Source organism: Diadema setosum, chromosome 21 (genome assembly GCF_964275005.1).
Source record: "Diadema setosum chromosome 21, eeDiaSeto1, whole genome shotgun sequence".
Taxonomy (NCBI): domain Eukaryota; kingdom Metazoa; phylum Echinodermata; class Echinoidea; order Diadematoida; family Diadematidae; genus Diadema; species Diadema setosum.
Genome location: NC_092705.1, coordinates 5,446,029 through 5,566,507, shown reverse-complemented (window position 1 = coordinate 5,566,507; position 120,479 = coordinate 5,446,029). Strand labels below are relative to the sequence as shown.

The 120,479-nt window shown below is 38.6% G+C and overlaps 5 protein-coding genes across 5 annotated transcripts; 2 read left to right on the top strand and 3 right to left on the bottom strand.

Annotated features, from left to right (window-relative positions):
* Positions 1-12,054: 12,054 nt before the first annotated feature.
* LOC140244837 (presenilin-associated rhomboid-like protein, mitochondrial) lies at positions 12,055-24,149 on the bottom strand. Its single transcript, XM_072324448.1, has 9 exons — positions 24,064-24,149; positions 17,758-17,992; positions 16,917-17,054; positions 16,084-16,228; positions 15,532-15,681; positions 14,761-14,831; positions 14,132-14,233; positions 12,828-12,925; positions 12,055-12,151 (listed from the first exon to the last, which is right to left on the bottom strand). The coding sequence occupies exons 1-9, from the start codon at positions 24,147-24,149 to the stop codon at positions 12,055-12,057; spliced, it is 1,122 nt and encodes a 373-aa protein (XP_072180549.1).
* LOC140244256 (uncharacterized) lies at positions 21,477-56,947 on the top strand. Its single transcript, XM_072323894.1, has 16 exons — positions 21,477-21,594; positions 24,233-24,808; positions 25,621-25,729; positions 26,403-26,593; positions 27,101-27,318; positions 28,039-28,267; positions 28,864-29,105; positions 30,853-31,075; positions 32,936-32,941; positions 34,673-34,699; positions 41,056-41,222; positions 41,873-41,967; positions 52,004-52,162; positions 52,811-53,039; positions 53,655-53,734; positions 54,344-56,947. The coding sequence occupies exons 2-16, from the start codon at positions 24,340-24,342 to the stop codon at positions 54,516-54,518; spliced, it is 2,619 nt and encodes an 872-aa protein (XP_072179995.1). The 5' UTR covers positions 21,477-21,594; positions 24,233-24,339; the 3' UTR covers positions 54,519-56,947.
* Positions 56,948-61,048: 4,101 nt separating this feature from the next.
* LOC140244506 (conserved oligomeric Golgi complex subunit 3-like) lies at positions 61,049-93,681 on the bottom strand. The gene is made up of 22 exons (XM_072324135.1): positions 93,515-93,681; positions 91,473-91,613; positions 90,253-90,314; positions 89,405-89,570; positions 87,192-87,266; positions 85,662-85,754; positions 84,811-84,936; positions 84,404-84,522; positions 83,655-83,781; positions 82,819-82,910; positions 82,242-82,381; positions 81,590-81,750; positions 80,656-80,836; positions 80,035-80,162; positions 78,985-79,074; positions 78,247-78,367; positions 74,541-74,623; positions 73,359-73,493; positions 72,485-72,563; positions 71,404-71,531; positions 70,652-70,750; positions 61,049-61,887 (listed from the first exon to the last, which is right to left on the bottom strand). The coding sequence occupies exons 1-22, from the start codon at positions 93,662-93,664 to the stop codon at positions 61,858-61,860; spliced, it is 2,526 nt and encodes an 841-aa protein (XP_072180236.1). The 5' UTR covers positions 93,665-93,681; the 3' UTR covers positions 61,049-61,857.
* Positions 64,737-65,810, bottom strand: LOC140244579 (glucose-dependent insulinotropic receptor-like). The gene has a single exon (XM_072324204.1). It carries the CDS (start codon positions 65,808-65,810, stop codon positions 64,737-64,739), a length of 1,074 nt encoding a protein of 357 aa, XP_072180305.1.
* A 140-nt stretch (positions 93,682-93,821) lies between the features above and the next one.
* LOC140244513 (eukaryotic translation initiation factor 2A-like) lies at positions 93,822-117,563 on the top strand. Its single transcript, XM_072324143.1, has 18 exons — positions 93,822-93,894; positions 99,653-99,722; positions 100,497-100,565; positions 101,454-101,572; positions 102,758-102,857; positions 103,973-104,055; positions 104,641-104,738; positions 105,495-105,612; positions 106,303-106,419; positions 108,109-108,177; positions 109,826-109,927; positions 110,552-110,592; positions 111,111-111,244; positions 111,913-112,138; positions 113,836-113,875; positions 115,194-115,276; positions 115,792-115,917; positions 116,874-117,563. Exons 1-18 carry the CDS (start codon positions 93,855-93,857, stop codon positions 117,000-117,002), a joined length of 1,764 nt encoding a protein of 587 aa, XP_072180244.1. The 5' UTR covers positions 93,822-93,854; the 3' UTR covers positions 117,003-117,563.
* Positions 117,564-120,479: the final 2,916 nt, after the last annotated feature.

Below are 120,479 nucleotides of genomic sequence, written 5' to 3'. Positions count from 1 at the left end.
ACTCGCGATGCTCGAGTCACTGGCACTAAGCCGAGAAGTCGGTTGTGAATACAATCAATCATGTCCGCTTAAGAAAGTGCGAACGAAGTAGGCCTTAGGCTTAACTAACTAACGTTACTGTGGTGGTAGCGGCAGCGGTGTATCACAATACGAACACCCGATCGACAAAAAGGGTGTGCAAAAGATTTCAGAAGACTCTTATTTGGCCATTTTTGCATGTACGAATAGTGGTAATGTGGCATCATTTCCAAGCCTGTGGCTGTAGAGGTTGTAGCTTGTACATTTCACGCGAGCTGCGTGCACCTGCTCTCGACAATTGACTGCATATTTCTTCGAACCATGCTCGCCATGCCGGCTGCCCTGGCTTACAATCGCGATGCTCTCCGCTCGGCTTCCCGAATTTTACCGGCGGCGCGGCGGGGCTAGCTGCCTAGCCGCTGCTAGCTAGCTGCGCCTGCATACATACGCGGGGTTCGTACGTGTTGTAGGGCGCTCAATACGGTACATGTGAATCGAATGTAAACTGAATACCGAGCACGTACGTACGCACGCAGCGCACACAGGGTATGACAACACATAGGGGGAGTGGCTTCTTCGCTTGTTACGCGTATTTTCTAACCGCTGTTATGTACGCTCATTATCTGATCGCTGGAGATCCACACGCGAATGCAGCTTTTCGGCGTTGTTTGCAAACATGATTTGGGTCACATTTTGATGCGTGCTCGTAGAAAAAGGGGGTGATATTGCTGTGATTTCAAAGTTAAATTTCTCAAGATAGAAACATCATTTCGCCATGAAATTTGAAATATGTCTTAATGATGTAATTCTCTTTCATATGAAATGATTCACAATTCGTTTCTCACAGAATTTCAAAAGTTACAAAAATACTCCAGACACCCTAGTCGTATACAGAGCAGAGAGAGAGGTAGGTATTGATAGAAAGGGGAACAATAAGATGCCACCACTTGCCAAATGTGTGTCAGTGTGTCTAAAATGATTCGTGTGTAAGCTAACAAGGAGGGTAGGGTGGTGTAGATTGGTATGACAAAATTTAAGATGGGGAGGGGAACATAAAAAAGTCTTTAGTATACAATGTAACAATTAACACATGCATTTGCAAATGGCTGCACAGATTGCCGATCTAGAAATGAAATTTATCTGTGTTTGACATAAGCATGTATTCTAAAACACTAACAACTTTATAGTGTTTACTAGAAAATTGAATAACTTTGCATACAATATGAATGTGTGATTGTGTCTGTTTCCCCACACAGACCAAAGGTGGGATGAAGAAGAGGAAGAATCAACCTGTGGTACACACTCAGGAGCAGTGTGATGTATGGCTTACCACCACAAATAGGAAAGCACAGGTGAGTTATACTGATAAAAGGCTTAGTGTGTTTAGTTTACACTGAGCCTGGCCCACATATGTATAGAATAGAGTGATCATTTCATTCCATTCATTTTATTTTACCACGGATAAAAATGCCCATTCAGCAAAAGCTGTTTTCAATGGGGCTGTGAATCAATGTACATAACTCATGATCAATCCAACTCTTGCACTTCATCTACATCTTTGTCATACAGTTTGTGTAGTGGGGTTTGTACACATGGTGTACATGTACATACATTGTATAGATTTATCTATAACAAGAATTTATTAATTGCATACAAAATACCGAAGCACCATACTGGCATGTTGCAAACTACCGATGGTTGGTAATTTGTGCAAATTGAATGAAAATCATGCAAGTTATTCCTTTACACAAGGTAAGAGTAAGTAGTCCTAGGAGTTTTGTGTGTGAGACAGAGAAAGAGAATAGTACATGTGGGTAGCTGTGGCAGAGTGATACATGTATTACTATTGCAAGTGTTGTTTACTAAATATATATTTTTCAAGTACACCTGTACCAGTACTTCAGATCACTACAAATGTATGCCATTTTCTTTAATGTAGTGATGTGCTTAAAAAGAAAGGATCAAATTTTAGAGCTCCATTTTTTTTTATGTGTGCCAGTCAGACATGTGTGTGTCTATGTGTGTGTTTGTTAGCATGTATGTCTGTGTGTGTGTGTATGTGTATCTGTGTTACATCTGTACCATATGTGTGGGAATATAAATCATCTGTGTGGTGTACGGCATAAGTATTGCCCAGTGTACCACTCTTTTTGAATCTCGTAAATCATTGTGGGGTGGTTATCACTGCCTGTGAGTCATCCTCCACACCAATCTGAGTAGAAACTCTCTAAAGCTATTTTTTACAGTACCTCCATACACTGTATTTTGATTTTGTTTTGTTCAGTTTCAAATTTCTACCCTTAATCTTATCTTGTATGATTCCATACAGATACCAGCCAACAAACGGCAGAGAATACTGCTCCACCGCCCCATTTCCAACATCACCAACTTCACGCTGTCCTCTCAACCCATCAAGGTTGGCACCAAACAGACCAACATCCAGCAATTCTTTGGTCATCAAACAGGTAAGTACTAGCAGATGAACCATAATGTGTGCCCACACTCTTGATAAATGCACAAATCAGTGTACTGGTAATGTACAGTCAACCTTGCCTATAAGTCAAATCTATTTGGATTGATAAAGTAGCTTCAACTTCAAGAAAATTCAACTTACATGTATGAGGAATTAAAATCAGTAGAATAATTAAGAGAAGAGGATTTGAAAAGACCTTTGATTTAAGCGAGATTGACTGAAGCAAGGTTAACTATATGAATGGATGAGAGGTCACAAGTTTACATCTATTTCCAATCCTTTCAAAATCCTCTCTAAGAACAGCTCTTATCAATTTTTAACTTGTGTTAGGCACTGGTTTACAGGTTACATAACTTTTTGTGTATTTGCAGCATGTTTCTTGCTGGCCATGTGTAATCATGCATTTTTCTTGTTACCACAATAACAATATCAGGAATTAACAATTGATGAGGGTCTTCAATTGGAATATATTGTATAACAGAAACATGCTGGACATAAATTTCATTGAAACCTCAGACTAGATCATTCTTGATTTGTGTGCAAGCACCATAAAGCAAGGCTTTTCTTCCTAGACTTTGAAGAGGACTTCCCTGATATTCTTTCCACACAGGAAAAGGTAAAGAGAACCAAGCAGCAGCAGTGTCATGTTCTTCAAGGACCACACCCAAGGCCCAGGATGAAAATAGTGCTGGAAACTTACTTGCTGATAAAGGAAACTCATTTGACGTATCTCTGCTAGACAGCTCCACCAGGACAGGCACAACCATTGCCAGTAATGATTTGCTCACAGAGAGAACTTCCAGGGATGCCACTTTGGTGCGGATTAGAGACAGAAATACACGTAATTCAAAGTGCATCAAGGAGGAAGATGGCGTCAAGCAGGATTCAGGCTTCTGGTCGTCTCGTCATAACAGTGATGACTTCATAGCAGAGCGCACTAACAAGCAGTGCCACAGTACAAAGACAGAAAAAGAGAAAATTGATGTGGCTCATTGTGCAGAAGATATAGATTTACGAGAAAATTTAACGCCGAAATGCAAACCTGGCGCTACTGGGGAAAGTCGAAATGATGTCTGGACAGCACAATCCACTCTACCCAGAATGGACGAAGAAACTGAAGGAAGTCAGATCTTTAGAGGCAGCACTCGCTCTTCCAAGCCCGAGAACTTCCTCTCCGCAGTATCTGACAATCCAAAGCTGTTCAGCAACTCGCCCACCTTTGAAGTGAATGAATATGGCACTCTTGAATCGCAAAAATCAGATCATGGAGACTCATCACATGGTATATTTGAAAGAACTAAAACAGGGAGTGACTTTGAAGACTCAGATTCAATACCTAAGGCGTCATCTTGTTTTGATGAGAAAGGCAGTTCAGCGAACAGCACAAAACTCTCCCAGAATTCACTTGCATTTGAAGTCAACAAGTATGGTGTGCTGGAACTCAAGAATCAAGCACAGAAATGCTCCTCAAAAGATCTGTGTAGGTTAGGAACTACTTCATACTACTGCCAAGACATCTTTGATGACCAAAGCTCAATGCCCAAGGCACCATCTAATGTCAACCAGGAAGATGAGACGAATGACAGCTCACAGCTGTCCCCAAGCTCACTTGCCTTTGAAGTGAATGAACATGGCATGCTGGGATTGAAGAAATCAGCATCTATGAGCACACTTGGTGGCAAGTCAGAGAGCTCTGAGCTTTCCATGAACTCCTTTGCCTTTGAGGTAAATGAATATGGTGTTCTGAGGCTGAAGAAGTCTGCAGGGAATTTTTTGTATGGACCAGGCAGCATTACCCAACAGAATAGTAATTCTGAAAATTCAAAATTCATGCCAAAAGAATTGTCCTCTGTGGATCAGGAGGATGTTCCAGAAAATTCAGAGTTTAACATGAACTCGCTTGCCTTTGAAGTAAATGAATATGGTGTGCTGGAACTCAAAAAGTCAGCAAAGAAAGAATCCCTAAAAATCTTTCGCAACCCAAGCAGCGCAACGTACCACCAGGGCAAATGTGATCAAAAGCCCAAGGCATCTTTCAGTGCCAGCCAGGAATTTGGGGTAGCAGGCAACTCAGAGCTTACCATGAACTCACTCACCTTTGAAGTAAATGAATATGGTGTTCTGAAGCTCAAAAAATCAGCACGGGAATGCGCAGAAACTTTTCGTAAGCTCAACAGTGAATGCAAGGACTCCAGTCCCATGCCAGAAGTGCCACCTTCCAGAGATTTTGAGGACACTCCTAGTATTCCAGATCACTCTATGAACTCACTTGCCTTTGAAGTAAATGAATATGGCATCCTGGCACTCGAGAAATCTGCAGAGAGAGAATCTTCCAAAGTTTTGCATAGTTTAGGAAGTACTACCAACCAACAAAACAAAAATGATGACCAAAATTCATTGCCGAAAGCATCATCTTGCTTGGAACAAGTTGCTGTAACAGATAACTCACAGTTTTCCATGGACTCAATATCCTTTGAGGTGAATGAATATGGTGTCCTGGAACTCAAGAAATCGACAGAGAAAGATCTACATAGGGCCAGAAGTGCTTCCATCCAGCAGAGCAAAATGAATGACTCCCTTGCGTATGGGATGAACAAGTTTGATGCTATGAAAGCAACGGAAAGTTCGTCAAAAGTTTCAAGTGCACTCATCAGTGAAACCCACCAGAGTAGCGAAAGTGAGGATACAACTTTCACGCTCAAAACACAGGCTTCTTTAGAACAGGCAGGCAATAATCTTCCTTACGACTCTGAGCATTCCATGAACTCGCTGGCCTTTGAAGTTAATGAATATGGTGTTCTGGAACTCCGGAAACCAGCAGAGAAAGACTCTCAATCTCCTTGTCATAGTCGCGACACGTATTCCAGGTCCAAGATGCAACCTTCTGCAGGTCCCCCAGACAGTACACTGGACAACTCTGAATACACTTCAAACTCACTTTCCTTTGAAGTGAACGAATATGGTGTTCTGTCGCTGAAGAGATTGAGGAAAGAAGGCCCATCTCTGCGGGAAAGGAAGGAGGATGGCTCTTGGCAGAGTTCAGTTGGTGCAATTCAGGATTATCCTGTGGATTCTGGCTCGGGAAGGAGCAACTCTTTAAGTGAAGGAGAAGAGGAAGATGATTTCTTAGAATCCCAGATCTATTAATTCTACATTGTTGACTTACAAGTACATGTACACCATATTGATGTGATTTTCAGGAGGTACAAATGTATGAATTCATATTACAGCTGTATTTTTCTTTGAGACATGATGTGAACGATTGTCTGACATCCTGTTCAGCAGAAGACATTCCTGGTTACACTAATAAAAACACAAAAATTCTATGACATTAAAAGTTTGGGTAATCGTCATCTCAATACAATGTATCTATGAAAATCATGCTTTGGTTTATTCTTAAAAATAGATCAAGTGTATGCGTCTAAACTGGTCTTACCACCTTTCTTATAAATATAGAGCACATGTGTTTTTTTGTGTTTAGTGTGAAAAAAAAAAAACACACTTCAGTATAATTCAGGGTGTAGTCAGGGGCCTTTCACACACTATTGGCTTGTATTGGTTTGCAAAATTGTGAAATTAGAATTAACAAGTGAATCCCCCTCATTTTTAGTCTCAACAATTTTTCATAACGTTGTGGTCAGGAGGCAAGATCCTTGAGATGCGAGTGTGAGGAAATTCCTTGATATGTACATGGCTCTGAGTATTTGGACATTGGAGGGAGATGCAAGCAGGCCTGAATGTGCATACATGGACATGTAATTCTAGATGCCTCTTTTGTGATGTCCTGAGAACAGAGGTGTTGGTGCTGTCCAGTTACTGTATGTGCTGCAGGCTGCTTCCATAGATGCAGCATACACACACAAAGAAATATGTTGATGCATTTCAAACATAGGTCAGTACACCTTGACTTCACGGTATAAATTTAGGTCAGGGGTAAAACTCCCCCCAATTTTCTTACTTATTTGATTTGTTTACCTGGAAAGTATTTTCCAAGTGTCGGGGATTTAGCAGACGACACAGAAGAACGAGCCTACTGTACCATAGGAGTGCTTGATCAGAAATGTGTCCTCCATTTCTGAATACAGTGATTGTGTGTCGTCAAGAAATGTAGACTGTGACAATGATACTTCCTTTATACTGTATAATCATTAACTACATGATTATACGTATATAATTATCCATACAATAAACACTATTTTTCTAATGACACAAGAAACTCACATACCTTGTAGACTTGATGGGATCAATTACCCCTTGTTGTATGAAGATCTTCATTAAAAAAGTTTTTTGTCTTCCTGAATGTGATATATTTTTTTTTAAATTCATGAATGAATGAATTTGAAGTGTGACGTAAAACTGTCAGTACAAGTATTCATATATATTTTTATGGCTTTCTTAATAACAGAAGAGAAGTCAAAGAGGCTCATTGCCAGAGCTGTCAAGTCTTCCTGATTCTTCTGGAGGATCTCATGAAAGTTTAATGTCTCTTCACATACATTTCATTTTCCTATTAAGATGCATGTGACACAAGGGTATCTTCCTGATTGCTGCTTAGAACTTCCTTGATATTAGGTTTTGATGTGTGTATGTTGGCAGCCCTGCACTGGCTTAGTCACTAATTTTATACAAGCTGTTGCGAGTAAATATCCAGGCATCGCATAGATCTTGTTCAAGGGAAGAAATTTAACGATTTTCATACACCAGGTAATTTGGTGCAGGTTAGCATAATGGGTGACAGCAGATAGACAAACGATTCTGTATGCAGCTAATTTATTGATACAGTATTTGTGTGAATTGTTTAATACAAACTTCATGACTACATTTCAGTGATTTTAAGGAATTTGATTGACCATGCCCTTCTCTATACAAAGTCAAGCTCAAGGTAATGAGAAAGATTGTAGATAAAGTATAAAAGTAGTAATCGTTGCAGGTTTGCTCAGGCAGGAAATACGTAGACTTTATTTTGTACACATGGTTGTTGATTGCGCAATCGACATGTATAATACGTGCAACATAAACTTGTTGTCCTGTAGATAAACTCACAGGAAATCACATTCATCTGCGGAGTGCAGTGAAAGTTGCTCTCATGAGTTTCTGTCATGGAATGGAAATTTAGTTGTAAGTGCCAAGAATATCATTTCTATGTATTTGTATGCATACTTCTGCAAAAACCAAAGAAAGATAAAATAACAGAAGAAACTAAAAGCAAAAGACTTGTCAATGTCTTCCTTTGTACACAAGGGTTTATTTAACGATCAAATTATATATCATTTACAAATGTAGATTTCAGAAGCTTTGATTTTTACAGATAATTGCCAAATGTTGTGATGTAGATCAGTTTAAACAAGATTTTTTTTTTAATGTTTCTGAGCAGTCACTGCTGGATGACAAGACTACTATAGTTTATGATGTCACATGCATAGAACGATATTTATAAGGAAAATATAAAGAGAATTTCGTAAAATTTCAATTTTTTGACAAAAGTACACATTCCCATCACTTGTCACTAACATATATTAAGAATAATATCATTCCTCCTGCCTTATGAAAGAGGCAAGTCAAGTGCTCTTTTATTATGTGAGAAAAGTGAAAAAAGGTTGAAATTTCTTTACATTTTTTTTTTATATTCTACACATCTGACATCACAAGCTGTAGTGGTCTTCTCATCTGAAGACTAGACTTCAAAAATTCACAACTTTTGAGCAGATTGTCCAATTTTCCACTAACTTTCACTGATGTATGCATTCTATTGATATTGCTGCATTTCCTCAAATCACTTGAATATGAAGGTGAGCGTGTCCTGTAAAATTGGCTTCAATAAAAAGTAGAATCAAACACAATACTACATGTACTGTACACTGTTTTCATAAACCTCAGACCTATGATAGGACAATTATGGAATCAGTGACATTAGAATCATGCACAAATGCAAAATAGACGAGACACAGTAATAGTGTTGCCGCACAAGTTTTCCTTTGACCTGCACACAAATTTCCATCTTTTGACATGCTACACGTATCATATAGGAAAAATTTGTATTCTTTGCATTATTCATGTTGCATTTGATAAGCCTAACAATAACAACTTTTAGGGGAATACATGTAGGGTTGTAGTTATTAAAATTTTGACCCAAAACATGATCCTTCATATCAGTGTGTGTGGGTGTGTAATGAAAAAATCAATGCATTGATTCAAACCATATTATGCTACAGAATACATAATTTAAATTTCACAGATTAATCAATTCTTTCACAATAGAATCAAACACATACCCACAATGGACACACAGTGTACACAACCAATTCATATCCCTGCGTTCATAGTGTGTCGCATACAAAGAGGAACAAATATTATACAGAGAGAGACCGAAGGGCCAGCTGGAACATACATAGCCTATAATCTAGGCGAAGGATGCAGCTATTGTCTTTGCTGTAACACTATTTAATAGCCTGATGCAGTGAGATTATTGTCTTTGCTAAGTGATATGTCTGATACAGCGAGACTATGAACAGTTGAAGCATCCAATCCACTCGTCTTGCTTTAGTCGTTTTCTTTTCATCGACTTTGAATTAGTGGCAGTTCTTCGTACGAAAACTGCAACCCATATCAAAATCGATTAAAAAACGACGACAGCAAGATGAGTGGATATAGGTGGTGGATTCTTCTCGCACATCCACCATTCATAGTCTCACAGCATCAGACGGATCACTTAGCAAAGACAATAGTCTCACCGCATCAGACGTTTTGCATAAGTGCAAAGACAATAGCTGCATTCTCCGCCTAGATTATAGGCTAGAACATACATAAAACTATGCACAATTTCCAAACTATTTCCTAGCCCTTATACCAGGAAGCAAGTATCTTTATTATGTGTGAATTTTTGGCCAAGCAGTCAGTACATGCATAAAGGAAAAAGAGCAATAAGCTGATGAAACATTTCCAGAAATGAGATGGGGACCAGAGGCAAAAGGAGATGTGTGAGTTTTTTTCAAATTTTGTTTTAAACTACCCTGCATTAGTTCATCAAGTTTTCATCATGTTTATTAGAGTATTGCAAAAGTTCTCTACAGTGCTGTTTATATTACACAATGACAATAAACCTGAAAACAACAAATACAAAATTTACATATTTGTATTTCAGTTCAAATGATCTTGCTCTGTTGCACAATGCACCTTTCAAGAAAAGGGAAAAAACAAATCCAAATTGAACGGCAAGCTCATATCCAACATTCCCACAACACTGGAGCTCTCAAGTGAGCAGCTCTCATCATCCAATCACAATACATAATTATATCACTTCCGACATCATCACTTGCTATGTCATTTCGTTTCCTTTCGTTTTCATACTGAAAAAATCCATCCCATGTTCATATTGACGACACTCGATGATAAGATCAATGGAATAGATGCAGTCTCGTGCCCCTGCAAGTGAATCTTTTTTTTTTTTTTAATCTGCCCTTGCTTGACACAAATTCAAGAAGAAATCATGCCTGTCGCATCCAGTTTTGTAAATTGAGCGGATAGCAGTTGATTGATAAATGACAAAAAGGAAAATTGAATAATCTTTCTTTTTAATGAAAAAAGCAATTGGAGTTGTGAGATGATGACATTTTGTCTCATTTTTTACATTTATGTGATTGTGACAAGTTAAATCACTGTTTGCCATAAACATGACAGACTTTGAATTTTCACCACTTTAATTTAAGCTAAATACTAATATAACTTTACAGTTCTGTTTGTATGACTTTACTCAAGTTAAACACAGCTTGAACACAGAGTTACGTTTTCTTCGAATAACCTTCAAGTAATTTTCTTCAAAATGAATACTGACTGCAAGATTTATATGAACAAATGCCACCATATACAGGTACATATATTCTATCATATTTCATGAGTTAATGTTTATAACTATTAATGCACAGGTGACTCTTGTTTACAGTAACGTCCTCGGGACTGGTAGTTTTCTTCCATAATATCAAAATTTTGTTATAGCCGAACACAACATATATAATACACTATACAGAGAACAATTTGGGGGCCTGAAGTTGTACTTCATTGCAATAACATTTTGTTACAACCATGTTCTTTGTAATGGGAGCGCCCTGTATGAGCACATAACTTTAATTTCCCACAGGTTACCCTCATGAGTTATAAATAACAGTGACAAAGAGTATACAGGAAACATACTGGACAAGCACAATCCCTGATGCTTTCCCACAAGTCGCTGTGCATGGACTATAAACTCCAGTTTCCTTCTATCTTGCCCCGTTGCCAAGTGATCATGTTGGCCTGTTCTGCACAACCAAGAGATGACGTGGCTCGTCGGATGCCCGTACCACCACTCCACCGTGAGGTCCTTAGTTTCAAGTCCCGAGGCAGCAGCCGGTGATACAAGGTACTTTTAGGCAAAGCGCTTTTTAATATCCACCTTGGTTGACCCTTGAGAGGTGACTCCAAACCACTGGTCCCATTGTTGTTTACCTGTTAAAACACTTAATCACTCCCTCACTGACCACAAAGAAGTATATGCAGTGAAAACTCATTATAACAAGGTTGGATATAGCGAGATACCCGATATAACAATATAACTTTGCAAGTCCCATTCCTTTTATATTCTGTTGTTTCTATACCTGATATATCAAAGAAATTTCATGTGTTGCGAGCAGCTCACTATAATGAGGTTTCCCTGTACCTAAACTGCAACAAATCAACAACACTAGAAAACAACTGGAAATTCTCACAGCTGAAAGGTGGTGGTCTTGAAGTTGCCACGGCTACCTGTGCTATGTAAAACAGGTCTCGGTTATTTCTTTCCAGCCGACTCAGATTTACCAACATACACAAGCTACTAAATTATACTATAATGTACTCTATACGGGAAGTGATACTGGCCTGGCTAATGAAACATTTTATCAGGGCATACTGTATACAATACAATCCTACTGGCGTTCACTTCCAGGAAAGTTCTATTTTTCCGGGTGTTCTGATTAAAAACTAACGCTAGACATCGACTCTTTTTTCTCTTACTTCATCCTTAATCTGGAAAATATTTCGAGTAAACCTGCAGGATATTCTGCTAAAAATATTGCCCCCAGCACCCTCAGTTGGCAGTGGGACTAAAGGGAATGAATGGTGTTACATTACTCGTATCTAGCTCTTTGTTTCGTACATACCTTAGAAATCTTACAGATGCAAAACCTCCGCAAAACAAAGGCATTCCAACAATCCCACAAATTCATGTCCAATCTAATTTACATACCGGTAGTTTATCCTTGAAAAAAAAAAAAAAGATGAGCATGACATCCGACAAAAACGTATATTTGTCCTTGCATACTCAAGAACTTCATATCCACCTTGTTGAGTCTTGCACACACTGCATCAGTGTGATGAGGCAATAGCTAAAAAGTCAGCAAAGTGCATGTTTCCATTTTTTTTCATCCATCATGATGTCCAGTTTGATGTTCATTAAAAAAAAAAAAAAAAATGCAGCATGCCACTATGAGGTGAAATATGTCCAGATGACAGTCTCTTTCATTGTGTCTGGTCCTGTTGTCATGGTAACGTCAGACGTCTTGCGGTTTTCCCCTCCAATTGTGCCACTTCTGCAGGTACCTCTCTCGCCGACCCCACATTGGCTTGTGGCCGTGCTTCACATAATAACTGAAAACAAAAACAAAACAAAAGAAGACGAAGAAATGATTGTAGAGACAAAATATGACATTAAAGGTCTTGTTTGCCTTTGGGAGCAGTAATTTAAACAAATTTCAAGATATCACATTTGATGCATATGTGCAGGTCTGTTGTGTCACAAAACATCCTACGATATAAAATTTTTGCAATAAAGCCAAAAATATAAGGAGATATCAGTATTTTTCTCTATAAACTATAAACTGTAGACGGTTTAGTCTGGAAATATCTTTATCATAACTATTGTTCACATTTTGTGTATTTAACAATACTTAACATCGATTATACAGATTCAATTTTTTGTAGTTGTTGTTTTTACCCCTAACTCACATTTTACAACTATTTCAAAGCACTAATGCTGGGTTTTTGTGTCATCTGCAAATGGTAATTTATGCCTTTAAGTGCACAGTGCATGATATTGCACGCACTGTGCTACATTTATGTGCAGTTTTATTCAACAGAAACAGAAGAGTACATTATGCACATGGAGTGAATATAGCATAGAACAGTGCATTGCAGACCACACACCAGTCATTTATTGTAGATAAAACACATGTTTCATTGAGTACTGATTCTCCCTGCAAGAATTCACATTGCACTGCACACTGTCAAACAATGCTGTGAAATCCAGAAATACCTAGGAACTTACCATCCAAACAGCAAGCCTGCAAGATGCGCCGCATGGTCAAAGACTTGCCAACCGAGAATGACGCCCATGGATTCTAGGCCTATTAGCGCTGTCAGGGCCTGGAAAACAAAAGAAGAAGAAAAAGATGATCACACTCCTCTGACACTTGGGTTTCTTTGATGATGCAGCTTTCACTCACTACAGAATCTTACATCCCCCAAGGCAAAAGTAAGCCTGCTACACATCATGACAAATTGCACAAACTGTATTCCCTGCATTGTGCAATTTTATTACAATTACAACGAGGCCATCACACATACGCAACAGCAGAATGTCGGTGTTCACAATTGCTAGCCATTGCCTTGGGTGCTGGAATATCAGTAAGTTGTGCCCAACTTATGTTCATCTTGTAACATGGTCAGTTGCATTGATGTATGATTATACAGAGTGGCCTTGTAACATGGTCAGTTGCATTGATGTATGATTATACAGAGTGGCAAAATATTAGCCGACACTGAGAAAATTGAAAGTCCTCTCACACCATATGAATATATAAGATGCATCAAAACAGTAGACCCTTTTTTTTTTTCCGTAACAGAGACATGACAATTTAACACATCATGAATGCATTGTTAAAACTACCTAAAGGACTTTGTTCACTAACAGTTTAAATGTGAGATATTTGTCAATCAGTCCTGAAAATGATTGTTAAGATTTTTGTTTCTTTAGAGCTGGTCCTTGAAAGAATTAAGTTAAGTTTCAAAGAGCATGCCAAAGCTTAACCATTGACCACAAAAAAGGGTAGCCATCTCAACAGTTGTTACACATCAATGAGCAATCTCTCAATCTCGTGCTCAACCAGGGATATCACTCCCAAGAGGCTAAAGAAAATATTGGCCTAAATTTACAATGGTAGGTTACTGTAAAAGTGGAAATTTTTGCGGCGTTGAAATTTTCCCACATTTCATGCAAACAAAAGCTAGCGTGAAAATAAAAGCATGCAAATATTTTTGCATGCCATATGTTTCTGAGGTTGATGTTTTGATTCCACGGAATTAAAAACAAGCGAAGCTCATCTTACCCAGCCAAGTGTAAAAAAATTACTTACGCAAAAATAACCACTTTTAGGGTACCTCAAATCCAGGGTTCAAATTTAGTCCATGGACTCAAATCAAGCATTAAATAGGCACTCATTGCACATGAACGTTTTAAACTTGTGTTTATTACAAGATGTCTGTCGGCATACGTGATGTGTTTTGTGCATTTGACTTTGTATATTCAGTCTAGATTCAAACTTCACTGTTGAATTCTTACTGAAGACTTACCGTGCTGGCAGAGAAAGTAACAAAAGGCAGGAAGATAATGGCAAGCCTGGCGTCTGGATACTGGATACACACAGATCCAAGCACAGCCATGATTGCACCGGACTATGCAGGGAAGGACATAGAGGAATAATTGTATAAACATTTTAAAAACAAGAATCAATAAATTAATCATTTGAATGATAAAAAATATATTCATAAAGATATAAATGAATAAAAAGTGAATAAACACACAAAGAATGATATGTATACAGATTGATTGATAGATAGGTAGATAGATAGATAGATAGATAGATAGATAGATAGATAGATAGATAGTTAGTTAGTTAGGTAGATCATGGACCTACGTAGGTCCATGGGTAGATACATACATACAGACATATAGACAATCACAACCATTTATTCTGGACTAGGATGGACAGGACCCTCCCTTTGACAGAATGATTTATTTAAGCTGCCGTAAAAAGGAAAGGATGTTACAGTAGTTGAACAGGGACACATTTTCTTTACACATTCACTGAAATTTGTATGAGATTTATTCTTTCAAGAAGGAAGAAGATTTTACAGATTAAAAACAAAAATGTCTCAAATAACCATTTAATGTACAAGTTTTGACATGGAATAATACTCACAGCTCCCAGAGAAGGGTTAAATCTTGACGTGGCAATCTTGAGAGCATAACTTGCAAATGATGCCCAGACACCTGCATGTGCAAAAAAAAAAACAACAACAACACACATTTTGACATGCAAACCTATAAATCACGTACTTCTGTCAAAAAAAGAAAGAAGAAAACTGAATATTTTTGTATTCACTAATTTAATTTTTCAAGTAGGTGTTAACTTGGCACTCTGTCTTTGGCATCTTTAGAATATCTATCATTTTCTACTCAACAAAAAACATGCTTGTTCAGAAGCCTCTCATTTCTTTTTGTTAAAGTTGATGAAAAAGCGTATTACAGCAACATGTGTAAAGTATCCAATGACATTCTTTGTGGTTCAGAGTCTTAAAAAAAAAATACATGGACAAATAGTTCAGGGGATCAGAGACACATGACACATTTTACTGTTCCAGGGGAAATCGAGGAAATTTTTTGAACTTCTGACAGTGTTGCCAATAGTGCTTAGTCAACACTACTGCTTATGATTTGGATATTGATAAAATGGAAACAAATGACTTTAGTAACATCCCCCCTTCAAGAACTAACATAGATAGATGGATAGATAGATAGATGGATGGATGGATGGATGGATGGATGGATGGATGGATAGATAGATAGATAGATAGATAGATAGACAGATAGATAGATAGATATATGATAATACACTATATCTCTCTTTGCTTTGTTAATGAGCAGTTTTGACTGAGGTCAACTGATCAACAGAAGACACTTAATGGCTCACCAGCAGACAGGTACATGGCTAGGAACTGCTCTTTCCCAAGTATACTCCCTATACTCCCGGAGAAGCTCCATAGAACATACATGTTGATTCCTAAATGCCAGAGGGAGTAGTGGCTGAAGACAGAAAGGATCATCGGAAGACATGTTGCACCTGCAGTGTAGAAAACACATTTCAAGACATTTATATTGTTTAACCTAGTTTTTTAACGCATCATCAATAAAAACAGGCGGTATGAAGCTTCTAATGCCTCAACATTCACTATAACAGTCTAAATGGGCTTTCAAAGACATTTAGTTTTATATACATATATAATGAATATACATATATATTTTTGTGCATATAATGTGTATTTCACATTCATGCAGCATTTAGATAAACAAAAAATGGCAAAGCCATCAAAACGATGATCAGATACATCAAATGACTATGAGGGGTTGCTGAACCATAGCAGTCAATGACTTAATGCACCAAATTGGTTGCTGTGAACAAGGTTCCCATTCACTCAATACCAGAATTTCCCAAACACTTGCTAAACCACTGATGAGGACTCACTTGCAGCTGGGTTTGCGCTGAACCAGTGGATCATGAAGTGCTGCATGGCCGGTATCCTCCAGAAGGCAAAGACGGCAATGTTCGTCACCACAATGCCGAGGACCACCTTCTGCGTTCCCGTCAGCTGGCTGTACCATTGGTTCAACTGATGGAGAGAACAAATATTTAGTGACAACAATATCACAAAATAGGAAGCTGCCATCCATTGTGGGCAGCCCCAAAAGGCCACACATTTCTGCCTCTGATGATAGAGTCACGGCATATCAACTAGGATTTGCTGGAAGGACCACAGTATCTACATGTAATAGTCTTGATTTGCGGAGTCTTTACATCTTTACAACACACAACCACATACTATAGTAGTCCCCAAAAGGACACTCGCTGGTCAAAGATCAAAAGGAAACTCAGGATCTATAAGACAAAATAGGTGCACTAACATTTGGTTTACGAAAGTACTTCACATCAGTCTGATTATAGTAGATTGACAGGGGGTCTTCTAAATCTAAGACACCTTCACAAATGATGAACTTACTAGGGAACAAGTTTATCTCAACTCTGAAAAGTGCTGATATTCCAGTTTTTCTGTTTCATTTGGGGGTTAACGGTGACTTCATCTCTTTGTATATATGCAAAGACGCATGGAATAATTTGAGATATATCTGAATTCAAATAACAAATACATGATAGATCATGAATACTAAATATATCCATCTTATCAAAATACTTACTATTCTAAATAATCCTGCTGATGTATTATTCTCATTGCTCTCCAAGAAAATGTATTATGAAAATGAAACATTTGTGACAAATACATTGCCATCACTCATCCTCACCACATCTCTGAGCTCCCCTCGCTTGTGCTCCCTTGCTTCAAAGAAACCCGAGTAACGCTGCCTAAGCCTAGAGAGGGCCCTCGTCCTTGCCCCTTCATACTGCCAGATCGCTGACCCCGCAAAGGCACAACCTGTGAACTGTTCAAAAAGCCAGTATGAAGCCAGATCATTTTTCCGCTCTGGTACTGGTGCTTGGAGGTGGGGTTGGATCTAATATTCAGTAATGTACATGTGTATTTTCAGTCTGGAAAAGAGGTGAAAATATCTCAACGGCCAAAAATTTTGCCAAAAACCTTCAGATATTGCATTAGTCAACACATATTGGTTTGCCTTTCAGTAAAAGATTTTATTTTGTGTGCCAGTATATGAATAGTTATTTCTCAGTACATCCATGATGTTATCTTTTTAACGTTTGCATACCTTTGATGCAACAAATTTGATGGCACACTATTCAGTATAATGAGTATAATTACATTAATGAATAAATGTGATAATATTGTATTATAATATAGTCATACATTTTTTTTTTTCAGTTTTAACAAAGGAAATTTGTACCAAAATTCTGATGAAAAACTATCCAAAATGGGAATGGGATGAAATCAGTACCCCATGAAGACATTTGTGCAAAATACCTTTTGTGTGGAAAACATACTCTGACACAGTTTCATCTCATTTTAACTTTACTTGGCATCAGAAATAAAGAATACATTTGATATCACGTTACCAACCACTGCACTCAGAACAAATTCAGGCAACTTGTATCAAAATGAATATTTTGTTATCAAAGACACAGTACTTGGGCTTTAAAATCTATGTAAAGATAAGTCCGCTGACAGCATACCGCGCAGGCAAAGACAAACGGCCTTCCAAGTCTGCTAAAGGGTAACTTCTGAGGAGTGTCCTCGTAGACAACGTTGAACTGTTCCACCTGCCCCTTTTCAAACTTGGCGTCGATGATGTTCTTTTTCCCTCGCTTGCCCGAGAGCGCAGTCCTTGTGTTACCTGAACCTGAGGGAGCTTTCCTGAATGACCTGAGCTGCATAAGTCTGACATCACTGGTGAAGAAATTCTGTGACCTATATGCAAGATATAAGTTAAGCAAACCTGAATATATCAACTGTGGTACATATAAAGGCTTTACTCATTCAGTCCATTCTAGAGCTAAACATCTTAAGCTGGTAAACATAATTATATGTATTTCTAAATGCAAATACTAATAGAAACTAGTAATCATTCTTAATTCATCATAAAATCAATGTATTCGGTGTGCTTAAATGTCCGTGCCGACATATTTCAGTCCATTTTTGTACAAGACATGGAAAAATAAAAGGGCGAAAGCAGAATATGCTAAAGTAAATAAAGTGAGTAAAGAAGACAAGAGAAAAACATGACAAAAAAAAAAAATGTCCATTGAAAAATGTTCAATGTAAAATCCTACTGCACTGGCACTGCATCAAATAATTTTTCAAAACTGGGATTTGCATAGTATGAGTAGGAAAATGAAATATTAATGTTTAGGATTACTCAGCTCAGCTCTATTAATCAATTCAGTGTCAAAAGTATAAAAATTTACAAAGAGTTTGATTTTAATCAGGGAGCTTTCAGTTTCACCTTTGTTAAAAATGGCAGTATCTTATTCAAACATCCTAAATGAAACTTTATCATTATATTCAACGTTACACAGTGGCAGTGCCCACCGGGTTCTAAAAACTTAACAACTTTAAACAAGCATGAAGCAGTTCATGATGTTAAATCTTTCGAGTGCTACTAATTTCTCTTCTACTAAGACGTTGCAATTGTTAATTCCAACACACGCTCAAACACAATTACGGCTAATTGCATTAAATAATAGAAGTCTAACATAGGGTCTAGTGCATCCAGTGCATCCATTCCTGACAATGCTGACGCAATCAATGACAATCTTCAGTGTTATTCTCAGTGCCAGTGGGTACAGCAAACTTTGCTATGGATGGGACTGTACGTAAAAGATCTTTACGTACTACAATTGTTTGTGTTTTTTTAGCTTACCTCGAAAGAGCATTCTGATTGAAAGCGCTGAAAATGCCTCTTGCGAACATTATGACAATTATCACCTAATATTTCATCCGGAAAACACAATAACAATCAGAAAGCTGATTAGGCGTAGAGTAAAATGAAGTCCAGAGCGGGGGCAGGGGTTCCTCGGATGCCCGTCGATTTCGCTTTATTTTCGGATTGCTGGGTGGGTGGTACCTACACTACTTTTGAGTGTAGGGTCAGGGCCAGGGGGTGAGCCCCATTCAGACAGCAAGGACTGTTTTTTTTTTTTTTTTTTTTTTTTTTTTTTTTTTTTTTCTTTTTCTTTTTTTTTTATGGCATGATGAATGTGGTAGACCTACTGAAATTTTCAGTGAAAATCAATGATGATGATGATGATGATAGTAATAATAATAATGATGATGATGATGATGATGATGATAATAATAATAATAATAATAATAATAATAATAATAATAATAATAATAATAATAATAACAATAATAACAATAATAGATCTTCACAATATAAAACAATAAAAATAATTATGATCATGATTACAATTAGAATTTGAAAAAATATAGGCCTAGGCCAAATAAACAATAATTATCTCATGTTTACTGTTATTCACTAATTACTGTTTTATTTCCGTTGAAGAATATCCAAATAAATAAATAAGTAAATCCTCAACAAACCATGATCAATTCAATAAATGATTACATGTTAGGAAATATGAAGAGTTTGTTCGCAAAAACCGATAAGTCCATTTTTGAAGATTTTGAACTACAGTCTCTGTCATAAAGTACCAAATAATACCTTTTAAATGATATATTGGTCACTACATATAAAGGTACATTTTTGAAGTTATGGTCAAAAGAAGCAAATATTTTCTTATTATTCTCTTTATTTTTCTTTACCTTTAATCGCAAATATCTCCATTTGGCAAATATGGACTTATCGGTTTTTGCAAACAAACTCTTCATATGTTGACATATAAACAGGATGATATTTGGGAAATGAATAAGATAAAGCCAATTATTATATATCAAGAAAAATGAATTGAAATTTACCTCATTGATCAAAATTGTTCCAGGCATGTTTTGTGTAATTCATGATAGGGTTGAAAGGCGAGGCAGGAGTATACTCAGTAGGCCTAAATCATGACTCCTTCCAAATGTAAAAAGGATCATATATCTGGGTACAGGTAGATGTTCCTATCATATTTTCTTCTAAACATCTCGCGAAAATGTCTCTATTCTCCTCATTCGCGAAAATATCTGTTTACGAAAATAACAGTATTGGGCCAATACAAGTTTGAAAACTTGAAAGTTGAAAGTTTGAAAGTTTATTTTACCAAAGAGTTATCAGACAACTCCTTGATTTTACTCAACAACCCATACAATTTTATGCAAATTCCGTTGTGCTAATCACAAATTGCCAATTGTTTCTGGAAGATATAATCAAATTCCTAGAAATGAAAGACTTTGTACCCATTGCAATGAAGATGAAATTGGTGATGAATTTCACTACCTTTTTCAGTGCGAAAGAAATACTTAAAGAATATTACTGGAAATACCCAAATACTATGAAGATGGATCAATTATTTAATCGTCAAAAGAGGACAGTCCTTTCCAATTTAACCAAGTTTTGTAGTTATATAATGACACATGTTTAGATTACTAGTATATATTTTGTCCTTTTCTTAGATACTGCATAAGCCTTTTTACAGGCTGTGCCTCATTTACAATTAATTTATAACTTATTTGTCTTCTCACTCTCCCCTCCATTTCTCCTCTTCTCGTTCTCGTCTCCATATTTCCTTCATTTTTTGTTCACTTATCGTATGAATATATTTCCGTATGTCTTTGCGTTTTTTATTTTCCGTTTCTTTTTTAATGGTTTTTCTGAACTATATGTCACTCGGATTTCTTTTATTGTTGACTTTTCCCTTATACCTCCATTTCTCTTCTCTCTCTTTCTCTCTCTCTCTCGTTATATTTCCCTTTCTTTGTTTTTTTCACCATATATCGTGTATATATTGTATATTTCTGTACATTTTTCTTTTTTTCTTTTCATCAATCGTATTTCATTCTTATTTACTTTGTTATTGGGTTTTGTTTACTTTCTAAAGTTATTTGCAATTCTGTATTATTGAATTAATAATGTGATATATGTTTTTACATTGGACTCCGATACCCAGAGTATGGGTTGTTGAGTAAAATAAACTTTCAAACTTTCAAGAGTATACAGAAGTCATGCACATACTACAAGTAGTATACGGTCTGTGATTAAAGTCTAGCACGCTATGAAAAGTACTGACCAATGATAGTGCGATGTCTTATCACGTGACAGTCACCATGACCAGCGGTGCAAACAGTGTATTCGCGAGGAGAATGACCGCGATCCTGCATTCTCCACTGCCCCTAGCCTCTGGCGTCGCGTTTCAAGAATTTCCGTACGAGGGCTTCGCTGCAGCAGTGTGCAGTCCCATCCGTATAGGCCCTACATGTAACAAGATTTCGAGAACGCAACGCCATGATAACGTACGCTAGAGAGGCAAGGGCGGACGCGACTGATCGATCATCTGATACGAGTGTAAATAATGATGGCAGTTCAGGGCACAGAATCATCAGAAAAGACTGCAAAATTCGTGGACATCTGAGTGAGTAGGTTCTAGGCCTACTGCTGTACCGGTATTTGAATAGGGCAAATAAAGGTTTAGGTTACGCTAATGAGCTGAGATAAAAATACTTCACAGTCATGTCACTCATGACGCATGACGCTCATCTAACCAGCTGCTGCTAGGCCTACCGCTTACCGGTACCGCTAGGCCTATCCATTCAAGTCGGGGCTTTTACTAGTATCTGGCCCGACTCCACTGTCTGTCTGTGTAAGGAAAATGTTGAGCGACAGTATCGTCATCCTTTACTGAGTTGTTGTAAATTAGCTCCTTGGGTATGATTTCTTCTTCTTCTTCTTCTTCTGATTAAGTCTGCCTCCTGTAACTGAAGATTCTTGCAGACTTAGCCCGACCAGACGCTGTCGCGCTACGTATGTACAGCGGCGACTGGGCTGTGTATAGTTATTGCAGACTGTGCTATTTATGGTAGCCCTACTACATATCGACCACCCTTATTGAAACCGACCGCGTATAATTCGCGCACTGAACACTTAATACGCACTTCTCTGCGCGCAAAGCACATAAAAATGGATTGGCTTTGAATGTAGATTAGGATGGTGTGGGAAAACGCGATAATTCACTCTTCATTAATGGTTTTAATCAAGGACAAAATTTCGAATGAATATTTTCACCGAATCGTAATGACAGCACAATGTAATGTCTATGGAAGTTTCTAAAAGGCTTCTAAAAAGCTTCGTACAACACGGTGTTCAATACAACTCGGTTTATGTGCATTGTCAATGCAAAATCAGCGGTCGATCCTAAAAACGCGATTTACCGCGGGGAGCTGAAACGAGGCCACGCAAGTTCGTCGGCGATATTTTTGCACTGAAACTTCGAATCGAAAAGGGAACAACGGCATTTGATAGAGCTGGATTTTCTCAATCACGTAGGTCAAGTTTTTTACGTGAATTTCAGTGTTAAATATTCTTATCAAGCAAATAAACATTAGGCGGTCGATTAGTAGTAGGTCCAACCCTACATTATAATACAGTTTATTTACAGATATTTACAAGCACATCAGTCATAGAAAATTTGAAGAAAATAACTTCCCACTGTGATCAACCATTGTCGGTTTCGGAATGATCCCACAGGTGGCGCTGAAACAATTTTTGACGACAGGGAATTCCAGTTCCTTACACTAGTTCTTGGAAAGAACGAATGGCGATGTGATTCAGTTCTCGAGTATGGTACCTGATAGGAATTATGTGGTTGCGAGGCTCTCGTCAGATGAGTAACCTGTTTGATACTATTATATACAATGTAGTCCTGTGCTGAAAGATGAGTAAGATTATTGTGTATTTTGTACATCATAATTAGCCTCTCATTTTCTCTGCACTAGCTGTTCCAGAGTGGTCCAATCAATCAATCAGTTTAGTGTAGACTGTAGTGAATGTAGAAACCTAGACCTCTAACCTAATCAATGCATGTGTCATACTCATACTGTAGCGGCTGGTGTATGGCAAGCAAGACCAGGGCTAGGGAAGGTAGAACAAAGTTGAGTACTTGAGGATGTGTGGTCAAAGAAAATTCACTTTAACCTGCGTTGTGATATGCCGATGTGAAAATATATACAATATGAAGGCTGTAGGAATCTGGATAACGTTAGACTCTAAACCCACTCTCTAGATCTTTCAACCGTCAAAAGCTACCCAAGCAATAAAAGCTTATAAGACAGTTTAGTCTATTTATTGGACAGGTGACCATGGCACAGTCACAGACTCAAGTGGCACAGGCACATCTAACATTAAACACACACACACACACAAAGAAATGAACAAAATTGGGACGATACATACAATGTCAATGACTTTATGCTGCTGTGGATTGGTAGTTTTGAAAGATCAAGTTTAGCAAGCAGTAACTGCGACCAGCCCAACTATGACGGTACAACGGAGCGTACTAGTAGTAACTTAGAGTTTCTTTGTACCCTAAGCAAGTTAGCCAAACTGCCTAGTTTGCGGAAGCAAAATAGCGTGCATGATTGAACGCCTGCGCTGCGATCATCGTTCGAAAGCCTGCGCTCATTGCTCGACCCCATATGTCCATGCTTCGAATTTGCGACGTACCACCGTGTGCCCCCTCTGAATGGATTAGCATGCGTGCCACGCGCAGACGAAACTGTATACATCCCACTATGAGAGCGCGGTACTCGATATCCTCCATGCTGTGCGAAAGATTCAACGCATTGTATACACGTTGCAGTCGAACCGTGGCGAATATCGCAAATTCTGGCACGGTGCATGGTGGCATGCAATATAAATAGTGCGTAAACGCACAAGTTATCTCAGAAACTGCTGCCACCGTGGCTGTAGGTGTACACGCTGTGCAGATTCAATGCATATAAACGGACTAGTAACTTCGAAACTTGGAATGAAACAAGTCCATATGTGTTGCTATGCAACTTTATTTACCCGTTACTTACCAGTTGAACTGCTTATGCGGGCTGACCTGGGAGGGTCGCGACAATGATTTCGGGGGTCCAGCGACGTGGCCCACTGTTGTGCTCTTCGGAACTCGTGTGGAGGTAGTTGCATAGTTTGAATTTCGCACTTGATTTGTGCCCTAGATGGTTTTCCTTTGTCAGCATTTAATTTATTTTCTTCTGTTTCACTTTCAGATTCATAACATAGGATGCAGTCTCAACATAAGAAAACCAGAAGGTCTAGCTGATCATTAAGTCGACTTTGAATTTCAACTTGGAATAGAACACTGGAGCCAAACAAGATGGACCAGAGTGAAATAGATAAAGTCATGGCAGAAGTCATCATGGAGGAAGCCGAAGATCTGTCCTTCGTGCCCTCGGACTCCGAGGTTGACGGCGTCTCTGTGTCTGCCAGTCAAGTCGGGCCATCAGATGTCATGCCGCACAGAACTAATTCCCGAGCACAGCGGCCCAGCTCGGCGCTGACCGTAGAAAATCTGCGGATCCACGAGAAGACCGTGGCGCAAGAAGAAACGTCCCTGACAAGGCTCGGCAGCGGTCACTCTTCGCAGAGACCTCAGTCCAGGGGGTCCCTCGGTCCCGTCCGGACACCGGGCAGCGGGACACCGGTCAGGCTGTGCTCAGGCAAATCGGGATTAGGGAACATGACAGATGGAACCAGCCCAAGTCCTGATACGATAAGGGCAGCGAGTGGAAAGCGAGACCCATTGCCTCCGATCGGTACTGAGATGAACCCATCACAACAAGCTGGTAATGCAGTCTGCAGATTTCTATAGATCACATCATCTACCATTACCTGCAGTTGTATGTAGTACAGTGTGCTGTGATACTTCCTGACCAAAATGTTAGTTGCTAGATGAGGGATAACAAAGACTGACTGTAAGAGAGTGAAAGCAAATTACCTGTGTCACTGTCCCTTGACCTTGATGAGGTTATTTGTCTCTAGTTATTGAAATACCAAGATACTCTAACCAGAATAAAATTTTACGAGATACAAAATGGCTTTAGGAACTGCAAGAAAGGTAAATGTAAGATGTATTGTGTCCTCTCTCCTAGACATGGATGAGGTTAAATGGCTTCCAAGGGTGCGAGGGTGCTCTATCCAGAATAAATATGAGATAAACAATTTTAGAAACTGCAAGAAAAAGAAGATACAAAATGCTTTGTTTCGTCTCTCCAAGAACTGGATGAGCTTAATCATCTCTAGGGATCCCAGGATAATCTGACTAGAATAAACATGAGATAAAGGATTTTGGAGACTTCAAGGAAGCAAAAATAAAAATATGTATCCTGTCTTCTTTTCCAGACCATAGGCGGACAACAGCCTCTGAGGATAGCAGGATGTTCTGACCAGAATAAATATTAGATTAAGTGTGTAAAAAACTGCTAGAAAGTAAAAATAACAAAATTTATTACCATGGTATATCATCTCTTTTAGTCCTGATGAGGTTAATGGCCTCTAAGGATACCAAGATTATCTGAACCAAGTAGATATGAGATAATCAGCTCAAGAGATTGCAAGGAAATGATTAAAAAAAGATGTATCATGCCATCTCTTCCAGACCTGGTGAGGTTATCAGTCTCCAGGGAAGACGGAGAGACAGTCCTCAGCACTGCCAGGATGTCAGCCCGCTCAGAGCGATCTGTATCGTTCCAGGAGAATGCCGAAGGGTAAATACACATGTCTTAACTTTCAAATTTAATCACACAGTATATTTTGATAATTTTAAAAACTTATCTTATCAGAGTATAAAACAACAACAACAGATGAACAGACCATTACCATTGTGTTCATCATTTTGTGCTCTGAACACAAGATTTTGTGAATATAATGGCCCTCATTTTTAGGATGCAAAGAAGTTTGTAGTGACAAGAGACAGCGTGTTCAGGTGATTTGCCTTTAAAAATTGCATAGTTTCACCCAAATACTGTCAATTTGAAACAATAGGATATGTTGTGAATTCAAAGTTAGTAGCTTGCTTGCTTGCTTCAATCATTGAGTTTTAAAATGACTATGTTACGTGCCGAGGGTATTGTGTAAATGATTTTCTTTCTTATCTTCAAAGCAACAAAAGGGTCACACTCTTGTAACTATGTAGCATACGTGAGCACGAAAGGTCCAGTATCACTCCTCGGAAAAAGTGATTTCTAGAGCAGTTGTCTTAGATATGTCAATATTGTTCATGGTGTATGCAGTGCAATGCATAGTATCCTTGGATGTGCATGTATCAAGTGGAAGTATGTTATAAACAGTTAAACTATGAGGAGCCTACATTTTTATCATGCAATTTCAGATGAACTGGGGAAAATAGATTGAACAAAACCTCTTCTTTTTACTATTCAGGGGCCAGCCACAGTCATTGAAGAGAGAGAAGAAGAGCTATCCGTCCCCCGCCGTCCGAGAGGTCCACAGGACCAAGCAGAGCAATGGGACGGAAAGAGTGACCATATCCTGCCCGACAGAAACAGAATGGAGCTGGCTCGAGATGGTCAAGTTCCTTGGAAAGACAGAAGAGGAGCTGACCGCCATATCAGGCAAGCCTTGGATGTTTTCATATCAATCCAGATCAAGTGTTCACTCTCTTTTTACTGTACACATAGTGTGTATTTTTTTTTTGGACACATTAGGGCAAAATTTTTGAATAGAATTTAGCAAGAATAGTCTAAGGGTTGACAATTGTGTGGACATAACAAGTAGCAATGATAAAGGACAGTGAGAAAGGACATGGTTTTTAAGACTCTTTTACCGGTAGTGTTTGTCAATGCAAATTGCCACCCCTTAATGCTTGTATGAGAATCTCATAACTTACAGTACACAGCCCCCACCATGCCTGTGCTTCAAGGATTGGGGCTACCATGTTTTTTATCACAGTTCAGACAGTGTACATCAGTCAAAGTTTTCACTGTGTTTTGACGACACGTGCATGTACATTTGCTTCTTTGTGTGTAACGAAACAAAAACAAAAAGAAAAATCAGGAAGAAGAAAAGAACACCAGGATGATTGACTAATTGCTTGTATCACATCTGCCTGTCGATAACAGGAAAACTCAGGCCGCAAACACCCGCAGACAGGCCCATCAAGTCGGCGCTGTCCACCGGCAGCAAGGTGTCATGCCTGGAAGATGTGCCACTTTTGCAGGCCAGAGAGGGCAGCAGAGACCTGGGCGGGGCGGACAGAGAAAACGGCAACAGAAGTGAAGAGGAGGAGATGAATGAGGAAGATAATGTCCCACCCTTGGAACTAGACTCCGATTCAGACGTAAGTAATTTCTAGTAGTTGCAGAGCTCCCAAAGAATTGTGTGTGCTCCACAGGAAATGCTTGAAATCAGTTTTCATTTCATTTGCAAGTTTCGGCACTAACTTTTGTTTGTTTATTTGTTTGTTTGTTTGGCGGTCGGTATGGGCCACTAAAATCTTTAAATTTTACATTTTGATGGCCAGAATGAGATATGTAGTGGCCCCAAATAAGAGCAAACATAACAGTCCATTTTGGATCTCAGTGGCCCAACATTAACGTTCAGTGGCCCAGGGCCATTGCCGATGTCAAGCCGTGATCCACGTATTCATCTTTCAGGGTCAATATCCTTTGATTTTCAATATAGGAAAATCTCTTTGATTTATCAGCTTGCAAGCAATGATTTGTGGATTATGTGACAGTGAACCTCTCTTACCCTGACATCAGAGAGGGAATGAAATTGGTAGTCGCACAACACAGTGACATATCTCTATTAAGTTGTACAAGGTCTTTGTTTGTTCTCTGCTGGATTGATGCCACTGAATAGTTACCAAGAGGGATCAAGTGTTTCCTAGTGAAATCGTAATTGAATACTGATCTGTGACATAAATTTGTTTACTGTTACAGAAGTGACAGAAAATTGTTGTCATTTTTTATGTAGCTCATGTGCAATTAAATGCATTCACAACAATTCCATTCAGTAATAATATATGTCATTTTTTACTGTAACTTGCATCGAGCAGTTTTCTGATGATGAAGGAGTCAAGAAATCAAGCTCAGACCAGGGCATCCCGAAGATAGGCCCGCCAAGAATCATCAAGTACCAGCGCGAGTCCGAGCAGGTGCCCATCTCGAAGAAGTACAAGGACGCGGCCGACGTGATCGGGCAGAAACTCGACATCGACTTCAACGACTTCAACTCGGACGTTTTGAGTGAGGTCGAGGACAAGGAATTGGAAGCAAGGATAAAAGGTGAGGCACTGATGTTTTCTCTGCAACCTCCATCCTTCGAGGGGTGTTTGTGTGATACATTTTTAGTAGTTTAACCCTTTTAGGACGGGCTAAATTTGTTACAACACGCATTTTCCATAGACACTCGCCCGCGTGTACTCGGGGCTCGTCTTCAGCGGGTCAATGGTACCTTCAATTCACATAGTTTATCATATGTCAAGTGTAAATTGGATCTTTAAGGGATTTGGGTATTTTTGGATTTTTTTTTTTTTTTTTGGTGCAGTATTTCATAATTGATAAGATGTAGTTAAAATTGCCATGGTTAGCTAAGTATGGGTGAGATGATTAGCTGTGTTGACAGTTTGAGTTTCATTTTATTGTTTACCTGCTATAACAGGGTGGCCCACGTCAAAAGGAACAAGTACCTGATTTTAATAGTTGCAAGGGTGCTCTTTCAAGTTTTCTAGTGCTTGAGTGGGCTTGCTGTGACACATCTTATTGGCAAGAGTAAACCAGAAAAATAAACTTGTTTGTCTCTATGCCATATTCAATTGAGTCTTGATCAAAATGTCAATGTCAAGGTCATCATTCCATTGGAAAATCGTTTGTCAATCCAGGCCGCAGTAAGATGCAAGCCGAGGATGAGTACGATTACGACTACGACTACGAACCGCAGGAGATACCCGTCGCGAAGGCCAGCCGCAGCAATCAGAGCCTGGCTGTGAGCGAGGGCAACGGGGGCGCCCTGACGCCGGGGCTCTCGACCGTCGGCGAGGTGAGCGAGGTGTGCGAGTTCTGCGGCAAGGAGCCGAAGCCTTTTCCAACGCTTGAGATGCAGAAGCTGAAAGACCCATCAGAGGTAATGATTATCAGCAAAGTCATTATAGCAAATAAAGTCTCTGAAATCTAACATGATTAGGGATTCGTTTAAACTATGTAGTATTGTTTGCACTCTCTAATGTTGTCCTTGCAGAACATGTTGGGTTCTTAAGGGCAGGAAAGGATTTCCTCTATTTTCAAGTGATAAATTATTACATGATTATATATTATTACATGATTGTATATAAGTATTATATAAACAGAGTGTATTTAGACAGATGGTATCCATGACTGACTAGACTTCCTTTCTTCCTCTACCTTTCTTTTTCTCATCTCTTCTTCTCTGTATACTAAGGGTGGATGTGTGAGTGTGTTTGTGTGTGTGTGTTTGTCTGCCAACAAATTAAGCTAAGATATGTTTTTGTGTCAAATAACAGATGATTTAAGTACACATATGTGTTATTTCAATTTGGACTAATCTTCTGTATGTATTGGTCCATGTCACAATAAGTGTTGGTTGATTGTATGTACAGTATTTTATCTTTTTTGGTTTGAGGGCTTCAGCCACAAGCACAAAATTGCTTCTTAGGAGTCCTGGCATGTATTTGTTTCTTTGTAATGACTTGCAAGTTGTATATTGTTTTATATTTTGCCAAATAAATGAAATGAAATGAAAAGAAAAGAAAAAAACATGAGCAAAATCATTGTTGTCTACACATATATTCATTGAATACAGTTTAGCTTGTCTGCTATTTCATGCTACAATAACAGGAAAATCACCAAATGCAGGAAAAGTAGGATATTGATAAAATTTTTAACTCAAATTTTAGGTGATTTGTCTGTGGACATTAGGTAAGAACTTGCATGTAAAGCCATTCTGATATATATTTGCCATCTGCATGTTAGATGCATGAGACAAAACAGAAATGTTCCATTCAAGTTTAGAAATACAGTGTATGTACAAAATAATGGAATTGAATTAACCAGAACTGTGGTAATTACACTCTTTTCTGCTGTGTTATGATGACTGCAAAAGTATTTCATTTTTGTGTGCTGAAAAGTAACATCTCACTTTGGAAATAGTAAGCAAATAATCAACGGTGGTGAAGGTGATGGGACAAACTATCACTTCCGAGGCGATCTGGATGTAGCTATCTTTCCGAAGCGCAGCTGAGGAAAGATAGCGTACACATTCAGATTGCCGAGGAAGTGACAGTTTGTCTCATTGCCTGAAACTAAAAGTTGATTATTTGCTCTATATTCCACATCTAGGGTCCTAGAAATTCCTGTTGTATTCCACATCTGAAACCGTTTTAGCTGTCTTTAGGTATCCTTTCGCAATAGGGCTTAGGCTACGTAGTTTACTTTAGACGTGTGCGCGTACTTATGACAAAACAATGAATTTGCTGCGCGTTCTGCGCGGCACCGAAGTGAAAGTGCATTGCACTGTGGACTATCAAGTGACCTAGTTAAATGATAGTCCACAGTGCAACGCACTTTTATTTCGCGCGTACTCATCTCGCGTTAGGACTGTATGGACTGAAGAGATCAGCGAAACAAAAGGGACTATCAACATAGAGTGTAATGAACTTTCCTTCTCAGGTGATGTGATGGGCAAAACTCACTTTATCACGTAATCAGCTCTTGACCAATCCTATAGCAAGATTCTTAGTATATGTGGAATATAAACAGGATTAGATGGTTGGGAAAGAGAAGAAGGAAGAGAAGTTCCCATGCCATACTGATTGGTTGTGTATGATTTTCTTCCCCTTCCATCCGGATAATAGTTATACTGCTGTAAGGGCTATCAGGAACTAGTGGAGTACACCATGGAGAACACACCGCTGTCGCAGCACCCGTCGGACGAGATGATCGACATCGCGCCGCACGCCCCCTACGGCAGCAAGCAGGCCCGACGGGCAGCCAAGGAGCGCGCCGCAGAGAGGATGCGTGAGCGTGAGATGGCCCGGCAGAGAGCGGCGGGAGCAAACCAGGCGAACTTCTACGCATGTAAGTTTACCTTTCCCCTTTTTACCCTTTCATTTTTGTGTGTGTACAATCGTGCGAACGAGTGTGTGTGTGTGTTTCATGCCGGATGAGATTTGAGATGACATTAGCCTCAAGGGCAATTGATGGTATGTTCAGGATTTAAAGAGCAGCTGCTTTCCAACACATATTATTATTCTTTGTCTATCTATTAATGGAGAAATAGATACAAGTGGAGATACATTGTAAATAGATAGATAGATAGATAGATGGATGGATGGAGGGATAGGTGTTCAGAATGTCCATCCTGTCATGTTGATATAAATTTGTGAAGTTTTGATGATGCCATGGGTTTAGAACTAATAAAGTTAAACAATATGGAGAATAGGAAACCACGTACAAACTGTAATAAAATGATGAATGTCATGAAACAGTCTCAATATTTTGATTTAAAACTTTTTCAGCTTCATGTTTGCATACTCCAAATATAGTGACATAAATTGATTGAAATTCTTCACTACCACATGCTGCATGTAGCTATGTACAGAGTAGCACAAATATGTACAACATATTTACAAATGCATTTGATATATTTATCAGTTTTTGGCTCACAATCCTAAGTTCATCACAGAAATTTGATTTGCAACATTGTTAAATCAGGTATGAAAGAAACTACAAGCTCTTGTATTTATTTGCTCCTGTTAGATTTTGATTTTTGACCCCCATGAATAAAAAGTTTTAAATGAAATTCCATCATTCTAATCTTCAGACATTTCATTCTCAAAGATTAACATGCAAGAGTTCAAGATTAATCGACATGTGTTAATCTTTCTCTGTTATGATTCATATTAATGAATTAAATAAAAGTTTGATGCCTGTAAGTGAGAATGAAGGAAACAATTAAATTCATATGGACTTGGTTTAATAGAAATAGAGAGATTACAGAAGAGCTATGTAAATTGTGTGATAAGATGTGATACATGTGTGTGTCCTATATATGCAAATTATATACGTGTGTGTGTGTCACTAACATGGGATATATTACAACTGTACATATATATATATGCATAAATTATTTTTGCTGTTTCCTTTGTAGCCCTTTGCTGTCACATATTATATAGGATCTGTACCTACCATTGAAATTGTTTGCTTATTAATGCTCAGTCATCATATATGCAGTGGAGTTGGATTGAGGGAGAAGAATTATACAAAGGGCTTATGGTCATCGTCACACCTGTAATGTCCTTATATATAACCTGTGTTTGCTTTTGCTTTTAAAAATGCCATAGATAATCCCTTGATTTATTCCTAAGCTTAAAGCTTGTGCTCATTGCCATGGTAGTGGAAAGTACTTGATCGGTCATTTTAATGAAATTCTGCCTTGTGATATTACACCTTGACCAGACATCAGGCTTCTGTTACTTGACAAACGTACAAATTCTCGGTCCACAGGATATTGTATTCAAATTTGGTCAACCTAGATGTGAATGCTTTTTAGAGAGACCAGATTAATACTATAAAACCACAACCAAATTTCTTGTTAGATAGATCCTGTAGTTAGTTGCTTCTACTTCTGTATTCAAATTGCACAAAGATTAATGAAACCAGCAGTGTTGTTTTCCACTGGCCTGCAGAAAAAACCTTACTCATACTTATTAGATATATTGTGCTTGATATGATCTTGCTATCTCATGTCATCTCTTCAAATGTTTGTGCACAAATGCAATCAACAACCTTTGGTCATTGCTAACAACAAACAACAACAACAAAAATCCTTCTTCAACCATCTGCCATCGCTTGCAACGTGATGTGTGGCTGCCACATTGTGATTGCCACGACTTTGTCACGCCACCAACCGGATGGTTTGTTTTCCCCGAAATGTAGTGCAAGGTAGGTTTGGCGCCGGCAGAAAACAGTGACAAGTTGTGGGTTTTTAATTTTGTTTGTTCCCTCTTTTTCTGTCTGTTTGTTCGTCTATCTATCTGTCTGTCTGTCTGTCTGTCTCTTTTCTTTCTTCACAGGTAATATAGAAAGTAGAAGGCAGAATCAGTATGAGTTTGTTTGTTTTTCTCCCTCTCTGCATGTAAATCCAATCCATTGCTTGTAAGGATTTGGTATACCATGAGATATATTAAACAAATGAGGAATGACCCTTTCTGGACAGTTACAAATGAACAAAGAAATGATGGAATACATGAAAGTTGTGGCAGATACTACTACTGCCTGCAACATGAATTTGATAATTCAAATCCAAACAAAATAACCAGTGACAAAAGCAGTTTATACAAAGTCCTCATTTTCATCAACACTTGAGTTTGTAAAGGGAGGAACATACCTTGCCATAAAATAGACTCAATATGGGACATAATACTGCAAAATTGAACTTACAGACATGAATAAAAATAGAAATTTGATTTTACTTTCCAATTGACCTGTAACAAATTTTCACAATGCAAGGTCATGCAAAATGTACAAGTTGCAGCAGTAGCTATAACTGTCTGAAAACTTTGTTTTTTAATGATTTAAGGGTTTGTTTGTGCAAATGCAGTGAGAAAATTAAAAGGGAAAGAAAAGCTCATATATGATGATCGTGCCTTCTAGTTTCTTGGTTTCTAAGCTATGCATTGTATTTACTGATGACTAGTACTGTCAGGTTAAGTGAGTTTTTATTGATTTGCATGTGCGCAAACTCGATGCAGCTGTTGAGGTGATGTGAGGAAAGGTATCGTTTTAGAAATAGATATTTTGACATTTACCTCAGTTGATATAAATGCTGTCTATAAAGTATGTGAAATCATGAAAAATATGTTAAACTTTTTCTCCATGCCCTCAGTCAAACACACCCTATCCATTTAAAAAATTCATATGGGTGGCTCAGTGGTAAAGACCATGGGCTGTGTATCACAAGGTCTCTGGTTCAAGTCCCAAGGCAGCATCAATGCCTGTAGGCATGAGACTTTATCGTCATTGCCTTGCCCTTCAAAGGGGGCTTAAAGCCAAAAGTCCTGTGAATGCCTGCTTACAAGTAAGCATTCCCGCTTTAGAGGCCATGAAAAAGGAAAAAGGAGAAAAAGCAATAATCATTGCAACTGATTGACAAATTGCCCTACATCGACATAAATAAGCACTGAATTGATCAGTGTTTTAGTAGTAGCCATGCAGACGCCTGTCCGGTGATCAGGAGTTCGTAGATTCGAATCCTGCTCGAGTATGTACGCCCATGATTTTTTATCATGGCTACTACTAAAACACTGATCACTTCAGTGCTTATTTACGTCGATGTAGGGCAATTTGTCAATCAGTTGCAATGAAAACATCTCGACGGAAGAATTTCATGAATTTAAGCAATAATCATGTTTCTAATCAATCACTGAAGCTCACTTAACTATGTGTACGCTAGTCCTCAGTGAATACTGTGGTAGTATTGGTGACAGAATGTGGTTGTGGGAAACTGGAATTTCTTTCCTCATGGAGTACTAAATCGGAAAATATTCTCTTTTGTCTCACATTGAATTTTTGATGTATTGTTCTTTATCCTTTATCTCTGCCTCCTTATCCTCCCCATCCTCCCCTCTTTTCCTTTCCTTTTATATTCTAAATTTCCTGATATACCGTACCCAGCTCACCGGATTGAATTTATGGACGGAGGTCAGATGATAAATTACACTCTTGTATATTTCTCGAGTTTGGTCAGCACAGCATCACTCAACACACAATATCACTTGCAAATTGAAAAGATGTCTGATTTTGTCTGCATAAGTCATAGCATTCCATACACTTGCAACTTCATCACATGCACAATATGGTTAAGAATTCTAATGATTAGCTCTTATTTCTTCATTTATTTTTTATTATCATTTTTTTTTTTTTTTTTTTTTTGAATGGGGGTTAGGTGAAATGTAAAATATCCTGAAAGTTGTGATTTTGTAAAATGCCATTAGGATGCTGCGGGTAAAAAAAAATGAGAAAGGTGTTTTTTTTCCCTTCAATTGTCTGTCTGTGTGCTGTACAGCAGCTGATTAGTAATATCAGTCATATTCTTATTGCAATATTATTCAAAGTGACATTTCTTGTAAACCACAGATATGCAATTTTTTCTTTTACATAGACAACAAAAAGGGATATTTAAACAACAACAGAAAAAAGCCTAAAAGCCAAAAATTAAAATTTTTGTTTCAGTGACCATTTCAAATTGGCTTAACCTGCAACTTTCATATGAATATTCTGCTTTGATCTAATGCATAAACTCCACATAACCTTTGACCCTGCCCCCAGACTGACCCCCACATCCATCTCACCTCACTTAACCTCCTGTTTATCATTCTTAGCAATGCCATCTGTACGTAGGTGTATAAATAAAGATTCTTGCAGCTGCTCCTACCTGTTGAACACAAATGGGAAACGTGTTTGAATTATAACCAGCAGCACAGATACAAAATCTGCAGCAAAATCAAGCAATTGCTAATAATTTGTAGCCATCTGATTGTCAAATTTTTCAATTTGGCATTCTGTGGGGAACTTTAGAAGTTGTCTTGATCAACTGCCTTTATCATAGAAATTTGGAAATTGCTGTATATAATACCAACAGCAAAGGAAAGAAAGAAGTAAAGATCCAAAAAAAAAAATAATAATAAGCAGCTTCACTTGCCTTGGACTTTTAAACATAATTCTATACTTCACAGGAGAGGCTTGAGAAGTTTTAAGATTGTAGTACCTGTGATGCAACTTCAAAGGGTAGTCAGTGATGGATTTTGAGAAATGTAGGCTTTGTTAGAATGGTAAAAGAGTAAGAGCATAGTGCAAGCACCATCACAATCGCATAACCAAAAGAGCATTGTTACACGTCTGTCTAGGATGTCATCTTAGATACACCTGCAGTATTCAGATGGCTACAACCTCTTTGTGTTTCATTTTACTCATAAATATCGTAAGAACTGCTTACATGAAAGTAGCAAGTCCTTTTAATTCCGTCCGCTTCATCTTTTCTTCGTGTTGTAAAAGCAAAATAAGGCTATCAGTTTCTTTATTTCTTCTGAATTAGATTAATCCCTGCCACAGCAAGTTGTTCAATGCAGCTATTATAGTGTTCATATGAAATTATAAGATATATGTACCATGAAGTGATAATAGAATGTCTCTTTTTTATATGTTTTATCATATTCTATTCATCTTCTATCATATCAAAACAATATTTCCATATTGTCTGCTACACATGAAGCAATGTACGCCTTCATAATTTTTGATGTGTCTTCAGAACTTATCTACATATGCATAATATTCATTAATATTCTGACATTTTCATGTGATAATGTATTCACATGTTTTCACCTTTTTATGTTCCTTGTCTATTCATGTGTACCTGATTTGTGCATTTGTTACCCAAGGTGTTCCTGTTCATTTATGTTAAAGACTTTGCTATAGAATTTGTAAATGTGTTCATTTCATAATTTTGTTGGTTGTTGTGACTGCTTTGTGTTTGAAAAAAAAAACAACAACAACAGCAACAGGTTGCATTTAGCATTGTTTGTTTGTTTGTTTGTTTTGCTGGTCTCCAGTTAACTAACTTTGAGCTAATTAGATCTAATGGAATTCTTATGAGTGTGTATGTGTGTGTATAACACACACACACACACACACATGTGTATTTATTTTAAGATAAAATCTGTCCTTTTCTAGATCTGTTCAGAAGTGTAATGCTGAAAATGTGATATTTCTGTAATCGTGTTTTTTGATAAGCTGTGGTTGACAGTTCAATCTTTGTCCCTTTTCTTTTCTCATTCTCTTTTTGTAAATTAGTTATTTATCAATGTTTCTTTGGATCAAAGAAAAAGCAGTCAAACTCTCTTTCCTTTTTTTTTTTTTTGCTGAGGCCGCTATCAATTCTGTCACATAAAACTATTGACAATGTCTTCTTTCAGTTTTTCAATTCTTTTTGTTGGTGTTTTGGTTTGATTGCATCTCTAAGAATTTTCTGTCAAATTTTCATAAATTGCTGATTATAAGCCAAGTTACTGTAGAAATTTTCCAATTTAGTGAGATTCAAGGTGTTGTTTTTTTTTTTTTCTCTCTTTGTCGTTGATTCGTTGTGATTTTGTATTGCATGTAGGATTTCATGACTTTGGTAATATTTTGGTCTTCAGATTTTTTAGTGGATACATGTATTTGGATTTATAAGCGTAATTTTTCTCTTGTAGTTTCTGAGAGCGGATGATCCTATTTCTAGCTTTCATTAATGGTTTGTTTCTCCTAATTATGCTTGTTGGTGTAAACTTTTTTTTTCCCTTCACTTTTAGATATCTCATATTCTTTACTCTTCCCTCTATTGGATATTTCCTTGGTATTTTGGTATTTTGGTATTTTGGCATTTTTGGTATATTTTGTGCAGATGGGAATTCTTTATACAGGATTCCTTAAGTAATAATCCTTGTCTTCAAACTTTTAGAGGGCTGGGGGATACATTTATTTTTTTTCTTCATATAAGCATTCATTTGACTCTTAATTCATATTATTTGATGACTTATGATGGCTTATTTCTCCAAGTTGTGCTTGTTGGTGTTAACTCATTCCTCACATTTTTGCTTAAGTCTATCTTTTTGTTTTTGTTATTTTTTGGTACTTCTTTGTTTTCTTTAAAAAAATGATGACCAGTAGTAATGTCAGTGTATTTGCATTACTTCATAGTCAGCCTAATCAACTGGATTCTTCCTGACATTTTTTCCTGCTTCCGTTAAGTCTCATTACATTTTTTTATACTTACAGTTGTATATGATTATATAAGATTACACTTGTGTAGATACACATATCTTACACATTACATTTGATTATAATGTTTGCTTTTGATTAAGTTAAATTATCTTGAGAAATTGATTCAAATTGAAATTGAATTAATTTTGTTTGTTTGTTAAAATCTGCCAACCAAGGTGAATGCGGAATGTAGGATTCTAAAATTCCAGATTTATTCACTTGTGGACATACTCTGTGCAGAAGTTTGGGAGGTGTAGGTATCCGATAAAACAAGTGAAAACAGGCAATCTCATTTCTGTGGTTCAAAATTTAAACATTCTCTACATGATAGTAAATGAAAAATTTTGTTTTTGTACTTTTTTTTTAGTAATATTTCTAGGAATACTTCTCATTTCTTGACAATGCAGTCATGATTTTATGCCACTCAAAAGTTTTCTATACTTTGTTCTTATTGTAGCAGCAAATTCTGTATGGAAAGTTTTCTACTTTGATAAGAAGCCACTTCAGGATTCTACAGGAAATTTTAAGGGTTTCTATGGAGAATTCTATAACAGATTATTGAACATTTTACTTATGATCTATTTTACAATAAGAGCACTCCTGATTTCATTCTGTCTCTTTTATTATGTAGATAGTTTTAGTGATATTTTTCTCTCAACGTAACATAATTTTATTTATTGAGAATCTTTCTTAATTCACATAAGATATATCTGCTCAAGTTGGCCACATCTATGATTATTTCTGTTGAGACAAAACTGCATGAAAATGTTGACAAATTTGCATTAACACCAAATCATCTCACTTACATTATGACATTTTAGCAAGTCTTCCCACAATATTGTTTTTGTTATTGGCACAAAGTGCATGTAGTTTCTTTCAGAAATCAATTTATCATTTTTTTTTTTCATTTGTTTTGTATGATTTTGATGGAAGTATTTTAACCCATTGAGGACAGGTCCCGAGTACTAGTATACTCGGGCAAGTGTCTATGGGAAATGAATGCGTGTTGTAGCAAAATCAAACCGTCCTCAAGGGGTTAAAAGTGGTTGAGATTCAAGTTTGTGGATTTGGTTCACATTGTTGACCTCTAAAACTGAACTCTGTTCATGTGACGGCATAATATCAGATGAAGGGCAGCTCAACGTCAAAGTGATGGAGGCATATCGTAAGTTTGCTTCTATTGCAAGCCAGTGACTTCAGTTTGTTTATACATTCAATACGTAACAGTGATTTAGGGTATTCTCGTTATACAAGTGATGTGAAATTTGGGTATGGGGATGGTGGAACTGGGATGGTGTAACTGGTATGTTGGTCTTTTTATGGAGGGTTTATTAATGTTTTCTATGTTCTATGTTTTTGTAAAGCTAGTTGGAAATTGATCAGAGTTATCATTTTTGAAGCTGGTTGGGCCAAGGTTTGGAGGTTATTAAACATACAAGGGTGCTGCTCTTGGGGTGGCAGTTGTATTAAAGGTTTCTGGGAGAGGGATTTTAAGGTGATTTTCATTGGTTTTTACAAGGACTCTAGTTTCACCAGGGTATGGTTTGGGAATATTTTTGTGGTCGCATGTCCATGTTGAGATTGATTCTTTATCTGTCTGTCTGTCTGTCTCTGTCTGTGTCTCTATTTATTTTTCTATCTATCTATCTGTCTGTCTATCCATCTATCTATCTACATAAATATGTTGTCTTTCCCTTCTCCTTTGGCAATTTTCTTGTAAATGCTATGGTTACATTACATAATGGATGACTGCTGTTGGATGGGAACATACAGAATGACTGATTGAAAGGGTTTGAAATGTACATGTATATACTGTATTTAGGGACTTATAAACTCCCCGAAATAGCATTTCAAACCCTTAGGTGAGAACCTTTTTTTTTTTTTTTTTTTTTTTCATATATTCCTGACAACAGAGACTCATCACCTGCCACATGTTATATGGGTTAGTCAAAATGCTATGGGAGAAATGCACACCTTTGACTTCATATTGCTGTGGTAGCCACTCTTTCAGCATCATCAACAACCTCACAGCTACCATGAAAGCTAGAAATGCTCAAGTGTACAAAGCTTCAGTGTCCTAGTGTGTCATGCGTACAGTGTGCAAACAAATTGGGTTGCTTCACGCTGTTTACCTGAAAATGCTCTCCCCTGTGGGAAATCATTCCCAAGAATGCTTGCCCTTTGCTAGAATATTACAAAAGGTTGGCTGTCATGCGATCATGTTTGTCAAATGGCTGACTAGTATTTGACTAACCCATCTGATATAGTTGACGGCTGCTTTTCATTGATCTCTTTGAAATGCAAAGAAATGTAAAGTAGCAAAGGAGACCAACAAAACAAACAACAGCTTGTGGAATGTCTGGGTAGAAAACAAGGAAGCAAGCAAACAAACAAACAAACTAATATTTGCTTAACACTACTATTTAACTGGTGTGCAGTCTCGACATATGTGTGTTCGCTAACTGGTACTGTAGTCAGTGATATGTGTCCAGAAAGAAATGTACTTTAGATAGTATGTGTAAGCTGTGTGAACTGGTTCTCAAAGCAAGGGCTCACTTACTCTTGTCCGAGAAGTCTGGGGTTATGCAGTTTGTCACATTGCATTGAATTAACTTCTTTCTAAGGCAGCAAGCTTGTCACTATGTTCATTTTGACTATTCATTTATTTGCTATTTTGGTTATGCAACATAATGTCCAAAAAGAAAAAGAGTTTGGATGTAAAATGCAGGTTGTTTTTAGAGCCCATTAATAAAGGCAAAATGTTGAAATGCATTACATTAAAATTATCAAAAGAAAAAAAAAACAAGGCATGTAATCATTCAAGTTTCAAATCTTGCCGGTTTCTAGCAAAAGAGCAATTGTGTTAAATTGAACCCACATAAAGATGTCAGAATTGTATCAAAGAATATGGCCTTGGTCCATGTTCTGGCATTTTCATGTGGAGCAATGGGCAGTTAACAAAAAGGCATTTCATTTTCAGGTGCAGTCAGGCAATTCAAATGAAAATAGAAATGATGACAAAATGGTGAAGGGAAACCTTTATACCATAAAATCTTAATGAGGAACAACATTTAAGGTGGCGTTGTCCTAAAATTTCCCAGAATAAGTGCTTTGCTTTGAGAACTACGCTTACACTCTTACACCACCAAGCTCATACTTTTAACACAAGACACATTTGTAAATGACTATGCCCTGCATTTCTGTGCCTAGTTTGGCTGTCTAAGCTAACCTCTTCTGCTCACACGATTTCCTCATGACAGTCGCCAGGCAGATGAAGACCATCAACTACTCCCTGGCCTCCCAGAAGTGTCTTGACGAGGGCTGGACGGTGCGGCCGCCCTCGCCCGAAGAGGACGACGGCAACAACAAGCCGGTCTTTGTTCCCGAGCCCACGACCCCTCAACTCCCCGTTGTGTTCAAGTCCAAGGTAGACTGAAAGTGATGTGCCACGCCCGCTCCCATTGGCCCCTTCTCCTCTCTCCTCCTGATCTGCGGGTCGACCTCCCTCGCCCCACCCCTGCAGGCTCTCCACCCCCCCAGCACACACACACACACTTGCAATAGTAATGCATACTGCTGCATATGCATTTTCTTTTTATAGTTTATTCAAATTTCATTCCATGATATAGAAATTGTATTCGCAAAGAAACAAATGTACAAATTAAAAAGAAACAATGGCAGCTAGTATTCCACTCTCTAATGCTGCTTGATCACACAAAATACTAGAGTATAATCTGAAAACATGCATACACATTGTTACAAAAAATCAAAGTGCAGAAAAATCATAATATACAACATACACACACACACACGCAAACACCTTAGTGAAATTTATTCGCAGACAGAGAATAGAGAGTGAGCTTCTAACGTCCCCATCGAATCCTTTGAAGAAACATATCGATCCTTGGTTTTGGATTATTTGATTGGATTGATTATTTGCTGTAATATAATCATAAATCTTGTTTCTACCTGTTTTTGCAAGAGGCAAGTCTATTTCTAATGAAGGTTTCTATTCATATCCAGTTTCTTCATTCTATTCATGTTTTTTTTTTCTCATACTTTTTTTTTTCTACACAGAAGAGGCAAGGCAAGGAGACCCCCATTGTCATGAAACGCTATCGCAGTGGCCAGCTCTTTCTGATTCAGTTTGAGGACGGCACAGGAGCTGTTTAGTATCCTCTATCTTTTATTTGTATTTTGTTTTGTCTGCCTCTGAGTTGTGCAGTTACCATCTTAGTGTGCTTTCTTCACTTTCAATTTCTGTCAAAACTCTTAACCACCATGAGTTCGAGTATGATGTCATAATGATTCCCAGCCAACTCAAGACGCTGCGCTTGAGTTTAAACCCAAAACTGGAAATAACCTGTATGATACCTTTGGATATGTTGGCTTTGGGAGACAAATTTTGGAGTTTTTGGAAATATTTCACTTAGACCCGGGTAGTGGGCAAAAAGTGTGACTTGAAATACAGTGTTGTAAGTGCATAGTGAATGATATGTGTTTGGTGCCATAAGAACTATGACGTGAAATTTGTGTGGTAGGTACAGTGTACATGTGTGGCAGAGAGCCATTTCATATATATATTGTCCAAATATATATCATATGCTAAATTCATAGCTGCCAAATAGTTCGTGTTTGATTTCTGCAGTGTTTTTCTTCAGCAAAAATAACAGTTTTTTGAAGGAAAGATTACAGTTGCTGTAGTACTGTATGTGCAATCTTCATTTTTTAACCAAAATATAATTGTTGCATTGAAAATATGGTTGCTACTGTACATCAGTATGTGTTTTGATGTGCAGAGGTTGGAAGCCCTGTTTATATTGCATGGGCTCTTTTTGGATATGTTAATGGAATGAAACCAACGCAGACTCGGATCACGACCGCTCCACATCTTCTAACGCCAGTCCCGCACCGCAGGAGTCCGCACCGTCAGCATTCCAGCAAGCGCCGGGCCGTGACCCGCTGTTGACCATCAATGATATAGCATCCATGATATCGGACCTTAAAAACACAACCGAGGCAAATAACCGCCAGCTAAACGGTAAAATCGACGGGCTCATCACCGACGTAACGTCACTGAGACAGGAGTTAACAACAACAAAACAAACTGTCACAGCATTGGAAACCAGTGCAACCGACATGTCTTGCCGTCTTGATGATATCGAATCCACCAAACTACCGGACCTGCTCGACAAAATAGAGAAAGCAAAATCTGAACTGGACGAAAAACTAATGCTCTTCGAAATCCATGAACGTAAACAGAACTTATTGATATACGGTATCCCAAAGGTTTCCAATGAAAATGTAGTAAAACTTTGCACCGACACATTCGCAGAGATCCTCAACATTTCCCCTGAGGAATCGGCCAGAATTCCACTCATGAACGCCCATCGACTTCCTCGCAGACTACCGGCACAACAGGTAGACGCAGCCGCGTCTTCACCAACCAGCCACACCGTCGCCCCAGACCCGATCATCGTTCGATTCGGCCGCATGAGCGACCGAGACCAGATTCTGCAGGCATCTACACGTACTCGACAACGCGCATCCCTTCAACCAGCAACAACCACCGACGCAGCCAGCACTACCCACCGCAGAATCACCGTACGGACCGATCTTCCAGCTTCGATGAAGCGAGAGCGTGGACGACTTGCCAACATAGCGTACGGCCTGAGAACCAAGGACAAGCTAGCCACGCGAATCATTGTAAGGGGCACCCGTGTCATATTGCAGACGAGAAAGAACGACACAAATCTCTCTTCACAAGCAGCCTGGACGGCATGGAAGGGCTGAAGAAAACTAAACTTCATTTCAAAGTAAGGAAAATGCACATTTCTATTCTTTACGATAAAGAATTAGCTGATGTTCATCCGAAATGTGTGTGTGTTGTTTTTTTTTTGTTCTCTCATAATGAATCCATTATAGGAGTGATACAAATTGAAAGTATAACAGCCAATAGAGAAGGCACTTTATGATTGTACAGTGTTAGAGTAAAATGTCGAAAATAGAAAAGCCTGAAAGAAGGTACCTTGTGATTATACAGTATTATATTCCAGTTAGGGGATGTGTGAGACAAGCTGTTTGCCCTACAACACAAATTGTATTATATATAGTTGTTTTTGTTTTGTTTTTTGCTCGCCGCCTAGTACGACGGGTAATGCCGCCAGTCTCAACTGCTGCTCATCTTTTTAACTGCCTCATTCTGCTCTGTAACTCGCGGCCTTTGATACGTAAACTTTATCTAGTCTCTCACATAGTTTCCCAATCCACTGAACACAATTACGTCATTTTGATTTCAACACTGACAGCACTACAGTGCATGATAAATAATGTCTCTGAATTGGATTATGAACCCAGGTTCCTCATAAGACAAAAATCAGAAGAAGTGTTAATGACACTTTACGCGACTGATGAGAATAATGTTGATAAAACAGAGGGTATGAGGATATAAGCTTTATGGTAATTCACCATTATTTTTTACTTTAAGAAATGTACAAAAACTAGGTTATATTGTCTGAGAATGTGCTCCTTGTTCATATGGAGAATATATATTCTACCTTTCCAACGTCTGTATTAGAAATGTGAGAAATTTCCCCCTCGATCGTTACAATCGAACGCAATCTTCTTCTTTCGGAGAAAATATTTAGACGAAAGGAATTATTCGATTCTTAAGATTGTGAAGTGATATGAAATTTTGGAATTCAAGCCTGAATTTCAGTTAGCCTGTCAGTTATGAACCGTTACTAGGTTTAATTAATTTGTATATTCCATAGATATGGCGACAACTGGGAAATGAAGTCCCACATAACGCATATTATTCTTAGAGATGACGGGTCTTTGGTCCGCCGTCTGGTCTAAAACACACATGGTTGCTGATATCAAACATCTTGTCAATTTGTTTGTTTGGTTTTTCTTTTCTTTTTTTTTTTTTGGTACTTTTTACATCTATTGGCAACGAAGTCTTGCGTAACGCAACATCGTCGTCCATATAGTCGGTTGGTCGTTGCCCTAGCTGCCTGATTAAACTTTTACATATTATTGTATAAAGCATGGGTTTTGCACATGAACTCTCGATACCTTGCAAGTCAGGTTGTTTGGCCTGCCCCTTGTCTTTTGCAGTGCTATTTTTTCATTTGCTACTCTGAAACACATGTCGTTGAAACGAAACAATTTGTCACCTTTATCACGCCAGGTGTTCACATAGGCCACTTTCGTTTGAGGCGTAATGTATGTACCATCCTGGCCTTAGTGAGAAAGATTATCAGCCATTCACAAGTCAATTTGAAAAGTGAGAGTCAATGTGTATTAAATGTTTCATACGGTATCTTCTGGCGACGAAGCCTTGCGTAACACTCCATCGTCATTCACAGTCGGCTGGTCGTTGCCCCAGCTGCATCATTAGACTGTTAACATAGATTTGCAGTATGAAGTCCTCGACTTTGCACATGAACTCTAAATGCCTTGCACGTCATAAATTTTGGTATATTAATTTTTGAAGATGTAGGTCCAATGTGCTTGTGTTTGCATACACAGTGACATGACTCATGATAAGGAAATCCTATGTAACAATAGAACAATCTTTTATGTTACTGTTGTTAAACAACTGTTATTAAAAGCGGGTTTTAGGGCTACTTTAAAACTTGGCAGTGAATTACGTTAGCTATAACAGAAGTCAATGGTTTTCGCCCCAACCGTCCTCCATACACTGTATAGCATCTTCCGACGCTCACATTCCTTGAAATTCTTTTTTTTTTTGTTGATGTTTGTACATCCAATTGCTTTATTTTCTTTTCTCTTCTTTTCCCGCCACCCACAAACGATAGCCTCCAAGCCGTTTAAACTGTTGGCTACATCCACACACATTATGAAGACGCTCATCGTAAGTTACGTAAAAATAGACTCAATGATTTAGAGCTCGCGGGTCATTGCTCTACTCCCCTCGTTAATTTCAATGCTGTTTATTAGTTCTAAAACCTGAAGTAACAACTGGCGTGAGCACTATGAAGAATCCCTTACGTCACATTCTTTTGAGTTTTGCCACCCCGGCTCCAAGAGTGAAAAGTTTGTAATTTAAAGGTGAATTTTATTCTTTGGAACATTACTATTGTGTGTTGAAATGGGGACACGTGTCATCGTAATATTATGTAACGCATTATTGTTGTATGATAGCTAACAGGTTCTTTTGCCTGCTCCTTGGCTTCTGCTGTTACACTATTTTGTTCTTTTGTTACTCTGCATAACACATGGTCGTTGATACGAACCATTTTATCATCTTTGTCATGTCACGTGCTACAGGTCTGTATTCTTTTGGGGCATTATGTACGCACAATATCTTGGCCTCGATAGAAAAGCTTAAATCAAGGACTCTCGTTATTTATAAATCTATTTGGAAAGTGAGAGTCAATGTGTACAACAATACCTCATAGTATCTTTTGGCAGTAAAGTCTTACGTAAGACACCATCGTCGCTCACAGTCAGGTTGATCGTTGCCATATAGCTACTATTACTCATAGTGTAAAGTCTTTGATTTTGTGAATGAATTCTATTATATATGTATATATATATATATATATATATATATATACATCGAAATGAACTATGATAAGGAAATTTTACAGTAGAACAGTTTTTTTTTTCTCCAATGCTACTCCTGTTAAACAATTGAATGTTTGTTTTATAAAAGAAACAATTATTTTTTATTAGCCACTCAAAATCATTTCATTTCAGCCATTTCATTAAGTAATTCTCTGTGGGTTATTTTGAAACTTGCTAATGAATCACGATATATAGCATAGCTATTATAGAAGTTAATGGTCTTCGCCCCAACCGTCCTCCATAGACTGTATTGCTTCTTTCGACGGTCACGTTCCTTGAATTCGTTGTTTTGTTTTGTTTTGTTTTGTTTTCATCTGATCCCTTTATTTTCATTTCCCGCCACTCATAAATAATAGCCTCTAAGCTGTAAAAGCTGTTGGCTATTTTTCCACAAACATTATAAAGACGCTCACTGTAATTTACGTAAAAATAGACTCAATGACTTAGAGTTGACGGGTTATTGCTCCACTTCCATCGTTAATTTCAATGCTGTTTATTTGTTCTGAAACGTGTAAAAACTGGCTTGAACACCACGAAGAGTCTTTTACGTAACAATCTTTTGAGTTTTGCTACCCCGGATCCAAGAGCGAAACGTTTGCGATTCAAACGTGAATTTCGTTTATTGTAACATTACTATTGTGTGCTCAAATGGGGACACGTGTCATCGTAATATTACGTAACAAAGCATTGTTGTTTGATAGCTAACAAGTTGTTTGGCCAGCTCCCTGGTTTTAGCTGTTATATTACATTATTCTTTTGCTACTCCGAACACACGGTCGTCGACACGAAACATTTTTCATCTTTGTCATACCACGTGCTACAGGCCAGTTTTCGTTTGGGGCATTATGTACGTAACATCCTGGCCTCGATAGAAAAACTCAAATCAATGACTCGCGCCATTTACAAATCTGTTCGAAAAGTGAGAGTCAACGTGCCAAACATATTTTATACGGTATATCTTTTGGCAACGAAGTCTTACGTAAAACACATCATTGTTATTCATTTATGGTTGGCTGGTCGTTGCCTTACTATTCAAAGTTGCTCAGTTCAATCTTTTGCACATGCGGCTGCAAAGTTTCACCCTTTCAGAGGGTGCTCACCTCTTATGAGGTATCCGACTGGTATTTATCCCTAGGTTAATTTTAATATACCAAGTTGCGTCTCAGTTAGCTGTATCTTAGCTTGTCTCTTTGCTCTTGTTTTCCATGAGGGAAATTAAAAACCAGAGATTGTTGTACTTTCCGAAACGTATGAAATTACTATGGGCTACTGCCGCCCCCCCCCCCCCCCCCCCCTTTGGGATTTCTGTGACGTAGGAGACCGGAGGTGTTTAGTGATTATTGATTGCGAGATAATTATATATGCATATATACATGTAAATGTTTGATATGTTTGAAGAATAATTCAGTGATATGGATGATTTCTTTTCCTGCCAAACAAATGTATATCGGTAAATAGCTGATTGTTTACATTTTTTTCTTGTCAGTGGGAGCTCTGTCCACTTCCACTCTCCACTGCCTAGTACGTGTAGCACACGTCCTTGCTTGTTGAATAAGTTCATGTTAGGCATTGTACACGAGGCAATGGCCTTGTGTACCATCCGCAACGATGTTGATTCTGTGTCATCTGTGTTCATGTTCGTTTCCCTGTTTTGTGTGTGTTTCATGTTTCTCTGTACGCATTTCGGTTTCCTTTCTTCTTTTAGGTCTGCATACCCCCACGTAGCTGCTGAGCTAGGACCAGACGGGAAGCCAGCTATTAATTCCCGAATGTTTTATATTTTAACCCATGGCTAACGCAACAAATTTTGCTTTTAATTCTTTGAATAGTGATGAATTCTATAACACAGTAAGGCACTCTGAATCTGATCATGTAAATATTATTTCCAGTGAATATGAAGATTACATATCCGATAAATACAATACCTCAGCACAAGAATTTGAATATAACTTTGACTCAAATGATCCAGTCCAGAGTCCATCGTGTGTTTATTTGACCGAAAATCAGTATAAAAATCGGATCACGAATACAGTTGGTGAAAAATTTTTGTTAGCTCACTTTAACATACGCAGTATCAACAAAAATTTTGATAAGTTGCGCTTACTCTTAGAAAACCCAGATCATAAATCTTGCTCCATCATAGGGTTAACAGAAACATGGCTGAACTCTAATATCAGTCATTTATTTTCTTTACCCGGATTCGAATTTGTATTTAGAAATAGAAGCGAGAGAGTTGGTGGTGGAGTTGGTTTGTACATCTCGAAAAAATTTAAATATATCATACATGAGGAGATTAGTGTTATGAGCGATGTACTTGAATCCCTTTTTATTGAATTGATAAATCCACATGGAAAAAATATTATGATTGGCGTAATTTACAGGCCCCCTCGTTCGAATTTAAATGATTTTTTGACTGTTTTGCAGGATTTAGTACAAAATCCCATGATACTTAATAAAGATACATTTTTGATGGGCGATTTTAATATCGATCTCATGAAATGTAACTCCCAAAACACTTCAAAAGAATTTGTAGAAACATTAATGTCTGCTTCGTTTTTACCATTAATCTCCAAGCCCACCCGTGTCGCCAGCCAATCGGCTACCCTCATAGACAACATCTTTTGTAATGTTTTTCCACTTCCTGAGTCTGGTATCGTCCTCTCAGACATCACTGACCATTTTCCTATATTTGCTCAGGTACCAATTAAACTGAATAAACAAAATAATTATTATAAGCGTCGTAAGATTACTGCAGATAATCTTATAAGTCTTCAAAACAGTTTAAAAGAAATCGACTGGTCTTCTGTATACAACACTACAGATGTCAACTTGTCTTATGACTATTTCATATCTACTCTTACCTCCGAAATCGATAACCATATTCCCCTGCGTAATATAAAAAATAGATATAAGCAAATTCCAAGACTCCCGTGGATAACCCAGTCTATATTACGATCTATAAACAGGAAAAATAATTTGTTTTATAAATATAGATGTAATCCCACTGAAAAAAATAAGAAAAAATATGTTTCATACAAAAACACACTCACCAAATTATTACGTACGCAGAAGAAAATGTTCTATGTGAATCAGATAAGCAAATACAAAAATGATATTAAAAACACATGGAAAACATTAAAGAATGCTATGAATATATCTAACAATTCATCTAATATTTCTGAAATTCGGTGGGGCAATGCCTCCAGCAACACTCCCGCTGGCATGGCGGAAATTTTCAATGACTTTTTCTCTTCAATTGGAAAAAATCTTTCTCAAAATATTCCTCTTTCTAGTAAATCTTTTAATGATTTCTTAGATACACCTAACTCCAAAACTATATTTTTTGACCCAACATATAAAGAAGAAATAATAAAGATTGTTGCTAATTTGAAAGAAGGAAAAAGTCCTGGCCATGACGGAATTGACAACTATTTGATAAAAAACATAATTCCTCAAATAGTGGATCCCTTAGTACACATTATCAACTCATCACTTACAACTGGCCATGTGCCAAATAGCATGAAAATTGCGAAAGTAATTCCTATTTACAAGAAAGGGGAGAAGGATGATGTCAATAACTATAGACCCATATCTCTATTATCTTCTATTTCTAAGATTCTTGAAAGAATAGTTTATATCAGGACAGTACGTTTTCTTAAAACCTGCGACATATTCTCAAACTTTCAATTTGGATTCAGGGAAAATCACAGCACAACACACGCACTACTTGCCCTCATCGACAAAGTCACACAAGCACTCGACACACATTCACACACAATAGGTATCTTCTTGGACTTCTCCAAGGCCTTTGACACGATTAACCACGGAATACTTCTCGCCAAACTGTCTCATTATGGAATACGTGGAAAGGCCTTGGAGTGGTTCACGAGTTACCTATCAGAAAGATCCCAATTTGTATATGTTAACGGCTTTGACTCTCAAAGTAAAACAATTGCATCTGGTGTTCCACAAGGGAGTTTATTAGGCCCATTGTTATTCATTATTTATATTAATGATTTTCATAGATCCTCGGAGAAACTATCATTCATATTATTCGCGGATGACTCTAACCTTTTTTTTTCTCACCCTGACCCAAACATTTTAATAAGAACAGTCAATGAAGAACTGAAAAAGGTTATACAATGGATATACGCAAATAAATTGTCATTAAATATTCAAAAAACAAAAGTTATGCTTTTTAGTAATTCTTTAGATAGCCTCCCAGGCAAAATAACATTTGATACTACTCCCTTAGAAGAAGTTTCTTCCTTTAAATTTCTTGGTGTTTGCGTCGATAACAAGCTTTCATGGAGGAATCATATTGATAACATATGTACAACTATATCACGTAACATTGGCGTAATGAATAGATTAAAATATTATCTTCCTTCATCTGCATTATTAACTCTTTATTCTAGTTTGATACTACCTTATTTAAACTACGGGATTCTTGCTTGGGGTAATACATATCAGATGTTACTTGATAAACTTCTTTTACTGCAAAAGAAAGCGCTTAGAATTGTTTTTAATTTACATACCCGAGAACATACAGATGCTTTGTTTTCTGACCATAGAATATTAAAAGTAAATGATTTGTATGTGTTTCAACTTGGCCAGTTTATGTTTAATTACAACAGTAACTTTTTACCTAAAATATTCCATGATTCATTTCATCGAAATAGTCATGTTCATAACTATCCCACGCGACGATCCGACGAATTTCATCTTCCACTAATGAGAACCGCACATGCCCAAAATACATTTCTTTATACCGGACCCAGACTTTGGAATAACTTAGATAATAGTTTAAAAGATTCCCCCAAATTTGTTACATTTAAATACAAACTCAGAAAATATTTACTTTCTACCTATAATCTTAGATAATTTAAATTGTTTTGATTCATGCTTGAGCCTTCACCTGTCCTGATGTCGCAGCACTTGGCGTGTTCTGTGTGCAGACTTCTCTTCTTTCTTCTCTCCTCTTCCTTTCCTGTCTTTTGTTCCTCGTAGACTTGTATTGTTACCGTCTTCTCTCCTCTCGGTACTGTCTCGCGTCTTACAGTGTATACGTGTGGGTAATCGAATGTGTGTACGAACGTGTTGTCCTTGTCATATTTTCCCGGTACACGTGGTTCAGTGAGCAGTGTCCGGGCACTAGCATTGGTATTCTATATTTTTTTCCCAACCGGTGTATCTCAAAATAATTACATGTATATTGTTATAGAATAGTATATAATTTACTCATTATTTGTCTAGCGATCCACGTCCGACAAGCTATGCTTTTTAGTGGATCACTATTTTCCATAATCGAATTCATTTTCCGCTCTCCCACGAAGTATTTATACAGTGTTTTCCTAAATATTGTACATGTTATATGTTGTTCTATAACTTGTCTCGTATATATATTACATGAATCTTTTGCAAACGTTTGAACAATATTTCATCACATGTATACTTTGTACTATGTTTTTTCTTTTTTGGATTTTCGTTGATTGGAAATAAACTATGATTGAATTGAATTGAATTGAAAAATGGCACAACACAAGAAAAGGTGTTTGATGCTCTTTGGTATGCATATCGTTGAGTGACCCTTGACCTTAGTCATCCTGTCAGTTATCCGTCCGGAGCCCTGGCCATCCTGATCACAGCCGTTGAGAAGAATCAGTTTGCATACTATGTCCAGTCGGACGGCAAGCCGGAGGACGTCAAGCTCCTGGCCGTCTTTGAGCCCAACGGAAATGGCACCTGTTACCATAGCAACGGAAATATCAGGTAATTAAGTGACCTTTGGATGGAATTAGGCTATTATTTGACTGTTATTTTGTATTTTTGTATATATCCAAGGACCAAAGCTGTCAATACCATGTGTGCACTATACAGTGATTTTGTTGTTGTTGTTGTTGTTGTTGCTATTGTTTTTTGTTTTTTGTTTGTTTTTTTTTTTTTGCTCATGGAGGTGTCATGTCCTAGTGGTTTGTGTTGATGTGTAGTCTATTTTAGACAGATATTAGATGGAACTCATTCATTAAATCTGCACATAATCAGAAAAAAAAATAATGCCCATTTTAGCCAGAAATATTAGCTTTGATTTAATTGACTGTAATAAATTTAAAGATCATTTCTAAAATTTTGCAACCAAAACAAACATTGGCTGAAGTGAAAGTAAATTTTGTATTCTACCTCATGAAATACTAGACATGAACAGAAATAGCCCAAAAAAAAGAAAAAAAAGATGCAGCATCAAAGCTCAGAAATGTTGTTTCTTAGATCTGATATGTTAAAGTAAGATGCACTTTTCTGATTCCCTCATATTTTGTGTTGCTTTTGTATGTGTGTGTGTGTGTGTGTGTGTGCACTCAATTTTCTGAACACAATTATTTTTTTTTGTATCCTGTTCATGCTTGCGGCAACCACCACCAGGCTGAACCTCAACCAGTTTGGGGGCACCTTCGCCGACCAGTCGGGCACCCTAAAGAAGCGGTGGTCGTGGAAGGACGAGGAGAACCTGTCCAAGACCCCGCCCTTCCAACCCATCTGCTTCTCTATCAACCCGCAGCTCAGCGTCCGCTGCATGACCCAGGATCAGATTTTTGTCAGCTTCAACTGTGACCTGCAGACGTGCCGCTTCAACGTCGGCTCCAAGTTAAAGGTGGGGCCCTGGAAACAAAGAAAGACCTTAAAAAAAAAACCAAAACAACTAAATCGACAAACTTCTGAAGAGTTGTGGCCTAGCTGGAGCTGGAAAATATCTGAGATTCTTGCAGCATCCTACCTTGTATGTTTTGTTGTTGTTGTTGTTGTTGTTTTTTTTTTTTTTTAGGGGCGGGGTGGTTACCCAGGAAGTTGGGGTCTTGCAAAAAAGTAGTAAAGAAAGAAAATGATCCTAGAGTCTTGTGATTTAGAGTAGGATAATGTTTGATACAATTCATACAACATTAAACTTGTGTGGTATGTGTGGGGGTCTTATTTTGTCAATATTAGTATCTCTTGGAAGTGTTTGTTGAGGGTATGCATCATTTGAAACGTATTTTAGTTCATGTAGCTTATGTCTGTTGAGCTTGTGACAGGTATTGTAATTCTTATCTGTCCACGCGTTAAAAATTCCAGAGCTAATTTTGGTTTCATTATTTTCATCAGACGTGAGAGTTGAGAAAATCGCAGATATTTACGCTCGTTGATGTGGAATGAATGTCTTTCTTTCATTGGTGTTTTTGGTTGTCATTCATCATCCTTATTTCTCATCTCTGCCTATCATTTCTCTTAGCTGGTGGCACCAGACCACGTCCCACCCAAAGAGATTGACAGGGATATGCTCTACATCTCAGAGATCAAGACATACGTCCAGTAAGTATTCAGAATCAGAACTCTTAAGCTCTCAATAAGGAAAAGACCTGTCATGCTGTGTCATATTGCGACATTTTAAAGACTGAGTGATGAAAGTTGTTATAAAGTTACCTTAGGGTTAGAGAGAAAAGAAGTTTCCTACCGTTTAGAACTACCAAATGACTGAGGAACCTCAACCCTACTAAAGGATATAAATGTACTCAAGAGATCTGGGGCCTGTCGTATCAAACTTTTTTTCTGAGAAAACTGAGTTTACTTTTTAACAGAGTCTTTTCCTTTGTTAAAGTCAGTGGAAGAATCATAATTTTCTGAGTTTTCAGTTCTTACTAAAATTCTTTCTCAGGTAAAAAGTTTTTACCTGATGTACAACAGACCCCTGGACTTGAAAATATCTACTTTTCTCTTTGCGCTATTCTATGATTCTGAACATGGCTAGCCAATGTTTGTGCATTGCAAGTGAAATTACACCACAGAAAATGACATTATAGAGAGAAATAACATATTCCTTAACTGCAGAGTGCCACATGCAGGGCAACGTTTAAAAAATGTGAACAATGTTTGCCAGTGTGAACTCCTCCACATTCTTTTTCTCGCCCTCTTTTCGACCAGCATGGTGATGGACCACATCTTCAACAAGAAGAACTTCTCCAAGTCACCCAAGCTGGACAACCTGCGCCCCTCGCTCCCCCTCCAGAACAGGGTGCGGAGGAACGAACGCCTCAAACAGAAGATCGTCGAGCGCAAGGCTGCCAAGAAGACCGGCGCTGTGGTCACCGTCAATTAAACACCCTCACCACTCCTCTGAAATATGGACAGCACAAGCGCCCTATCTCATTATTTTGCTATCATAATAATTACAGGTGTGAATCGGTACCACCAGCAACATGCCTCTACCTAAGAGGTTCCTACACAACATGCTTGGTCTGTTCACACTGACTAAATCACATGCGATCTTCTTCAGTTACCAAATTTAATCTGTCAGCCTATGTCAACAGATTGCACTGACCACATCAGCCAAAGATTAAAGTGTCTGACCAAAGTGATCATGCCAACAAACGATATGTTATCCAAAAAGTGGGCATTTCATCTTTTTTATGTTTTAAAAAATGCAAATATGTAAAAAGAAGTCAGAAAGACGAGTTCTAGGAGAGAGCAAAGATGTGAAACATCCTATCCTTTGATTTGCACGCTGCGCAACATATCTTCTGGATATAATGGCACTGTTGTCGGTCTGATGAACAAAATATCAGTTCTGTTATTAAATGTGCTATCCATATGCTGTGCATGTAATGCATGATCTGTGACATCATCATCTGTTGTATCGCTGTGAAGTATCCTAATGCAAATAATGTTTTCTTTCAAAGAAAACATAATTAGTCATTTATGATCACTTCCCTCGATCTGCATAGCTAATGCAACCTGAAAAAATGAAACAGAATCTGAAGATAGCCAGAGTGTGAGAAGTTTTACGTAATGGTTTGTACATGTACTTGAGCTCTTTCAATCAAATCAACAGCGTGTTGATATACAATGTCTATAGCTTTTTCAGAACAATGGTCGAGAAAGGGTTAGAGAGTGCCACACAACTGAGAAGATACGAAATAATAATGTTTACTTCACTTTCCAAAGTCCCTCCACAATTTTGCCTGTTCCCTCAGACCGAATTTCGGGTTACACCTTAGGAACAGGCAACGGGTTCGCCTGTTAACTCCTGCATTGACTTATAAAGAGGTCTGCAGCAGAGCCTGCCAGTACTCATTTCATTCAAGCAAACTTGTTTAACATGTCAACGGCATCATTTATTTCATTGTCGATATCAAAGAGATAAAAAGTCTTCCTGCTTGACGTTCCCAAAATAAGTACATTGTACCAGCTCTTGACGTTTTCCTGTGTTGTAACTGGGTGAGATATCGCTGCCACAGGAAATGAAATTTCTACCTTCAATAGATCTTCAAATGAAAACAAGGCTATATTTATACATTTATTTTTAGTATTTTTGTGCAATATGTACAGAATTTCTTTTCATTGTTTTTTTTTTTTTTTTTAGATTTTTCTTTTTCTTGAACAGCAAAATAAACAGGCACTTTATGTGTGACATCTTTGTAATCTGTGACATACCAGATTGACAGAATTGCTGAGCTTGTATTACAAGAATTTTTTTTTTTTTTTTTTATTGCTTAAAGGTGGTATATCCATTTTGCACGTGTCGCAAAATTGTGCATGGTTGAAGAGTAATGTCTCCCAACATGTTTGAAATTTTACAATTGAATTATTATGATTATGATTTTTTTTTTTTTTTTTTTTTTTTTACTTCTTACGCAGGATATGGTGTGTAACAAATGAGTGACGTTTTATATAATTACTGTAGTCAAGTGTAAACTTGCCATCTGATAGCATTTGTATCTCAACATTGAAACAATTTATTCAATATATGTTGGGGTTAAACACAACTTTCCAAATGCTGTATACAAAATCCATAGTTCTGCCAATAATCAAAACGGAATTGCATTGTTTGTACAACACTTTTAGATATCAAATTATAATGATTTACCATATTAGGGCAGAAATTTTGTGTTTGGTCATCGAATTGCATGAATAGTCACGTACGGGTTGTTGGTAGTTGTACAATGTACTGTACTTCATTTGTTCTTGGCTTTTAAAATGACTGCTTTGATGGTGTGATGTCTGTAATGCAAGCGTTTGGAAAGAGATGTTGTACTTCAAAGAGCTATATTTCTTTTATGCATGCAAGGTGCCCTTCCAACAAACTTATCATGCACCTTCGTGAATGCCGAATCCGTCCAATCAACCGCACCATGTTCACCTTGAATATTTACCAAAAACTGTTCATTCTTAATCAATTCCTAGGTTGTATCTAGTCTTTCAAATTGCTATCTTCCATGACATGTTCATATTTGCCAATAACCTCATTTACAATCATATTCCAAAGATGAGAAAACGTTATACATGTTGGCATTGAAGCATGTTCTTTCTTTGATCAGTTTAAAACCTACAGCTTATTTTTGTTGTGGTAAAGAGTCTTTAATGCATTCATTTTTAAGTGTATCCAAGCCGTGCTGTTCGTCTTTAATCCACATTTAGTCACTCCAAAGTTTTTATCACATTGTACAGATTGTGAGATTGTTTAATATTGAATCATATAATGTGTGACCCGAGAAAGAACGAATTAAAGTGACAAACTTTAAAAATCGATGCGCACGTCTCTTATCTCGGTACTTTTCAAGTCATTGCTTCATGTATTTATTCAGTCTTTCTCTCTCAACGACAGCAACAATGACAAAAAATACAAGATATAATGAATTGCTTATTCTCTCCTAGTATCACGAAATAACATAGAGCTCTGCGGGTTCAATCTCACTGACATTGATCATAACGTGCAATATACGCCCAATTATCACAATGATGCACAAACAATATACTGATATACAGTTGTATGCATCTTTAACTCTTTATGTGCCATGGTGTAAACCCCCTGTGTGCCACATTATTCAGAGATAGCATCTTAAGTCATGCTTTGGGAAAACGTTCTGTTTTTCAAATCTATGTAACTTTCATAGATTTTTGTTACCCTGGGCATATAATGAGCAAAGATGTAGAAAAAAGCCAAGCATTGCTTTGATGTGAATTCTTTTGACAAATCTGTGATTGCTTTCTTTCAAATGATCAGTAGCTACATCATTGTAAAGGCATGACTTTTGCACGCAAAACAGTGACAGAAACTTAGAATTTACTTGCAGATCCAGTAGGTCACACTGCTTGATAGTCATTCACCACATAAAATGCAAACTACATGAAACAGAAATGGAATCTCAAGAAACGCTTTTATTGTACTGTGGTATTTGGCGATTTATCGATCGGTTTGGGTGAGTTTGTGCGTTTGAGCAGCATATGCGAAGTTGGCGCACCATCCACTGAGTCGGACTTGCAAATGTGGCACATAAAGAGTTAATAGACAAATTCATAAGGCAGTCGAATGAAACACATGACAGTGTGCCTCCTGTACATCTAATCTAAAACCCAGAAAATAAATCTCGTACTTCAGCTCAACTTTTCATGTTAATGCAGTGCATGGCCGGATCATTTATGACACTTGATTTGGCCAAGCTCGTTAACTTACGGGAGAGATATAGACTCTCTACAAAAGGTTGCATTGTGTCTGTGATGCAACAACATTTTGGTAAGTAGGAAACAAAATTGGAGTCTGCTTTGTTTACTTACAGAGGAGATTTTAATATACATGGTACTCGAGGAGAGAAAAGAAAATACAGCCATTTTGAAAATCTTTGCAAAAGAGGGGGGAAAAAAAACTTACATCACGAGGTGTCGACTTATGAATCGGTAAAGTCAATGGACTTTCATTGGTCCCTACAAACTGAATGTGAGCGAGTATTCTACAATCTGTATTTCCATACAAAATCTTTGTGGACTGAAACACATGTACAAATACAGTGTACATGGCTTTATCCATGGGTCATTGCTCTATAATGTCCTACGTACCCGATGACTCGTTTATCACACATCACTGTGATCTCAGAGAGATTGGTGTAATTGTTGCTAGGCCACAATGCTACAGCTGTCTGCACAGGAGAAAAAAAAAGGAAAATTGTTCACATGATGCATTTAAGATCTAGGAATTTTTATGAATAAGGTTAGGTATGACCTTGTGTATGTTACTTTGTAAATCATCGAGTTAATTCAGTATCAACAGCATTATCAGCAGTAGGCCTATTGACTTGTATGCTTTGAACAATCTTGGACTCGCTTGAACCATACAAACAAATCTTTACTCAGATTTATGCAGCTCTGTAAAAACTCATTGGATTTAAGTTCATGAACTGGATGCTGTTTACAACTACAGTGTACATGTGTGATGCAAAAATACAACCGGGGTATGCTGAACAGAATGTATCATCATAAAGTGGAGTTCTTCAAAAGCGAAATAAGTTGCAATGACTTCAAGCTGGACAACATGGTTACAGTTGTGTCTACATGAAACAAAGATAACAAATAGATAAGAAACTTCAGCACATCATCAACCTCTGCCTCAGATAGGATTTTTACTTTGCTAATTCACATCATAGCTTCGACATCTACGTATTTAGCAGTCTTTTGCAAAGAGGCTACAGCAAATGTAGCAAAGTTAGTTTCAAGGAGTCCAATAACACATGTCTCAACATTATTTCTCTACATCTGTACCGCCATTCTAATCATCCATTACTTGATTTTTTTTTCTAGGTTTGCATCCATATTAAAAGAAATTGCCTGAAAACTGATTTCTTGTCTGCCTTCTGTACTTATCCATTCTGAGTACAGTGTATATCATTTGCCAGGAAGTAGTAGCATTATGAAAAAATAAATGTATGTTCTGGGTACTGAATCCATCAATTTATGGCACACTGATGAACATTATAACTATGGAAAATAAGTCCTCTTAGACATACACAACATGAATGTGATTTCTAATGGGAGAGGATGTAGCACAGAGGAATGGTCCAAAGCCACTATGTAAACTTTCTAAGCCAATCACTTAAATGTAGCTACCACCTATTTAGAGCAGCCACTGAATGCTAACCATCACAGAAAGAAATGAAATGCAGTGTAATTCAAGTACGGCAGCCACTTGTCAACATGGCCATGGACTTGTGAATTTTTGTGACCTTGCAGTAAGATACCATGGTCTTGGTACATTGGAATTTCTTATAATGAGCTACTTGGGACCAGTGAAATTTCCATGTCATACCAGGTATCTCATTATATTAGGGATTCGCTCGAATGCAATCTTCTGAAGAAGAGTGGGCTAAATTTCTACTACAAACGTCCATATTTTCGCAAGAGTGATTTTTCGCACTGAGCGGCTTAAACACATATTGGTGGGTTCTTGAATTCGCGCTGCACGATTGTCAACCCATTCAAAATGTGCAACAAAAAAAAAAATTGTGAAGATATTTTTAATTTGCGCTAGCCAAAAGTAGAGCGAAATGCACAAAAAATCAATGTATCGTGAAAATCTGTGCGTTTACAGTATTTCATCAAATTGACATGGATGACTGATTGCCATGTTGGTCATCAGGTGAACACAAGCACATGTAACACCTTCACAATGACCACTAACCTGTCCACAGTGGTCACTTGTCTACAGTGGTTGATGTCACTTTTCCACTAGCAAGACAGCTATACTGCATTTACATGACATCAAGTTGTGAGCTAACAATGGGTAATCCCCATGTTTACATTGGACAAAAATTAACAAATGATAAAAGCAGGGCTTCACAGGCTGTTCAGGCCAAGGACTCCCCCCCCCCCCCCCCCCGAAAAAAAGAAGTACAAAATAGAAAACAAAACACAATACAAACAAAATACAACAAAAAGGTAAACAGTTGAATAGATGTAACTAAGATATCTATTCTGGGTGTAGACAATTCATCAATATTTCCTTCAAATCTGACAACATAGCTATTACGATACATTGGTATGGGAAGATAGAACACATTTGATTAGAAAATATACAGCAAATATACACTATTACACCAAAAACTGTGAAACTTGGTTTCATCTTAAAATTTTTTGAAAAGAAAAGAAAAATCTCTATACAACCTGTCCTTTGTAACTCTACAAAACAAAATTGCAGTACAAAAATATACACTAGGCATTCTTCTGGATTACAGAAGAAAGAGGAGAAAATACGAGAAATTGATCAGGAATGGTTCTGATTTTATGTTCAGGAGAAATGCTTTATACATGGTATGTGTTTAGTTCCAGTGTCTTCATAATAGATAACAATTATGATTAAAAGTGACAATTGCAGATTGCCAATGTCATTAGTCAAGGTACATTCTTTTCTTGAATAGCTGTTGGTCTACTTATTATACTCTATTGTGTATCTGAATCATATTCATTGTAGAAAAACAAAAACAGGACAGATTTACATCACGTTGAAGACATTTCTATAAATAAACATCTTATATTACACAAACACTTTCATGGCAGACACTTACTACCATGTTGTACATGATTGACCAAAAAAAAAAATGTCAACAACTGAATTCATAGACTATCTATTTCTCCAAAATTTATACACTGAGTAGTGATTATTTCATTACTCTTTATGCCAGTTTTAGATTACATAATCATAACCCCCCTCCAAAAAAAAAATGAAATAAAGGTAAATAAATAATAACAATGAAAAGAAAGGTTTAGAGTCTTATTATTGCTTCTTCAAAGAAATGGGGAAATGTTCAATATTTCATGAAGAAGGAAACTAGGAACAAATATTTTTGTGACAAGTTCGCTAAGCTTGAGAGGAATACAATAATGATTGCTGCAATACCAGGAACATTCTTCCCACTGATCCTAGGGTTCCATCACTACTCTGGCTTCCAAAAAACCTTAAAGTTCCACGAATCCTCAAGGTTCCACAAATCTTCAAGGTTCCACCAATCCTTAACCCGTTGAGAACGAGTCCCAAGTATACTCGGGCAGGTGTCTATGGAAAATGCGTGTTATGGTAGCAAAGTCGGCCCGTCCTTAATGGGTTAATGTTCCTCCAACCCTCAAGGTTCCACCAGCCCTGGGTTCCACAAATCATCAAGGTTCCACCAATACCCCAGGTTCCACCAATCCTGCTGGCACCACTAATCCCCCGGGATCCACCAATTATCCAGATTCTACCAATGCTCAGGTTCCACCTATCCTGTTCCCACGAATCTTTCCAGGTTCCACCAATCTTTCCAGGTTCCACCAATCCTCCAGGTTCCACCTATTCCCCAGGTTCTACCGATCTTCAGGTTCCACTGATCCTCCCGGCTCCACAATTAATCTTTCCGCCTCATCAATCCTCCGGTTCCACCTACAAATGTATCCTCAAGGTTCCACTTTATATCCTCCAGGTTCTACCAATCCCTAGGTTCTAGAACCAATCCTCTTGAGTTCTTTTACCAATCCTGCTGGTTTCCATGGTTCCTCCTACTTCCTCTGGCGCTCATTATTGCAAGATGTCCTCAAACAATATCATTCCAAAGTTGCTCTCCTGCAGGGCGACCCCCGTAGACAGTGACCCTCATGGGTTCAGGGAAAGTATTGCTGGATTCTGTAGGATGAAGTCCTCATGGTGATGCAGCTAGAAGTAGATTAACCTGAAGGACAAATGGAAAGACAATGAGAAACACAAAAATTGATGAGATTTAGAAGAAAAATATTAATACGACACTTTAAAAAGAAAAGCAAGGTTTGGACACAACAGAGGTACTTTACAATATAAAGTTCTGTTTACTGAATTAGTTTTTCGCATTATGCAAACCAGAATTTGACGTAGCTAATTGCCCAACCCTTTCAAATGATCATCAGTTGTCTTGAATAGCTGTAGACAAGTTTTAACAGTATTAGTTTGATGCAATGGCAAACAAAGCCTTAATAAGCTGATCAATCTGCTGTCGTGGAGCCATTCGACAGTCACTCATAGCATTACACAGGTGGTTGCTGGAGCGGGTTTGAGTGTACATTAATTTTTATAGGTATATACAGGGAGGTGTCATAAAAGTAGTGGCAACACTTTATAATCCATGCGAACACATCATGATATTCTGATATTTCTCTATACTTTGAAGAGCGTGCTCAGTGCTGTTCTATGGCCTAGACAAAAATTGGAGATAAAAAATTTCTCATTTCATGAAAGCACAAGCTGTATGTCCATGCATACACTTAGAACCAAATACTAGAATTTGCTTGTAAACAATAATATGAGGTATAAGAAATACTTCAAAGCTATACACATTCAACCTGCATTTCTGTTCTCCTTGTAATGGGGCAATCAAAATAACATAATGTCCTCTGAATAAAAAGTTAACATTTTTCTATGATGTGCACATTTGTACACATTACCAGTAGTTTCTTGTTTTTTTTTAAATCGGGCATATTCAATCTTTCAAATATAGTACTGCACTAAAGTGTGTTAGAGCGTGATTTTCTACTTTTTGCAATTAAAAGTGCAAAACTTTTTATACTGCATTTTGATTCGCTACTCCAATTCACAGCACACACATCGATTGTTGCTAGCACAAAAAGAGAGGGCAACTGCAGCAGGGGAAGTCTCTTCCACTGTGAGAGCACTAGCCATGATTACTCATGCACCTTCTTTTTCTCTTCTTTTCTTTTTTGTCACGGCACCTGCATACCACTTGTGGTCAATGCATAACTTCTTGGAGAAGTTGCACATGACTTGAAAGGAGAGCATCTAATTGTTATTTTGCTCAATCTATAATAACTCCTTGGTATTGTATTGCAAAGTCTTGAAAAAAAAGATTCCCTATTGTTACCTCCGCCAAGGGAGGAGGTTATGTTTTCGTTACCGTTGGTTTGTGTGTGTATTCGTTAGTTAGTTTGTCTGTGTGCAAATTGGGATGAAACTTGCAGGAAAGTTGAGAATGACACAAGTACCAAACGATTAACTTTTGGTAGTGATCCAAGAATTTGGGGGGAATTTATGAAGGATTTTCGATATTTTGGCAGGTAGGGTCAATGAACTTGCGCGTATTTGAGGTTTGTATGCGCGCACTAAAGTGCGTGCTCTAGTTTCTGCTAGGGCGAGGCGCGCCGTGCAGCTGAGGGTTTATGACATACAATTGTAACTAGGCTTCTATAAAGGCTTCTATATTGGGAAATCGGGCGACTTTCAGCACACTATAAACACTTTCAGCATGCTATAAGTACGTAGGCCTATGGGTGGAAATCACTGATATCTCTATGGAAGAACAAGATCAGTGATGGAAATGAGCTGCATGCTTGGCGGAGGTCTGCGCTCTCAGAGTGCTTCTCTAGTTGTTGTTGTTTTTATTGTTGGATATGCACCCTTTCATGAATGGGCCGTCTCAATCGAAAGTTGACAGCCTTTGGTCACTGCCTTTGTGGCATCAGTTCAATTTATGCTAGCTGACACATGGCAGTACAGAAAATGTTCTTCCTGTCATTTCTTTTCTGTTTCACAGAACTCCCTGATATTAAAACATGATTAAACCCCAGTTACATGCTATAAAAGGAAAACAAGGAAACTTTACATTCACTCAAGGGCACAAGAGAATTGTTATGTAGCGACATACAAAACCACTCCAACCTGTGCTGAATACTCCAGAGGCACAACTTCTTCAACGGTATAGAAAAACTGCTGAATTGACATCTTCTACTCAGACTGTGCACACAAAGTTTGGATGATTTATCCAGTTTTCTAGACTACCATTGTATTCCAGCCATTACAAATGAATCTAATTCAACAAAAGAATTCCACAATGAAATCCTGTTCTACCCAGTTTTTCACATACATACTCAATCTGAAGTTAATCCATTTCAATCCTATTACAGACTTCAACTGGTGAAAATCTTTCTACCTTTTATGTGCCTAGCCACTCAGTTTTATAATTACCAAGCTTTTTCATCATTATTCAGTAAACCATCCAATCTTGACCTATTTTACAATGTAGTTGTAAAGTTAGCAAGCCACCAATGTGTGACAATGTGCCTCAGTCCTACAGAAAGGTCATGGTGACATGATGGGCATATGGGGGATTATGTAATTTCTTTTAATTGACAATAATATCTAGACATATGTGCAATGTGAGCCAATAGATGATCAAAGCACTGTAAAGGCTTATGACTTCTACAACGTAAACACATTTCCTACTCCCTTGATCAACTTCCACAACAAGAGCATGCTATGAGTACAGTAGACAAGGCTATCGGCACAATAATAGGGGATCCTACATTCAAACATTCAGATCCTGGCTTGACCAACTGGTTAAAATGGTTAACTGGCAATGCTGGGAGAGTGATTATGGCAGGACCATGTCTAGGAGAAAAGTATTACACACTCAGGAAACTGCCCTACGGAAATTTTATAAAGAGGGTTTTGATATTATCATCATCATCAGACTGACCATTCTCATTCTTGGATTGACACTGAAGTGGCAAACTTCAAGTAGGCAGAATGGACAGATCAGTTATTTGATCCAGATTGGACACCCAGGGATATTGAAATGATCGACATTGGTCTGTTCCGGGTCAGCGAGTGTCTCAGTTTCCGGCCATCCCGGATGAACCAACTGCTGAATATCTTGCGGAACTCACGATTCCAGTAGGCGTACACAAGGGGATTAAACCAGGAATTGCTAATGGCAAGAAGGAAGAGGTAGGTGTGTACAATCAGCCGAATTCTAGCAGTGCCCATGATTAGGTGGGTGAACAGAGTCACAAAAAACGGCGCCCATGTCAGGAAGAAGCAGCCGACGATCAGCGTCAGGGTGATGAGAGCGCGGTGGTGGGAGTGGCGGCGCTGCGACGACTGCACGCTTTCGGCGAGGTCCGCAATCTGATTTGCTTGGTGGAACGACACGCTGAGCATGCTGCCGTACAGGTAGAGAATAATGAGCATGGGAAGGACAAACTGCGTGGCGAAGAGTGTGATGACAAAGCTCTTGGGCAGAACGTTGACAAACCAGCAATGTCTGCACGGAGTGAAGTTATGGATCCGCCAGCCGAAGAGCGGCAGGCAGCCGTAGAGTAGGCTGAAGGACCATATGAGCGCCACCACCACCTTGGCGTAGCCCGTCTGCAACCGTATGCGTGTGCTATACAGGATGGGCCTGGTGACGGCCAAGTAGCGGTCAAACGCAATGCAGATGATGCTGGAAATACTCATGTTGCAGGATGCAATGTACATCATAGTTTCCCACAGACACCACGTGACGGACGTGACTTTCGCGAGATACATCGCCACGTGGAGGAGACACATGAGCCCTACAAAGATATCAGAGACAGCCAGGTTCAGCGTGTAGACGTAGCTGGTGAACTGCAGCACCCGGCTGCGGAAGATGACGACAATGACAACGACGTTAGTGGTGAAGATTAGGATCATGATGACCAGCACGACTCCAGCGACCACGTTAGCCTCCTCGTCAGACACGCAGTGTGGAAACGACAGCGGAGAATGCGTGGAATTGGCGAATGAAGTCACCCCATCTCCGCTGATGGATTCCATATCTGGCGAAAAGTGAGTTGTGACTGCATCCATTGCCACATTCCCCTCACCTTCATGAAACAAGTCCATCATCAGCATATTGCATCTGATTTCCCCTATCAGCACCAGAATTAACACTCCCGACACATTATTTCATAATGCTTTCTCCATTTACAATCCATCTATGACTTGGAAATTTGAAGTTAAAGATGACTTGAGGTTGACCACGAAAACACAATCAACACTTTATTAGTCAAGCCTGCCTCTTTGAGCTGGGCAAGTGCATTTTCTCCTGTTAATCAGTGCCTCTTTTAAAGCAGTTCCTGGCAATCCAGTGAGCTACCATAGTGCTCAGGATTAAAGTAACACAGTCTGACACAGCAAAGGCACATTCCAAGACAAATCCTGATGCCACGCAGGTATCAATCTTCCATAATCCATCTCAGAGTTTTGAGGCAGACAATGACAAAATCTCCCACTCGACACGGATGTGATGTAGAGTTACCGTTTCCATGAGCTTGACACGTGCACATTCATTCCAAGATTTCTCACGTACTTGTGACGTTCTGTCTACAAATCTCCATCCCAATAAAGGGCCAGCGAAAATCATGACTGCAAAATCAAACTTTCAAGGGCTCGTGAGAAGGTGACGGCAGCGTCAATGTCAAAATGAAGCATTCGCCTCCCATGATCTGCATTGTCAAAGTACCAGAATTCCTAAAGAAAAGAAGCTATCCACCACCACCACACATTGATAGGTCTTACAAGTTCCATGGATAGCTCAGAAAAAAAGAAGGGTCGTCCCATAATTGGCATCTGAGATAATGATTGTAACTGGGCTCATCATGTCTTACAGGTGCGATAACGGGTCTAATGAATTAGGCCCACTTCACATTATGAACTTCAGGAGAGTCACATCGATAACTCAGCTGAAAGATTTCATACTCAGGGAGTAGCAAGCACTCTTTTAGCTTCTTGTAATTGTTGAGTCATTCGTCACAATATACTGGGTTTGCTATAATGCCCCTAAATATCAGGCTTTGGGGCCCAAGTTAAGCCAATATTATACCACATTGTCTATTCATTCAGTATATTAAAACAAAAATGCAAATTGTCACGTCAAGTAGCAATATTCTGGGAAGGGGGATCAGGAGATCTAAATTCTGATGCTTCTCTGTGACTTTGGCAAACAAAAGTATGTCCTCATGGAACAAAAATTTTGATCTCTTTGCTTCACTAGTCTTCATTTTCTCCTTTGCTGAATTTATTATTTACTTATCTACTTTTATAATGTCTACTATGTATTCAAAGAACTCAGAGACAATTACATACCCCTTGTGATGATCCAAATACAGCTACAGTATTGTACTTCTGAGTCTAATGGCATTGAAATGTCAAATTAAAGAGCAAACATATAAAGAAACTGTATCTACACATTCTGCAAACAATTTCCAGGGTCAAATAACTATGTTCCATTTCAAAATATATACAGAATAGAAATCTCATAATTGTTAATGGAAAAGGGCACTACTTTCACAAATCTATCCACATATACACCAATAAAACCCCAAATCATGTATTAATCAGAACAAGTATCATTTCCTAGTTTAAAGCCGACACATAACTACGGAACACCAGCCAAACTTTCAGTCCATGTACACATGCAACGAGGTCAAAATCTTCTTGTAATTATGACCCTTTTTTTCCTCACTCTGAAAGAAGTTATTAAGCCAGGATTAAGTTTCAAATTTGAACTACCCCTGGCCAGTCCATTATCTCTCTCACAGGGAGCCGGTCACTTTTACGACTTACATCGTCCACTTCAAATATCTAGCATTCCAAGACAGATACTGAAGGACCACGATATAATTAATCAACGTGTCTCCCTCCTTCACTGAAAAAAGGGGACAAAAAAAAAGAAATGAAGGTCGTTGGTGGCAAAGAAAGGTCGTAAATGCTCCACGACAACCCTGCCCTTGTTTATGACCTAATTTCTCAGAAGATGACTTCACTGGGTCCTGATTAATGATTAACAGCTCAAGAATAAACGGAGGATTTATTTTTAGCATCCTGCTCAGACTTGGGTACCTTCTTCACACCTGGGTGAGACATGAGCTTTCTCTCATACTGACTCAATCCATTCTGGGTTTGGGTTTTTCTTTTCTCTTTCCCCTAACGCTGCTTTGTTTGCCAACAGAGAACCAAAGTGACGATGGCACAGTCTTTTGTTATAGCTTGGGTTGGAACATGATTGGAACCAGGTGCTAGCATGGTTTAATTGCAACAATAATGTTCAAAGACTGAGCAAGGTGAAGTTGTGTCAAACCGGTTTCCATGGCAATGAATGGCTATGACATGAGCTATCATGACTCTAGTGGCATGCATGCTGGAGTGCTTTTTTTCACCAATTGGCGCAGATGTCTGGAAACTAATTGTCAGTGAAAAGAGATTACCTTATCCCCCTTAATCCCTCATTATGTCACAGTGGCCTTCCTGTAGACACATTGCTATACCTGAGTGGGCTTTCTAAATCTACAGCATGTAAATCAAGTTTGGAGGAATTATTGAATGCTGAAAAAGCTTGGCAAGTTAACCTGATTAGTGCCTCGGCACACACAGGGTTAAACATTTCTGAGAAACACAACATCGAAATGTCATTGATACCATGTACAAAGAATTTGGTTAAGAATCAATGGGAGGATGATGACCACTGTACATCCAGAGGAATAGCATTCCTTTTTGCCCTCTATCATCAGTTAGTGTAACTTGAATCATATGTGACCAATCGCCATGTCCCCTTGATCGAGTTGTGGACATGTAATCACACTCCCCCCCCCCAAAAAAAAAAAGGGAGAAAAGAGCAAAGAAAACAAGTCAAAATATTGTGATTTGGTTGCAAAATATTGAATCTGACACATTTGTGAAAAGAATGACCTGACTTTCTGACACAATTTTGAATTATAAAAATGTTTTTGCAATTAGAACCTATAAACCTTTTACGAAATAGGCACCTAGGGTACTGTCGGTGTTTGAATTTAGCATAAATAATTGCACATTAATGCACAAAATCCTGCCGGCCCAAATGCACATAAGCCTCACTGCCAATTTCTCATAACTCTGTTTGACTTGATTAGTGGCTTTCTTGTATCGTTTCTGCAGTACAGTGAGACAAATTTATACACAACTGGAAAGAGTCTGGAAAATTACAGAATGCCTTAGTCACCTCTTCCAGCTTTCCTGGTGATGGGCAGTATATTCTGTAACAAGCGCATAAAAGCATGTGTATGTATGCAATTCAAATGTGCAACACAGTTTTCCTACAATTACATCGAACGTTGGATAGCAGCAAAGATGCATGCAGTGTTTTTAATCACAAACCATTATGACCTTTTCACCCATCGGCAACTGTTTGGTAGCCAACACGGGCAAAGGGGAACAAATTTGATCTCACTTGCATCAAACACAACCCCTCTCTGCAGAAACCCTTGCAGCACATGACTACACATGTGCACACAACCAGCATGCCATAAAATACCCCCACAAGGTCGCCAGTCACACTGCACAGAGTGTACAGCACTGTTACATAGACTACGTAGCTATTCTATTTAATGACACTACTAAACTGCTGCTACCCTATGTATGTCTCTGATGAGTCTCTCCAAAAATACATACCAGGGCCCTGTTTCACAAAGCTGTTCGTAAAGTTACGAACGACTTAAGAACGACTGGTGATCAGTTCTGATGTGCTATACTTATCAGAATTTCAATAATTCAGCACAAGAACTGATCACCAGTCGTTTGTAAGTCATTCGTAACTTTACGAACAGCTTTATGAAACACCCCCCTCATGTGCTTCATGTATAAACTGCTCTGCTCATTTTTGCCCATTAATCTCCCTTTTCACTATCATTCATCATCATCATCATCATCATCATCACCTCCTCTCATTTATGGGGAAGGGACAAATATTCAAATATGAGAACCCCAGAAATGAACATAGAAACCAATGATAGTAATATCACCTACTATACATTTTATATCAAGACAGCTGTGATGGGTTTATTACTGCTCTCAAGTTCCCGGTCTTTTTCAGCAATCAGCCTGCGCTCATCACTCAGAATCATCAATGACGACTCTTCTGTCAAATTTTCTGTTGGCAATTGATACGAGCATCCCCATGAAAGTCTAAAAGAAGTCTTCTAGACAGAGATCTAGAATGCCATCATCAAACAACAGCCATACATCATTAAGTACTTTCTCTGCTTATGTGCAAAGCTCACTCAGTTTTGTTCAGTGTTTTTTTTTTCCTCCGTCAATGACAAACAAGGCAGCACATCAACACACAAAAGTAAAGAAACATCTCACAATATATACATGTATACATGATTACAGAACCTGATGCTAACAACTGAACTCTTCCTTTAACTTATATGATATGGGTGAACTTTGCAAGATGCGCTCTTACAGCCTGCATATGATATAAACGCTGTTTCATGTATGACGCTACTGTCAATGTTCTTGTTGAGGAAATGCCCATGATTTAGAAGGGGGGGGGTGTATTCTGGGATATGTGCACACTTCAAAAGCTCTAACAAAGCACAAGACACCAATATAAATACATGTATGCTCATACATGTATAAGCAAGAGACTAAACTCCTTTGGGCACTAAACTGTCTGATGTGTATGTTTAGGGGTGGGTTTTTATTTTCAAAATAAAGTGTTTGACCACAGGGAAAGATATTTCATGAGAAACCACTGACTGGACAGGTTGCTTTTTAAACACAACAACAAGCAATCCGAATGCATTCAAAGGACATTACACAGACACAATAGTTCAAATGCATCTCACATGTCTGTGTGGCAACATGAGAATGGTACCCTTTCTTCAACTAACCTGTTCCTTTGTTGGACATGCTATGATCTGCCTGTCTTCCTCTGAGTAGTTGTTATTTACCAGCTCCTCCACCTGCTGATATGCCTGCTGCACTCCAGTCTGTTGTTGGAAGACCACAATTTTTTTTTCATATAATCACCAAATTTTCATTTAGCATTCACGCCTGGTTTATCATCCATGACTCACTTATTCATCCAATCAATTCAAATAATCCCAATAGTGGGAGGGGACAAATGTTTGAATGCTTTATGCAAGACCTTATTTTTAATTTTGTGGCAAGTAATATTAATTTACCATACCTTAACAACAATTATTTGATACCTTCTTTTTAGTTGTTGTTGTTCATCCAGTGCAGACATGGCAGTATTGATTGTAATCTCAGACAAAAGTTTTGTATACTTGCTAGTATAACTGAAAGAGATAATTTCGATTTTTGATTTGTTTTTGTTTTTGTTTTTGTTTTTGTTCTGTCAGTGTGACAAAGAGTGAGCTTAAGGCTGGATATGCAGCACCATGGTACAGTGCATTCCTATTATTATGAACATGGCTATAAATGAAATTCTCCTTACAACAGAGTGAAAATTCAGGTCCCAAAATTATCATCTATTTTTATATCTTATGTACTTTACCGTTGTATAGATATAGCAACATTTTGGTATAATGAAAGAATACTGCTGGCTCAGAGGACTTCTTTGTAACGGGAGTTGCCTGTATTAAAACAAAACCGGGGCATGGCAGATGCGGATGTTTACCTTGATGGGCCGGAAGAGAATGTATTCGGTGTCCTTGTTGGCAAGGTAGAGGGCCATGCTCTGAAAGACTTTGGGAAGCTGGCTCTTGATCTGCTTGTATGAAGCTCCGACCACTTCGTGGACACGCTCTGCAGAGACGGACATTTTAGATTTGGATTGTTCTGATAAGTTTTCCTCCCTAAAGTTCATGCTTCTTGATCCAGATGCCTCAAACATACATTTTCTTATCTTTAATAATTTACATCATCCACAAAATCGATTCATGAAGGATGGAAGGACAGACAGCAGAACAGACAGACAACCAAAACAAAATAAAGGCTCCAGCGACACTTCATGGTAGAGGCATAAAAACTGTTTCATCACATACACTATACGTGTGCGTTTGTTAACAGACACTTAAAAATAATCTGGTTCTTTTTTTTTCCTGATGAGACTACAAGGTGTCCCAACAAGAGAAGCTGGTTATAAACACCATGAGCCAATACAATAAACTATTTCCTTTCAAGGTTGAATCAGATCCTTGAGTGCATTTGCAAAAGCTCCAAGTCATACAATGACAATATGAATACAACAATAACATTAAAACAGCATTTCTATACATATTTTATTTGTTCATTATATAACACATGTTAAAGGACCAACACCTACTAGCACCTGTGCTATCTCTTGGTTCTTTTAGCAACCTCATTATGTACATTATTACCATCGAATGTATGTTTAATAAGCTCTTTTTTTTTTTTTGATAAATAGTTCTAGATTACTTAATCATTTATCCATTATATATTTGATATGTTTTTAGATTGTTTAGACAGTTATGTGTGCTATGTATTAATGTTGATGTTAACACAAAAGTGTAGTGTTAAATAACCATTATGTATTCAAACTTTCTTGTACATATGTTGTTGTTACAAATAAACTCAAACTCAAACTCAAACAATAATGACACAAATCCTGTTTCCTGATTGGCTGTTGCTATGAGAAGTTGCTACTCTAGCAATAGTTGCTGTCCCAACATATTTTATGAATTGGGACACAGATCACTGTATCATCCTCCAAGTAAAGACTTCATCCTCTGACATACCTGGGCTAGCAAAAGGCTGTGACCTCAAAGTGACCTTTGTTCCTCCTTCTTCTTGGTTGAGATCAACAATGACTTGAGCCTGACATAAAGAACAGTCGGGGAAACTAGGGGTAAGTTTTTTTTCGCGACAACACTTGACGGATACTCAAAAGGTCGCTGAATTGAAATATTTTTTTTTCATGCAGCCTTGATTAATTGTCCCTTTATAGACTTGATATTTTGAATTGCGTGTCAGTAGCTTAACTGAGTTGGTAGTAAAAATAACATCACAAGAAACAATCACTTTCTTTCTTATGTTATTTGTCAATATTTCTTGAAACTGATTGCCTTTTGAATTAGAAAAGCACTCAGAGAGTGCAGACTTGCTGAAATGGACCTTTTTCCCAATGAGAAAGAAGCCTTCTTAGAGTCTCTACCTTAGCTTCCTGCTGTGCTCTTGGGCGCGTACTCAGTGCGCATATGGGCACCTCCAATTCCCTTGTTTGTTGACCTATTTGCCACTGATAAACAACTCTTCGCAAAATTCAAACAAATTCCTGGATCCAAATGGTTATCCATATCACTAACAAAATGTAATCATCTGTTCCCTGTGTCATTGACAACTTTTCTTGTAAGTTTCATCCAAATTCGTTGCAACTTTTTGAGCTATTCTGTAAACAGTCAAACAGACAGACAAACAAACCAATGCTGATAAAAACATATCCTCCTTGGCAGAGGTATTAAACACTGTTACTGTCAGAAACTAATTCAGATAATCTTATTCTGGCTTATTTTGTCCCAAACTACCGTTACTTCTTTTCAACACAGAGGTTGTAGATGCTGAATATGAGAATGGACGCAAAACTCGCATTGAAATCCGAGCGTGAAATCTCACCTTCTTTAGGAATGCCTGGAGCTCGGAAGCGAGCGAGTCGGTGACGTGTCGGATGAACACCTCACATGTGCACTTCAGCTGGTTATCAACATCCTTCTTGGAGTCCACGTAGTGCTCTGTGACCTGCGGTGCTCCCTAGAGAAGTAAAATACAACAATATAAGAGAAATCATAGTAAATGATTCTATTCAATTCAAGTCAATTTGAAATTTATTTCATTTTTGAGCAGAACACAAATCAACAAAGTATTCAAATGAGCGAAATCGATTGTCTATCATTATTCTTCTAAAACAAATACGCTTGCAATACAAACAAAAGTTACCAATAAGTTTCAAACATATACAGTGAAAAATGGAGGGACCCACTAAAAAAAAAGATGCTTGTGATATGCAGGTCCCTAAAAAATATATTAAGACTAAACAAGAAAATAATAAATCCAAATAAATGGATGAAGAATCAAATTACATAGATTTAGCCTACACTTCAGGAAGACAAATTTGGGAGATGATACAGTGACAATATAATAAAATGTGACACAAACAGAGATGGGAAAATACGGAAGACACAGGGAAGAGATAGAGGAGAGGACAACATTTAAGACAATGCCTACAGAGAGGGAAGTAAGAAGATTTAGAGAGGGATTATACTGATATTTGAAACATGTCGTGCTACAGCTGTATATCTTCTCAAAGTGGTATGATACATGTACATATGCAATGGTTCAACGGATATACGTCCTGGGAGAAAACTTTCTTTGCTACTTACACATTGAATCAAAGGCACTGTTTGACAATTTTTTCCAGTTTACAAAAAAAAAAAAAAATCAAACATGAATTGTCTGACATTCTAGCAGGGTCTCTGATATCATGTAAAAATGAAGCTATGAAGTAGAAAATTGCGGTTAAAATAATTGTTGTGAATGTCTACAAGTGAACTGTTACAAACTGTCCAAAAAAAAAAAAAAATCAATATCTTGTGGTTGGAAAACCGTAATAGAATATTGATGCAAACAATGACCACAACATTCCAGCCATTATCGTTCAGTATCCAACAATCCATTAAGTGCATTAGCATATCCACTTCTAAGACTGCACAAAAGGAATCATGGGAAAATGACCTTGCAGTTACTAAAGAATAACTATTCTGAACTTGGTAGTGATAATCAAGGCAACGGGACCTTTACCTCAAAGAGGAACTCCAGGAATGCATTATTACTGCTGAGCGTGAAAAGGCTCCGCCGCTTCTTGAGAAGTCCAAATGCAGCCACTGAAAAACAAAAACAACAAAAGGAAGACAATCATTCTTTCACTTGTTCGAGTGCATTTCATGGAACTGGCATTGCACGACGAGGAAACACACATGAGAAGGTATGTGTATTCTGATGGAATAGAATTCGGGCTACATAGAGTATACTATTTGTAGCTTCTTTGGGGTGTCAGTTTGTTTAATACCAAAGTGAGTACCATGGTATCGTGGACCGGGCTCTGGATTTGGAAACAGAAGGTCTGGGGTTCAAATCCTGCCAGTAGTGTTCGTCCTTGGACAATTTTAGATGTGTTTTGCCAGACATGTCCCTTGTGACCCAGGTGTAACATTAATGGATACCTGGTAATGCTGGGGGTAATAATAATGGCAAGGTTCTCTGGAAGAGGAGTGAGAACACTAAAGAGGCTACCCTGGTTATATAAGACCATATTATCAATATTATTACTGCTGTCCAAAGTCGGGACAAGTCTTTTGAAATTGAAAGTCTGAGGTGTATATCCCTATGTTAGTGCAAACACACTCTTGTTGGAACTGTCACAGGTACACAGGTGGGTGGTACTGTATTAGAGCACAATTCTAAATCATGTTGAAGTTGGTATTCCTAAGTAAAGTCAGATGAACAGAAATGGCAAAAGTTTCATCAAAATCAGACCTATTATCATTATTCCTTTAATGACATGCTACATTTTAGATTGTGTGTAGTTGAAGTGTGTTTTTTTAAGCATTCCTCAGACACAGGAAAAGATAATTACATGATCACAGACAGATAAAAAGAAGAAAAATCCCTTCAAAGTAGCAAAATACGATGTATTCCTCATTTCACATTTTCGTAAGTAAGAGGGCATCTTCGTTACAAATGATAAGTCATTGAACTTGGCATTTTTGGCCCTGAGAAAACAGAAGACAAAAAAGTAATATATATTGTGGGGGGGGGGGGGGTTGTGACAAAATGCTTTGATGAGGTGATCAGCATACCCTACATGGATGCATGTCCAAGAACACTGTACATGCTCAAAGAAGACTGTACAGGTGTCTCTTATGTCTCTTGCCATGTATTCTTCCTCTTGCTCTCTCCATATCTATCTATTTATTATCTATCTCTATAAGAATTTATCTATTCATCTGTCCATCCATCTATTTATCCATCTATTTATCCATCTATCCATCTATTCATCTATTTATCCATTCATCTAACTATCCATCCATCTATTTATCCATCTATTTATCCATCTATTTGTCCATCTATCCATCTATTTATCCATTCATCTAACTATCCATCCATCCATCTATTTAGCTATCTTTTTATTCATCTATCTACTTCTCAAAGACAAAACAGGGAATTACTTGCAGGCTGTATACAAAACCTTGAAACTCCCTCAGCAACTACACCTCCCCACTCCCCTCCCCCGCTTCCTATCCAAATCCTTAAAACGAGGAGTTCAACCTGCCTCACATCGTATAGCCAAATTATACCGTCTGAAACCTTGTAGGAGAGATAAATAATTAAAAGATCATAGTGCAAGAAAATATATATCCGATTCAAACTTGAAGCTCCATCTCAGAATATCCCTGACTCCACATGATAATGTACATATTGTACCATTGCTTCAAATAGAAGAGGCAACAGCAACAACAACAACAAAAACAACAACAACAACAACAATTATAACAACACCAACAAATGACGGGCACTTCGCACATGTCAGGGATTTTTGAATTGGTAATATCATGCATTATTTTCCAAAACCTTCAATAACATTGAATCCAGCTGATAATGTGGAATGTGTGAAAGTACACAGTGGCTACTGTGCAGCAACATAAGTGTGTGTGTGTGTGTGTGTTTAATCAAACATGTGCTGTACGTGATTCTGTTTTACAATTTTTTAAAAACTTTTGAACCAGTTTCATTGTGAGGCCGACATTCAGACATTCACCACCACCTTTGGTATGATGCATCCAGTCTTGTTGGGAAAAGGAATAGCCAGAGGCATGATGGGAAATGAAGGGATTGCAGACTTGGAAATTATAATGTGCTTTGAATACAGCTGTCAGCAATCAAAATAACATAGGTAAATGAGAAATGATTATTAACAGGGACGGATGTGAGTTCTATATGTTTGCACAAGTGAGCAGAACCTTTAATAGAAACATATCCTTATCATGTTCCAATAGTTAGGTACTGGGTGAATGTACCATCCCTGATGAATAGGCCTACAGTGTGATCACCAGAATGGATACTGTTAAACACGATATTTTATGCGGCATGAAATTTTCGCGAATTAGAGCCGACAGCCTTTGGCGCGGCATGAAATTTTCACAAGTTACCTCTAACATTCAATGCATATAGTGTAGAAAAGAACTTTCGCGTGCATTTTAATTTTGTGAATCTTGGGTCTCACGAAATTCGCAAAATTAAAATGCATGTGAACATTCTTCGTTTTACAGTATATGGAATGTGCAAAAAACCTGACAGCTACATACAACCATCTTATGTGAACAACCATTTCAAGCTACCCTGTTCCCCACCCCAACACTACCAAAACTTTCATGAACTTTTGATTTGATACTCGCACAGTGTATGCTTGGGTCAGCGTTTACTTTAAGGCCAAAGTAGCACACTGTTGGTGATAACTCAGAGGCCAAGTAAGAAGTTCTGGTTGAAGTTTGTTGTACAGAGGGAAATTTGTTTCTACAGGGTAAGGTATACAGTACATGGGTAAATTCCACAAATTATATTTGCATGACCTGCATAAATCCATTAAATGTAAAAAAAAAAAAATCACACATCTAGTACACTTCTAGAAACTACCATCACTCATGCCAATTCACAGAAAATTATGTGGGAGATTTTGTTCTTACAGCTCATTTCATCCTACACACAATTTATACCAGCGTTTAAATAACTTTTATTTCAGAGTGTTTGTTTGTGTGTTTGTTTTTTGTGCTAAGTGTTTCATGATTTGATCAAAATAAATTGACTGTTTTACGTCCTACACGTACACTGGCGAGGTTTGCAAAGGTACAAGTAAAGTTAAAATGACAGGGCTGCCAAAATCTAAAAAAAAAAATAAACAATGAAATGATAGAAACTGCATTCTCATAATGAACAAAAAAAAAAGGGATAAGAAAAAAAAAAAACAACATCTTAAAGAGAAAAACACATTTAGTTCAGAAATAGGGAAATTGCACAATTATGTAATGCAGACTCAATCAAATAAAATCAAATCTAGGTAATTTCAAAACCTTACATTCCTATCATGGAGGAACCCAAGACACACAAAATAAGGTGAAAACAGATTTCTTAGCAGATTTTCTTATCATGTGATAAAACGTGGTGAAAATAAATGGAAATTTGGTGCAGATTTGTGTACAGTTCAATAGGAGACTTGCGAGGGGATGGTATCATCATAAATTTGCTGCCAATTTGAGGATGTGGTTGGCACTAGGTATCACTGATTTGCAAAAACATGCAATATCTTCAAAATTCCATAAGTTGACTTATTTCGGGGCTGACTTTGAAATGAAACCTCTGCCATGCTGTTCATTTGATATCACTCCAAGTATAGTAGCTAACTCTAGATTGTGATGTGGCTTTGCACCATACTAAGAGAGCGACTCCCTACCTCTCATGGAGCTGAAATCCAGCGCCGTCTCCTTGATGGAGAATTCCACCTGGAACGGTGCGATCTGCTCTCTCAGGATCAGCAGGTGCTTGATGAGGAACAACTGACCATCAAGCTGCGTCTGAAAAATAAAGAGAAATGGTACCAGTCCGTTTAACCTCCAATAGGTAAATAAACTGCAGCTCTTCAAACCAAAGGAGTTTTCATACCCATGGAATTGAAAAATTCAAAGGAATTGAAATTTTGACATTTCTGATCATCTGGTTTTCCTTTTCTCCTTTGAAAATACAAATGATGTGCATTTATAAATACAATCTGAACATTACTGAAAACATTTCCGTAGAAACAATGGGTTGTTTACATCTAGCTCAATGGGACTTTGAATCCAACTAATCCTTTATTGTACTATAATTATCACTTTCAAATTTCAATTTCCTTGGGGCTGAATGGAATGTGTAAGAGCACAACACATCCATTCTACTCAATAGCTTGAGACGGTTGGAGATTTTTATGCATGCCCACAATTTCATTCGTATCAATGGAAGAAAATAAACTTCCATGAGGACTCTTTACTCACAAGGTGACTTTATCAGTAATGACAGTAATTTATGTTAGCTGCACGAACGTGCATAAAATGATATAGAAGAGTAGTCATTTATTTGATCTCAGTGTGAGAGCATCCCAGCCTACACAAGAGATGTTAATGCAAATCCTGTTGCCATGGCAACTCCTCCATACCTTCCGCTTGATGATGCCCTGGCTGGCCACGGTTAGGGAATGGATGCAGGACTGCAAGATTTCTTGTGATAGACCTTGGAAGATGGATTTCTGTCGCGGGAAGAAAATAAAAACAAAGGAAGAATTGATTGATTCAATATTCTTGTTAAAAATTTCACAGCTGGAGCACGAGACAGAGTACTGTTTGACTGGATTTGACAATTCCACCAATTACTTTTCAACAGAAATCCACATGTTTTCTAACTGGTTTCTACAATTTGTGTTAGAATCCTATAATGTTCAGGCTTGATTTACTGCAAGGCACATGCATCACCCTTCTGAGAATGAAAGAACAAGTGAGCAGCCTAGAGGCTCCAGAGCCCCGACCTCAAATCATCCTTGTGATGACACTGTTGCTATGCATGATTACGTAACAGCAACACCCATACAATTGACCCTGGTGACAAATGTGCAGCATCATCACAACCCCAACCTCAATCACTTGTACCCCTCAATCTTGGGGAAGTATGAACAAGCATCAAATTCAAGCATTGCATGTTACAAAGCTTTCAATATATGTCAATTGTGACTGGTGAAAGAATATAAACAAAATACCCACATATGTGACACTTGTAATTATGGATTGTGCAGACGAAAAAGAGAGGGTGAAGATAATACAAGCAGGAGTTTTATACGCTCATGGCTCTCTGCACCAAAGAAACACAATCAAACAATGAGAACTGTTTGAATCATGGATCATAAAAATCATTATCATCTTTAAATAACGCCTCAGGCAGCCTACATGGGCGGAGGTACATATGTATACTGTTAAACCAGAAACATTTGTGGCATGAAACTTTTGCAAATTGGAGCCGACAACCACTTTCGTGGCATGACTTTCCTGAATTCCCACTGTTGTTCAGTGCATTGTGCACAAAACCTTTTTCGTGTAAGTATTTCACTTTTGCAAATCTCGGCTCCTCGCAGAATTTGCAATAGTTTCATGCATGCTGAAATGTCTGGTTTTACAGCAATCGGGATATCAATTGCACGTCGGAAATATCATCTTACGTCGATGCATCGGTAGAGTTTTGAGAGGCAGACCAGCGTTCTCCTGACGGTGGGGTACCACATGCCATGGAGGTCAGCCGGTGAGAGGGAAGCATTTATGTGCAGGGTTGCGGTGCCAGCTCCAGTACCTGCATGATTAGGGGACCAAAACACAACAAATTTTAGTGGCAGTCTCATCTTAATATATCATCCATTTTGGTGATTCCTCATTCATTCATTATCTATTACTTTTTTCTAAATGATACTATGACCCAACAAAATATACCATTGGATAGAAGGCACTGCAATATGAATTTACAACTTAGCACAATGTCAATGTGGTTCTTAATTGCAAATTCAACCATTCTAAATTCTAAACTCATTCTAAACAACTCCCAAATCATAAAATATCACATTCACAAGATCCATGGCATACACAGTATACTACAAAGGGATATTGCATTGGTGTCCATAAGAGAGCATCCATTCCAACACCCAATGTCCATCTGAACCAATAATTTAATGCCATCACTATACATACACTTTTGGTCTGAAATGAACACATGGCGCCTCATTAACTACCAATACCCCTAAGTTTAGGCAGAGGAGCAGCGTCTGTGTGATTCGCAAAGGCAGTCTCACCGATGGGCGTCATGACGGTGCTGTTCATCCTCCCAGGGGGCGTGCTCTGGCCGCTCATGATGGCAGACGATGACTGGTTGATGGCAGCCACCTCCCCGCTTGTCCCCGATCCCGCGGAATCCACGGAGCTCCGCCGCGAGTCCGTCTTCAGCTGCTTCTCGCGCAGGCTCTCTGCGATGCTCTGAGTGGGCGGGAATGGAACCACTCTGGTTTTAATAACCCGCCTTCCTCTCCTTATTTTTGAATATTCATGTCAGGAATCATTTCCACCAAAAGATCATCAGAGATTTAAAACATAAAGTACCAGAAATGACTTGTCTGAGGTTAGGATGTGCATTTTCTTATTGTAATCTTTTACCATCTATTATAAGTGTTTTTGGTTGCAAAACTTTCAAAAGACTCTTTATTTCTAACATTTTAAATGATTGGAAACACATTTTTAAAAAACTAAAGTTCCCAGTTCTCTCTCAAAATGGCAAGATTTTGCAAATTCTTTTCTGATTTTGTGCAGATTCAATCAATTGATGGATTAATTGATATTAGGTAGTTGCAAGACACTTTAAATGTAAATGGATTTTCAATTGTTAGCACACTTCAGTGAGTGTTATGAGCTGAAGAAATATCAGAGATCACAGTACTCTGTAAGACTCTGCACAGAGTAAATAGGAAACTTACTAGAGCAAGTTTGGTTGCACTGAATTCCATTACACCAACAACAGCAACACCAGCAACATTACCAACATTGGGGGGCAACATCAACACACAAAAAAACCAACAACAGTAGAAGCACCTGATGTAGCAACAATAGCAGCAACACCAATAGCTAAAGCAGCAAAAGTAATGCAGCAAATAGTAAAAGAAAAAAACAAAAGCAAAGTAGCAATGACAGCAGACACAACCGCAACAATAACAACATGAACGACGGTAACCTCACCTCCATCATCTCAAGTTTCTCCGGGTAGGCCAGATCCCCTGAGGCTGGGTTGTAGTTGAGGATGTCGGACTTGACGTAGACGCTCGTCCGGTACACCAGTCTCTCCTGCACGTCTTCCAGCATCTGATTGGCCACGACTGCGAACGCTGCCAGCTCAGTTGCTGCCACATTTCAAAGGACAAAAAAAAAAAAAAAATTGTAGGGGATTAAAGAGATCTCCCACAATAGGAAATACATGCCCTCACACTACAGGGGTATAACCACAATATGGAAATATGGTGGACACTTGACTTAAAATCAAAACATAGTTCTCAGAAGGGCTAAAAATTGATCTTCCACCACTTGGCATTTGCTTGCAAAATATTGGGAAGCTCCACGGAGAAATTTGTCTGGCTGACGCGATTTGCTGGGATAGTGAGTTGTTTTGTAGTAGTTTGAGATCAAAAGTGTAAAATAATCTAAGTCGGTGTATCCAACTTTTATTCCTCAAGCACCCTCTCCATTCAGTAGTGGGTATGTAGAACATTGCCAGTACATAATGATCAAATCGTGTCCTAGCAGTTTTTTAATGGCATGCAATTTACTCTCACACGCAATGGCTACTACTATGGCCCGACATATTGTAGTCGATGTAATCAGCAAGTCCACTCACGATTTGCCTGGACGTGGTCCTGCAGCATCTCCGTCTTGAGGATACCGCACAGCTCAGCCAGGGTCTCCAGGTGGTTGACGTGGATAATGAGAGGGCGGAGGACATCGTACAGACTCATACATAGTGTCTCCAGCATCGCGCTACATGGTGTACCAAAAGAAAAGGAACCAAATATATATAAATATATAAATATTTTTTTTTTCTAGTGCTAAGCGACATTTATAAATGTGATAATGTGCTATACAAATATTGTGAATTATTATTATCATTATTATTATTGTTATTATTATTATTATTAGACAAATATATGAATATATATGAACATATTGTCATAGTAACAGAATTGAAGAGCAAAATACATCAGTCCTTGAATAAAAAATAAGAGATGTCTGATTTAGAGACAACGGTTTTCTTCAAAATACAACCGCAGGATTCATATTTGGCATTTCATACTTCTTGGCCCAGTAAATTTGGCTGTCTTGACAAGTAGATGATACACAAATAGTGGAATGGTATATACAGTAACTGTGGCAAACTGTTCTTTATTACTACCATGTATGGAACCAAAATCACTTACTCCAGTTTTTCTGTCTGCTTGGAGAAGAAGTGGTAGAAGAGTTGGCATTCATCTTCACATACGTGGGCCATGAATGCGCATCCACTTCTTACCTGTTGGGAGGAAATAGAGGACAATTGTGTTTTAACGCAGATTAATATTCTGCACTTATTCAACACTAAGAATTTTGAAAGGAAAAAAAAAAAATGCTTCATAGCTGGTTTAGCCCAGCATCCATATTTACAATCATCTCCAGTTGCGGTATCAATATCATTATTGCTTTTATTGTCATTGGCATTATCATCTGCAACCCCTTCAACAGCTTTCTTCCTCCTAATCCTCCTGCTCCTTTATTTCTTCCTCCTCAATCTCCTCCTCCTAAACATCCTCCTTATCATTTTCTTCCTCCTTTACATTCCCCTTCTACTCACCCTTCTCCCTCACCTTCTCCTCTGCACCCCTTCCTCCTCTTTCTCCTCCATATTACCCCTCATTTTTTCCTCTCCCCACTCTTCCTCCTCCTCCACCTCATTCTCATCATCTTCATCATCTTCATCATCGTTGTCATCATCATCATCATCATCATCATCATCATCATCCCTATCATCATCATCATCATCATCATCATCATCATCATCATCATCATCATCACCATCGTCAACATCATCACCACTACCATCAATCACCACAAATATCATAATGAAGACCACTCTGATCATGAACACAACAACAAAAAAATCACCTTTTCCCTTGTTATCATCATGCGATATCATCATCACATTCCCTTTCATCATCATTAACATCATCACTCTCATCATCGATGGACACAAAATCTAAAGAGAGAGACAGAGACTCACCAAGGCGCAGTGGTCCCTCGAGTACTTGTTGGCGAGTTCGGTGACGGCTAGCCTGATGCTGGGTTCCAGGAGCTGCTGCCTCTTGCTGAAGTAGCACTGCAGGCAGTCGTCTAGGAGGGTGTTGTACCTGATGGAAGTGATAGTTTGGGATTTCATTTAGTTCTAAGGAAGCAATCAGATGTTTGTATGTTTTTTTGGGGGGAGGGTGTCGAGGGCAATTACCCCCTGTGCAATTACCCCAAATCCTTCCCCTTCCCCTGACCCTAACCCTAATCCTAATTTTGAGCCTAATCCTAACCCTAATCCAAACTCTATACTCTAAACCTAACCCTTACACTAATCTTTACTCTAACCTTAACATCATTAAACCAGTATATGGGGGGGGGGGGGGGTTAATTGCCCCGATACGTTGTGGGGGTTGCTGAATTTATTTGACACAGCCACTACAAAAGCACTTGAATACACATGTGTAGGCATCCACAGAATTACTGGCTTTTAAGCCCTGGTTTCACTGTACACAAAAGATGTGTCCTCAGGGTTGAAGCCATTAAGGAAAAGGGCAATTGGATGAGTCGGAGCATGCTTATTTACACTTGCTTGTGAGTATGCACACGAAAAATGACTGTATTGATTGTACATGCCTACAGTGATGCTATAAATCACAGAGAGAAACTTTGCTATCACTCTGCCAACATTAAGACACAAAATTTCAAGTTGAGAATCCCTGCATACCCTCCCCGACATCTTACTCCGGAGTTTTGTCCAGTCTCTGTTCCACCTGCTCCATCAACGCTTTGATCTTTGGCGCGTTGCTGCGAAACTTCCCGTAGAAAAGTGTGAATGCATTCTCTGAAGTGTTGGTCACATCCTAGACAAAGACAAGACGAGAGAGAAAAAAAAATTAACACAAATGATCCTCTAATCTGAGAAGGAAAAGGGAGGGGTGGTGGAAAAGGTAGTAGTGGTGGTAGTGGTTGTTGTTTTGGTTGTAGATGTGGTAGTGTTAGCAGTTCTTAAAATTGTTGTTTTTGTTTTCATTTTTGTTGTCATTGGTGGCATACATAGATCTTTTTACATGTTTTGTCAAACAAAACCTTTCTGACACTACAAGCATGTATCTTTGTCACAACGGTATGGGAGAGGGAGGAAGCTTTACCTTGGGGACCACCTGCTGGGTTGCACCATTCAGGATGGTAAAGACAGCTGCCTTGATGAGGGTCAAGGCCTTGCCCAGGCACTGCTTGAACCTAGCCTGGAACAACTCGGACTCCTTGTACTGGGGCTACAGAGGAAAAAGAAGGAAGGTGGGCAATGTTATGGGGAGTGAAGTAATTAGATTTTTTTTTTTTTTTTTTTAGGTACAAGCAAGGCAAACTGGTTGAACAGTCGTTTGTATCTTCTCTGCCTACATTTTGGCTATTGAAAGGAATATCTGTACTAACCCTTACTGTACTATGTTCATCAATTGGCACACAGGCTTGGGTGCTTTCTTCAATTACTGGTACTGACTGGGTGTGAGAGTACTTGCAGAAAAAGTCTTTAAAAATCTGACACTTATGAAAACAAGTTTCAAAAGTTTTGGGCAGAGTAAAAAAATGAATAAAAGGTCTTCAATCAGATTTAACACTGAACTCTCACATCCCTGCACAAAAGTCTGGAAACTAATTGTTAATGGATAAAGATAATCCAATCCCTCAAATCCGAAGAAAGAACCAAATGAACATTAGACCAACAGTATTCATTAAAAAAATAAGATCCCGTCTCCCATGACTGATTTAGATGAAAAAATAAGATCCCTCTCCCCCATGACTGATTTAGATTTGCAACACGTCTATTTCTGATGCACACAATACAAAAATCTCACTTCACATATGTTGAAAGAAACCGACTGCTAAGTAGCATCACTAATTCACAACAGCAAGCACCCTCATCACTGATTCCGCCAACACAAATTTGGCCCACAGAACACTCCTAATGGCTCTAAGTGATGGGCAAGCATCTACTCACGTTCCCAATGATGTACGCAATGCACTCGTCCAACTTGGACAGGAGGGGCACAAAGGACTCGTTGGTGACGGAGAATGTCGGCGAACTCAGTTTCTGAGGGGATGAAAACAGATGTGCTGACAAATCACTCATCAAGAATGGTAATAATAATTTACATTAATATAATCATAATCATAATAATCATGATAATAATAATTTGCAGTAATATAATCATAATCATAATCATAATCATAATCTAGGAGACTCTCTACAAGCTTTACAAAACTTCCTATATGTTGGAAAAAAAAAATGTAAAGGATTTTTTTTTCATAAGTTTTCAAGGATTTCACAAATTGCTTCGTGTCTGTCTCAGCCCTCATTCAATATAGTAGTACATCATCACATTATTTTTGATAATGCCAAAGAAGCTTGTTCTATATGCAACATATTTCAAATATATAATGTTCATTGAATAATTCCTGGTATACTAAACAATGCATTATATCATGTACTGAGTAGTACCCAAAAAGTGATTTTACCCACACAAGTGACCACATCAAGATAAAAAGATGATTAGTAGTTGGTGCATCAATACATTTGACAAATAAAGAATACCATTATAAATTGGGTTCATAGCTTCATAGAGTTGACATTTAATGAGGTCCTATATGTTCTCTCTATTATCACCACCATTACAAAGTGATATAACAGATCCAATTTATGTCAGCATATTCCTGTCTGATCAAAAATACATCTGGGCTAGTGTTGGGATAGGGCAAACCACATTTCACCTTACTTATTACATCTCATCTGCTCTTTGCACAATGTTCAATACATTGCACTGAAACCTGAGGATGAAACTAACCAGAAATCTCAAATTGCAATTGGTAGCCAATCTCAAAATACCAAATCATCCTAAACTCAGAGGAGGCAAAAATTGATAGGTCTCAGACGGATACATACAATCCCCCAAACTCAGCATATTGATGGTAATAATTATGCTGCTAATAATGAAAAGGAATGAATACAATTGATATTATTGACTGAGACAATTCATATACGTACATCCTACTAACAGTATCTCATCAAAAACCAATTTTGGGGTAAGATGTTAAAAAACCTAAGGATTCTTATGAGGAGGCTTGGTGAAATTATGACAAGGAAATACAGATCATGGCAATGGCATAGACAATCCACCTAGACAGTCATCCGATACAACATTAAAAAAACAAGGGGGGGATGTGTACAGATTCTTCCTGTGTAATCAGCACTCACTGCTAGGGGCAGGATTTAATGTATCTGCACTGCTAAAAGCTTCCTGCTGTGCACAAACAGCATTCCTCGCAGATTTTCAAATGCTCTGTGGCACAAAGTTACACAAACCAACTCTTGACATTTCGCTGGATTTACTCATTTATGCTAATATCCCTTCACTGCACTGATGCTAACAGCTGCAACTTTCTGCACAAGGTATTGATTTGTAAAAAGAAAAGAAAATGTAAACAATGGGGTTGGACTTTGTGACTGCTGCCAAATGGCTCGGTGTAATACCTGATTGATTCGTTCGAGTTCGTTGAAGTACGACAGCTTGCAACTGATTGCCTCTGCTTTATTCACCAGCATTGTCTGCAATGGAATTGACATAAAAAAAATACAAAAACATGATACTTAAAGGAATTGTATAGTTTTGGTTGAGACTTAACTTCAGGGTTTCTAACATTTTTTTTTTTGTTTTGTTGAGATAATGAGAAACCTCTTTTGAAATGTGAAATACCATGTAATTCCAAGAGGAATTCAACATTTATTTGATGAAAATTGCTTTTGAAATGGCTGAGATATCCAAAAGAGAGCATCCTAATATATGGCGGGACCCATCTTTTACTTTGTTTTTGGATGTCTCAGTCATTCCAAAACCGATTTTCATCAAATAAACTTTGAATTCCTCTTAGAATGGCATACTCTGTACTATTTCATAAGTGGCTTCTTGGTATCTCGCAAAAAGCTAAAAGCCAAATCCTCATCTCCACCAATACTATACCATCCCTTTAAGTACTTTCTAATCTTTATTTCTATACGAGAGCAATGTTGTGGAAGACACAAAAAAAAATTAGAAAATGATATCATTCTTTGTTTCCTCCTCTTCATCTTCATCTTGCTATCTTGTTATGGCATTGACCAGTGTCGAAGAGTAAATAGAAAGCCCTGCACAATTTGTCAACATCTGTCAGTAGTGAAACGCAGGTTTGAATAGGCCGAGATACAAATCATCCAATTTCTTGAATGTCTTTCATGTCAAGCGTCAAAGTCCCAGGTACTTAAAATGAGTAAATATTCATATACTGTAAAAGTGGAAATTTTCGTGGTGTTGAAATTTTCGCGCATTTCGCGCAACCAGAAACTAGCGCGAAAATAAAAACACGCGAATATTTTTGCTTGCCATACGTTCCTGTGCGTGATGTCTTGATTCCGCGGCATTAAAAACACGCGAAACTTTTTTGACCCGGCCTAGCGCGAAAAATTAGTCGCGCGAAAATATCCACTTTTACAGTATGAAGAGTTCCTTTCCAAAAGGTGCTAAATTCATTTTTCATCAGATTGGACTTTCTGTTACAGAAATAACTTCATTCTTATCAGTCCCATACAGTGAACCTTCTAAAGTACTGAGGTTCTTGTGAGAAAATGGAGAAAACAGGTAATGAAAAGTTGAATTTTGTTCCCAAAAGGTGCTAAGTAAAGCTGAATCCAATCAGAAACCCGTGTGCACACTTGACCGCACTTTGACCTCAGAGTAAGGCCAGGTTGGTTGGCATTCCTAGCTGTGTAGCTTTCCACATGACCCGCCTATTACTTGATTATTAGCTATAAAAAAATTTCACTTCTGTGCACACAAATATGTTGGAGAGATGGAGAAATAGGAGGACAATGTGTAGAGATATCAAATCATCCCAGAAAAATATACAAAGTCACAGAAACTAGTCACTATAACAACATTTTTGTGTTGCACATGACCATGCTAAAACTTTTGTTTCAAAAGGTGCTAAATCCACAAAATCCCCCCAAATATTAATTCTTCAAAAGTTAGTGTGGACACCCAGGTTTTTCTGAGGCATATTTTCTTTATCCCATTATGGGGTACTTCTAAGGGGTACAAAATCATTGCATGAAAACATAAAGATACATATATGAAACAAAAATCCTGTTTTTTCTCCTTACAATCAAATGTGGATTTAGCACCTTATGGAAAAGAAGTCTTCATGATACAAAAAACAAGAGAAGCACTCTGAGAGCGCAGACCTCCGCCAAGCAGCTCATTTCCACCACTGATCTTTTTCTCCAAGTGAGATCAGTGATTTTCACAAGTATGCATGCTGAAAATCGCCCGATTTCCCAATATAAAGCCTTTTGTCATGTCATCAGCTTCCAGCTGCATGCCGCCTCACTTTAGTGCATATATGCAAATCTCAAAAATGTGCAGGTTGAACTCGCAAGTTCATGGACTGTACCTGCCAAAATATCAAAAATATTCCATAAAATCCATAAAAAATTGCTGGATCACTTCCAAAATTTAATCATATGTTCTTTGTGTCATTCTCAACCTTTCCAGTAAGTTTCAGCCAAATCCGTTCACAACTTTTTGAGTTATTTTGCACACAGACAAACACACAAACAAACAAACTAACAAATGCTGATGAAAACACAGCCTCTTTCCTTGGCGGAGGTACATTTGTAATAAAAAACTTTTGGACAAAGAGACCCCAGCTCACCTGATCCTCCATGGACTGCTCGCATGCCTCATGGAGGGCGTTCGTCTTGGTGGACACCAGCACATACTGGCGCTTGAGGTCATTGAGCTGGTCAAGGGCAGTGGACACTTCCTCCATCACAAGGTCGCACTGCTCCTTGTAGTGACGCAGCTGCTCGCAGTAGGATCTGTACATTGAGGGCAGAGGTCAGACAAAAAAGGTCAGAGGTCAGACAGAGGTCAGAGGTTGAAAGTGGTGTATCCTTGGGACAAACTTGCAAGGTCTATCTCGTAGTATTGCTAAAAGTGTATACAGATGCCATTTGCAAAATTGCTCCTCCAATTTAGGATTCCACATGTACGCAAGCCAGCCATCTAAAGACTTGCAGAACCTGTTAAAACAATGGTACCAAGCTGTTGAGTCACACATATGCACACACACACACACACACACACACACACACACACAAGAAAAAAAATTGTTTTTTTTTTTTCTCTCTCTCTCATTTGAGAACCACTTGAGGCTACTGAGCAGGCTAATGAAATGAAAAAAGATGAGTGAAAAAAAAAAAGAGGAAAATTCTGTCTACCAATATTTTATGACAAATTTTCAAAATGTCCATGTACATTAGCTCTTGCCCTAGAGGATCTATTCAAACATGAATGGTTAAAGATATTGACCAGGCATGGTCATTCTTACAAAACATTGAAGACCTTTTAAAAGATCATGATCTTTATGATCTTGAAGTTTTGCCAGTGTGACCGCAAACTTCCCACTCCAACTGGAGAGATTTCCCCACCCCATCAAACGTCTTGATCTTTTGCCAGTCTGACCATGCCTACTGTTTGACCTTTGCCCTTTGCACCAACCTGTAACATAGTTCCTCCTCTTGCTCCATCTGGCTCTCCACTTTGTTGAACCAGTCAAAGAACTACAATGATAAAATCATAAACAGTTATCATAATGATGTCAGGTTGGGTCTTTTTTTGTTCCAGTTCACTTTAATTATATCTATTTCTAACAAACAAGATGAATACAAAGTACAAATAACAATGTGGTCATTTTAAATATAACGATGTGGTCATTTTGAATATGCTGGGGGTAAATCTCTAGATGTAATTAGTAACAATGATAACAACATGTGATAATTAAGATGATGATCATCATCAGGGAAGGAGAAAATGAAATGGGGGGGGGGGTTGACATACTGTAGTATTCAAAAAAGGCGGTAGCCCTCAAATCAAATCACCAAACATGATTTCAAGCAAACAAGGCTTACAATGTACTTGTGGTGGCTCAAAATGGTAACCTCTTCTGTCAATATACAACGTACAAGGAACATGGTTCACTGCATGTGGCACACTACCCTTCCAGGTCATATTGGAGAGCTTAGCTCATTGATGACTAAGTATGAGTCTTATCATTGATGACAAGCATTGTGTGAATGTCCAACTCATCCTCAGGAGTAAATTTGCTTATCATCAATAATGACTATGCAAATATGGTTATTTGTTAAACATCATAAGTGATAGAGCTTCTAAAAATTGTCATGAGTCCCAATTATTTTTTTAGTTTCAGTTTCAGTTTCAGTAAGTTTTATTTCTACACTTGAATAGAACAAAAATAAGTATGACAATATAAAACAGATTCGCAAATCATGGACATATAAACAGGAGTTCTCAGTACATAATCATGTAATTAATATATATATTTCATGATGAAAAATCTTTCAGAATACAGGAGGAGGGGACCCGTTAAAATTGCTTGACTTGGACAACGGCCTCTGAGCATTACAGCTTGGAACAATTCTTTTGTTTTTTTAAACTGAAGGAACAGAACGCATACACATTTATATGGAATAAATAATGTAAAACTTTCAAGTATTTTGAATGTCATTTGACTGAAAAGGACAACACAAGGTGGAATAATACAAAAAGAAAGAAAAAAAAAATGAGAATGGGGGACAAAAATAAGAAGGTAACCAAATAGGAAAAGTACAGAGAAGAGAAATGAAGGAAAGAAAAGTGACTATGAGCAGAACTGTGATGCTTGTGTCATTGTGGCACCTGTCCGTCATGCCAGTACTAACCTGTTGTGCATTGTCAATCTTCTCATCCTTCATTCCCAGTGAGGCAAAGCCCTCTGCCAGTGAGTCGCCGCTGTGCGAGAGTTGGGGCGTAGGGGCCAGAGAAAGCTGCTGAGAAAAACTGCCAGGCTCTTCCAGCGGCAACTAGAATTTTGTGAGGGAAATCAATGCCCATTATTTGTAATAACCTCACACAATGTCAAGTAACCATCTGTCTTCTTACTTCTTCATTGTCTCATAAGCTCATGTCCAATAAAGAAAACAGACAAAGTGTGAAACTCGACAGAAGGGTACAAAACAATCAGTTTCCAGGGGCAGATCCAGGAATTCCATAAAGGGGAGGTGCCTTTACAAAATTAAAGGGAGTGCCAGCACCCCCCCCCCCCGCCCCATTTTTTCTTTTTATTTCTTTTGTTTCAACGGAAAAAAAAAGAGGGGCGCACATCGGGTGTGCCCCCCTCTGGATCTGCCACTGAGTTTCCAGACTACACATGAATGGAGACAGAATAAAAAAGAAAGATGTGTATGAATGTTTGTACAAGGATTGTGTGTGATCTACTTTATGTCTCCCAGTTCATTACCCAGCATGTAATAAATAGGCCATGGGCACAGCATCAGGTTCATAAAAAGCATTAGCTCAGGGCTATATGTGCATGGCAAGGTAAACAGTAGACAGAAAAATCTGTCTGTCCAGAGGAATCTTTTTTTAAAATATTTTTTTTTTTTGACATTTACGACTCTCCTCCGTGTAACTTAAAAGGGGATCTGTGAAGCCAGACGCAGTCTCCGTGGAAGATAATTGCGACCAGCCCCAACACGCAGTGTTGGGGCTGCGCATTGTAGCAGATATGATCATGACAGGCGAAGTATAGCGCCTGAATATCAATATGAAATGGCTAAAATTCTGTAATATGAAGACTTACAGGTGAAGTTATAATGTTGAAGACTGACTGCGTTCAACTTTTGGTCCTGCAAATATTCCATTTCTGCTCGAATTGATGAGTTAAATACGACTCGGTCGAAAGGAACTTGGGAGAACGACATCTTATACAGTCAATGGATTTGAAACTTGTGCGCATGCGCTGGCCGTCAATTCATCTGTACAGCTGTAGCTTTATGGCAAGGCCGTATCATACTGTTGTGGCAAACCCTCTCGCTGTATATTGCGTTGCTTTCTGGATGGGTACGCGCGCGCAGGCCTTGTCAGAAGGCTAAAAGCATTGCGACTCCGCCCAGCACATGAATATTTACGTGCGCAGTGTACTGCATACTGATTTCGAAAATGGTGAATGGGATGGGGAGCTAGGAGATGGACCTGTAAAAAAAAACGTTTTTTTCAAGATCATTGGACCAGTGTGAACAAGAACAAGGTGAACGTATGGTAGTAATTAGATAAGAATCTTATGTATACTATAAAAGTAAGTTTTTTTCTAGTGAAATTCGAAACTTACGGAGGCGCGAAAATCTGTGACAGACTGTGTATGTTTTTCAAGCTTACCGATATAGCACTCTATTGACTCAGGACGCTCCCACAGTGTGTAACTGTGACACGGAGCGTCCCGGGGTTACGTGGAAGATATCCCCAACAAGATACAGACTGATCTTTTGGTCAAGGTAAGCAGCTAATTGTTGCAATACATGCAAGGATTGATAGACTTCTAGAGCAGTAGTCATCCAGATGACATCTTCCAGTTTCCACCGCCAGTAGACCCCTAAATTTATTTCTTCTAGATCTATTTTTACCACTTTCTTAAAATTTTATTCAGCATCAAAAAAGGTTGTTGTTTTTTTTCATATCATATGTGCAGTACGAAACTGTAAAAGAACATGAACATGATTAATTCTCTTTGTGCAACTCTCATCTTAATTTCCATTGAAGTGAAAACTATAATCATGACTGGCTGCATGATATGCCAGGCCATCCAGGATTCCATGTTTCTACAATCATAATGCCTAGCAAACGGGAAAATATACGAGTGGGACAATGCAATTCACACCGGACAGTTAGTCACTTGTTTTCATGTCTCGTGAAAACTCCCACTTACCTCGATCGGAAGAGGTCTATTTGCTGCATGTGTCGTTAGTTCCATGTAACTATCTTTTTGCTTTTCAGTGAGCGGGGCCTTTGGAGTTGTTCTTTGGTCCCACAGGCTCAATTTTTCCCGCAACATTTTCAATTTCTGCGGCTCAGCCATTTTGGTGTATACGTGGTCGCCAGTTTCTCCAAAGACTTCACGATTGACGTCTCGCGTCTACGACTGCGACTCGACGCGACTACGACTGCAAACTGTTCACACAAATGCCATGTCACACGTGTGAAGTCACCCAAGCGAGGTTGCGCTGTTGCTGATTCGCAGAGAGCTGCAGATAGAGACGCGAGGAAATATGGCTTCTTCTCAAAGTGTTCCTTGCCCCCAACTTGCCGGTTTGTATGATTTGCCCAGTAACATACTTTGAATCGTTTTATTCTGTAAATACATTTACTTTACAGAATCTCTGTCTCGGCCGGCCAGCGCTCCTTAGCTGTGTGTAGTGTAGAATAGTCTAGTCCCATTAACTTAAAATGAAGTCGGCAGTGTATCTTCTTCTTCTTTTGTTGACTTCCTCCACTCAGTCCTGCAGAACTGCCGTAGATTCGCCGAAATTTTAGCGATACACTGATTGTCATGTACTAATGTGGTCAGGGGTCAAGCCAGAGGTAACAGACAGGAATCAACACAATATCAATAAACAACTGCAAAGTCAGCAGGAGAGATGCCCAAGACAAGATCAAAACAAATAAACAGTATTACTAGAGTAAAATATCCCGTTTGCGGCAGTTTAAGCATTGTTAAGGGTTTTTCCAACTTGTAAACAAATCAGGCAAATTATTTTCAACCATTTCATATATCATAGACAAGATTATTCATTAACGCAATTGTTTTCATGAAAGAAATTTACCGCTGACCAACGCAGTTTTCATGATTTACGAGGGCAAAACCCTGCACAATTTTCGCCGATAAGGGCGATATGCGACGTAGTATTTCTGCTTGCGGCACGATGTACAATCCCTATGCAATACGCGCGTGCTCCGCGATCTTTAGCTGAACGCCTTTACATGTCTCGTGAACATTGCGTAAGCGCCAATTCCCATTGCGAAAGCATGTGAAAATAGCGTGCGCACTTGCATTGGCCGCAAACAAGATCGCAATTCTTGCGGTGTTGTTGATGTCTTTCTCGTGTTTTTCTCATTTTTTTTCGATGATAACATCCACTTTCTGAAAAAAATGGCTGCCCACATCGGCTCGCAAAAATTCTATTTTACGTGAGGATATGTTTTCAAAATCCATGAACATCAAGAAAACGACAAAAAATCCAGTTTCTTGGACCATTGTTTCTTAGCTGTTATGTTAAGAAGTACCGAAAATTTCATTTTGGATGCGATATGTTGTCATTTAGGTGAGAAAATTTCACTTTCGTCAGAGATCGTGCCCTTTTTATCGGTTGGTTTTTGTTGATTGCTAGTGTGTTAGTATATGTGTAGTGTGCATGTAATGCACTTGTCAATGTAATGACTCACCCCACTACCCCCGGACATGGGTGCGTCATTTCCTCGTTTGGTCCGTCAAATTTGTGACCCAGGTGTTCGTCATTTTACCAGCTTTGTCCGTCAAAATTTTGACCGAGGGGTGCGTCAAAATCCCATCATTGTCGGTCAAATTTTTGACCGAGGGGTGCGTCATGGTACGTCACTTGGCTATGGAAAATAACACGCATTACTCTGAACCGAGGGGTGCGTCACATGGCTATAGCCTATGGAAAACTGCACGCATTTTTGCCCGCTACCAGTACCGTAACACACGTACCGCGAGTGAAATTACAGTGAGCATTTTCCCGCGGCAAGTGAAAATCAAAGTCGGGAAGCGTTTTGGAATAAGAGGGAAAAATGCTTGCCAGAATCTGGCAAGCAAATAATTCAAAAGCCATCCTTTCTCCTCACATTTTCTATCCAACAAACCCATGAAATCACGCATACCGTACTCAATCTCAAACCAGGGACTGTTTAGCGATGTAACAATTTCAACCTTACTGTCGAACACTTAGTGCCTATTGCATATTGCGATGCAACACCAACACACATTGCTATCGAAGAAAGTTCGTTTAGGCCTATATTCCAATACAATGTGCGTCTAAATAATGTTCTGTGGTGACAAAGGCGAATTTTTGACAGTAAAAGAAGCGGCAGCAGAAGAAACTGCCTGCCGCATGCCATTTTTTGCTCGCGGGATTAGCCCGACGAGACGCGCGCGACGCTGTTTTTAGTACGCTGTGCGAATCTCTACATACAGCGACTGGGCTGTGTATAGGTACTCACGGGAATGCCGTGGCGTGGTGTGTACCTGCGCTGCAGTATGCATCCACCGGACTAGCAATGGCCGCGCACATACAGCGCATCTGCACACATGTGATTGTCATGTATGGATTGCATGCACAGAATACATACTACTGTACGGAATATCGTAGCAGCAGCGTGATGTACGGTGAATGACGGTACAGTGCTTACAGGGCCAGGGTAAGGGAAACTTGCAGAAACTTTTACAAATTATGTTTACGAACCAAAACAAAATGAAATTGCTTGAATAAAACGTATGCAAAAATCGTTTCAGTATTTTCGGGGGTGTGTCAAATGTACCGAGGATGTCCGTCAAAAAAGTGACCGAGGTGTGCGTCACTTTCAACGTGTTGTCCGTCAAAAAAGTGACTGTGGTGTTCGTCACTTGCAGCGTTTTGTCCGTCAAAAAAGTGACTGTGGTGTCCGTCAAAAACCCCGTGTGGTCAGTCAAAAAATGACCATGACGCACCCATGTCCGGGGGTAGTGGGGTGCGTCATTACATTGACAAGTGCATAACAGTGCAATGCTGTGTTTAGCTGTATATTACCGTTTAGGTTGTACCTGCCGCGAACGGCTGCATGGCCGCTTACTGACGCAGTTACTCTAGTAGACTAGTAGGGTAACATCCCCAGTATTCGGTCACTTAGTCTTAAGCTTTTTTGCAATATTTTTCAAACTAAAATAATACATACTTACATCATATCTACAGCAATGTATGTGAAATATATCAAATTTCTTAAATCTCAACTTTCATTTTGTTAAATATCTCACAGAATTGCACAAAATCCCGAAATATTTCACCTTGAAAATTCCCCAGTATACGGTCACCGGCACCAGTATTTGGTCACGCAGTGTGCGCGTTCAAAGTTAATGCGTGTTCAAGGCAGCTGAAAAATGCGCTCGCACGCTACCTTGTTGGCGCAAAATTGCATCGGGGATGCTGCAGCGACCGTTGGTGACTGAATACTGGGGCCTCGGCACTTGCATTGAACCCTTGTACATTGGGACACTGTATCGGCACGTACGGAAATTTTGTTTTTCTTTTGCGTTTTTGAGGATACCATTACACTCCAAGCTTGAGATAAGCGAAAAATCCCGCGAGAGAATGGCGTATTTCTCAATTTTTAGCGCTTTTCCGGCGACCCGTACTCTTAAAACTGGGCCTTATCCGCGCGCGCTTTTGGAAAGTAGCACCGATTCTGCACTTTTGACGGTAAAATTTGGGATTTTGGATGGATTTTTGGAGGGGGCTAAGGGAGTTTCCTGTTGTGAATGAGTGTGCAAGTATGTGAATTAATGTGATTTGCGTGTGTTGTGACAGTTGAACTTACTGGCTGGTGACTAAGTGATAAGTGACCGAATACCGGGGGCTGACCGAATACTGGTGCCCTTACCCTAGACCTTCTACAGATCAAGCAGCAGATGTGTACAGGTTACAATGTCATACTCATAGATGAGCGAATCACATGCATATCCTATCAGCAAGGAAACGAAGAGAGTTGATGTGGAGAAATGCAAATTCTTCCTGGGAAATATTGGGGTCACTTGTTCCGATGAGTACTGTTTAGGCTGGCAGTGAGTGTGGCTTGCTTGTCTAGGGGCCTCTGGGAGAGCAGTTTCTGTATTCTTTCTGGCAGGTGCGAGATGTACTGGTACAAGTTATACAACTACAAGTGTATGTCTTCCTCTCCTTGACCTTGGCATAAGTTTACAGCACGCATTCCCCAAGGAGATGTGTGATGGTCTCATCTTTAGAATGACAGGGGCATCTGGTATTCTGTTGCTTCCCAAGCAAGGTGAGACGGTTGTTAGTAGGATAGTCTCCACAGAGCAGCTGACACTTAACTGGTATTGCCTGTCGAAGTGAATGCGAGTCGAGCCGGGCGGGCGGGGAGAAGGGTAGTACCCTGAGGGGGTCCAAGGAACTAAGGAGGTGAAGTATGGACTTGGTGACCATTGCCTCTTTGGATTTGTCTTCTCTATGGCCCAGGACTGCTGCACTGGTGATCCTATTCCACTGCTGAAAAGTGGTGGGCATATTCATGACATCTTCTAAGGGTGATAGATTGTCTTGGTGAAGAAGGGTCTTGAAGGCTTTGGCTGTTTTGGAGTCTGGGTGATGACACAGCATGTGCTGGAACAGACAGTAGCTGCTAGGTGTTAGTGCGATCAGCTTCCCGAGCAGCCTGAGCTGAAGTATGGCTATCTTGTCAAAAACATTGGGAAGCCCAGTCAATATTTGAACAGATTCGTTGGCTGTGGAACGAGGGAGTCCTAGCAGGGTTTTGAATAGGGTCTCCTGGGCCTTGTCTAGGCTATTCATAGCAGCCTTTGTGAGGTACGTTGCATCAGATCCGTATCATATGTCACACGCGGTAGGCAGAATTACTCTTACAGGGATGCTATGACAGTTGGTGTGAGTCCCATGTGGAAGGTTCCTAGTCCTGTAAGTGCGTACAGAGTCTTGTTGGCCGTGGAGATCATCTTAGGACTTGGGTCATGGTTACCAGTAGAACGGATGATACCAAGGTGGGGGTGTTTGTCTACCTGTGGTATTGTATCTGATCCAAACTGCCACAGGTGTGTTGTCTGAGGTCCTTGTCCAGTGATGATGACGGCACTCTTGGCAGCATTGATAGTGTATCTCCACTTATTAGTGGACTATTCATACACTATCTGGAGCATGCTGTTCAGCTCATCTGCTAACGTTGCTACAGTACATGAGCAACATCATCTGCCAGAACCAGTGTACCAGTGTAGATAGAGTGTACGGAAGACCCAAGCCCTGAGTCCCGGAATCTTGTGATTAGACCATTAATATTGATGTATACCAGGTCGAGCAGGGGGATAGGATTCCGCCTTGTCTGACACCCTGCCTCACACGAAAGGATTCGCTTGTTCTGCCATTCCACCAGACCTTGGCTGTCAGGCCTTCGTACAGATTCTTCATGAGCGGCCAGAGGCTTCCATGAAGAACACCTGCTTTGAAGAACTTTTATAGTAGCAGGCCATTGTGCCATACGGTATACAGGGCCTTTGCTGCATCTAGATAGGCCACAAAGGTTTGCATCTTGTTGAGTGAGTTACTCTCAATGACGATGTTCAGGGTGCTTGCCAGTAGCATACAGAATCGTAAAACCTAATCAGTGAATCACAAAGTAGAATTTAGTAAATTTTAATGACTAGTAAAGATGGTAGACCCACACATATGCAGATGCTCCTGATCCTGTTTAAAAGAAGGCAGCCTTACTGAATAGAATAAAAGAGTTGTTTAAAAATAAAAGTAAACAGATCTAGTGACCTCGAGACGAGTCTTTATCTTACACTTTGTGATATAAGTTGATGAGATTCTGTGAGTCCACAGTACAAAGAGTCCTCCAAAACTCTCATGCACTTTTTAACAAACAGTCTCACCCCTGGTGCTTGTTAAAAGACCCAGTTGTAGGCAGCAGCACTGTAGCATGGCCGTGGGGATAGATACCATGGAATGCCGAATGGTAAGGCTGGTTTTCAAATGTACCTCGGTGGTCTGCGAATGAATCGGGCCACCCATGAATCCCCATGCTACTGGATCTTTCTCCTTGTAGCTATCTCGTATGCACCAGTCTTAAGAGATGCCTGTGAAAAACAATTTCAATTCATACACGTAGGACATAGCATCACTGAAGAATTCTGAGCTGTAATGATCCTACTTTAATTAACTCTCAGAGTCACAAATTTATATAATGTTTCAATCTCTTTGTGTGCCAGTGTGTTTCTTTGCCTTTAATGTATCTGGTCGTCTCTTTGTCTTTATTTGTTTCTTTGCAGTGAGGGGAACAGAAGGTGTCTTCATGATAGAAGGCCCTCCATCATTTGCCTTCAATGAAACATTTGGAAGGTGAGGGGAGCATCCTCCTGATCATGCACACTCCATATCTGAAAAGAATTTTTGAGAAGAATTTGTCTATACTGTTTAGATGCTAACTTACTGTACATTAAGAAATTTCATGCAGTTTAGTTTTAATGCTGATTCGAGTCAGACAAATTTCACATGGTTTTACTTTTGCTGACTTTTGAATTGTTGTTTGTAATATCTGGTATGGTATGACTTGTGGCAAAATGCAGAAATCAGAATATCTGTTCTTTTTACATTTACCCACATATCAACAGATGAAAAGTTTACAACATACTGTAAAAGTGGAAATTTTCGCGGTGTTGAAATTTTCGCGCATTTCGCGCAACCAGAAACTAGCGCGAAAATAAAAACACGCGAATATTTTTGCTTGCCATACGTTTCTGTGCGTGATGTCTTGATCCCGCGGAATTAAAAACACGCGAAACTCTTCTGACCCGGCCTAGCGCGAAAAATTAGTCCCGCGAAAATATCCACTTTTACAGTATGCTATTTCATGCTTACAGAACATAAGTGAAGTATCATGCGAGATCTCTATGTTATGATCTGGTTCGAGCAAAGTATCATTGTCAATTTCTGGTCTCATTTATGGTCTGATTCTAACCTTTTATTTTCATACTTGAAATAAAAACAAATTTGCAACATTAAGTCAAAATGAGAAATCCTTATAAAACATATTTTTTGCATTTAAAATGCCCTTTGTCCTTTTTTTTTGTGTGTCAAATACCCTTGACTTTTTATTTTACTTTTCTGTTGCAGGGATGCCAAATGTAATGTAATGGTCTTCGGCCCAAAGGGCAGGCAGTTTGCATACTGCAATGGTCAAAGGTATGTTACCTCTGCTACAGGTACTGTCTTTCCTGACCTTGACTAACTTATCAACATCATCTTCCATATTTTAATTTTTTTTTAATCATTACGCTTCTATATGTTTATACCCAAGGGAAGAGAAATGAACAGTAATTTTTGTGTTTCATAGATGTTAATGTGACATGCGCAGAGAATGAGTCTGTCAAGATTATGTTTGAATGTCTGCGCGTAGTAAAGAGCATTGATGTTCAGACCACTGATAAGTGATCCAAGCTAAACAAGCAAATTCAAGAATATTGCAGATGTGCTGATGCTCAGTAATGTACTTGAAAAAAAGAAGAATATGTATATAGATACATATGAATATACTGCAGAGTTGAATGATTATAGTATAAAGTTGCTGAATTTTCTTCAAATGTTTAATTTTATTAACTTCATCGTTAGCACTTCATTTCTCATTCAATATCAAATTGTCAAACTAGGTTACAGGGAACCTTTACAAAAGTAAACAGAACATAGCCTGTATTGTGTTGTCTGCAGCACTACAATAAGATTTGGACCCATGTAGAAAATTAATCCTGAATTTAGTCTATTACCAGTGTGACATATGACAGCCAATGATGTGGGAGTGTAAATGATTTCAGTGTTATTATCTTTCTAATGTCTATCTATCTCTATCTATCTATCTATCTATCTATCTGTCCATCTATCTGTCTATCTATCTATCTATCTATCTATCCATCCATCTATCTATCTATCTATCTATCTGTCCATCTATCTGTCTATCTATCTATCTATCTATCTATCTATCTATCCATCCATCTATCTGTCTATCTATCTTATCTATCTATCTATCTATCTATCTATCTATCTATCTATCTATTTATCTATTTATCTCTTTTTCAGTGTATTTGTGATGCAGCTCCCAAACTGTGAAACCTTACTGCAGGTGGATCGCCCCAAGACGTCATCACTGGCATTTTCCCCAACTGGCAAATATCTAGCTACATGGGAGGTCTACTACGGTGAGTGCAGATACACATATTTCCATTTGTTAATCTAAGCATCTTCTTGCATTTTTGTTTGTTCGTTTTCATTCATTTTCAGTTCAATTCAGTTTTGAGAGTTTCCTTCTAGATATCAGTTGGCGATATCCCTTAGTATGATTAAGATAACAAACACTTGAGTTATGAGATCAGGTACATGACACTTTAGTCTGAATATCATTTTGTTACATGTAATGCCAATTGATGAATTACTTTTCTGATTACAAAACCAATGAAAATTTTGACTGAGTAGTTTTGCTTGACCACTTTTTACTACCTTTACTACCTTTTCCAGAGACATACTCCACTTAGTAATGGCATACCTTGCTACACAAGTTCACAGAGCAATTGTACAGGGCATATTATGAGTCACCACTCTTGTGCTAGCAATATGTAACCTCTTTGCGCATGACACAGAAATATAAGTCTCAACCACCTATGTGAATTAGGTGACTTGTTGATGATGTCATTGCCTCACAAGTTTCCCAATGACCTGTACACAAATCATCACATCATTTCTCTGTTTGATTTGATGCCAAAAAAACGAAGACTTGTATCCTTCACCGAGAAAAGTTTTGTCGCGTTTTGATAACATTGTATTGGTGGCTGTTATGGGGAAAGGGTTGTAGTTGCCAAATGCACATTTAATTAAAGATGTATTATGATATTTTTATGCATTAGCACTGTAAGAGTTGTGAGTTAATGACATCTTTCCCCGAACTTGTGAATATGGTTATGACTAATGTCACTAGTCATAGACAACTTGTAAATTCTGAAATTCTGTAACTCTCTTATCTTTTATACCGGTACCAAATTTTATGAAACTTTGAACCATTCTTTTAGTGTAAATCAACTCCTGTTATATTAATATCAACTTGAACATGGTGTAGAATAATTTTACGCTTAAAATCTGTCCCTAGATTAGAATTTCACCATAAACCTGTCTTTAGTGAAGAAGGACATTTTAAACCTGTCCATAGTGTAGATTACCTCTTTAAACCCTGTCCTTGGTGTCAAATTACACTTTAAACTTGTCCTTAGTGTCAAGTCAGATGCTGTTCAGTGTTTGGAAACCTTGAGAGTCACATTGTAGCATTCATGTCATTCTGATAATATTCCTTCAAATTCATCTCACTGTCTGTCACACATTTTGAATACATGCAGTCACTCCTGAGATGACCGGACCTAACCCCAATGTGAATGTATGGGACATTGCGACTGGAAGATGCGTGAAGTCATATATTCTACGTCAACATGATGCATGGTAAGCTCCTTGATTCCCCATCTGCAGTGAGCCTTGAGTCCAGAGAGTGAGACATTACACTCTGCCCACTGGGATGTGTTACATCGATTGACTCCGTTCTGGTGTTCTCATTAGTCCCGGCAATGTGGGAAAAGTCCCGCACTGTGGGACTTTCTCCTCGAAAACCATAATGTGAACACTCACTGGGAATTGTCCTCCCGTTTCCGCAAAGCATGTTGGGTCTGGGGACAAGATTTGGAGGGGAGAGTGACCTTGGGGTGCAATTAATAGCGTCCAGCTGTATTCATCAAATGTGCGCATGCACAATGTCTGGTTTCAAGTGGCAGAGCTTGCCCCAAGCCCCGATTGCCCATGCAGCTCAGGGACAGTTGAGATAAGTGGTGTGGACAGTCAGTCTTAAAAAGGATGAAATCTCTGGTGAACTGTCCCTGCAACGCAGGGTCTAATGTGAATGCAGGGTCTGTTGTAAAGGCCAAACTTGTGGCACAATGGTGTCCACATTGTATTTCATCAGTTTCATGGTACCAAACAAGATTTCTGAAAGATGTATGTGATGAAAGATGAAAAATGGGGAAATAATGTAGGGCAGTGGCAGAGTTATGTGAATGCTAAAAACATTGTAGAATATTTTAGTTTGATTCCTGTTGGGCGTGTTCATCTTCAGATGCCGTATATTACCCACAGTGGCCCTCCTGACCCAGTTCAAGGTTTAGTTTCCTGACAGTGTAAGGGTTAAAGTGATGATGAGGTCCTCAGAAAGAGCAATAATTGCTTTGATGGCATGACCCTAGTTAAAGGAGATTTTGACTCATCAAGGCCTGGGGCTATTTTGCTGCAAAAATTGTGAAATTGATACCGTTGAATTACACCGCATAGAGAAAGATCAAATAGAACTGGCTGGACTCTATAAATCTGCTGAAAATAGGAAACACTTTACAAAAATTTGGTTATTTTAACAGTGAACATTTCCTTTAGTATTTGTAAATATGATATTAGAACTTCGATCATTCTGAAGCTGAAATGAACAGTAGCATGTTTTTAAACATATTGATTATAGTAAATGATGATCAGATATTAATGAAATGATATTTAAGAGTAACCTGCTATTCCCATAGGCAGCCACAGTGGACCAATGATGAGAGGATATGTGCTGTCCAAGCCAACAGCGAGATTCACTTCTTTGAAAACAGAGATTATGGTGAGCATTCGTTTTTATGTCCTACATCAAGTAACTGTTGCCACTATCCTCACAAAGGAAGCACAGAGTGATAAAATGTTTGAAATGTGGGGGAACTGACAATCGTCTTTTAAATTTTTCATATGGACTTAATTTCTAATCTTCCTCCTCTCTCTCACCCTCACATTTACTTTGTGTCTTTATGAAACACTTTAATGTTTTATTTTTGTCATAAAAAAAGGAGATTGTTTGAGAATCTCAGTCATCTTTTTCGCATGATAGATAAGAAGTCTCATGTTTTATTCTCACTTTGCTTAAAATGATTGATTTGCCACAACAAAATCATCAGATATTTGTATATCATACCAATGATCAAATTATTGTTTCGAGTGTTGACTGTATCCTCATAGCATGCATCATGTCACTTCTCATAAGTTTGACTATGATATGAAAGCTGTTTACCATGCCAAAAGAAGGAAAAAACTGTGTTCAGGTAAATCTTTCAGCTAAAAACAAAACTAATCAGAAAAACAAAAATGCCTGTCTTGCCACAAAGTGTAATTCAAGCTGGATGTCCATTCATCTCTTACTCCTTGGATCCATCAGGAAAAATCGTCAACAGGTTACACCTGCCCAAAGTCATGTGCCAGATGTCCAAGGCTGGATCACCCCCTCACGTGGCGGCCCATATACCAGGCAATAAGGTGAGAGGTCGTGGAAATCCTCTGACTTCTGGGAAGCTTAGAGGGCAATACCATCCTGATATGAGCATTGCGTCATATAAAAACAGAAAAATCAGAAAAGTTTTGTAGATCAGTGAAAATTTGGGGGAAAAATGAGACACACACAGGAAAAAAGTGATAAACCAATAAAGTTTAGAGAGTCAGACAAATTGGCGACGCTGGGTGAGGTAGGTGTTGAGCAGCTTTCCATTTCGTTTGTACACAAAAAGTCACACATTTTAGTTTTTCTCTTGGTATATGATAAGAGTAATATATTTTTTGCATGTCCTCCTAAGTTGATAAGTTCTGTCTCTGCAAAAAAAAAAAAGATTGTGAAAAAAGAGAGTTAATGAAATTTTTGTGTGTAAAGCTTAGTTTACTGTGTGACAATCTGTCATTAATGATTATTATATTAATGATGATGATAGTAGTAATTATGATTAAAACGTGAAAACATATGGATTATTATTATCATTGTTACTATTTCTGTTACAATGACATGAACAGGAATAACAATCTAAAAAATTGTATGATTGATGGCGTCATTATCATTTTGGCGATCATCTTTCTTGTAAGATTGTTACAGGGTTGTCTAGTCTTCACATGACCGTAGAAGAAATATAAAAACTTACTTCATACATTTACATACAAACACATGGATTCGGGAACATTCATGAAACATGCAGATTTCAAATCTTTGATGAACGTGATGCTCCATGCATTTGTTCTGTCCGTCAGGGAGCACCGCATGCTGTCCGTCTGTTCCAATATCCAAAATTCGATGGTCCGGGGTCCATGTTGGCCAACAAGAGTTTCTACAAGGCAGACAAGGTGGAGATGCTGTGGAACCATAAAGGTATTAACGGAGTGACCCTGAAGTGACCCACATACCTATCCCAACTGTGTAACTGTGTGCCCATATAAACATGCCTTTAATACAAAATTCATCAGTACAATGTAGGTCAAAACTTAGGTTCTAGATCAGAACTCTGGTGACTTTCAGAGTACAGGGGAATGGGCTTCCATCTTCCCCAAATTCAATGTGTTTGGTTATCCCATTTCTCTTTTCTCATTGCATGGCGAGCTTTCAAGAATTTTTTTCTTTTTCTCCTTGATGCCTTTTGTTCTATTTCAGACCATTCTTTACAACCGTATTTATGACCCCCCCAAAAAATGAAATTCTAAAAAATTTTCCATTTGCCTGTATGAATTATATGGAAACAGACTTGCTGTTGTGATCTACAAGACTAGAATTGGCTTTCCGGAATCCTTTCATTCTTAATCAATAATTTAGTGATTATGCAAATTTATGTACAAAATTAACATTTTGACCTAAATTGCTCATGTACGTGTAAGCCATGGGAATTATGGGGTGTTTTTTTTTTTTTTTTTTTGGTGGAAAAACGTATACAGCAAGGTTTGGAAAAGATTGCAAAAAAAAAAGAGGAAAAAAAAAAAAGCACCATAACCAGGCAAAACTCTAATTAGGTTCCAGGAATCACTTCCCATCAACATCCCATCCGCATTTGAATCTCTCTCATCACAGGATCGGCGGTCTTGGTGGTGGCGACGCAGGAGGTGGATTCCACGGGCAGTTCGTACTACGGCGAAACATCGCTGCACTTCCTCTCCGTTACGGGAGACAGCTCCAACGTCTCCTTCGGTAAGTGAGATTGCAAAAAGTCGGCTGGCATGGGGAAAGGTGTGAACGAGCATTCCGATATTCCTTTTGTTGCCCAGCCCAGATCTTGTTAGAACCAGTTTCATTGTTGTTTTGTGTTTTGGTTACTTTTTTTCAGACAGATTTTCATTTCCATGGAAATAAAATACCATCAAATGTTACCGTCTTTGGTCATCATCACATTTCAGACATTATGAAAATGAGGATACTGGGTGATAATCCAGTGGGCGCAAGTAAAGCCCAGTGACAAATGGATTTGGCATGAAGATGTTAAAGGACAAGTTCACCTTCATTAACATAAGGATTGAGAGAATGTAGCAATATTAGTAGAACACATCATTGAAAGTTTGAGGAAAATCGGACAATCCGTTCAAAAGTTATGGATTTTTGAAGTTTTTGTGCAGTCACCACTGGATGAGAAGACTACTGCAGTGTATGATGTCACATGTGTACAACAATATAAGGGAAATATAAAGAGAATTTCACAAAATTTCATCTTTTGAAAAAAGTACACATTCCCTTGACTCGTTACTAACATATGTTATGGGTACTATTATTTCCACTGCCTTTAGAAAGAGGCAAGTCAAGTGCTCTTTTATTATGCAAAAAAAAAATGAAAATACAATTGTATGTTGAATTTTCTTCACATTTTCTTTATACTGTTGTACTCATATGACATCATGAGCCTTAGTAGTCTCCTCATCCAGCGGTTCCAACACAAAAGTTTTAAAATTCATAACATTTGCATCGATTGTCCAATTTTCCTCAAACTTTCACTGATGTGTTCTACTAATATTGCTGCATTCTCTCAATCCTTATGCTAATGAAGGTGAACTTGTCCTTTAAGTACAGTGCACTCCCATTATAACGAACATGGTTATAACGAAATTCTCTTAAGAATGAAATAAATATTCAGGTTCCAAAATTATCATCTATATTTCTTTACATACTTAACTCTTTGGCTATAACAAAATTTTGATACAACGAAAGAAAACTGCTGGTCATGAGGACTCTGTTATAATGGGAGTAACCTGTGTATGCCTGCATTCTGTGTGAGAACCTTTTTGACTGTGTAGACCAAGGGGGGAAAAAAAGAGAGATTGGACATTTTTAACCCGTTGAGGACGAGTCCCGAGTATACTCGGGCAGGGGTCTATGGGAAATGCGTGTTGTAGCAAAATCAGTGCGTCCTCAACGGGTTAAGTATCAGCATAGATATGACTTTGCAACACTTTTGCTTTTTTGATTTATGGTTAAATCTCCTCATATTTCTCTAGTCGTCCAATATAGTGCTACCAATGCAATTCTCGGTCCTTTATGATGATGATGATGATGAAACAGCATTTGTATGGCGCCATTTATCTGTAGAAACATTCAAAGGCCACAAAGTTGCTGGAAAAGATAAGTCTTCAGTGCAGTCTTGAGTGTATTGAGGCTGTTGCAATTCCGAAGCTGGACTGGTAGCGAGTTCCACAGACGTGGTGCAACAGAAGAGAAGGCTCTATCCCCGTACATTTACAGGTCACAAAGCAGGAGAAATATTTCATTTTGCATTGATGTGTGTGACCATTGCCTAAATGTATGCAGGATTTGCTCTTTTTGCTTTTCTCTCATGCCCGAAGTAAGAACAAGGTTCTAGCATGTTTCACATTTTTGTTCTTTACTTTGCAGGCAAGAAGGGGCCGATATACAGTGTGGACTGGAATCCAAACTCCACAGAATTCTGTGTTGTCTATGGTTGTATCCTTTATTTGATCAGCAAGTTTGAAACTGATATTCCAGATATAACATGCATTCACACGCATCAGTAGCAGCTACTGTTTTGATTGACTGATCGGTTGATTGATTGGTTGATTGATTTGAATTTATTTCCACTTTGTGTTTGCAAAAACTTAAACACGTATATAACTACGGTACAATGATTACTACGTTACAATAAGATGTTGTTTTTTTCTTGACGTAAATGAAAGGCAAAATGTATACTTTAGCAACAAAAGCTAATACAAAACAGAGGTTAGGACAAGACAAAAGTGGACAGGCCTTAATAGAAAGCATGGCCTGTATCACTTTAATCCTCAAAAAATTTGATGTTTGACAAAGCATGTACAAAAAATGGTTTAAGTGAAAAAAAAATGTAGCTCCACTTAAGAGAAAGATAAATAAAGAATGAGTAAGAAAAAAAAAATGAAAGGGAGTAGACTGATAATGCTGCAAGAAATCTTGCATGATCACTGATTACAGGTTGTTGACATGGTTCACTATTCCATTATAAACAATTTTTTTTTTTTTCATTGCCAGGTTTCACAGAAGACAATACTAGTACTTTAAGTGTTAGGAGAGTAAATGAGTGTACAGTATGTACCAATGCGTGAACTAGTTGAAACAAGTTTTGTGACAACAACAAAAAAAAGGAGAAAAAAGATCACCACTGCAAGTATGTTAATGCAGTGGAAACCAATACATAAGTATGGTCTAAACTTAACGTGACAATGCATGTGCTGAAAATTACGCATTTCAAGAACTACCTGATATTCGTAAATTTGACATGACCAAAACTTGACTAAAGGGATTACTTAACAGGCAATTGCATGCCATAATGCAGGGCAGTGTGGAAACTAAACTTATGCAAGTGTCAGGATGGCTTGTGTGATCCAATGGCAGTGTCACTGAGTGTAGACAGCCAAGTGAAATGCATAGAATTGTCTTCAAAGCTAATGATATTGGAAGTGCTTTTTCTAGATGCAAAAGGAATTTATAGGGTGTCGAGGGGCAGGGGTTGTACATGTATCATGTTGAATAATCCCATTGCACATTGTACTCACTTTAACATCACAGCATTCTTACTGATCATTTGCACACACTGATATGACTAGATCAATCATTCAGTGTACAAAATATCGTACATGCATATACCAGGGCTCGACACTAAAGGTGGCCCGGTGGCCCGGGGCCACCAAAAACGCACGTCGGGCCACCAAAATTTCAGAAATGAAGAATTTGGTGGCCTGATCGGGCCACCAAAAAAGGTCGGATGTTTGCCTTTGGGCCACCAAAAATAAATGTTAGTGCGGAGCCCTGCATATACAGTACTGTATACACTGTTATTCCACATACAGACATTTTCCCAAATGTGAAGGTCACAGACATTTTCGCAAGATGCTGTTTTCGCGAATTGACACAGAGACCTGCATAAGCACACTATTACGCATGGTGACATTTTCACGTGTTGTTAAATTAGCAGTCCAACTGTGATTCACGAAATTCACGAAAATGAAACCCTCGTGAAGATAACTGTATCAAAGGGCAGCTCTGAAGGCTTGGATTGTGCTATTCTGCAGAGAATGGTATGATCGTACCTTATTTTCCTTAAGGGAATATTGCAATTCAGTCATGCCCGCGAAGGCAACGCTGTTTAACCTCAAATGTGAGCCCGTCTACGACTTTGGCACGGGACCAAGGAACTGTGTCTACTTCAACCCACAAGGAACCAATATCCTTTTTCATTTCTGCCCTTTAACCTGTTGAGTACGAGTCTCGAGTATACTCGGGCAGGTGTCTGTGGGAAGTGCGTGTTGTAGCAAAATCGGTCCGTCCTCAACGGGTTAAGCTTATCAGTATTGATTCATACTGGAGTTTGGAGTGGACGTGGCACTGGCATAGTTTGTGCATGTATAATTACAAGTCAATGTTTGAATAATATATTTTATGCTCCACCCACTTTTTTATGCCTCAGCCCCAAAATTAATACCCTTGGTTACCCTTGTTACCTGTTTAGATTGTCGATGCATTTCTACTGCCGTTCCTTGAGCTACAAGTAATAATCCAGTGGTTATGTTATGTGGAGTGTGGGGGGGGGGGGTATTGTGCATGTACAATTCTTTTCATGAGTATGATAGTGGTGATGGGTCAAGTTCAATAAAGTCACCAAACAAACAAAATCTATATGAAAAAGAATTGGCCTTGTGGAATACTGTAAAAATGGGCAAACCAAGTCCACAACATTATATGTGGTGAGGGAGAAAATCCCTTGCATGTGGCCATTTTGTTTATTAACTCCCCCCCCCCCCCCCAGAAAACTGAGAGAATTGTGGATATACCCTTAACAGCAGCTCACTTCTCGCTCTCGGAGGATTCGCCAATCTCAGGGGTCACATAGTGAGTAGAGCGTTATTTCTTCGTTTTCTTCTGGTACATGTCTTAAGCCACCTCCAAAAGAGATGTGGTTGGAGATGTACATGTATCATGTTTGATGCTGTAGAATTTGCAACCGTATGAAAATGTGCACATCGGGACAGGAGAGGAAATTGTTCTGTGTCTTGAGTTGCTGTGGTAACGTAGTACCATGGTACATCAGACGGAAAGACTCATCAGTTGTGATACACCTGAACGCTTTGCTGTGTGTGCCATTCATCACTCGTAGTCTTTTCATTCAACGATGGTGCCACCAAGACTTTAAAAATTCATATTTTTTGAACGGAATGTCCTATTTCATGCTTCACCAATGTTTTAGAAACAAATGTTGCAGCATTTGTTGGTCCACATATGTATATTTGGGGAAACTTCCCCCATAACCTACTGAAGATTCACGCTTCACAATGCCATAGACTTAAACACACAGACGTGCTAGCTGATAGCATTGACAGGGTTAATTAGTGATCTCTTTTCCACTTCAGCAATTCTGGGACCGAAAGAGCCTCAAGATGATCTCCCAGAGTCAGGCGGCAGATGCAACGGTGTTTCACTGGTCACCAGATGGTCAGCATTACGCTACCGCCGTCTGCGCGCCAAGGCTACGTGTGGGAAACGGGTAAGAGGAATTAAGCAAAATCAGTCTAAAGTCAGCAAATATCAATTTTGGGTTTTCTATATCGTAATTTTCAGCGTACTTTTAGCTTCATATAAGTGAAAACCAGACATCGATATGACCTTTCATCGTGAAGTTATGAGAGTTTGAATGAGAGTGTACAGTACAGACACAAATGGATAAAATTAACATATTTTGGTCCATATCTCAGAACAAACTTTGCCTCCTTTACACTGATTTGGCTTGATCGCACCACATATATTGATGCCTCCTTCTTCAACCACTCCTAGAACTGTCTTTAAAAGACCCAAATTGCAAATATTGTTCTCACTAAATACAATGTATACGGCACATGATTCTAGGACAATTATCCCAGACCCTTCCCCTGACACTACCCCCAATCCATAACCTAATCTTAAACCTAACCCTAATCTTTACTCTAACCCTATCACTAACCGGTATAAACTGGGGGGTAGTTGTCCTGGGAGGGGATTGTTCTGATACAATGGCACATACAGTAAATGGCAAAGTATGTAGTGCATTGTGCCGAAAGAGTCTCTTTTGTGATGTACAGCAGACATTGAAATTAATTCCCGATGGCCAAAAACTGCAACACGATTCCAAGCTCTGAACTCTCCCCCGAATTTCTCATGCAACTCTCGCCGACAAAGGTACAAGATCTGGCACGTGTCAGGGTCGCTGCTTCATGAGTACGTCGCACCGAACGACAAGACGTACATCTTCGACGTCGCCTGGCAGACGTTGCCAGCAGAGCTCTTCAAGGGCATGCCGATCTCGAAGCCCACCGCGCCGATCATCCAGTCCAGCGAGCCGCAGGCGTCCAAGGAGGTGTACCGGCCGCCGAGCGCCCGGGGAAAGCCGTCTTCCTTCAAATTGGTGAATAACCCTTTCTGTTCTACGGACTTTTGGCAGCGTGTCCAAAGCTATGGGGTTTTCTGTGACACCCGACACTCACAGCATGCAAAGGATTAACCCTATTCTAACTGGGCTATTTGAGACCAAGTTTTTACAGGGGGGGGGGGGGGGGTGAGGTTCAGTTTGACCCTCTGGAGATCTCAGCCACCGATGGTGGGATCGCTGCAAAATTTTTGCCTAAGGATAGAGCTGGATGTCAACTCCAAGATTATATGGTTATACAATAGAAAATTACTGATTTTCTATTTTTAGTTAATTATGCAAATGTATGCATGAAGTCATATTTTTGCCTGTAACTTCATTGAAAAGGCTGAAGGATTGCTAATTTTGGGGGTCAGAATTCCTCAAGACACATCAAACAATTTTCTTGCAAAAAAATAGCAGAATCAAAATTAATTTCTTTTGTGTTTTTTTTTTTTTGCCAAAATTTGTTGCAGACCCTCTTTCTAGCTTATCTTTGTTAGAATTAATCAATTTCAATGATTAAATGTTGAAATAATCTAATTTATATCAATTTATTTTGGGCTGACATGCATATGCAAAACATTGCATAACTTCAGAACGGTGTACCCAGATATTGCAAATTTGGTCTGACAATATGCGGGAGACTTTGAAGAAAAAAGTCATGAAATGGGGCTGCAAAATCTTTGGGCATTGTGGAATCAATGCGCAAAATGGTGAGGTTGTCAATTTGACCCCCCCCCCCCCAAGTAATTGTCACAAGAGTGCAGTCACTTAGCACTTGGCTGTCACTGCTGAGTGATCAGTTCAGACCAGTATGTGCTTTGGAAGTATTTATCTGGACATCTACATTAGTAACTGGACAAAATCTTAAAACTTGTTCAAATCTCCATAGTGATCATTATGACAGAGTGTAATTCGACAGCATTTCTGAAGTACGCAGATGCATATTACTGTCTTGTTTTCTTTTTTCAGTATTCAGTAACATGCATGTGAGCATGTTTTGGTCCAATCTAATTGGTTTTGTTTCAAATACTTGAAAATTCAATTGTATTTGTATGGATTTTTTGTTTTTTTTTGTTGTTTTTTTTGTTTTTCAAACGTGAATGTTTGCTCATGGGATGGAAATCAAAGATTGGTCTTTGATGGCTCACAGAATCGAAACAGTGGACATTAAAATCGTCATTCCGCTAATACTAGATCGATTGCCAATCGGTCTATGTAAACAGTGGGTGATTTGTGTGGATTACTATGACTTGGATGTCACTTGTTCATGTGATGCCAATTTGCAAAGGTGAATCATTCAGCATGGCTCTCATGTTCTTTGCATGGAGGGGGTGGGGATGCAAAATTCCAGGTTTGACTGGGAATTTACCACTTGAAAACATGAGAGTGCACTCCTTTCACATATACAGATTGTAGCTGAAAATTATTTGTGAAAAATGTCTGGTGGAACTCGTGTATTTTTCTTCTATTCTTTCTCTTATCACAGATAAGTATTCAAAGTTGACCTTCCAATTGCTCTATGCTGTAAAGATGTGGTATAATTTCGACATTCCTCAAATCACCTGCCACAAAATATACAAGTGTTTTGGTTATGCATAGTTTTGCGTCTTTTTATTCTTGTGACATTACGTTGTCCTGAGATTCAAGTATAATGTAGTTGTGTTCATTTTTTTTTTTGTCTCCACAAACAGAATGAAGACGAGCCACCACAGGCCTTGCAACAGGCTCAGAGTAAGTGGGATATGGATTAGCCAGATTAGGACAAGTTTGGCCTGCAACATCAAAGTTATATAACTGTGTAGTGCACATTTGCTATTGGTGCTTAAAAAAGTATGCTTTCGTCATCATCATCATCATTATCATAATCATATTATTTGTGTCATCATCAGTGTCACTAGTGTGTACGTTCAGACAGTAATCTTTAACCTTGAGGATAGCTACAATGTATCTTCCAGGATAAGCTCGTAGTTAAATATCACAGGGTTAGCGTTCTGTCGACGAGCCGCGGGGGATCCCCACTCATAGTTAAGCGTAAGACAGAACTTGTTGATAGAAATTTGTCGATAAGTGTACTTGGGGGGGGGGGGGGGACATTCTCTCTTCCTATCCTTGAGGATAGCTACCTTCAAGGATAAGCTTCGTCGTGTGAACGTGCATCGTAGTTAGGGGGCCAGAGCTTATCCTCAAAGATAGCTACATTGTATCCTCGAGGTTAAGGAACACCGTCTGAACGTAACTATTGTTAGTACTAGCATTCATTATCATAACAGCCATTGCAGTTTTCATCCTGTTATCACTTTCATTGTTCATGTTATCACCATCAGTGGAATCATCTCTGTCATTATAATCATCATAATCATCATTATAATCCTCCTCTCTTCCATCAATGCAATTTTCATCAATGTAATTATCCCCTCCATTGCCGACTTCATCACAGTACCATCCTCAATGTAGTGTGTCAATATCTGAAAATACACTGTTCAAAGTTATGAATATTCATGTCCCTGCGCACATTATGACGTATGCTTGGCGCGTAATAAAGAACAAGAGTTCTCATACCCACAAGTAAGCCTGCACAGAGTCGTGTCATGGATGTGAGTTTTGTTACTTTTCACCGCTTTTGAGAGGTCACAGCTGTCAAAACACATTGGCAACACAATAATTGAATACACCATGTATTACACAAATTGTGACCCTTACGACACTTTCGCGAGTGACTGAATTTGCAGTCAAGAACTGTGGTTACAAAATAAGAAATAATTGCTGCCTGTTTTCAGGAGGAAAGGAGGTAAAACCCTCATCACAATTTCTCTGTTGTTTATAGTTCAAGTTCTACTTCAGTGGTGTAAACATACTTTTCTTTTATGTTGCTATTTTTTTTTTTTGGGGGGGGGGGGGAGGGGGAAGAAGGCAAAACCATACTAGTTAACAACTGCAAATTGTGAAATTTCTTGAGTTTTGTTACACGGTGTACAAAGAAGACAACCTGCTCTGTGCTCAAGGCAGATGAAATGATTTTTACATCTTCTCTGCATTGTTGCTATTGCAGACCAGAATCTGTCCAAGTCGGCTCTGAAGAACAAGAAGAAGCGGGAGGCCAAGGCGAAGGCAAAGCAGGATTCAGCTAACATGGTGAGATGATGCTTGTAGTGTCTTTCCTTTCTCTCATTCTTTCCTTCTTTGTGCCTTTCATTTCTTTTTTCTGCTTATTTGTCTGTAATTAAAGCAGACTAGATGGATTTTATATACTGAATGAAATTAGATGAAATTTTACCTGGTCAATCGCAATGACATGAGTCATTTCATACATCAAGCGCTGCCATAGACATTTGCATTGCAATTGCAGTGGAGAAGGGTCATTTCTCGGGCAATGAAAGTCAAGCATTTGCAATAAAGGTGCACACATACATTAATGATCTACAGACTCCAGGAACCGGCCAACAATTAACATATGGATCGCATATGTACCCAAAGAGGGCCCTTTTGTACTTTGGGGCGGTTAGGTACGGTATGTTACACTTTGGGTCCTGTGGGGCAGAAGACAATTGTAGAATTTATGTCCCCAATTTTCATCCAATCAGAATCAAGAATTCACGAAATGAGGTATATGAAATATGACTTTTGTTCATCCACACCCCCAACCACAGGACACGCGATCTGCGGAGCAGCGAGCCGCTCTGGCAACGGCCAACTTCATCCTGTCGGACCCAGCCCCAGCTCCAGCAGTTGGTGCCGACGTTGAGGCAGAGAAGAAACTCAAGAATCTCAGAAAGGTGAGATGGGTCTCGACTCTGTGAGTTCACATATGAGTGGATGTGGTTGTTTTCGAGCCTTCATGGCAGAAACTGTAATGTGCTTGTGATGCAGTGATTTCTAGACATTTGACCAGGGTGAAGCCCAAGTCTGCCAAAATGAATATCAGACGACTTATTTTGACTTTTTGACTTTTTCATCATTATTTCTTTTTTTTTTTGTTAATGTCCTGTGGAAGAAAAACAAACTGAAAAATACTCCACTGCAACATTTCTCTCCGCAATGCATTTTAGGTGTTTTCATTTCCAAATCAGTGTTCTCGACAAACTGTCCCTAACTTCGTACTGATTGAGAGCCGTATTCGACGATTCCTGGATGCAGATCATGATCTGGATTACCACCAGAAACATGCTAGTTTGGTTTCTTGACCCATTTCTGACCTTCCTTGAAAAGTTTCGTCCGAATCCATTTTACGCAAAGTTACTATAAATAGAGATGGACAAACGACTAGCAAACCAAGACCAGAAATGCCAGCATGAACATAATCCCAGTGGTGGAGGTAATGACAATTACTTTGGTTGTAGAAGTGAGAGCAAAACTATTAACCCGTTGAGGGCGAGTCCCGAGTATACTCGGGCAGTGTCTATGGGAAATGCATATTGTAGCAAAATCAGTCTGTCCTCAACGGGTTGATAATGAATATTATGATGATGGTAGTGATGATAATGCTACTGTTTCTTCAGATGATTATAAAAAGTATGATGATACTGAGAATAATGATGAAAATGACAATAATTGTAGCATTATTATGGTACATAGATTTCCTGTGTACTCTTTTTCTAATGTTTAGTCAAGCACAGCAAACTGTTGCTGTAGGGCCCAAAGACTATACCAGCCTGTGACCCACATGTGATAATCTGCATCTCTGCATTTTTCTTTTTCTTTTTGTATTTTCCTCTTTGGTTGCTGCCCCCAGAAACTGAAGCAGATAGAAAAGCTGAAGGAGCAGCAGGCGAGCGGGAAGGAGCTGGAGAAGAATCAGCTGGAAAAGCTGACTCAGGAAGAGCAGCTGCTGGCTGAGATCGCCAAGCTGGAGCTTCAATGACCCCGTGATGACCCTCGCGAGCTTGACCTCTCCAAAATTCAGAGCCCAGACGCAAGCCGCATCTGCAGAACTTTACCTCACCTCCTTGTGAATCAGGTCATGAGGCATCAATCATATTAAGTGAAAAAAAGAAAGGAATAAAGCAAGGTAAGGTCTTTGTTCTGAATTATGGGTAGGCATTTGATGTGAGCAATACAGGCATTAGAAACATTGGAAGCTTTTCTGCAGTCTCGAAGGGTTTGGACCGAGGCGAGCTCGATGGCCTCTTTGAGTCAGATGAACGAGGTAACGTGACCCCTGTGACACTCGTAACTGACGCGAGTAACCCCGGCAGCTGCCCAAACATGAATGCTCGATAGAGTGCCCTGTTGGAATCTGTAAAGGAATCTGTGACTTAAAAATCGGCTGGAGCCATCAAGGCAAAAGAAAGTTGAGGAACATGGCTTCATACCCCCACCCGGCCCAATCAATCGTGTGTATGGTGGTGTCCTTGAAGCCAGAAGAAGCGGTAGTGAAAGATGTGAAATCATTTGATCTTTCAATTGCCCATTGAATCTTTATTCTGGCCAGTAAGCAATATATAGCCTTTAAAATGCATGTGTTGTGTAACAAAGTTTACATATACCTTTCTTTTTTCTTTTCTTTTCTTTTTTTAGAAATCCTTTCTTTGTATCCGCAAGGATTTATTATATTTGTGTGCGTGTGTGTGCAAGTGCACACTGTATTGGACATACTTGTAGTTCCAAAAAAAAGGCATATTTGAATTTTTCTTTTGTTTTCTGTTTTATGATAAGTAAGCCACTTCAATTCCACACACTACGTTGTGTTCTAAAAAGAGAATATTGCTTTTCTCCATGCTATTATGTAAAACACATAGTTCAGGAATGTTAGCGGTAATGCTGACCTTCCCACTAAGACTACACTGCGTGATGTTCCTTACTGTAAGTTGTCTGTAAGTCGTGTCCAAAAACTGTTAGCAAAATAAGATATTAGATAATCCCTCTAATATCTGTTGTATCTTAACTTGTTGAGGACGAGTTCCGAGAATACTTGGGCAGGTGTGTGTGGGAAATGCCTGTTGTAGCGAAATCAAACTGTCCTCAACGGGTTAATCCCTGATGCTACGCTACAGCAGAATTGTCACATTAAAATTGCAGCGAAGTCTTTTATTGCTGTTTCTGAGGGGAGGGATTTTGTGTCTTAGGGGACGTGGTACGTAATGTTCTGACAATGCAGCAATTGTCAAGAGTTCAGATAAATCAGAGGAGTTCAAGTATAATTCAACGCCATGTCTTTGTTGATCTTACCAAGTCCTGTAGAAATCACGCAGACAGAATGGCAGAGGGTTTTTCCTCAAGAAATTCGACTTGGTTTTTAAAAACAGAAATGAAAAGAGAGAGGAAAAAAAGGGGTGACAGGATTTTGCATAGTTTCACAAAACAGTGGTATCAGTGGCAATATCTCCAATATGAATCATATAATGATGAATCGTATTGTAATAATTTCATGACAGGATGCCATTATGAAATGGTTCATCTAAATCCAGTCCGACTTTGCATAGGCCTGGAGGAGGCCAGGGCTTAATGAAACAGGCCTCCCTGTGACAATTGTGATATTTTCTTTTCATTTCACTTATTTTTCAATTGCAAAAAAAAATATATATATATATGCAATCATAAACACAACTTGATTGTATGACAAATGGATATTTCAAATATTTGCATCTACAAAATGAATTGTTATATGCTGAATGTTTGTAAAAATGTAAACTGCTGTAAAACCAGAAATATTTCAACGTGAAATAACATTTTCAATTTGGAGCCGACAGCCTTTTTCACAGCATGCAGTTTTCACAAATTGCCACTGGCATTCACTCCATTTTAGTGTAGACAACAACTTTGCATGAATTTTAATTTCGCAAATCTTGGCTCCATGCAGAATTCACAAAAATTTCGTGCATGTGAAAATTTCTGGTTTTACAGTAAGTCATGCGGACTTAATTTATGGTAGTAATTAAGGTAAAGAGCGATTTTTACCTCCTCTTCCCACCACCACCCCCCATTTTGAAAGAGAGTTATTCAATCCTTAAGATGCATACAGAATTGCTTGCAATACTTTGGTCAATTTTTTAGATGGAGAGAAAATTAAGATAAGTCAAGTGTTCTCATCTTGTGGCCTAGAGAGGGCGCTACCCCACCTGTGTAATGTTGTTTTCACTTACCATAATTGGATCTCAAGTCTCTGACCTGTTAACATTGCATACAATATTAATTTTCCCTCCCCATGATGAATGCCAGAGTGACTGTACTGTGAATATTGCATCTCCATTATGATCTAAAGTACAATTCAACACCGTGTTCAGTTGGCTTTGATGAATACGAGTAAAATCCGACAAACAGACACTTTGTATTTGTGGGCGTGTCATCTTGATTGCACATGCAAAAAGGAAGTTTTCAAAATTTTGATACGTTCAGACTGCATGGTAATATTGGTTTCAACCACATATATACAACTTAGCAAAAGTGATGCTGTTAACACTTTGCAACTCTCCTATCAGTTTGTGCACGGAAGAGTCATTTAACATTTGATGGCACATCAGCACGTTTACTTTTTTTTTTCCCATTGAATTTTTCTTTATATAAGCTGACTTGCTCATGGTATTCAATTTTCACTGTCATACTGGGGAAATATGATTTAGTACAAAAAAAGATCACCCACAAGTGTAGCTTGTCATTTGTTTTTTGTTGCTGATTTTTGTGACAGTTGGCACTTGTTTGAGTGCTATTTTGGCCGTTCAGGATCAATTGGGGTGGGGGGGGGGGATTTCCCCCGGTTGTACTGGGTTGATGTTGATGTTGATGTTGTCGTATGAGAAAACCAGGCTGTCTACATGTTTAAGAATTTGTTGTTCTTGCATGGATAGATGCTTGTAAAGCAATTTCATTATATGACAACAGCTGCATCATATTGTAATTCATATTTTGTGAAAATAAGGGAATTGTTTGGAACAGCAATTAAACATTTGTAAAGAAAATGAAATAATGTGTGTGGTTTTTTTTTTTCCTTATATTTGTATCTGCTTGTATATTTTACATGTACTCTGTGATTTCAAAGTATGAAGTAAAAAAAACAACTAATAACAGTGAAATACTGAGAAACTATGAGCTTTGGGCTGTAAAGGAAACAAGAGTTTGCTATCAATGTATGTTCTTGATCAACCCGTTTGAAACCTTATATGTAACTCTAATAATGTAAAGATATGTGTGTATGTATATAAATATATAAATTTATATATATATATATATATATATATATATATATATATATATATATATATATATATATATATATATATATATATATATATAGTGTGATGATGCTGATATTCCTACCGTACGCCTCTGTCATCTTAAATGAAATTATAGTTGAGACAATGTAGATAACAGAAGATGTCGCATATACACACACATATATATA

Bases quoted from the DNA above. Each gene is read 5' to 3' on its own strand.
- LOC140244506 (XM_072324135.1), bottom strand. From the start codon at position 93,664: ATGGCTGAGCCGCAGAAATTGAAAATGTTGCGGGAAAAATTGAGCCTG. The intron at 90,315-91,472 runs GTTAGTACTGGC...TTATCATTGTAG, and splicing joins AGATTGACAATGCACAACAG to TTCTTTGACTGGTTCAACAA. The intron at 85,755-87,191 runs GTATTACACCGA...TCATCCCCTCAG, and splicing joins AACTCGAACGAATCAATCAG to AAACTGAGTTCGCCGACATT.
- LOC140244579 (XM_072324204.1), bottom strand. From the start codon at position 65,810: ATGGATGCAGTCACAACTCACTTTTCGCCAGATATGGAATCCATCAGC.
- LOC140244837 (XM_072324448.1), bottom strand. From the start codon at position 24,149: ATGCAACTACCTCCACACGAGTTCCGAAGAGCACAACAGTGGGCCACG. The intron at 14,832-15,531 runs GTGAGCCATTAA...TTGCACATGCAG, and splicing joins AGCCATGTACCTGTCTGCTG to GTGTCTGGGCATCATTTGCA. The intron at 12,926-14,131 runs GTAAGTCTTCAG...TTTGTTTTCCAG, and splicing joins TTACTTTCTCTGCCAGCACG to GCCCTGACAGCGCTAATAGG.
- LOC140244513 (XM_072324143.1), top strand. From the start codon at position 93,855: ATGGCTTCTTCTCAAAGTGTTCCTTGCCCCCAACTTGCCG. The intron at 104,056-104,640 runs GTGAGCATTCGT...TGGATCCATCAG, and splicing joins CTTTGAAAACAGAGATTATG to GAAAAATCGTCAACAGGTTA. The intron at 110,593-111,110 runs GTGAGTAGAGCG...TTTCCACTTCAG, and splicing joins CCAATCTCAGGGGTCACATA to CAATTCTGGGACCGAAAGAG.
- LOC140244256 (XM_072323894.1), top strand. From the start codon at position 24,340: ATGGACCAGAGTGAAATAGATAAAGTCATGGCAGAAGTCATCATGGAG. The intron at 24,809-25,620 runs GTAATGCAGTCT...CATCTCTTCCAG, and splicing joins GAACCCATCACAACAAGCTG to ACCTGGTGAGGTTATCAGTC. The intron at 25,730-26,402 runs GTAAATACACAT...TTTACTATTCAG, and splicing joins TTCCAGGAGAATGCCGAAGG to GGGCCAGCCACAGTCATTGA.